At 44.2% G+C, this 128,491-nt stretch overlaps 1 protein-coding gene and 1 pseudogene across 17 annotated transcripts; both read right to left on the reverse strand.

The window, feature by feature from the left end:
- Nucleotides 1-5,142: 5,142 nt before the first annotated feature.
- Nucleotides 5,143-6,579, reverse strand: LOC112933366 (adenosylhomocysteinase-like; annotated as a pseudogene).
- Nucleotides 6,580-20,314: 13,735 nt separating this feature from the next.
- Nucleotides 20,315-91,621, reverse strand: DCUN1D4 (defective in cullin neddylation 1 domain containing 4). 17 transcript variants are annotated; one of them, XM_072749021.1, is made up of 13 exons: nt 82,655-82,799; nt 82,117-82,249; nt 76,507-76,620; nt 71,053-71,123; nt 70,834-70,873; nt 61,567-61,681; nt 58,452-58,543; nt 48,814-48,884; nt 44,233-44,324; nt 37,657-37,765; nt 25,946-26,050; nt 23,755-23,857; nt 20,315-23,613 (listed from the first exon to the last, which is right to left on the reverse strand). In XM_072749021.1, the coding sequence occupies exons 6-13, from the start codon at nt 61,635-61,637 to the stop codon at nt 23,558-23,560; spliced, it is 699 nt and encodes a 232-aa protein (XP_072605122.1). In that variant the 5' UTR covers nt 61,638-61,681; nt 70,834-70,873; nt 71,053-71,123; nt 76,507-76,620; nt 82,117-82,249; nt 82,655-82,799; the 3' UTR covers nt 20,315-23,557. The 17 variants fall into 17 exon arrangements, with proteins under 17 accessions (XP_072605122.1, XP_072605119.1, XP_072605121.1 ...); XM_072749018.1 differs by lacking the exons at nt 82,117-82,249; nt 82,655-82,799 and adding an exon at nt 91,161-91,216; XM_072749020.1 differs by lacking the exons at nt 82,117-82,249; nt 82,655-82,799 and adding an exon at nt 91,151-91,209.
- Between the last annotated feature and the right edge of the window lie 36,870 nt (nt 91,622-128,491).

A 128,491-nucleotide genomic window follows, 5' to 3' on the forward strand; every position in this document is an offset into this window, starting at 1 on the left:
TGGGGACGGGGGAAGAAATGGGTTATATTATCTTCATTTTGCAGGCAAGGAAACTGAGGCACAAGGTGGTTATATAAGCCAATGGCAGGGGCTCTTCTTATCCCTCTTATGTGGATGAAGAAAGTAGGGTCACAGGCGGTGACATGCTGCGAGCTTGTGGTGGGAGCCCCATGACCCACCAGGGAGCCCGGGAGCCCGGGAGCCCGGGGCCAGGGGCAGGCACCTGCCGTGGGTGCAGCCCCCCGTGGGCCCTAGCCCCCCGGGGGGTGCCAGAGCCTCCCTGGGAGGCTCATGTCCTGTGCCCCTTCCTCTCCCCTGGGGTCCCCCAGCCCCTGGAGCAGCAGGGCCACCATCCAGCTCTTCGCTTCTGCTGCTTCGGGTCCTCCCAACCCCCAGCAGGCCTGGGGCCAGGGCACGGGGGCCAGAGAAGGATCTGCTCCATCGGGGCAGGGCCTCCCTGGGCCGCAACCTCGGAGCCCGGTGCTCACCTGCTCAGCAGAGCGACCCACCGTGTCCCTAGCGGGTGTGCCAAGGGCATCTGCAAGGCTCCCACCCATCTCTCTGGCCCCTTCTCCGGGTTGCGTTTGCGGGGGGCAGCCTGAGGGCCGAGGTGACATCTGTCCCCAAAGAGCAGGCCTGCTCTAGGAGAGGGGCCTCCCTAGCCTCGGTGTTCCCTGGCCAGGACACTGCCATCCTCGCACCCTGTCCCCAGCCTTTCTGGGGAGCACCAACGAAGGCCCGATGAAGAATGTGCGAATGGGCCTAAATATTGTACCTCCAACGGGCTCTGTAGTCTTACGTTGGCCACACTCAGCCATTAGCAATTCATTAAAAATCTTAGTTGAATTCCTGTTACCAGCTTGCACGCCTCCGCCGGCACCCGCCCTAGCCCAGCAAGTGCTCCTGGGCCATTCTTCCCTGGAGATGCCTGTCCTCACGTAGATTTCGAGCTTGTGGGTTGACCTGCAACCTCAGCTCTCTGATAGGTTCAAGAAAAGTTTTGAGTTTTCAGATTTTTTGGCCAGATCATCACTTGTTTGATTAAGGCCTAACACATTGGCGAGAAAGGCCAGGATAAGCTAACTGAACGAAATGACTCATCGCCGAACAGGTAAATTAGAGAACAAACCATAGAGCAGTAAGAGAAATCTCTTGGATATTAAAAACATAATGGGAAAGCGGAGCCGAACACGGGTGGTGCAGATGACTTGGTTTCCGTTAGAACACTTTCTGAATTACACGATCCACAGCCACGTTCATATATTACGTTGACAAAGAGGTTTGAAAGTTGTGGAAGGACACACAATCTTATCAATCACAAAGTCAGAAAAATAAGCAAAGCAGCCCAGTTGTGTGCTGGTTTCCGCCGCAGCGTGGGAATAAATCAGCTGAACCACAGACCCAGATCTGTTCCCACTGAGGGAATCTGAATCCGCTCTTCTCCAAGAGACAGAAACCAGAAGCCCAGGAAGTGCTGGATCATTATAAACTTGGCCATCCTATGCCTCTCATTTTACCTATTCGATGACTTAAAAAAAAAATCAAGTTGTAGTGGCACCAAGTCAAGATCTAAGAGGGTCCTTAACACGTGTGTGCATATGATTACGTCGCACGAGACGAGCCATGGGCAGCAGGCCTCCCCCGCAGAGGTCACGGCCCGGACCAGCAGAAACACTGTGGGGGACAACTCCCGTCGGCTGCAGTCAAGCCTCGTTCCAGCAAAGAAAGGCTTTGCCACCCATCTGCCGACACCCAACAGTTACCTGGGTTGGAATCCGAGTTCCCAGCGTGGCACCCCTAAACAATCAGAGTCGTGTTGGGGGTTCTCCTTGTCTTAGATCACTTTCTTCAGCCGAGCCTTTCCAGAAACACATTTCCAGAAAGAAATGAGTCATGCTGATGTGATATGCAATATTTTAGCTGTGCGAGAATTCCTTGGACTCTTTCCATTTAGTTGCTTAGAACTCAGGCTGAGGGAGGAACCAGCTTCCACTTACCATAAGATGAAGTCAGATCAAGCGGAGATTTGAAACTCTGGAAATGTGGGATGATCCGAACGGCGTTCAGGAAGGGGGGGAAGCTGCCGAGATTCAGATCGCCGGCCCCACTGCTCATTAGAAACACACAAAAAAACCAAATTCATAGGATTTCATGTCTCTTCATGGAAACAGATCAATAAAAACCCAGAAGCCCGAATAGAAAAGATCCCACTGAAATCTCAGTGGGGTCCCACTGAGAATGGCTGGATGTTACGGAATGATACGCCGTCTATCATCTCCCTGCCTCCCAAGGGCCTGCGGACTGAAGCTGGGTGTTGAGCAGCACCGAGCTTTGCAAGGAGAGAGGATTCCTCTTGCTTCCAGAACTGGGTGGAGCTACTCCTTGTCACAGCCAACTGCAGAAGCTTCTAGGCGGTAAGCAGCCTCCCCTAATTCCAAGCCTCCTGCTTCACCTCCTGCAGGAGGGAGAGTTTTTTCTTGCGGGGCTGCCGAAGGAAGGGCTTTCCGCACAGAGGAGTTCGTAACGCAGCTAGCAGAGGGAAAAAAAAAGTTTTTTTTTTTTTTTTTTTAATTTTAGTGGGAAAAACATTCTTCCAGTGCATAAAAAGCTGTTTTCCTTCCATATCGTTCTGGAGCATATATGCAAGAGCAGTTTATAAAGGTGCTAATTAGGCTGCAGGAGCTGTGTGGCAAGAAGTCTAGAAGAGTCCGGGGCTCTGGCCCAGTTCGCATCTCGTCTCTTCCCCTCGTTGTGACTTTGGAGAAACCGCCACGCCGGTGCAGGCCTCTGGAATGTTCAGCTGTGTAGTGAGAACAGTACGATCGTCGTGAGCACGAAGTCCCGAGGCCCAGAGCGGAGAAGCTCTCAGCAGATGGCACCCACAATCATTTCCGTGGTTAACTTTCCGCGGTGCAGTTGCTGGCGAGCCCCGAAGCATCCGCGACCAGCTGGCAGAGGAGGAGCACAGGGGCTCGCGCAGGGTACCTGTCAGCTGAGCCTTCTTCCACACCCCCGCCCCATGAAGGATTTTCCTAAATCATCTTCTGGTCCTCGAGGTCCCTGGCAGCTTTGGGGGTCCATTATGCCAGCCGGGGAATTTACCTGGTTGCTTTGCCGGTCACGTCTGCAGCTCAGCACTGGGCCCGCTGGCCTGATGCCTGGGCTATGTCAGGGCCTATAAGCTCATAGGGCACATTACTGCTCTCTTCCAGAACAAGAACCAGGACACGATTTGAATGGCAATTCGAAGGTTTTAGAACCTTAGGAAAACAGACGATTTCCTATACTGTCATGTTAACGTCAGTTCTTTTATCGAGCTAGAATACAGATTCTGAGAAAGGGTGCATGTAGTAGGGGTGCCGCGTTATGAGTTATCCCAAAGTGAAGAAACCTGTATAAATGTCATCCTAAGACTAAGCCACGACCAGAACCTTGGAACCTCATCCCCCACCCCTTCTCTCTCCAAATGACCAGTCCTCCCCTTTGGCTCAGAGGCAACCCCAGTACTGACTGCTAACACTATAAATTAGCCTTCCTGGGTCTGACGCTTAGATACATGGAATAACAGAGCACGAATGTGCAACTTTGGCTCTTTCATAGTAGAATAATAATCAGGTGTGCTGTTGCACGTAGCTTGCTCTAAACATTGATTTGAATGTCATTTGGTGCACTTACGTGAGCATTTTTCTTTTTTTTTCAGATTTTATTTGTTTATTTGAGGGAGAGAAAGTGAGCACGAGCTGGGGGAGGGGCAGAGGGAGAAGCAGGCACCCCGCTGAGCAGGGAGCCCGCCAGGCTGGATCCTAGGACCCTGAGATCAGGACCTGAGCTGCAGGCAGATCCTCAACTGGGAGCCCTGGGGCCCCCACGGAGGCATCTCTGATGAGTATATACCTAGTGGGGGAAATGATGCATCACCAGCTATGTGCGTGCTCAACCTTAACAGATAACGGCAAACAATTTTCCACAGTATTTGTAGCAAAGCGCCCTCAGGCTCGACACACGTGAGTTTCAGTTGCTCCATATCTTTACCAAAACTGAATATTGTCAGTCGTTTTATTTTTAATGTTAGCCATTTTAGGGTGAGAATAGAACGGTCTCACTGGGATTCTAATTTGCATTTCTCAGATTATTAACCGTGTGAATCATCAGATGCTTACTTATTGAATCTCAGATGCTTATTTGCATGCAACCCTTTAAGATTATTGTACGTATTATATGATTTGTTCTTATTTTATAAATACAGCAGATCACATTGATTTTCAAAAGTGAAGCTGACTTGAATTTGGTGACCTTTATATTTTTGCTCAACTTGATAATTAGGATTTTTTTTTTTAGGCACCAAAATTTTTATTTACCCACCTTCCCACTCTCTTTGAACATTATAAACATTAACTAAACATTATAGATAAAACTAATCTTTTTGATCCAGGGTTGTGATAAGAACCATCATGTTACAAAGAGGTGCCCAGATCTATGTCTGCTTTTATGACTCTCTGGCCCTTCTCAACCTCTGGCTGTCACTTCTCTCGTCCTTTTTTGGCTGTCCCTTAGCCGTCTTTTTTAAACTCTGTAAAATAGAAACTGCAAGTATTAACCTCATTGTTCTGTGAAACCTCTTCAAGAGAATGCCCAGCACTAAGCCATGCTCTCTGGGGCATTCAAACTCTCAAAAGCTCCTCCCTTCCTTTTTTTTTTATATATATTTTATTTATTTATTCATGAGAGACAGAGACAGTAGAGAGAGAGAGAGACAGAGAGGTACAGACACAGGCAGAGGGAGAAGCAGGCTCCGTGCAGGGAGCCCGACGTGGGACTCGATCCCAGGTCTCCAGGATCAGGCCCTGGGCTGAAGGCGGCACTAAACCACTGAGCCACCCAGGCTGCCTGTCCTCCCTTCCTTTTGATATAATCCATTCTCATCTCTCATGGGCCGAGGGACCAGTGAACCAGTAAACTAAGAACATGGGTACAAAGTTCATAGGCCAAGTGAGGGCCTAGAAGGTGATGTGTATGGGCTTTGGACCGTGACCACTGCTGACTTCCAACCTAAGTAAGGACTGACTGGGCGAGCAGTTCCCAAACCACTGAGCTCAGGGTTCCTTGTGGGTTCTTCCTGGGTACTTCTATTATGACCAGGGCTTGAGAAGGGGCTTCTCAATTCCCTCTGCCACACCGAGAACAGTACGAGGGATGCAGCAGAGGCCAAAGACTGAGTGACCAGCCCTGGGGAGTCAGTGGGGGACATTAACAAACCTATCTCAAAGTTGGCGCCATTTGCTCTTGGGGAAGAGAGGTGGGACCCCAGCAAGGCCAGCAGTTATAAGGCAAACGATAGGCCTGGTTCTCAGTAGCGGTAACGATCGGGCTCGAAGGGGCCATCACGGGACAAGCCCAGGTACTGGGCCTGCTTCTCAGTCAGCCTGGTCAGCTTCACATTCAGCTTACCCAGGTGAGCTTCAGCCACTGCTTCATCCAGCTTCTTGGGCAGGAAGTGAACCCCAACAGAGAACTTGTCTGGGTGGGTCCACAATTCTATCCGTGCCAGCACTTGATGGGTGAATGAGTTGCTCATCGCAAAGCTGGGATGGCCCATGGTACAGCCCAGGTTGACCAGCCGGCCCTGAGCCAAAAGGAGGATAAGGTGCCCATTTTTCAGCCAGTAGTGGTCCACCTGGGGCTTGATGTTCACCTTCTCTACAGCATTTTCATGTAGCCATTTGATGCCAATCTTGATGTCAAAGTGTCCAATGTTACACACAATGGCATCATCTTTCATTTGTTCAAAGTGCCAGCCAAGGATGATGTCAACACAACCTGTGGTGGTGACAAATGTATTGCCGTCCTGACAGGCCTCATCCATAGTGGTCACCTCATAGCCCTCCATGGCAGCCTGCAGTGCATTGATGGGGTCGATCTCTGTGATGATGACGCGGGCCTCAAAACCCCAAAGGGCCTGGGCACAACCTTTGCCCACATCACCCTAGTCTGCTACCACTGTCACCTTGCCTGCAATCATCACATCTGTAGCCTGCTTGATGCATCTATAAAAGACTCCTGGCAGCCATACAGGTTGTCAAACTTGCTTTTGGTGACAGTCATTCACATTGATGGCAGGCACCTTCAGCTTCCCGTCGGCCATCCCCTTGTATAGGTCATAAACCCCTGTTGTGGTCTCTTCAGAAATGCCTGATAGGAGCTGTAGGTACTTGGTGCGGATGAGATTGGTAAGGTCACCTCCGTCATCCAGAATCACATTGAGGGGCCCGTCCTTGAAGTACAGTGCCTGCTCAAGGCACCACAGATGCTCCTCGTCCGATTCCCCCTTCCAGGCGTACACTGGAATGCCAGCCTTAGCAATGGTCCTGGGTGGAGAAGATGTTGCAGCTGGACCACTGCACCTCAGCACCCAGGGCCGGATGCGGGCACCCTTCAGTGGCTTGAAGGCCGAGTACATCTCCCTCATGCGCATCAGGCCCGGCATCTCATTCTCCACAATGTCCAGGGCCATGTGTCCCCAGGAGGCCAGCCTGATGTCAGTGACTTTGTAGGGCAGTTTGTCCGACATACTGGCAGCGCTTCCGCACAGCGTGATGGACACCAGCAAAGGGAGCTGGCCTTAGGGGTAGGACCTGACATGGGAAGGGTGGTGCTGGACAGATAGTGATAATTTAGGATTTTTAAAGATTATTTATTTATTCCTGAGAGATACAGAGAGAGAGGCAGAGACACAGGCAGAGGGAGAAGCAGGCTCCCTGCAGGGAACCTGATGCAGGACTGGTTCTGGTGTCACAACCCGAGCCAAAGGCAGATGCTCAACCCTCTGAGCCACGCAGGCATCTCAATAATTTAGGGTTTTTGTACCTGTGTCATTAAAGAAATTGACCTCCAGTACTTTTTCTTGGAAAGCTCCTAGGGCACGATGATATTATAAAACAAGATCCAAAGACTTAGTGCATCTCTTCCTTAAATGTTTGGAAGAACTCATTGGTAGGGACATCTAGGCTTGAAGTTTTGCTTTATTTTGCTTTGTAGGAAGTTTTTGCTACTTAACTTCTTAAGCAGAACATCAGGAAAAGTGCACATCAGTAGACTGCAGTACATTTTCACAAGCTGAGTACATAGCCATGTGGCCAGCACCCAGATTGAGAAACATAATCAGCACATAATCAGCACATAATCAGCCTTCCAGATGCCTGTTTCTGGCCTTCTTCCAGCCATTATCCCCCTTCCCGAGGGTGATTGCTATCCTGAATTCCGAGACCATTATTTAGGTTTGCTGTTTGGGTACTTGATTGGAAATCTGTTGAGACTTACTTTTGATCCAATATATGGTTAGTTTGGGTATTGTTTTGTGTTCACTTAAAAAAAAAAAAAAACTGCCTATTTTGAAGTTGTTGAAAAGAGCGCGCTATAGAAGTCAATTTAGTCAACTTTGAGAATTGTGTCATTCAAATGTTGGATATTCTATTTGTCGGCCCGTTCTATCCGTCGGTGAGAGAGACGGGATAAAACCTCCAACTATGTCAGATTTGTCAGTGTCTTCTTTTGGTTCTGTTACTTTTGGCTTTTTATGTTTTGAAGTCATGTTATTAGGTTCATAAGATTGAGAATTGCTGTACTTTCTTGATGGATTGAACATTTACAGTTATATGATATCCCTCCTGTTAATTGCCTTGAACCCCACTAGGCCTGGTGGTAGAATTGCTTTAGCAGCCATGTCTTTGTTAATGTTTGTAATGACCCATCTTTATCTACCCTATTATTTAAATACTTTGGTATTTAAGATTTGCCTCTGGTAGGCAGCATATAGTTAGGGTGGTGGTGTCGTTGTTCTGAAGACCTTTGTCTTTTACTTAGTGTAATTCATCCATTTGCAGTGAATCTAATTACTGATTATTTGGGTTTACTTGTACCATCTTACTCTTTGTATTAGATTATGTATCCTACATTTATGTCTTTTTTTTTTTTTTTTGGTTATCTCTTTTCTTCATTTTCATTAATTAAATTACTCCACTGCTTCTCTTTTATTAATTTGTCCTACATTCTTTACCATTTATATCTGATAGGATTTCAGTTCAGTCTGAACAGTTTCCTTTAATATTTCTCATACTACACAACTGGGTAGTTGGGAACATATTGTCTTGATTTTCAGTTATCTGAAATTATCTTTGCCTTTTTTTTTTAATTTAATTTATTTATGATAGTCACAGAGAGAGAGAGAGAGAGGCAGAGACACAGGCAGAGGGAGAAGCAGGCTCCATGCACCGGGAGCCTGACGTGGGATTCGATCCCGGGTCTCCAGGATCGCGCCCTGGGCCAAAGGCAGGCGCTAAACCGCTGCGCCACCCAGGGATCCCTTTGCCTTTATTCTTTTTTTTTAAATTATTTATTTATTTATGATAGTCACACACAGAGAGAGAGATAGGCAGAGACACAGGCAGAGGGAGAAGCAGGCTCCATGCACCGGGAGCCTGACGTGGGATTCGATCCCGGATCTCCAGGATCGCGCCCTGGGCCAAAGGCAGGCGCCAAACCGCTGCGCCACCCAGGGATCCCCCTTTGCCTTTATTCTTGATGGATTTTTCACTGAGAGTACACTGGAGGTATTGGTCCAAGGTCTTTTCAACTTGTGTTTGATGAAGAGTGATGGCTACTGAAATGGTTGTTCTCCCCTATACAGTGTTTTGTTTTTTCACTCTGCTACTTCTGTGACTTTCTCTTTTCTTTGGTTTTCAGCAGTTTGACTACAATGGGCGTAGGTATGGTCTTCTACATATTTCTCTTGTTTCAGGTTTCCTGAACTTCTTAAATCTGTAAATGTATGTGTTACACTAAACTTGGGGAAATTCCAGCCTTTGTTTCTTTGTGGGTTTTTTTCTTTTTGTCTCATTTTCCCTTTTTCCATCTGAAATTCCAATCATTTGTATGTTAGGTCTTTGCTGTTGTCCCATAGGTGCATGATCTTCTATTCATTTAAAATGTTTTTCCTGGTTCTCCATATTGGATTAATATCCATTACCTATCTTCATTTGCATTGAATCTTTCTCTTGTGAATTTTTAAAAATATTTATTTATTCATGAGAGAGACAGAGACAGAGGCAGAGACAGAGACATAGGCAGAGGGAGAAGCAGGCTCCCTGTGGGATCCCTGGGATCAGTACCTTGGCCAAAGGCAGAGGCTCAATCACTGAGCCACCCAGGTGCCCCTCTCTTGTGAATTTTTAATTTCAGTAAAAGATACTCCTAGAATTCCCATTTGGTTGTATTTTATAGTTCCTTTTTTCTGTTGAGATCTTCCACCTTTTCCCTTATAATAACCATGTTTTCCTTTATGCTTTTGACCCAGTTATAATATCCACTTTAAAATTCTTATCTACTAATTCTAACATCTGGATCACCTCAGGACCAGTCGCCACTGATAGTCTTCTCTTTTGAGGTTTGGTTAGATGTTGCTGATTCTTCATAAATTAAGTTAATCCAGTATCCTGGATATTGTGATTCTTTTGTTGTGGGAACTCTGGGTTCTGTTAAATTCCTCCACAGAGTGTTAGTTAATTTGCTTAGATTCAAATAGCCAATTCTGTCTATTGTGCAGCACCTCAAAATGCATTTCAGTAGTTTTATCTTTAGCTGGGCTACTTGTAGACCAACCTGCAGACACATGGTTCAGGGATTAGTTTCAAGTCTGGGCAGAGTTTATACTTAGAATTTGGGATTTCTCCCTTCTGGCTCTATTTCTGGGATCCCTTCTCACTTTCTAGAGGCTGTGGTTGCCCTAAAATCTGTCTTCTGGTTGAAAGGCTGTAGGTTTTCTATGAAAGTTTTACTCACCCCATGTGATGCAGACTGTGGCATAACTAAAAGCTAAAAAGCTAAACTAAAAGCTAAAAACAAAACAAAACAACAACAACAACAAAAAAAAAACCCCACCTTTTTCTGTCTCATTCTCTTAATCCAGGTGTCAACTAATCTTCAGACTCTGCCTGTTGTTGCTTACTTTCCAGTGCTTTCAGGTCATTATCTGCTTTTAATTTATCTACAGTATTTTATAATTTCTACCCATACATGTGGCTGCTTTTTAAGATTTTCTTTGTTTTTTTGGTTTTTTTTCAGAGGTTTTACTTGTATGTCGGTTTGCCTTTGTCCTGCTTGAGTGTTTGCAGCACTCTTGAACTGGGACTTCTTATCTTTCACTAGTGTAGGAAAATTCTTAAACATTGTCTTTAAAATATTGCCTTTGCCACATTCTCTGTCCTCTTTTTCCAGGACTAAAAGTATTTGTATCTTAGACCTTCTCACTCTGCTGTAAATCTCTTGACTTATCTCTGTATTTTCCACTTTTAAAAAATTTTATTTTTAGTTTCTCTGTGCTTCAGTCTAGATTCTTTCTGACATATTTTTTATTCGTTAACTCTGTCTTTGTTGGGCTTAATTTTCTGCTAAATCCTAAATCCACTGAGTTACTAATTTCATCTATTAAATTTTTCAGTTCTAGAATTTCCATTGGATTCCTTTTTTTATAGTCTCCACTTCTCTGCTGAAATTCTCTCCCATAAATATAATTTACAGTTATTTAAAGTCCACATCAGATAACTCTAATATCTAAATTTCCTATCAGTCTTTTTTTCTATTGGCTTTCTTCTTTCTTAAAAAAAAAGTCTTGTCCTGGGGCACCTGGGTGGCTCAGCAGTTGAGAGTCCCAGAGTCCTGGGACTGAGTCCCACATCAGGCTCTAAACAGGGAGCCTACTTCTCCCTCGCCTGTGTCTCTGCTTCTCTCTCTGTGTCTCAAATAAATAAATAAATAAATAAATAAATAAATAAATAAATAAATAAAATCTTTTAAAAAAAAAAGGTCTTGTCATTTTTGTAGACTTAGTTATTTTTGAATGATTAACATTAAATAACATTGTGTACCAGAAATTACATAGTAAAAACTTCTGTATGATATTTCCTTAATAAAAGAAAGATTATTTCAAGGTTTCAATAGTCTTACAGACATTTAAAAATAGACATTAAAAAGTAGAGCAAAGCCAGCTGGGAAAATGGGTTCTGGTCTTGGAACTTTGAGGACTAAAAGCTGCTCCATCTGTCTTTCAGGGAACTGCACATCTCATAGCTGTTGCTTACTGCTGCTCTGTGCCAATCAGCTTTTTATTTCTGACTTATTGAAATATAAGATGGCAATCTACCCCACATCTTCATGACATTATAGATCTCATACCCATCTATCTCCTCCTGATTTAGTATATTTTAGTTCAAATTCCTGAAGAAAAGAACACGGGGGGCTCAGTGAAGTCTATGGATTGGTACCCATTGGGACAGGTGTGCACATCCCTGGTCTAGTTGGCCATAGCCATAGGTGTGAACTCACGTATTCACAAAGGGCAGCAAGAGCAGGAAGTAAGTCTCAGCAGGGGTGCCTGGGTGGGTCAGCTGGTTGGGCATCTGACTGTTGATTTTGGCTCATGTCTTGATCTCAGGGTCATGAGATGAAGCCCTCCATTGGGCTCCGTGCTGAGCATGGAGTCTTCTTAAGATTCTCTCCCTCTCCCACTGCGCCTCCCCTGCTAAAAAAGATATCTGCAGCAGAAACCAAAGATGATCCTGTCTAATATAGTCTGAAGGCATTCATGTCAGTGTCATTAAATTTTGTGTTATTTTCTTCATTTATGAGCTTTACTGAAGATACATTACCTCTCACTGTTTTAAATTTGAATTCTTTTCCCATGAGCAAATAGTGTTTTATTTCATATATGTGTAACCCATGGATAGTCTATTTTTTTTTCCAGATTAGAATTTACTTCTGGTTCTGTCAGGCAGTTAGACTCAGGACATTCACTGCAATCACATCAGGGATTGGACTGATTTGAAACTGAGCTTTAGTCCTTGTGCTGGTCTATTTCTAGCTCATCCTTATTTGTAAACCCTTGTAGCTTCTCAGAGTCCTAACCGTAAGTCTAGGGGTTTACCAGAACCCTTCCTCCTTGGCAGACTAAACTCACCCCAGTGAGACCTTCAAAAGATCTTCTGAGCTCCTCAGCCTCTGCTTTCACTCTCGAATGGACTACATCCTAAAGGAAAAAAGTAGCCTTGAATACTAGCTCATCAATCTTGGCTTCTTTCTTCTTCTAGATCTTTGCCCAACAAACGTTCACTTTCTTAGTAGCTTTTCAATTCCTTCAAACAGATTCTAAAACCATTTTGCCTAACTTTTTAAAGCTATCCTATTGAGGAGGTTGTCCAAGACAGCCACCGTAGGAAGCAAACTTCAGATGCTATCCACATACTTCCCAAGAACGTCACCAACCTAGAATAACTGGTCTTCTCAAGACCTTTGATCCCTCCATACTATGGAAGACTTTATAGCTAACCTTTACATTAATTGTTGCATCTGATGATTTTTCTCAAGAGTTTTCTAAAAATAGAGGCCATTATGGCACATCCTCTGCTCTTGCCCCATTGCCTCAGAGAGACCCAAGTTCAGCCTAAGGAACTCATGAAGGTGGAAAAGAGCTACATGGTGTGATATATACATGTCCTCATCTACTCCAGCCATCACTTTTGTTTTTGATGAGGGTTGTGATTTCTTCCACTTTGCCTGGCATATGGGTAATGAAAGATATTAAGCTAATGGGATAGTTGGGACAGAGTGAGATATTGAGAGGACCCTATCCACTACCACGACATGGGTCTTTATATAATAAAAAAAACTATCAACTCTCCTCTTGTTTCCTAATATGTCCACAGAGCATGATGGCTGGTCTCCTACAATTACCACCACCAATGGCCAGCTTTTCAAGGACTCTCGGCTCTTACGTGAGGTGTCCTTTAGCTCCCTCAGCAAACAGGAGACACATTTGGAAAGTGACAGGGGTTACCCAGTTATCATTTGATTTCTCATACTGAGGCAACCTTCAGAATGTTTTCCAACCCCTTCACTTCACTATCACATTGAGGTACAGCCTCCCACCTTCTGATGGATTTGGATATTAGGACTACACAGGTCCGTGGAATTATTCCACCTCATCTCCAAAGCTTGGGTTTGGGGAGTACTGGGTTGGAAAATGATGTGGAAAGTCAATCTCTGCTTATCTATATCTTAAATGTGTTGCCATGCCAATGATGTCATAGTCTTGGGGTAAGGCCCACCCAAATCCATTCTTCAGCTTCCTCCCACTCACCATCAGTTCCATTTCTAGATTGTTCCCTATAGGAGTGATTGTCTCCTGCCTAGTTGACTCTTGGTCTCCTACTTCCATCCCCCAGAACATCCTTCAACATCTCCTGTATGTCAGGGGGGGAATCTAACCCCGGAGACAGTCCATAGGAAGAAACTAGAGCACCACTGGATGGTGGTGCACCATCTTTACTCAAGGGGTCAAAAACTGTCCTTCAACCTTAGCAGCTTACTCTCTGTAGGGCTTACTGTATTATTCCCGGAAAAAACTGACCTCCTCTGATGTTTGTTCCAAATTAGTAAGGAGCAGTCTGATATTCCTCATATTGCAACTCTGAGGCACAATGTGCCTCCTTGTCCCATTTTTGCTTTTAATCCACCAGATGACCCACTCCAGCATCCCAGAATAATCACATATATGTCATCATCCAGTGTTCCTGCAGCTCGAAAGTCACAGAAAGCCCCTGGCTGGATGGCACCACTCTAGTAACTAGGCAGTTTCTCATGCTTGTCTTAGTCTTTCTCTGCTCTCTTCTTACACATGAGGTCATTCTGCCCGAGTCTGTTGGCCATTTACAGGGACAGGGTTGACCACAGGGCTGGTCTGGATTTGAAGACTAGTAGGAATGGCACGGCAACTCAACTATGGAAACTTCCACTTTGTTTCACCATCTCTTCACCCAGAAAACAATGCAAAGTATATGCAAGCATTCAAGGACCCATGGTAGTTTCAAGCCAGTGGACATGGTGTCACTGGGTTTCCCTTATTTTTCAAAAGGTATCTCTGCAGGCTCGAAACAGAGGAGTTTCCTAGGTCCGAGGAGCCCAAAGCCCAAATCCTGCTGTCTTCTATACCAATTTTGGCTAGGGGCCAGAGCCCGTCAGCCGTGTCACCTAGACCTCATGTCAAGGTCCTGGATTCACAACTTCTTGCTGTGCCACAGTTACATAACCTAGACTTATTCTTATTTTTCTTGGGACAATGAGACTCACTCCGTTAACCATCTTTTCTTATTCTCCTCTTGGACTCTTCCACACTTCCATCTCTTTGAACCCACTACCTCTCCCTTCTCTTGGTAGAAATCTTTGAATCAGTTCCTGAGAAAACCAAGGCCATAAGGTTAGACCTCTTAACCACCTCCTACTCATTTACAGACGACTCCCCTCTTGTCTCAGGGGAAAACTGGTCCCTTGCCCTAAACCTCCACTTGGCTGTAGGGTCCCTCCTCCTGCTTCCTCCAGTTCTTCATTCCACCACCATCTCCATTCCCCTGCCTTTATCTTGAGGATGATAAGTTCCTAGCCCTCTCTTCAAGAAAGGAGGGAAAAGCAACAGGATCATTGGCCATAGTAACACGTCAGTCACTACTAGAACTGGTTTTAAACTTGGCTCTGTTGATCAATGACAGCTTTGTATCATCAGTACCCACATGTGATATTGTGACTGATGATAAGAAATATATATTTGGTCTTGGTCCCAGATCCTGGTAGAGTTCCTAAACCCCTCAGAAATTTCCTAAGTGATAAAAGAATTAAGATGCCTTTTGTGATGTTAATGAGGTGACTTAGAAAGTCCCTAGGTAACCTGAGGATGGGGTTGGCTTCCTGGGGAACCCATTCTGTGATTAGAGGGTTGGAAACTTCAGTCCCATCCCCATGCCCCACCTCCAAAGAGGGGCTGGAGATCGAGTTCAATCACCAATGGCCAATGATTTAATCGACTGTGTCTATGTAATGAGCCCTCCATAAAAACCTTAACAGATAGGGTTCAGAGAGCCTCCTGGTTGGTGAACACATGGAGTTTTGGGGGAAAAGGGTATATTTGGAGAGCATGGAAGCTCCATGCCTTTCCTACACATCTTGCCCGATGCATCTCTTCCATCTGGCTGTTTCTGAGTTCTATCCTTTTATAATAAACTGGTAAATATAAGTAAATGTTTCTCTGAGTCCTATGAGCCACTCTAGTGAGTTCATGGACCCCAAGGAAGGGCTGTAGGAACCTCCAATTTATAGCCAGTTGGTGAGGCTCTCAGTTGACAACCTGCTCTTGTGATTGGTGTCTGGAGTGGCCATGGGGCGGGGGGGGCACGGTCTTGTGGACGCAGCCCTCAACCTGTGGGATCTCACCAGACAGGTACTTGCTTGGTGGTGTTGGAAAACTACACATCAGACCATGCCTTTGAAGCAAGCCCCACCCTTCTGAGTTGGCCAATCAACAATATTCTTACTCCAGTGACCTCAATTCCACTGCTGAAGTGCACCCTAGCCATACATCCCCACTTCTGAAAAAATCAGCCAATCCCTGAACTCCGTGTTTCCCCAGAACTCGATAAAATTAGCAGGAGAGGGACACTGGCAAATCTATCAGAGACCCAAGCAGCCCGCATGGGACTTACAGGCCTCAATTCTCTTCGTGGCAACTTTTCTCTGCACCACGTGGCCCGATACCAAACTGCCAGCGGCGGAGACATCCACCTGGGTTTAATCCTCACTCTTGCACCTTCCAGCCGTGGGAATTAGCACACGTTACATACACGTTCTGAACCTCAGTTTCTTCTAGTTCCCATGACTGTTGAAAGGTGTCTCGGGAGACCAGTGTAGAACACACTGCCTCACTGGCCTTCTTCTCTTCTGAAAGGAGCTAAGTAGTGTCAGTAAGCCACCAACTGGCCTTCCCGTCCACATCCCTGGAATCCGTGACAGCTTGCTGGCAGTCAGCTCTCAAAATCCACAAATATACACATGACATCAGTGTATAAAGTACCAAAGATGATGGCATTGAACCAGAAAGTCTGATTTTTTTTTCTTGCTCACTACCATGAGTCTGTCACCTGCAATGTCATCTCATTGTGGTCAGAACTCAAAAAGTACTTGGCCTAAAAGACCATCAACGTCTGCTCCTTTATATCCCCAAATTTCCACGCCAGAGCACGAGGGAGATGGTTGCAGGTACCTTCTAGCAAGTTACTCTTTCCGCAGGGAGGGGGGCGGTGGGATAGGGGGACACCTAGGTCACGCAACTGCTTCGCTGCAAAGATTTGGACAGTCAGACTGCACAGAAAAAACATGCTGTTTGGAGGCTGGATGGATTCGGAGCCAGTGGGGAGGGCGCGGGGTCTCTGCTAGCCCGCAAGTCCTCCCTGCAACTGAGAGTTGTCAGCAGGTGAACTCCCTGCTTTCTGAGCCCTGTCCACACCTTGGCCCTGCCTGCTCCCCACGGAGGTTCCCCTCCCCTAAATCTCTCCCCCACACTGCCTGACCCTTCTCACTTCCCAGCACCTCAGCTCCCCATTCCCCTTGCAGAACCTTGGGAGGGGTCTTCCTCCCGTGGGTCTCCTCCCTTCTACAAAAATGCCCAGAGGCTGGGCCTGGGAAGGACACTCCTGAACAACTGACCTTCCTGTGTCCCTCCTGTGAGAAGGCTGGGGTGCTCTGCACCCCTTACTATCATCAGGTGAGTGGGCAGGTTAAGGGCCAGAGGACATCAGAGGGGTACACCCTCTGGGAGAGGGCCAAGAGGCATCTTACACTTGCTGGAAGCCTCATGCTGTGTGGGGTTTCAAACATAGTCGGACAGCCCAAGTGGACTTTGGGGATCTGGAACCATCTCCTGCTTGAGGTAGCTGCCTCAGTACATCCCAGATCTTTTTTTCCTGAGACATTTCTCCTGCGGGCCTCGTCAGTTTTACTGCTCTCTCTTGATGGCAACCACAAACTCCTCTGTCCTGAAAAGCCCGACTTCGGTGCTGCCACCACAAGCTTTGTGTACACTGTTAGTCGCCCCTGAGAGTCATCCATGCTCAGTTCCCATCCACCCCAGTAATGCCCTACTCTCCAGAGGAACTCTTGGCACCCAGCGTCCTTCTGGTCTACCACTTACACCCAATGGGCACGAGACCCCACACCCAGGGGTCCTTCCAAATTTTTCAATCTGTTGATTTTCTCTTTATCCCAGTCCCCACTCTGCACACTTACAAATTTTAATGCCCGTGTTCCCAATTTCACATAATGGTTCTGCCTAACAGACAACTGAAGTTTGCTGATAAATGATTACACTGAGAATTTGAAAATCCACCTCGATTAGTTACATAAAGGAGGAACAAAAATTTGGAGCGCTTATGAGACATGCCGAATAGGGTGCTAAAAGGCACGTGTTATTCGATTGGGATCATCTGTGGTGGGGTCATAACGCTTGTCCAAGTCTCACTCTCAAGGTGGTGCAGGTAGGAGCCCCACAGGTAATGGAGCCAAAATCAGTAATAAGCAAATAGATATGAAATGCGGTGGCTTTTTTTTTTTTTGAGAAGGGGGGAGAGAGGGAGGGTGAGACAGAAGTGGGGAGTGGTAGAGGGAGAGAGAGAATCTTAAGCAGACTCCACACCCAGCGTGGATGGAGCCCACCATGGGGCTCACTCTCAGGACCCCGAGATCATGACCTGAGTCAAAACAAAATCAAGAGATGGACGTTTAAGCAATGGAGCCACTTCAAAAGCAGGGACTTTCAAGCCACTACCGGAAGTTGGCCAAAACTTTTAGGTTAGTCCACTGGTTGGGAGTACAGCTGCAGCTCTCCTGATCATCACATTCATCCCAAGATTTCTAGAGAACACTAGTTTGAATTTCAGATATTCAAATTTAGGCAATTCTGAGAAATCTCTGCTAGAAAGTGCTGGAGGAAAAACAAAACAAAAGAAACCCTCCTCAGCTTACTTTCTTATTGCCCGGTTCTTCACAACCCTCAGGCTTCAGAGTGATTGCAAAGGAATTTTTTCCAAAGGACTGAACGCATTTCTTCAGGAGAGGAGATTACATTTGAAATGATGCTTTAAAAAAATTTTCCATTTAATGACTATAGACAATTTGTGTTTTTCAGTTTCCAATTATTATTCTCAGCATAGCTACTCACTCACTCGCTCTAGTTTCTAAGCAAGTACTTGTATACACGTTTTTTTTTTTTTTTAATAATGGCAATTGAAGATAAATGTCAGGAGTTCCTGGGGGGGGGGGGGGAACCAAACTATCTTCTGCAGAATGGGCCCACCGTGGTGAACATGCTCTATATTTCAGGTTACCTTGCGCCCTACAAGCTTAGGGGAGTAGATAGGGCCTGAAAGCTCACATATTATGTATTATTTCCTCCCGTGTTAGGCTTTTTCCCTTTTCTAGCTGTAACTAAGTTCCATGGGCAACTCTTTTCTAGAAGGATCATAGGTGGTTTTCTCTCATCTTGTGGCTGGAAGTTACTCTTCACATGGAGATATGGGGTTAACGTTCAAGCAGGTCATATAGGCCGTGAGGCCCACGGCACCGTGGAGAACAGGTCCTGCCTCCCTGGGGGGCTCACACAGGCCAAGAGAGGTGTTGTCCAGAAGCAGCTAACTCTTGTCTTCACTGCTGTGGCCCCGGGGCAGACTCAGGAACCTTCCATCTTTTCCTGTGGGTGATGTTGTTCATTTTTCAGTTCACTTTCCTCTCTGTCCCATTATTTAAAAAGCTGTCTTATTAGAAATGCCCTTCCTTTGGGGCAACCTTCCTGGAACCTTCTCCCTTCACCCGTCTGCCTGCCATGCACCTCGAGCTGGCTTTTTTTTTTTTTTTTTGTCTGAGACAGGCATCAGTGATTTATTCTGTCCCCAGTCTACCCTGCTCGTTACACTGCTGGAGAACTCGATTTCAATTCACGTTCCTATTTTGTAGCATCGGACAAAGTGCCTCATGCCTCCCCGATGACTGTAGCCCAGGCTGGGTGCCCTGTCCGGACACTGGCCATCCCCCATACCCTGCCATCCACGTGCAATTAAGCTTTTCCTTCACCTCCGCCTACTATCTTTGGAGGAGTCTGCATGAGTATTTTCTTGAGTCCATCCTCAGCTTTGGGTCCAAATTAGAGTCGGAAGACCACCTACATCACCAATTTAAATGGAGTGTTTGGATTCTGTGTTGTAGGAATCTTGTCTTCTCCCTCCTGTCGAGCTTCTGGGAGTCTTAAAGTCTAGATCTTCAATCCTCAGGTCTAGGTGGGTCCTTGTGGGTTCTCTAATCTTTACGTGGTTTCTCAGGTCCTGATAATCCATTGTCAAGCATGAGCTCTGTGACTTGCTTCCTCCCACATACATTTCCTGGGCACCCACTTGTGCCAGACGTCCTGCCATCGGGGGGGCTGAGGTTCTAGTGTAAGACAATTTCAGAGAGGGGATGACCGGGGCTGATACACACTAGAGGTAACCAGATGACAGCGCTGGACATAGTGAAAATGGGCATCTCTGCCCGACGCTGGCACATGGTAACCACTCAGTTATTAGCTCAGTCTTTTGGAAACACAAAATGTGGTTATCTTTTTAACTCACTGTTCGGCTGAAGTGTGTACTCCATCTGGAACTGTTCCAGATTAAAAGAGACTGAAGAGACAGGACAGCTCAGTGCAATACTTTCCCCCAGATTATGAATAAAATCGCCATCAAGGCCAATACTGGTACAAACGGAGAGGTTTTTTTTTTTTTTTCTTTATTTATTTATGATAGTCACAGAGAGAGAGAGAGAGGCAGAGACACAGGAGGAGGGAGAAGCAGGCTCCATGCACTGGGAGCCTGACGTGGGATTTGATCCCGGGTCTCCAGGATCGTGCCCTGGGCCAAAGGCAGGCACCAAACCGCTGCGCCACCCAGGGATCCCTAAATGGTGAGGGATCTCAGTCTTAATCTAGACTGTGTATCAGGTAATACAACTGTTATCAGTGTTAAATTTCTGGAGTGTGATCATTGTACTGTTGTTACAAAGATGTCCTTGTTTCGACACACTAGGTAAGAAGCATCATAATGTGATTTACTCTCAGTTCGGGAAAAAAAAAAAGTATCTATCTGCAGGGAGAAGTGTACCTGCATATACACACACACGCACGCTCAGAGTGGCAAAATGGTAACAGGCAGAAAGTCTAGGTGAGAGAGGTACACAGATGGGTGCTTGATATACTCTTGCATTTTTTTTCTGTAGCTTTGAAATTCTTCAATATAAAGAGCGGGGTGTGGGGGGGTTGGGGGGGGAGGGAGCCAAGAAATAAAAGATAAAATACTTTAAAACTATCTTAACTGGTTTTTTGAAGCACAATCCTGAGAAGAAAGAAGTCACCAATCAGTTCTGAAACCAAACACAAATACTTTTTATTTATGGGATATCATTTTACATCAATTCCATTAAAACCTAAAACCAGTTTGCTGTACTCAAGTTAGGTGGCATAACAGTGTTTTAGTTAAGCTGGAGTCACAGGTTTATGGACGTAATGCAGATACCGACGACACGAAGCGTTCACAGTTACAGGTTGGCTGCTGTCCGTTTAACAGTAACCCCCAAGGGAAAGGTTTTTTTATGATAAAAAGCAACCCACGTTTTGGTCTCATTTACAGACACCCAACATTTAGTTGGTCAATGGATTCTATACATTTATTATACAACATATGAAAGAATAAAAGATAAGGCTTACAGAGGTATTTTAGCAGTTTTAAGAATAAAAACCAAGGGCACAAACTAACTTGGAAAGCTTTCTGGATAAACTTCAAAAGCACTGTTAAAATGGAGCCGGAGAGGCAGCAGACGTGTGTCGTGAAATGAGAAGCTACAGGTTTGTCAAGTCAGATCTGTACGAACTTAATTCAGAGTTCATGCTTCGGGAAAGCTGCGCGCTACGTTACCGTGGGTGTTTACGGCAAATCAAATCGCGGACTTTCTGACCTACCAGTAAACACCGAAAGGCTGTATTCCATGACGACAGAGTATTGCAATGGGTAGTTCAAGACACAGTGGCAGGAGAGAAGGGGTGTAGACAGGTAAGAAACAAAAACCAGAAGAAGGCACCCTAATTTCTTTAACATTAGCCAGTAACTAAGTGTCTGATGACTGCTCAATTTTATGTAACTTAGGGACATTTTTAAGAGAAAAGTATCTTATTACTATGCGTTTGGCCCCTTTTCCTCTCCCTAAAAATAGCTGCATAAAATCAAGAACCAAGGGCAAGCTCTCCACAGTCACAGAGGTTTATTTTTCAAGGCAGCTTAAAAATTATTTGGAGTCTTCTAGATATGCAAGATTATCGACACCTTGGAATACTTACTTTCATATTCTAATTCACGCATAGTTTTTCCCCCTATTATCAAAATGTTCGCTGTGGATGAAATGTAACAGCTCCCCGTAATAACCCTTTTATGTTAGGATTAACTGTGCTTAGTGTTTTAAAAACATTCTCCAGTTCCTAACCCGAACTTTTAAAATAATTTCATCTATGATTTCTTTAAGCAAAAACTATAGTTGACCGAATCTAAGAACTGTTGCCTTTAAAGTGTGATTTTTTTCTTCTTTTTTAACTTTACCGGATACTTCTGAAAATGAATCACGTCTTTCACAAATTCAAACCTGCCTCTGGCCCATCGCCACTGGAATACCAGGCACCTGTGGGAATGGAACCCCTTGCAACACATCGGTCCCAAGAGCTGTGCTTTGCCATCAACATCTTCTATTCTCTTCAGATATTAATTTGTGCAAACTGGTATGAAGTTGTAATGTAGAGGCGAGTCTACAGTTCCTAAGCAAGGAATGATTAAGTCTGCTTAATCACTACAGAGTTTTCCACACTTCTGGTTTATTTCACAGCAAACCACACCTTTCTATTTGGTAGAAAAAGGAAGTGATTTCCTTCTACCATTATCATGATCTTGTATATGCACACACACCATATATACATACAAAATTTTCTGTCTTTGGTGGTTCAGTTAGGGGAAAAAAATAATATGAAAATCTGAACACTGTTTGCAAAGAAACTGTGAAATAGTGGTCAGGAGTAGCATTGTCTGTGTGCTTTACTCATTTAATGCCATTTAAAGGTTCACATTTAATCCGAAAGATTTTTTTTGGCCAGATTTTGCAGTAAACCGAACCTCTTCCAATCATCATTCCATCATGGGTCTTGCTCACACCTAAAGCATTCACTTGTTCAAATGCACCATAGCTTTTTACTTGGTTTAAATAATTAGACTTTTATGTTTTCACAAAACTTTAGGGACTGAATTAGTCATTCAATAGCACCAGATAGTTGAGGGGAAAACATGTTATCTAGACATTTCCTCAAGAAGGGTAAGGCAAGGAAAAAAAAAAAAAAAAAAGACACAAAATACAAACCTAAAAATACCGTCCTGTTTACTCTTGTTTCCTCATCCACATAAATAATGGCTATCACCTTTCTGTACAAATTACTCGGGTAATGAATGACGAGTGGCCCCTCCAGGAAAGGTCCTATTGTGTAATAAAGTTAGCTCAATGCTGGTGGTTTCGTGTCCACTGCCTGCAATGGACATCCTGCCAGGAAAAGCCTAGCATGAAAGAAAGAAAACAAAAGAAAACACCTCTCACTTACAGTATAGTTCTTTTTTTCCGAAAAATTAGAAAATTAGACACCATGAAAGCTTAACTAAAAATCCAAACCACAACTGAAAGTGCTCTGCGGTTACAAACTGCCAGCAAACCATGAGGTTTCCGCGGAGGAGGCAAAATCAATGTTACTTGAATGGCACGGGAAGCATCGGCAGACCCAACACTGACTAGGAGAATGCAAAAGGAAAAAGACCGTAAAGGAAGTTTACGAGAGTTTCAAACTCATTTAAAAAAAGGTGCAATTTTAATTTGTTCATTTGTACCTATATTCAAACTACTACGGCTTTAACATCAGAGAATAGAAACCTACACCTTGCGTGGTGAAAATCATTTGTGGCATGTGGGACACGTCTATATGCTCAAATAATTGTAACTTTCATCATTTAAAAAAACGCTCATATTTAAGGAAACCAAATTATATTTGGCATATGCCTCTGGAAAAGTTCTGATTCCCACCTCCTTCCAAAAGTTGGCCTCTTTAACAATGAGGTTAATTCTGGCAACATTTGCTTATGGTAACAGCTGTTCTCTCTTGTGTTCTGAAATGCTACATTTGAGACCAAATAAAGTATAATCGGTTCATTTGAAAAAAGGGACTAGAAATATGCCACAAAAATTATTTTTACAATACAGTTTTGCAGAAATAATCTCTAGGTGAAGCTTTTTTCTTTTTATACACATATACAAAATTTAAACAGCAATATACACATCATCACAGTGAGGACGTTGGCAAATTCACCAATCTGTAGTGTAAATACAAACTGCAAAGCAGCCTTCCAAGAGAACAATGCTACACAGCAAGCAGAGCTGGCCCATTCAATAGCAAACACCAAAACGTCCCTGCAAAAGGGAGACAGTGCAAGAAAAGCAGCATGCGCTTTGATACAAACAGCAATTTATGGCTAATGGTTGACATATCTGTGGTAACAGTGACTCTCTCGCTGCTATGCATAAAGTCCTAGGACATCTGTTTGTCTTTATACCACTCCACAAACTCGTCCAACAAAACTGGCCCTAAAGAGAGAGAGAGAGAGAGAGAAAACAACACGGCTATAAGGCTCTTCCCAGTGAGGAGGGTGTGCGAATGTACAGTGATGGGGGTGGGGTGTGGGGGGGGGGGGTGCGTGTGCGAGAGCGCCCAGCGCCGGTACTTACACGCTCCATCTTCGTCGTAGTTGCTGAGGTCAAGGTTAATTGTCCTGCTAAACTCTAGCACATTGCACCACTGGTCTTTGTTAATAACTTTATATTTTGATTGCTGATGGGAGGGAAAAGTAATATGAATTACTGACACTTAAAATTAACAAATGGCACGGTTTCAACTGCTGTATGAATCAACTTAATAAAGTTCATGAAGGTTAACTCTTTCCATTTGAGGTATGCTAAGCACCAATCTGGGAGAAGGATGAGAGAGAGCAAGAGTAGAACTTAAGATGACAATTTCCATTAGAAAAATACCATGAGGGCTCAACACAAAATGACAAGCACATCAAAGAAACATGATTTTTATCCCTAGAAGTGAAATTTCTAGACTGCCAAAGCCCTTTTATTAAAAGGAGACACAGAGAGAGAGATAATTAGCCTACTTCATAGAGATCTTGCAAGAATTAAAAGAGGTAATTTATGTAAAGTACTTCATTCAGTGTTTGGCAGAAAGCAGGTGCTAAATAAAGAGTAGCTCCCACTAATAACCCCTGCCCTGATCAGCACGCTCCCTGTCAAGCTGTCCGCGTCAAGCACACCCAGCAGCGAGTCACCCTTTGGGAACTCACCAAGGGCTCCTGGCGGTCTCAGCACTAGGTGCTCTGGCCGTTGGAAGAAAGTTACTGTTCTAATCACTCAGAACCTGAATCTCATCTTCAAAGTAATAAATTAGAAGACTCATGAAGTAGTTTTCCTATTCCTCTTAGACAAGAAATATGCCAGAGGCATTATTTTTTTTAAAGTACACGATTCCTGTATAAAGACTGAAAAATAAAACCCAGATTCAACAGTTTTTATATCCTACCCATGAAAACTCAGCAACACCGGGGAATAGCACGAGTAGGTAAAAAAGCTAAGAGACCTGAGCCCCTGGTTTGGGGACGCAGACGCAAGAGAAGCTCAACCCAAAGGACTGCGGTGTCCTTTGAAAAGAAAAAAAGCAAACTAACGTAAAAGAGAGAACAAAGCCCGGACTACAAGTTTGACTCTAAGCAACTCAAAGCAAACACCAGTCAGAGACAGCCGAAGATGCTCCTGCAATTGTGCAAAGTCGGACTTGCTCGCAGCAAGGTCTCTCAGCCAAAAAAAACTCCTCTCGCTCGGGCTCAGATTTCTGCTATCCCCTGAGAACAAGGACCTATTTCTACTCGTTTTCCAAAGAAAGCTGACGTTTCATGGGATAACCAGAGAAATCAGAACGGATCATCTGTAGACATGGATTGGCGTGTAAACACCTCGTACAGTAAAACTAGTTTCCAGACTTGTCTTGAGGAGTCCTGGTTAGTGACGCTAAAAGCAGTTTTTAGTGACAGTCCTCAAAGAATCCGGTCAGCTGGAAGTTCTTCTGGACCAGTGTGTCAAGTGAATTGTAAGAAAGAGGGTGGCAAGAGGGAGGCCGGAGTCAGGGTAGGGTCCAAGCTTTTCTCAAAGACCCAGAACCTTCATCCTTCTGGGCAGAGGGTGCTTTGTAAGGGGTTTGGGTCTGGAGGGCAAGAAAGATGCCAAGATACGAGACAAGCCAAGCAGCTCAAACTCCCATCTCAGACACTTCCAGGTCCTACAGTATAACCTGGCATCAAAACCAGCTCCTGATAAACCAGCAGCTCAAAACTTTGGATCATTAATAGTTAGAGCAAGCAACAACAGTGAAGTGCTGGATTTTCTTCTATTGCGAACGTGAAGGAAAACTGAAACTGAGGGAGATATTGCCAGTTTGCCTCACACTTAGGTTGACCTAGGTCCCCACGTTCTCAGGGACAAGAGTGGATAACAACACATGACAAGCTTCTTTTAGTAAGAAGGCAGATGGCTGTTCTTTTAACGAAAGTGGAAGTTCATGGTTGTACAGAGCAGGAAATCCTAACGGAGGGAAAGCTGTTAAAGTGGGGTGACAGAGAGGAAAGGACAGAGCTGTGGCTGTCTCGGATGCGCCTGCACTGGGAAGCCATGTGGCACATACACCCCCCGCCCCAGACACACCCAGAGAAAACCGGTGACTGCTCACGGACAGCGATTACGTCACCATCATTCCTACAGGCAGAAGGGGACAACACACAGAAAGTTACGTGAAATGGTTAAATAAAAGTATACTTGGTAGTTCTAAGCAAGCAAACATACATTCCATAAAATAACGATTTGGTACCTCTAAGAATTGGTGAAAAACTGGAAAAAGGGGCCAGATTTTTCCTAATAACAGTCCCAACATGCACTTGGCAGTGTTTATGTCTAGGCTGCGCTGGTCCTTTTCCTGTTTAACAAACAAAAACAAGGATGAGCCAGGTGCCCCCAAATAATAATTTCCAATCATCCAAATTTCTATTTCACTTCGACACAAAATTAGTAAACAGCTCATTTATCATACACCATAAAAACCCTGAACCAAGCCTGAGGTGGGGGAGGGGAGGCGGGCAAATGCAATGGAAGGGCTTAATCGGTTGGGTGCTGTTATCAATTTACCATGGGAGAGATGCACGTCAACTGAGTGATCGCCCTGATGCAAAACCAATTAGTTATGTAGTAACAGTAGCTATGATTATTTCATGGGATAAAGAAAAATCTCCAACTCAATCACTTGCTGTGACATTTATGATAATTGTCCATATCATAATCATTGACCCCAAAGCCCACATCTTAACTAAATGGAATGTTAAAGGTTTCGATTTCCATGCCTAGAAATCAGGTTTCCTTAAGAAAAATCATGTTTTTCCAATAATTTTATTTCACTAAGTGTTTTTCTTGAACCTAAAAACGTTGGAATTAAATTCAACTCCTAGTAAATGCTGGGGCTCTGGAGACTCTGAGAGGATGAACTCTTCCACACACCACTGGGGGGAACACGGTCTGACCTACTGCAATCCTCCTTACCTTGGATTTACTAGTTGTGGAATCTCTTAGCGGAATACCCCTACCCAGTAGCCAAGTGAAAGACAACATCTTATAAGGAAACCAGAAAGGCAATAGTACATAAGCCTGAATATGGGCAGATTAAGTTCTATTCACTTCTACTTGCAATTCAAGATCCTACTTTCTCCTTCTCACCTTTCGTACAAGTTCCCATTCCAGAACTACATGCAGGCCGCTTCAAGGTAAAGGGACAGCACCTGGGACCATAAGCGGTGACCTCACATATCCAACGCTAGCCTCCTGGTGGTACTTTAACTACAGTGGAAATGTGCAACAGTACTTCTCTACAAAAGAGAGAGTGCCTGGCTAGCCCACTCGGGGTGGAATCTAAATGTTCGCCAAACTGAGGCATGATGCTGTGACCACCACCATCGGCCACGTGTGCAGCCACACATAAATGACCTTCCGATAAAATTGACTGTTACCTCAAGGACTCCGACCCTGGAGTGCTCTTTAGCACACACCGAATTTCTGGCCATGACACTGGATTTAAAAATGAAGGACTTAAACAATACAGCAAATGTGAGGGCCTCACTCGACAACAGCAAGCAAGGTAGATGCAGATTCGGGAACCTATGCAGTAGGTCCGTCCTTCTGGTCCCAGTCGTATAAAGCGTTAACGACCGTTCACGGACAGACCAGGGCAGAGGGCTCCATGTCACCCCTTATCTGTTACAGGCCACACAACTGAGTCTGCTGATGGCAGGGGCCCGATTCCACGGTTCCGTGCAAACAGGTGGGACCTCCCTTCCACCGCTTTCTCTGCCTGTCTCCTGGCCACATCTATGGTCTTGCTCAGGGCTTGTAGGACTCTCCCATGGAGAGGAGGACAGTAGAAAAGGTGCTCCCGAGATTGCCCACCTTTTGCCAACCACCTCACCGGTTTGTTACATTGCAGGGGCTCATCCTCCTGTGATGCACCCTGCAACCTCCTCTTACCCGGTAACATAGGTGTGGCACACAGCAACAGCACACCACACTATAAAGCAATCCACAAGAAAATTTAAAAAATAATAATAATAAAATAACGAGTATTGAAAACACACGCGGCACCACAGGACCGGGCCCAAAATTCATTTGTTGCACAATAGCTCCAGTAGCACAGGGCCGACGCCACCAGCGCTCGGCCAAAGCTGCCCCTCTGAGGGGTTTGTAGTCGTTCACTACACTTGAAATCGCTAGTCTTGCCTTGATAACGTTTGTGCCTTCTTCCAACATCAATGCCTCTGTCCCCATCACAATGGACATACACTAAGGTGACAAAAAAAGAAAAAAAAGAAAAGAAAAGATACAAAGGACCTGGACAGACTCTTTGCAACAATATAATCATCTGACAAACTGATGATCATGAAGGATTTCAATGCATGTGTTTGGCAGTGACGCCAAAACATGGAGGAAAGGCATCAGACTCACAGGACCGGAAGCTGAACAGCACTCACTTACTCCTGCTTTGCAAGGGTGCCAGCCGGCGGCTCGCAATCACTAACACCATCTTCTGCCTAGCAAATAAGAGAAAGATATTATGGATGCACTCATGGTCTGAACGGTGGCATCTCGCTGATAACCAACATTGCCGGTGGGTGGACACGACTAAGTGCAAATGACCATGACTGGAGACACTCAAAACTCCTGCGAACAGCACAGTTGAGCGATCCCATGGCCAACATCTCCTAAACAGGAAAACTGGAGACACGCCCAGGGAGTTCTCGGACAATGCTCCTAATGGCAGTCTCTGCAAAAGGGATCCCAATCAAAAAGGAAATGAATCTTCTAGGATGCTAGGCAGTAGCCGTCAACATCATGGGCAGTGAAGAAGAAAAAAAAAATCACCTAAATGAATTCAAGGAGTATGGTGAAGACATACAGAAGCTCCTTGAAAGAAATTAAACAGTACACTGTCAACACCGACCCTATGATCCTCCGCTCCTGGAGCACCAAGGAGCAAGGGACAGACTTCTGCATCTCAAGGTCAAAATCTACGCAGGAAGGACCTTGAGACAGACGGTCAAGAGTCGATCAGCGTCCCCCGAATGCCCATCAAGGTTAAAGAAGAAGAAATGAAACTTCCCTTCCTGACTACTCCTGAACCAAGATGTGGGGGGGTATGTATTTCATGAACTTTCATTTTCTAGGATAACAACTTAAAAAACAATTTTATTTTTCAAATAATAGGAACTGACACCAAAGATGTACTAACTCCCCACAATACACAACTAGACTGCCTTGCTGTCTTCCTTAAACAGAGATTTTAAAAGAGCAGCTACAGATGAATCAGGCCTCTCAGTGATGGTACAGCCATAAAACCAGAGGAATGTACTCTGAAGATCTGAGGACGTTACCTATTGTACCTGGAATAAACGGATTCCTCAATCTAAAGTCTAACAACAGCTAACACAGAAAGGGATGACATTTTTATTAAGGTCTGATTTAAAGCTTCTAATATATACATATATAGATATACGTGTATTTACTATATCTCATATATGTATGTATAGGTATGTAAAGTGCCTTTGTTCACGTAAGACTGTTCCAGTATAAGCCTTCTTATAAAATGTCAAAATGAAGCATTTTTTTCTTAAATCGCTCAAATGACTTAAGTAACAAGAACAGAAACAAAGCAACTTAAATACATAAATATGGTATTAGAAAATTAATCTTCCAACATCTAGGTATCCAGATATGCTGTATCAGAGATGCCCAACTGGCTCCAGATGATTTCTAGTTTTCATAAAGTGTTAATAGCTTAAGACTTTGTATGTGAAAAGGGAACCTTGAATTATTAAGATTATAAAGAAAATAAAATTCCAAAAAAAAAATCCCAAACATTTTCAAGAGAGACTAGATCAACTCAAGAAACAATATATGTGACCACAATTCACAAACATAAACGGCAAAAACCAGTCCGAAGTTGGTACATGAAATCAAAAGGCCTAAACTGAAGACCTATGATACACGTTCTGCAATTCTCACTTGACACCACAGGGATTATAAAAGATAAAGAGAAAACGCGGTCCTCCTTAACACAGCTCCCTACGGAAACAAATGTAAGGTAAAAATAGTGCTAAAGAACTTATGAATCCTAATCCCGTTCAGTTTCTAAAACTGAAAACACAGTAAAATCAGTTTTTGGAGTGGGAGTCCTTTTTTTTTTTTAAAGAAAAAAAAAAAAAACCTCATTAAAAACAAGTAAAAAGTAAAAAACCCAAGACTGCCCTCTCATTGGGAAAAATAGAACTAAATAATTCTGCTCTTAGAACTTACCCAGCATTCAGTTACAGATAACAATGTTTGCAAGGCAATTACTTAAATTAAGTGAGACTATTGATACTTCTTTTAAAACAAAAGAAAAAAAATCTGCCCACAGGCAGTCTTTCCTTGTCATCTTATTTGGCAAAGATTCTATTACTGTAAGCACGACTCTTGGAAAACAAGTCATTATTTGAAAACTGAGGTTTGCAGACAACCTACATAATGTCAGCACAGAATAACTCAACCACTATCCTAAATCTATGGGCAACTTTTCTGGAGAGCTCAATCTGCACCAAAATCTCTTAAAGGTACCTTATACTTAGACTCATTTCATACAATAACCCTGTTAGGTCAGGCATTACGGATAACCCCACTTTATAAATAAGGAAACTGAGGCCCAGGGAGCGAGCGGACTTGAGCCGGCAAGTACCACGGTGCTCTCCCGAGAGGGGGTGGGGGTGGAGGCTGCCCGCCAATCCCATCCCCATACTCTAGGAGTCACCCCGAAGACAACACTGACAAGATGTTCGGGGTCATGACCCCAGGGTTGGAGGACACCACATTCTTCCTACTTTTGTCCTCACCCAGGACCACCTTCTGTTTTCTTCCTAATCCACCATGAAAACAGGAGAAAAAAGGGGAGAAAAAAGGGAGGGTTGGTGCGTGTTGGGAAGGGAGGCCGTGGGGGGAAACTAGACAGCCGTGTGCTTGAGAAGGGAGACTCGGCCGCGGGAGAAGAGGAAGTGGCCCCGACGACGGGCACGGGCTGAGGTCAGTCAGGGCACACTCTGCCAGCTTGGTTGCTGAGGAAGGCCTGGAAATTTTTCCTGAGCAAATCCTACGGGTAACCCTCATCGTCGTTTCTGGTCGTGTGGGATGACTCAGCGGCCCTTCCACTCAGAGGAAGGTGACACAGAGGCTTCCTCAGGCTCTTGGGCCTCCACGGAACCTTCCGGCACATCCTCCTAAAGCTGAACTTGAGGGCCCCCACCCACTCTAGGAAGACCCCCCACGCCCGGCTCCGCACCCAGTCCGCGCCCTGTCTCTCCTCGGTACCCAGGCCCAACGGCCTGCGCTTCCCTGGGCTGAGACGCCGCTGCTCTCGGCGCCCCCCACAGCCCGACACCTGTCCCCCACCCAACGCCCAGTGTCTACTCGCTCCGTGACCTCAGCTCGCTACCTGCCTCGGCACTGAGCACGGAGAAAAACCAGTCTAACAGATTTAACTATTCCCAGATCAACAGCAATCACTAATCTTTTACCTCATTCCATTTCTCCACTTTGATGCTCCCTAGGTCCTTTAAAAAAAAAAAAAAGGAATCAAGAAAAAAAATGACCATTTTATTTTAAATGAGTTCATAAATGATACTTGTTTATATAATAATATTTACGTTGTGGGGGGAATCTCTCTGCATAAATCCCACTTGTATGAAAGAACTGGCCATTTCCGCCCCTGAATGTGTACCCCACTCTCTTCCTCCCCCAAGACATCATGGGACGGGGGCAGCTTCAAGTCAGGGAAGGCAGTGTGGCTCTGTGAGGGCCCCGTGCTGTCCTGCCACTGTCCCCTCCTCTCGGGCTCTCCCGTCTCATCGTCTGCAAAATGGCAACACTGGACCAAGTGGCCTCTATGGTTTCTTTCAGCTCTCAAGTTTCACAATTCTATGGTATCCGTAAGACTATAAATAAGTTCTAGTCAAAATAAAATTAGAAGAAAAATAATATAACTTTACAGCCTACCAGTATTTTAAATTGGCTACAAATCTGAAAGTGAAGGATTAAAAAAAAAAAAACACACCCACTGGACTATCATCTGGGTGGAGAGATGTCAAAGAGGTCATCTTACCGTTTTCTGGTACTGTATCATAGTTTTTTTTCCCCTCCTATATTAAAGCATAATTGAAAATATTTAACTTATGCTATTGTTACTTACGACAGGGAATATTTAGGATATTTAAACTATTAAGAAAGCTTAATTTCCATTAAAAGTTTGGTTATAAAAGGTCTGCTGCATTAATTATATGTTATTACCTCTAGGAGTCCTTTGTTAGTAGGGAAAAAAATAAATACTACAGGGAGAAAAGAGGAGATGGAATTCTGCTTCCAACCAAATGGAGTTCGAGAAATCAGATTTCCCCTTTCACTTCGAACAATCAGAAAACTGGACCAATGATCTGAAAGAACGGCTGTCACACAGCGGACAGCGTGCATCTGGAAGCCCCACAGTGATCCCAGCTCACTGTTCAGAGGTGGTTTCCAGGCCAGAGCACAGGAGGGAGAACCCAAACTGAGCCCAGCAGTCTTGCTGAGTTGGAAAGGACAGAGTCTGGAGATCAAGGAGGCAAAGGTGACTATAATTTGTGGGACAAAATATCAGCAAGGTGGGAGCTACACAGGGAGAGATCTGGAGATATAGAAAGTATCTCCCTCGCTGTGGGCCAAGGACTTATCTGTGTTAAGTGCGAGAGGAGCCTGAGTTCAGGGAAGTAGCCACTCACTGCAAAGGAGTAAGCAGAAATTCCCAGACCTCCCACAGGGCTGGGGAAGACCTTGTGTTCCACCGGCTGCAGTGGAGAGACCCAGACTGCAGGCTGCTCCAGACCAGTCCTTTCAAAGGATCAATCTGGTTCCAAGTAACTGTAACTATACACCAGGAAAATTTTTAAATTGATTCTTACTTAAAGGAACATAACAAGGCCCAGGAGCCAACAACATAAAATTCACAATACTCAGCATCCAATCAAAAAACAAATAAAAAAACCCAGAAACTACTAGGAATGAAAAGAACTTGTCAAATATGACCCATAATCAAGATTAGAAATTTAAAAAAAAAGGAAAGAGACCCCAAAGTGACAGGTGTTATGGTACCAGAGGACAAAGCTGTTAAAACATCTGTTATAACCATGTTCTAGATGTTCAAGAAGATAGAGGAAGATACTATCACATAATGAAGAGAGAAATGGGTATTAAAAAACCTCAAATAGAACATCTACAGCTGAAAAATACAGCACCTAAAAAGAAAAAACATACAGGCTAGGATTACCAGCAGAATTAGACACTGTAGAAGAAAAGATTAAAATTAGCAGATGTAGTAAGAAATATAACAAAGGGTAGGGGGGTGGAAACGCCAAAACCCTAAACATGGCATCACTGGCTTGTGGGACAATAGCAAGCATCCAACATAGGTGTAACTGCAGTCCCAGAAAGATGGAAAGGGAGAACAAAAACAATATGGAAGAAACAACAGCTGACAAACTTCCTAACTTCGTACCAAGTATAAGTCCACAGATTCAAAAAACTGAACGAACCCTAACCAGGATACACACAAGGAAAATTATGCCAAGGCGTATCATAATCAACGTGCCAAAAAGCAGCGAAAAAGAATAGAAGCTGTTAGAAAACAAGACACCGTGTTCAAAGGAAAAATGAACAACATCAGACTTATCGTCAGAAACTACACAAGACAGAAGACAAGGGAGAGAGATTAAAGTACTGAAAGAATGTTAATAGTCAATCTATACTCTTTAACCCAGAGAAGCGCCTTCTAAATGGAAGGCGAATTAAAAGCTTAAGAGAACTCATCACCAGAAAATCTTCACTAGGAGAAATGTTAAAGGGAATTTTTTAGGCAGAAGGCAAACAACACCAGGAAGAAAGGTGGATCCATGCAAAAGAAATAAAAAGTACAAAAGTGGCATACAAAAGATATTTTTGCCTATGTAAAGCAAAAACGGGAACGGTTTATGGTATGGTCTGACGTTTGTGGCTCCCCCTAAATTCATATGTTGAAATCCTAACCCCCACGGTGACGGCTAATAGGAGGTGCGGCCTTTGGGAAGTGGTTAGGTCCTGAGGCTGGAGAGGGGTGCCCTTATAAAAGGAGACCCCCGGGGGAGCTCCCTCCTCCCTCTGCCACCTGAAGTTACAACAAAGACAGCCATCCGAGGGCCAGGCTTTCGGGCAATGACCTTGATGCTGGACTTCCCAGCCTCCAGAACTCCGAGAAACAGGTTTCTGTAACTTATAAGCTATTTAGTCTCTGGTACCTTGTTACAGCAGTCTGGAGAGACTGAGACAATATACTGTGAGATTTTCCTTTTTAAGGTTTTATTTATTAGAGAGATTCTGAAAGAGGGAGAGAAAGAGCACAAGCGGGGGGAGAGGCAGAGGGAGAGGGAAAGCAGACCCCCCCACTGAGCAGGGAGCCTGACACTGGGCTCCATCCCAGGACCCTACAATCATGACCTCAGCTGAAGGCAGATGCTTCACCAGCTGAGCCACCCAGGTGCCCCACTCATAGTGTGTGTTTAAGAAAAATGTACAACGGCAGCAGCAGTAAAGTATGGAAGGGCAAAATCAGAGTCTACTGCTGTAAAGGTTCTTGCATTATCCATAAAGTGGTGTCACATTATTGGTAGACTGTGAACAGTTAAAGATGTATGTGTAAAGCCGAGAGCAACCACAAGGAAAATGAAACACAGAGGCAGCTATTAGGGCAATAGTGGAATGGAATGGCTAAAATGGAATCATTTAAAAAAAAAAATACCCCAATCCAAGGAAGTCATGATAAAAGGGGAAAAGGAATGAAACAGATGAGACATATAGGGGGAAAAAAAATACTAAGGGGGAGGTGTAAATTTAACCATACCAGTAACTACATTAAATGTACATGGTTTAAGCATCTCAAGACAAATACTGTCGGACTGTCTATATGCTACTCATATGAAGCTATATCCTACCTATAGAAACCCACTTTAAAAATAAAGACATGGAAAAAAGAAAAAGACACGAATGGGTTGATGTTAAAGGGATGGAAAAAGATGTATCATGTAGGCTTTAATCGAAAGAAAGCAGGAATGGCTCCACTGGTATCAAGGTAAATTTCAGAGCACGGAATACTAAGGCAAAGAGACGTTTCACAATGCTAAAGAGTCAATTCTTTAAGAGGACGTAACAATATGAAGTGTATCTAATCCTAGTGTCTGCACTTCAAACCCCATGACAGAAATGACAGGAGGGATAGATGTTGCTGGAGACCTCCACATTCCTCTCTCAGTAATGGACGGAACCTGGCAGGCAGGCCCTGGGAAGGATACAGAAGACCCGACAGCACCATCAACCAACGTGACCTAATGGACAGCCATGGAACGCCTCGCCGAACAGCAGCAGGATACCCATTCCTTTTATGTGTTTTACGCAGAAAACATTCATCACGGCAGATCGTATTCTGGAGCACGGACCAAGTCTCCATACGTTTAAGTCAACTCTAATTACACAGGGTATGTTCTCCTACCACAGCGGAATTAAACTGGGTATCAGTAATAGGATTATTCAGAAAGTCCTAAATACTCGGGAAATAACACCACAACACACTTCTAAATAACCAGTGGGTAAAAGGAGAAAATCACAGGGGAAGATGGGAGAATATTTTGAACTGAATGCAAATGCAAATATGTACAATATCTCAAAACTTGTGAGATCCAGCTAAACAAACCAAACCAAGGGATTCGATAACGAATCCATCTGAGAGCACAGGTCGCCCGGCCGAGCCTATCTGGCAGTGACTGAATGTGGGTGGCAGTTATTCATCCTACATACAAGGGCTCATTAATTCACTGGGAACGCTCACTAAAAGCAAAGAACTCTGCTGGCCGTTACTGGGGCTGCAAAGAAAGAAAACACACAGTCCCTTGGTCTGTCAGAGAAAAAAACGAGGGTCTGCACCCAAACCACAGCCCCGCCAGGGCGGGTGGCAGGGCTCCGCAGGGAAGGCGCACGACCCCCTCCGGGCCAGGAAGGCAGGGTGGCGGGGGGACCTGTGGGCAGGGTGGACGCGGGAGAGAGCTGTGGAGCGCTGGCGGCTCCGGGTAGCGGTCCGGCAGGACGGCAGGCAGAGAGCAGAAGGGCCAAGAAGGCGGGCAGTGAAGGCCGCCCGGACTTCACACGACACAGGCGTCCTGCGAGAAAGGAAACCGGGGGCCGCCCGCGGCCTAGACTTGGGGCCAGAACTTGGGTCTGGGTCCTGGATCTCCCCCTGATGAACAGCAGACCCGGGAGAACGTCGCTACTTCTCTGAGGACCACTCTCCTCCACTGTGAAGTAACTGAAACCACCCCGGCCTGTCCCTCAGACAGTGGGGGGCGGGCAGCTGCACCCCACACGCGGGGAAGCACGGAGGCACCGGGGCTGAAGGCCTTGGTGAGCTGGAAGGTGGCCCAGCGACCCTGGGGCTGAAGGCAGACGAGGGACACCCTGCTGACGGGACGCTGGACGAGAAGGGACGGAATGTGGAGATCAGGTGACTGAGGCAGCGGAGGCAGGGAGTAACAGGGGCCTCGGTCAGCCAGGCTGTGGTGGAAGCACCGAGAAAGAGGCAAGCCCAGGAGCCCTTCAGAGGCAGGCCCCACTGGCCGACCCGGGGTCGGCGGGGAAAGGCCGGAGGAGCAAACGGAACCTGGGGTGAAGCAGCGGGTACGTGGCCAGCTCTGGCCCCAAACAGGAAAGCTAGAAAACAGGGCTTATCTTGGTGAGGAGATGGAATGCTGCTCAACAAACCTCACCCGCACAGTCAGAAACAGCTGACTTTGGAGGAAAGCAGTCCCCTGTAATAAAACATTTAAGCCTAGAAACCGCGTATCTACTCTAAAAGCATCTGGCAAATAACTCCTATCTACACTTCTACAAGCACCGTTTAGCAGAACATCGTATTTGAACGTCACCATAGCATCTCTGACATCCATAAACTTTCACGTGTCGTGATTTGAAGGTTCTGAAAATGCAAAACTTCGCAAATGAGGACACCAGAGAATGAGTACTGTTATCACAGGTGCACCAGAATTCACCATCAAGTCAACCTTCAGTGCTGAACCAGCAGAGCCAAAGCACATAGAAAGTGAAAAAGATCAGCGTGGTGGTAAGAAGGAAAAAAAAAAAGGTCTCTGCCACTGAACTCTCTAAAAACACGATCAATCAAGGAAGCCTACTCACCTGAATCAACCAAACACGCTAACCTAACAGAAAACACCCCCCCCTTCCTGACTAACGTAGAACTGCGTGGGCCGTGGACTGTGTGCAAATGAATACAAGTCAACTGGTGCCTCGAACTCGCTACCAGTGGTGACCGGGCTGAAAAAACAAGGCTTCATTTCACTCCAGTGGAACTACATTGCACCACACACACTCGGGCGGGCCTCACTAGGTGACGAACAAGATGCTCAACTTTTCAAAACGATGACTGGAAACTATGTTTGAGTAACGTTCACTGAAATTAGCTTGGGTTTTGAAATTCAAACGATTTCCAAACACAACACAGCACCCAAAGTGAAACTGGATTGGATCTGAGTAGTTTATTGCAGTAACTCAATGGGTGAAGGTTTGTTGTTCCACGAGAATGAAAAGCTTTACCAAGCCTATCTAAAAGACATTTAGCCCATTTATTCACGACTTCTGAGCCAATCGCAAGAGCTATGAAGGTCGGCCACCACGGCTTTTCGCTAACATCCTACATTTTTTTGCTCAGAATCACTTAGTTTAGAAAGCGTACATGTAGAAGGAGATTCTAACTAGCACCCTGGGAGTAACTTACTTAACTTCTTTGCTTGCATCATGTAAAAACAAACCTCAAAAGGCAATAAAAAAAGGGGGGGGAGGGGAAGGGGAGGGAGGAGAGGGAAACATCTGGATAGGCTCCAGAGAACTCACCCGTGCAAAGTCAAACGCGTATCTGTAAATAAGTTTAAAGTTTGTAGAATCATTTAATAATGATCTTAAGTAATCCAAAGTATTTCTGAGTTTTTCTGTTGTATCACATCTAGAAAAACAGAATAAAGGCAAATTACAACCTGAGGTTTTGGGTTTTTTTGTTTTTTTATTTTTCTTATTTGGGGCAGTAAGATAAAACATATTACCAAAAGACAGAATAAAAACCCTAGAGCCGGAATGCGTTTGTGATGATCTATTTTTTCCTACATTTTTGATTTTGAAAAAATTTCAAATGTACAGAAAAATAGGAAAGAATAGTAAATAAGCACCTGTACACCCATCCCCTCGGCTCAAAACAACTCCTGTCATATTTGTGCTCTCTCACATACGTGCATTTCCTGTACCATTTGAAAGTAACATGCCAGCGCTATGGCACTTCACTCCCGAACATTTAAACACCATCATCCCTCGTAATGTGTTATCAATGTGAACTTTCTTAGCTAATATACAAGGTTCCCAATTGTTCCCTCAATTTTCTTTATAGATGCTTTTTCTTGATGTGGGATCCCATCAAGGTTCATGCACTGCTTTTAACTGTCTATCTCCTTAGGCCCTAGAAGGATATCCCGCCCTTTCTTCCATCTTTCTTGACCATGTCATCTTTGAAAAAAGTTGTTTTGTAGGATCCCACTTTGTCAGATAAGTTCACTGTATCCCACGAGGAGGCTCATGATGTCAGTCTGTCCCATTACAAGTGACACTAAATGGATTCTTTCAATTAAGAGTAACACCCCCCCCCCCAATTCTCCACTCACAGGCACTTTCCTTCTTCTGAAATAGTATGTAATCTATGGGATGCTACCTAGAGACTGTGAATCCTGTTCCTCAACAACCTTTCATCTGGTGGTTTCAGCATCCATTAGTGGTACCTGCCTGCATCGACTCTACATTTGAAGACACAAACGGTGACTCTTCTGACTCTATCTTGCTATTACCCTACTGCCTGGAGTTCTTCTGTAAAGAAAAGTTCTACTCACCATCTTTCTTCTTTTCTGGACTTAAGGCTTTTTGCTTCTTGACATTCAGTGTTATTAATCTTTAGCTGCCTTTATTCTTTTTGATGCACAAACTGTCCTCATTTGGGCAGTCACCCCTTCAAGCTGGTGCCAGTGTCCTTCTGACGTGTCCCTGTCAGTCTCTGAGAGCATGTCCTTGCTTCTGGCATAACATATTCTAGCTCACCTTGTACTTTCTCTACCCTAGACTTGAAATCAGCCATTTCTCCAGGGAGCTTTGGTAGTGATAAAGCCCTATTTTTATAGGTAAGTGACACAACTGTTTATTTTTCCTAAGGAAGTAGACTAATTGGCTATTTCTACAAACTGATTTTCTGTTCCTAGTATCTAGCCCTTAAAAATGAGAACTAAGAGTCACCATTTCCACCAGAGATATTAATGTTTTTCAAAGCTGGATGTGCTTCCTTGTATTCCTCTGTAGAGCATTTACCTACTGCTACTAAGCATAAATAATACATATTATAAGTATCATCAATGTAAATATTTTAGTTTATAAACTAAAATACGGTTCATAGGAGAGCACACTGATCTATTTTTTAGTAATAAATTTGTGAAGGCTTTTTTGTTTTTTGCAGTTAACTACAAAACAGTCCCCATAATCTACTGAGATAATAAAATATCTAAAACCCCAAAACTAGAATAAATGTTTCATTTCTATGAATCTACAATAATTTAGAAGATCCTTTATTTCTTCCTGATGTTTGTAAACTAAAAAAGATAACAATTCAACTATTTTAGAAAAGGCTTCTTTGAGGAATTGAAATATTAGTTGACAACTAAAAGCAGAAGCTAGGTATTTTTAGCAGGGAGGTTTTCCTGATAACGGGAACAGCATGTGCAAAGGCCCAGTGGCAGAAGGAGGCATGCCAAAGACAGAAAGGAAACCACAGTGACTAGACAGGGTAGATGAAGAGGGGAAGTAGCTCTAAGATAAGGCTGAAAGGGAGGTGGGGCCAGGCCTTAAAGAGGTTTGTGGTCCATACTGTTTTGTTTTGTTTTTTTAAGTTAAATCCTAGAAACAGTGGAAGCCACCTCCTGGGAGAGACCACAACCGCTAAGCTTGCATCTCGAAAAGCTCACTCTGGATCTCTGTGGAGAAAGGCTGGGAAGAAAAAAAAGATGCTGACAGCCTTGTTAGAGATCTAGTACCAGACTCCAAGTGAGGGGTGATGGAGGCTAAAAGGACACACAGAAACAGGAGTGGAGGAGGCAGGAGGGGAGCAGGACTTACTCTGCATTGGACATTCTTCTGTATGATTTTTTATTTTATTTTTTAATTTTTTTAAAAATTTTTATTTATTTATGATAGTCAGAGAAAGAGAGAGAGAGAGAGAGAGAGAGAGAGAGGCAGAGACACAGGCAGAGGGAGAAGCAGGCTCCATGCACCAGGAGCCCTATGTGGGATTCGATTCCGGGTCTCCGGGATTGCGCCCTGGGCCAAAGGCAGGCGCCAAACCGTTGCGCCACCCAGGGATCCCTGAATGATTTTTTAAATAGTATAAATAACTAATAATATTTTATTAATAATATGGGGGAGGGTCAAAGAAAACAGACACCAAAACATTTAAGGCCAAGGTCTCTGCTCTTCACTGGAAAGGAAGGTTAAGGACCAAAACCACAGGAAATTGGCCAGGTTTTGGCAGGTGGTTTAGTGTACTCCTGCCCAACGAGAGGAAGAACGGATGTTTGTCTCAACAGATTCAAGGGCAGGGACTCCTCACCTAGACAAGTGTTACTGCTACCCAGCTAAGAAAACGAGGTAGCTGTGACTCTTTGGGCAGAACCGCAAGGCCACATGTGAAGTTCAGTAGCAAGCCCGGGAGTCCAGCCACCACCCTGGTCACAGATGTCCTTACGTTTGAAAGACACTCAGAGATCCTGTCCGGAGTGCAAAGATAAAATGCCCAAAGTGAATTTTTCACTTCACGTATGTACTAAAGACAGTTAGCTACACAGGCTGGAGCTAATATCATCATTAAAGAGTTTCAACTGCTTTGAAAGGGGCCCGACCCCACAGAAGCCTCTGGCCTGACCCCACCAGGGAACAGGCCGCTGAGTCACCCAGGCCCGGACCACACACTGCCACCTAGTGGTCGCTCAACGAGATCAGGTGCAGACGGAGTCCCTCCTAACCCGGCCTGGGAAGAAACTGGCTTGGGAAAAGCAGCCCCGTCTTCAGCCCGTTCCCCTGCTTTTCCATGCACCACACGTAAGGAAACCCGTGGTAGCCTTAGAGGGGCAGACCGTGCCACACCACTCAGGGACTGTCCTTTCCCAAAACAAAATGTGCACATACCGTGGGGCCATTTCTTATGTGAGTTGTGCTCTGGCAACAGATTCAGAAGCACCAGGAATCAGGACAACAAGCCTCATAGGTTATAAAACGGAAAGCAGTTCTCATGACCCACGGAGAGGCCTTCTTCACCCCTTCACTTAGCCAAAGGTCTTTTTCCAGCCCATCGTCAGTTCTATGCAAAGTCAGTCACATCTCTAACACGCTTTTGTTCTGTTCTGCATACACATCTCTATAAGCTTAATTCATCAGAAGCAACCAAGGCGATGAGTAAAACAAGTAGTCAACTGAAACGAGCTGGGCCTTCTCCGGACTGAGAATGATCTACGGAGCCTGGGGACGACTGCTCCCCACCAGCTGCTGACAGCTGCTGTGCCTGCCGTGCACCCCGCTCCCCGGCCCGGGTCAAAGAGGGGGAGTTCTCAGAGCCCAGGTGTGAGCCCCAGCACATCACCGGCCCTTCCTGGTTTTGGAGCTGCGGCCAGACCCGCAGGAAGTGGTGGAGCAGATTCAAACCTCTGGTTCGAAAACCCGTGGCCCTTCCGTTTCTAGCACACACGCCCACTGTACAGGAGCCATTTCTTCAAACTTCGCATTTTAATCAAATAGGTATCGTATATACAGACACTCTCATGCACACTTTAATTCCAGTTTGAGTTCAAAACACTTCACTGGACAGGTTTAATAAAACCAGAAAGAGAGCAAACAAGAACAAAAATCCCAAACAGAAGACAAAATCGGTAACCCAGAAGATGGACAACTTCCCATCTTTACAGCACGTCAGTGATCACTTCTAAGCATTCTTATTTACTGAGCATGCACACCTTGCGCGCGCACACACACACACACACATACACTACTTAATTCAAGAAGTCAAAAGACTTTTGAGTCTTTTGATTGGACTTTGCTTCCAAGTCCCTGCCCTGAATGGACTAATTTGTGGATTTTATTTCCCCAGGATGTAGAACAGTGTGGTTGGCACCTCCCGGCCTCTTAAATACTTGCTGAACAAATGATGAATCTAGGGAGGTCAGAGGGAGGGGGAGCGGACGTTCTTAAAACTTGACATTGGACTATTCCGAACTACACAGAACCTTAAAGGTTATTCTAATGATCTCTTCCTCACTGATGAGGAAAGCAATCTCAGAGCTTCAGACCAAGAAAACAAAGCAAGCTCCTCAATGTCCCTAGAGGGGGTCGGGCTTGTCATTCCACCCTGAAGGGCGAGGACCAAGTGGCAGTCTCCTACAGGAACCCATCTGCCACCAAATGTGTCACACCAAGTGTTAAGCGGAGTTCCCAACAAAGATCCGGCAGGGTCCCTGCAATCCCCTTCTGACTGCCCCCTCCCCCAAAAAATACACAGAACTCCTCCAGGAAACTGCATACCTCCCAGGCAGCGTGACCCTCAAAACACAGGGGAAAAGGCCTGGCACTGTGTAACATTCTTTTGTAAAGACAAATGTGAAAAAGAATGTAGAATACCCATAAAAATGGGTATTATCCCCTCCCTCCTAAGACAAATGAAAATGTGCCTGAAAAATATTAATGGTGCTTCCTCTGAAGCCCTGAAATAAAATCTTGATATGGCCACACGTTCATCATCTCCAGGGACCCTTCAAAAGGAGCAGCCATCCTGTGCTGTGTTCGGAAGGCAGCGAGGAAAACAATCAAAGTTAGCATGTTCCCAACACCAAAAAACACAATTTTAAAGAGACTTCAGAGGACTTAACTCTAAAATTCTAGAGCATGCTGTCAGGAAGGTGTATCAAGGGTGACTTGACTTTTACCTAACACTCGTTTGCCATCAGACGGTAACTGTTAGAGGAAGAACATGACTTAGCAATCAGAAGTTTGGGGTTTTCTTCCCAATCCTGCCACTTAGTTTAACGTATCCTGTATCCCTGCTAAGCTTCAGTTTCCTCATTTGCAAAATGTGCAGGATAAAGCCTGATCTGTCTTCCTTAGCAGGCAGCCGTGAGGCTCACACGGGAGAGCAGTGAAAAGTGCAATAAGACTACTACAACCAAGTGCAAAGAAAGCACTCTCATCAATAACAAATGGACAATGCTAGCAAGTTGGCAAATTCCAAAATTGTTTAAATAAAACCATAAATCCATTTCCACTCCAATTTCAATCCAGTAAATACCAAAATCTGTTATTCCAAGTTAAAGTGAAAAGGAAAAGAGCCATCCCCAGCACTTTAGACCAAACTTCTCATGCGAAGAATCAGCACTTCGTCTTCCAGTACCACAAAAGCACTGACTCACCCATCCCCACTGTATCCTTCAATGCAGAGTACAGAGTAGCAACTGTTTTCCTGAGTGAAACTCAAGTGCATGCGTGCACACTCTCACACATACACGCGCGTGCAAAGTGGACACATAAAAAAAAAACAACACTATTTTTTTTTTCTTATTCTGGCTCAGGTAACACAAGTAGAAACTATTACTACTTTTTAATCACTCGAGTAATCAAGCTCCAATTTTGCCAAAGCTAAAATCAGAATATATAAAATAGAAGACATCAAATATCTCATTTGAAAGTCAAAGTTTCTAGTCAACTTTTTCTCCCTACATGTAAACCAGATGCTAGTAATTCGCCTTTGCTTTTTTTTAAGCTCTGCAAGTGTGCTAATATGGTAGTCACTGGACACATGTGGCTACCAAGCACTTCAAATGCAGTTAATGCAAAATGAGACAGATCAGAAATATAAAATACACACCAGATTTTGAAGATTTAATATGAAGAAAGAACAGCTCATTAATTTTTAAAATACTGATTATATGTTGGAATAATAACATTTTTGGATACTAAATAAAATACGTTAAAATTAATTTTACCTTTAGTTTAACTTTTTTTTTAATGCGACTGTTAGGAAATTTAAAATTAAACATGTGGCTGACATCTACGAGAAGAGGCTGGTCTATTTCTACAGGGCAGATCTGTTCTAGAAGAATACTAAAATAAACAATATACATTGTATAAAAATTTTAATTGCTAAAATTCATGCATAATGTCCTCTCTTCACCATATAAAAATAGGATTTGGTCTTTATACCTATGGCCATAGGGAAGTCGGCCAGAGCACGTGGCTTCCTCCAGTCACCTAACCCAGGCTCCCTGACATCCCGGGGAGGAAGAAGCCAGCTGGGGAGTGCATGGACCCTCCCCCCAACCTCCAGCCCAGGGCAGCCTCCGGACTTACTGTAGAGAAGTCATTCCTTTTAACCATTCCTGTAGAGTAAAATAACCCATGTTTTGTGCATCCAGTTTCCAAGCTAGGACAAGCATAACTACCTGTATAAAAACAAACAAACAAAAAAATAGACTGATCAAATCAGAATGACAGATATTAGGAAATGAGACATATCAACAACTTCCCAAATACTTCTGTTCAGTCACTGAAATATGAACAGGGTAACTTCAAAAACGAGTTCTAGTTTGGAAAACATCTAAAAAGTCTGATAATTAGTCTGCTGACAAGACCTTAGGGAAACATGAACTCTTATGATGCATGATGGTGGAAGTGTAAAGCCATTAATCTCTCCAGAGGGCAGTTGTGCAATATTTATCAAAATTAAAAATGAGTTATTGACTCAGCAATTCCAGGACTTAAGGAAAGTTCTCTTATAGATATACCTGCACATACACACGAAGATGTATATGCAACGATGTTCTCTGTGGTATTATTTATAGCAGCAAAAGACTGAAACAACCAAACATCTATTAATAAGGGACTAATTAAACATTTCCTTGCTGAATACTCTCCACACAAAGGAATACGATGCTGCCATTAAGACAAACCAAGGAGAGCTATCAGCAGAAACAGGGAACAATCTCCAAGGTTTATTAAGTGAAAAGAACAGGAGCAGAGGGCTAAAAAAATAAAAGGTGGGTGGACATATGTAATAGTGGAGTTGTATCACAAACACATTAATGTTGAACGGAACCATATACACTGGAGGAATAGGATATAAAAGTGGCTCAACATTCCCCTAAAGAGCGCTGTGCCAGGACCGAGCACAGGCTGAGGGGCACGGCCCAATCACTCCTCAGTGGGGCACCGCTCTTGCTTTGAGTGAATCTTCTCAGACCCTGCAGGTATCAGGAACCGTGATGACTCTAGTTTACGGCACTGCTTATCACTTAGCTGCTTTAGGGAAGAGATGGCCCAGAGATCCTGATGGTGAGTTTAATAAACACCGAAGGTGTAAACACAAAGTTACATTTCAAAAGTACATCAGCTTCCAGCTGTCCGGGTCCCTGCACAGGGACACAGCCGGGTCTACCCATCCATGATTGGGGAAGAAGTGGAAGCCTTCCCATCTCACCTACCTCAAAGACCCAAGATTAGAGGAGGAGTAACTAAAAAAGAAAGGAGGTCAGCCCTAGACAGGTAAAGAAGAGGGACAGGGATTTCCTAGGACCTTCCGGACACTCTGCAGGAGTGAGTATCCTGGACGGCTGTCCCATACCTAAGGGACACCCAAGTCCTGACCTGGGGACCACATACACACTGCTGAATGGCTACATCTCCATTTGTTGTAACAAAAACCAGTGGGGGAAAAAAAACCAATGGGGAAAAAAATAGATGTTTCTGCAAAAGGTGGCCAGGGACTAGCATATTCCACATTTGGCAGCTAATTGGTAATAAGAGGATGATATAACATGAAAAAGTTAAGGCAAGCAGTCAATTAGAAATCACTTTAGATGATTTAATTAGACTCTGAGAGCCAACACACGCATTAAGTACTCCAGAATAGTCATTTAGGAGGTTCAGAACGTCTGTCCTTTTGTTTGCCAACAAGTTAGTTTGTAGACTAAAAATGTCCAGCTTTGTCTAATTTATAACTGCAAGATTAATGAAAGGCTTTCTCTTGATGCTGACTTCATGGTTTTCCACCTTGGAAATTATTATCAATGAGAACCCACTGAATCTAAGCCCTTTCATCAAATCTCAATTAAATCAGTACATAACCAGTTTTTAAAGTCACTAGGTTTTGTAGGTTAAAAAATCCAGACTAGTAGGTAGATTACTAGTACTGATTAGCAAACCAATGCATATCATCACAAGATATCATTGCTTAATAGGTTTAAAAAACTTTAACTTAAGAGGCCAGGATCTACTCAGAACTTCCCAAAAAGAGCTTACATGTTCTTCCAATTTAACATTTCTCCTCATGCCTCAGCTTTTCTTGGGATTCTGACTCCAGAATATCAATTTACCTAGGTAAAATAACCCACATTTTTCTAATTCAAACTCAGTATGTTCTCAAACAATATCTATATTAAATCCTCTATCAGAAAGGTTTACAGTTCCACATTAACACTTGTTAAGTAAAAAAAAAAATGGTTAGGGCACAGACACACACACACACACAAAGTATGCAAGAAATGTGCCTAAAAAGCCAAGTTGATACTTACAGTGAGTGTTTCTTTACACAAAATGGACCTTTTCTTATGGTAGCTAATCAGGATGTTAATTACTTAAATAAAGGATTTTGCTGTTGCCTTCATAAATGACAGCAGATTTGAATTTTACAAGCCTGCTTAAATTTCATAAGCTGTAAAGGCAAGGTGAGGGCTTTTAAAACCTTTAAAGTGTTTTAAAGTGTTAAGGCAACAGTGAAGACAAGCCTTCAAAAAATTATTTTATTGCTTATTTTTCAGATGTTAACATTTCTGAAGTTGGGATGCATTCACAATTGATGCATATCAGAGTTTACTTGGCAACATTTTTTCTTAGTGATTATAAAAAATACAGCCTCTATCAGTGGCATCTTAGAACTGAAGCACGATAATAAATACTTTGGAAAAATATTCTAAATTCGGTCTCCTAGTCTAGTCTTCGATGTGACTCGACATGTCAAGACTCTTTTCCTACAGAAACTGACAACGAGAGGCCTCATGACTGCTCCCCAAAAGGATAATAACAGCATCTCTCCATTATGGAGTACTGGTATTTGAAGCACTAGCATCAACACCAGCACTCCCTCCACTCAACAGGTCCTTCTAGGCCGCTGAGAGTAAATGCTCACACAATGCCCTCCCCTTGGGCCCCACTGGCGTCCTCCAGCCCCCTCTGGCCGAGTGCTGATGACTATGCTCTCGGTAGAACCTTTAGGTCCTCTCTCAGGCCCAAGTCACTCTCACTCCTTACTACTCAGTCCAGAAAACAAACACTCTGCCAACCTTGGCCCAGGCCATCAGGAAACTTCCTTCATACAGCCAGGAAAATGTTCTTTCCTAGGTCTATAACTAGTCTATGGACCATATCAGGCAAATACTATTGGCCCAGTTGTCCCCAAACCTTTATAGCAAGCTGAATAATTTATTAAGATACCTGAACTGTATCACATTAAAATAAAAAAAATACAAGACAAAAATCCATGTAGTGAGCTAAAGGCTCTTTAGAAAATGTAAAGTGGGGCAGCCCCGGTGGCGCAGCAGTTTAACGCCGCCTGCAGCCCGGGGCATGATCCTGGAGACCCGGGATCGAGTCCCACATCAGGCTTCCTGCATGGAGCCTGCTTCTCCCTCTGCCTGTGTCTCTGCCTCTCTCTCTAGGTGTGTCTCTATGAATAAATAAATAAAATCTTAAAAAAAAAAAAAAGAAAATGTAAAGTGTTGGGGGGATTTGGGAGGAAGACAGAGGTACAGAAACATTAAGAGTAAAGTTTTAACAAAAAAGTGTGGTCTTAATTCCTAGTTTTTTCTTTTTTTTTTATTTCTAGTTTTCTTTAAAAACATGATATATGCATGGGCACCAGCTAACGAGCCAAGAAGAGTCTGAATGAGGGGGATGATCTCTTAAGATCCCTCCTAGATCATAAATTCATTTAGGATCTGAGACATATTTGTTAAACTGGAGGCTAATGCAATATTAAACTGCACAGTTAATGAGCCAGGACACTTGTATGAGCATCATTTTTCATTTTAGTTTGAGAGAGATGATGTAGGAACAGGGAAAAATATTCAACAATAACATGATGATAAGAAGTAGGAAAAAATCATTAAGCGTATAAACTTAACTTGTAATGTAATTTTTTCTAATGTGATTTTTTAAAGGAAATACTTAAGACCTTTATACTAAAAAGCAATCCCAGAGTTAAATTCAATCAGAAGCAAAAGAGCTATGAAAAAATCTTGATAATTACAATCTACACAAAACTCTTATAAGTTATTACTTATTCAAAGATGTAGACAGGGCAGCCTGGGTGGCTCAGCAGTTTAGCGCCGCCTTCGGCCCAGGGCGTGATCCTGGAGACCACATGTCGGACTCCCTGCATGGAGCCTGCTTCTCCCTCTGCCTGTGTCTCTGCCTCTCTCTCTCTCTCAATCTCTCTGTTTCTCATGAATAAATAAATAAATAAATAAATAAATAAATAAATAAATAAATAAATAAATAAATCTTTAAAAAAAAAAAAAAGATGTGGATAAACTACATTAGCCTGCACAAATACAGAATAGACCGTGACTCAGTCTCCCAGCTGATCTCTTACTGGAGGTACACAGGTCCACATCACTTTTTAAACATCTAATTACTTTATTATCATGTCTTTTGGATACAAGAAATGAAACAAGAGAAAAAAAATGACTAGTTACACCATACCAGTCACAACAAAAAATTCTGCTTAGAAATCAAATTAGAATTGAAACTTGTTTCTTAGATTGCCTCATAAAACTAACCCACCGTTACGTCTCTACTGTTGCTTCATTTGTCAAAGGACAAAAGAGTTAAGGAAAATAATCAATTGATTTGCCCAACTTAATAGGTTAGACTTACATTTTCTGGTTCAACACCAATGTCTTCACAAAATTTCTCCATTCCTTCAGGACCTACAACATCATCAGTACCTGTGATGAAATGCAATCTTAGATAAATTAAATCTACCCATGTACACTATTACTACTAGAGTAATAGTAATTATAGTAATGTTAAAATATTATTAAAGTAAACTAAAACCAAATAACACAGGCCATAAGCCTTCCTGAAAGAAGAAATCACTGAGTGATAAATTGAAAAACATTCTGGAATTTCTGTTACTTCCTTTTAAAAGATTCGGCTTTACGCAGTCATTTAAGTCAATTTATTGCCATGCCTTTCAACCTAGAGACACAGGCTACAAATAATTTATGTTTAAAGATAAGGCTACCTGAGTCCAACTCTTCTGCTCTTTAAAGTAGCTTAAAGCTCTGCCTTATTTTGGTAATAATTTCAATACATAACAATCATCTCTGGAAACCTAGCAGGGAACCACGCGATCTTCTTTACAAAATTAACTGGGAAACAACATAATTGCTTCTCTTACGTGGGAAAAAAGCAAGGAGTCTTTCTGTTCTTGATAAGGCAGTAAAGCCTCTTTCTTCCCACTCTGGCTTCCGCTCGGTTTCTTCCTGAAAGCACTGCCTACATGTTCCATCTCTACTTCATCTCCCATTCATCCTTCAACCACTGCAATTTGGTTTCTGCTCTCTCTCTACTGAAACTCTTCTTGTCAAGGTCACCAGTGGCTCCCCTGGGTCACCATTTAGCTCCCCTGCCAAATCTGATAGGTAGTCGGGTTTTTTTTGATCTGACCTTTCTGTGATATCAGAAACTTTGAAGCAGTTTTTTCTTCCCAAATCTGCCTCCTCCCACAGCGCCTAGAAGTACCCTCTTCTCATCTGGTCTTCCTCCTACTTCTCTTTTGGCTCCTTAACATGTTCCTTTGCTTCTCCCCACTTGTTAAAGCTGATGCGCAGAACTCCAGCCTGAAGCCTCCCCTAGTCCATTCGCTACCCTCTCCCGAGCAAGTTTCATCGATGCTCCAGCTCCCAGGCCCATGCTTTTCCCCTTAGTTTGGGGCTGTCTAGCACGCCGCTGCCTGGCCGCCCGACCTCCTGTTTAACTGCCACAGCTAAACCCATCTTCCGCCCCCAGCCACCTCCTGCATTTCACATTTTCAGCCACCACCTCACTGAGCGGATCATCCTTTCCCTCCTATATCGTCTCACTTGGTGGCACCACCAGAAACAGAACCCCGGGAGTCATCCTGGACTCTTCCTTCTCCTACACTTTCTACATTCGGCCACTTAGCAAATGCACTACCAGTTTTTCCTTCCAAATATTTCTTAACTGTACCTCTCCTGTGCCGGCCTGTTCAGGCTTTAGACTCACATTACCACAAGCAGGCTCCTCAGGACCTCCCCAGCTCCACAGCCCCGTACCCTCCGACCCATCCTGCACGCTACCACCTAAAGGAGCCATCCCAAACACAGAAGCCACGCTGGCTTAAAGGCCTTCAATGGCTCCCCACTACCTGGAGATAAAGTCCAACGTGTGGCATATCAAGTAAGGTTCCCCATGATCTAGTGCCTCCCTTCCTTTGCATCCTTCCAGTCTTTCCACCTCCACATCAAGTTTCTTGAAAATAAATCAACAAACAGTACTCAGCGAATAAAAGCCAAGACCCAGAAACACTTACCTGTGGTTTGCTCCACACACACGTCCTGACACACACCCAATACCAGATGTTCTTTGCGGCCTCAGCCTATCTTCCTCTCCCTTTCCCGTGTTAGCTGGCTGCCTCATTCAGTTTTTAAGACCGAGAGCAGACAGAGGGTCCTCCACTCCTCCCCACCCCCACCTGTGGAGGCTGGGAGGGCCAGTCCCCTGGGCCCCCAGCAATGCCAGGAGAGGTTCTCTCACATTTGGCACATCTGTGCTAGGTCCCAGCTCAGCCGTCTTTCCAAGTTCCTCAAAAGTTAAGAGCTATTGTGTTTCTCGTGTAACCTCAGCAGACCACCTGGCATGGAGTAGTTGCTTTTATAAAGTTTATTAAATGAATGAATGAATGCCAGCATACAGGAGTCACTCTACAGTCTTTGCACAGGACATGCCTCTAGATCTGGCACACTCTGCAGAATCCACCATCTTCATGTGTCTCCATGTCATCCGGGCAACATTTACTAGACACTGTGTCCCCAAGAAGGGTGACAGAGCAGAGAAGTAATTCCTTTTTTTCTTTTTTGGGGGGAAGATTTTATTTTTTTAAGTAATCTCTACACCCAACATAGAGTTTGAACCCACAACCCCGAGATCAAGAGTCACATGCTTACTGAGCCAACCAGGAGCACTCCAGGAGTAATTTCAACACAAAAGAATGATAAAAAGATGCTTGACTGGCACGGTCAGTAGAGCACGCAACTCTTGATCTCTGAGTTATGAGGCCAAGCTCCACGTTGGATGTAGAGATTACTCAAAAAAAATAAAATCTTAAATAATAATAATAAACCACAATGAATGTATTAGGTGGTTGCCCTCAACAAAGAATGAATATTAAAATCACCTAGAGGGCTTGTCAGAAATTCTTAGCTCCCCTAAAGTCAAACTCGGCCCTTCCCTTATAGTGAGGCCATGGCAAATATTTTTTCTGCACGCTGTTATTTTCCTTTTGATCACAAATGTGCTGTTTTGTTACAAGATGTTTTGCTTCATATATCCAAATCTGTTACCCTTTTGTGGGATTTTCTTTTTTCTCCTTTTATTTTACATGTTTTTCTATGTATTCCTAATTCTTTTATCTTAATTACTAGGGGAAGGGAGCTATTCTTCAAACAAAAGTTTAAAAACTGAAATCTTTAAGTAATAAATACTTAAATATTAAGACAGTAATAAAAGTTACTATCCAAATAAAAGATTACTGTATTTTTAATTCAGTTATTTTTTTGCTACATTAATACATAAACATCATACAAGTTTTCATTTAAAAGTGAAAAAAATTAGAAAGCAAGTTTCCCTTCCAACCTCTCCCTACTCCTAGGAGACAATAATTTATTAAAAATGCCTTTAAGTAACCTTCCCAAAATAAATTGTTTATAGAATTCTATGTGCATGGAATAGGTACCTATTTATTTGCTGTTTCTGTTTGTCCATGAAATTCTCTGTGGCTTTCCGGGCATAATTTGATCATTTCATCTCCAACAAGTGACCATTTTTGCCTCCTCCTTTCCATTTATCCCCCATTCTTTCTACCTCTGTCTAACAGCACTGGCTCATTTCCAAAACAAAGGCAAATAAGTGGCACAAAGGTAAGCATCCTTATCTCCTTCTTCACTCAAATGAAAATACATTTACCCATCTGATCGACTGCTAGCTTTGGCTTTGAGAGTGCATATGCCGACGTGTGTGCAGTCATGGGTATGTTATACAAATGATACATGAATACATCCACAAAGGAAAATAAAATACTCAGACAAAAGTCAGGGCAAAATAGACTAAAGAGAAAAGCTGTTTTCTCCCTTTCCTTACCAATCGGGCACATCTCCTCTCAGACTTTTATGCTCATATACGTGCAAATATACAATGAGATCACTTTTAAGTTTGTTTCTCTACACACAAGGGTTCATGCAACACCTAAATCCTTCACCGAGCTTCTGTCACTGTGTATGCCTGGTGACCCCCTGGAGAGCACCCCCGCCACCATTGCCAGCGGAGGCAGCACTCATGAGGACCCTGTGCATGGCTCACCGTTCTTTACATCGTTCTGCTACTGTAAAGAATTTCGGCCATGAGATCAAAGAATAACTTCTCATAAGGAAATAGCCACATATTCCTATTTCGCTAAGTGGCTTTGTTTCTAAGAACAGACGTCTGTTTTTTTGGTATATACTGAGAGGATTCCTCGGGAGGTAGTTGCAGATCTGAAGACGTTACTTTATAATTCTGTTAAAATTCCTGCCGTTTTTGGTTTCCATTCCTCCTGATTTAAAAGCTCTTTTGCCATAACGTGTTCTTTGGCCTGGCGAGCTGCCCATCTTCCCCAGGCCTGTGCACAAGGCCTCGGCGGGTCCTGGCTTCCTCCACACCCCATCCGCCCTCCCACCTGGCCACTGACACTTCTCTCGCCAGCATGCATCCCAAAGGCGATGCTTCTCAGTTTGTCTGTTCGCTGCACTAGAAAATCAGCTGAGTGCACCCCAGGGCCTGGCACACAGCAAGTACCTCAAAGGAGGTTTGCCGAGGTATATGGTGCAGTGGTTAAGTTCGCCAGTGTTTTTTCCTTTCTTCCAGATTTTATGCAATGCCACTGTCCGGTTACCTGTATATACTTGCATCTGGGTTTGGGGTTTTGTTTTTTGGTGTTTTTTTTTGAGATTTTATTTATTTATTTGAGAGAGAGAGAGAGAGCACAAGCAGGTGTGGGGAGGGACAGAGGGAGAAGGAGACACAGAGCCCGACACAGAACTCGATCCCAGGACCCTGGGATCATGACCTGAGCCGAAAGCAGACACTTAACCTACTGAGCCACCCAGGAGCCCCACATTTGTTGTTTTTAAACAGCAAGGTTTTAACCACATGACTTGCAGTGGCAGGACTCTGCCAAAAGTAGTATTTTATCCTAAAAATAGTAAACTATAGCTTGTTAACATTATGTAAAAGATACCCAAAATCCGGCTATCTAAAACAACTGTTCTCTTTTTGTGATTATCTCTCTCGTGCACACATTTAGATTCAGTTGTAATCACACTGTTGGGATTAGGATCGTATTTACACTAAATTTATCAATCCACTTGTAGAATTCAGCCATCTTAATTCTAACATTAAGAACTGAGAATTCTTAATTCTGAATATGCAACTGGATAACACAAAATGGGTTATAAGTGAAGCATGAAGGAGATTATTTTAAAAAGTTGTATCTAAAATCGTTAAGTTGTGGAATGCCCTGCTAACAAGAGAGCGGAGATACATCTGGAAAGCAGATGTAGACATTAATCTAAAAAGAGTAGTTTCTCCCACTGTCCCAACCATTTTAGGCACTGCCCCTAAAAAATATATTTGACCTTTTGAATGATGACCCAGGGCCCTCACAGTGAAGTTTCCATAATGCCACCATGCTGCATCCCTGAGGCAAACAAGGCCACGCTGCCCCCTACGGCTGTTTTTGCCCTCTGCTCCCTTACTGACAGGCCACTGGGTCACTGAGCACCTGCTCCTCCTGGTCCCTGATCTTACTGCGGTAAACCAAAACAGAAGCCTGTCCTAGAACTTAATCCAAAATAGAAACTAAGGCGCTTCCATTCAGGACCTAGGAGTATGTCTATGATCTGCTTGTGGGAGCTTCCCGATAACTCTGAATTCAGCGTTGGCATGTGCATATTTGGCTGAATTCCTTATTCTTAGATATATTTCAGAAAACGGAAATTATTAGGTAAATTTTTGATGCAAAACTGGTTCTTTTCAAGCTATTGGAAAGAAATGGGACTCCAGTTTCAGATGGAGGTTAAATAGCACTCGTCCACCTTCCTTTCTCAAGTCACAAAGACGTAAGGACCAAAGTCCAAAAGGGAGGAAACCTATGACCACAGCGCCCGGGAGGAAGAGCCTCCAGTGGAGTGGGTTTCATTAATTACATGTCTAAGAATCAGAAATGGAGCTGATAGGGATATTAAAAGGGGAGAGGCTGCATCCCAGAATGTGTAAAGCAGTGCTGGGATTAACAGGCCAGTGAGGAGCTGGGCTCAGGCTGCAGAAGCCCCGGGCAGCAGAGGGCAGGGCAAGAAGTGGAACCGAGAACTCTGGGTAGATGTTGGAAGAACAAAAGGGGCACCCCTATGAAACAACTCCACCACCAAGGCCTGTATGATCCACTCCAGATTAAAGTGCAGGGAGTCCACCCAAACCGGCTAGCTCTTTCCTAAAGACACAGAACTCAGCATGGGTGTTAAAGCCTTCCTCGTGCTAGCTAGCTCATCCCATAGCACAACCTGACAGTCACCCTGGTCATCTCACCATTCGTCTTTCTTGAATAATAATCTACAGCTCACATCCATGTGCTTGAGATCATTAAAAGTGAAAACTTTAATTGGGGCTCTGAATGATTCCCAATTTTAAGCCATTTTCCCTTATAAAATGAGAATGGTGGATAAAAATAGGGATAGCCATACCCACAAAACTTTTGCAAGGATGAACTGCAAGGAGCCATCTGACAGGGATCTCAAGGAACCTAAAGAATGTGGCTTAAACTTTATCCCAAATGTCACCGTCCTGAGCCAGAAGCAAGCATACAAGAAGGAAAACTGTAGCCTGTTCTCTTCTTAAAGGAAACAGAAGTGTCGTCATACCACAGAAAAATTATGTTTGCTTGTAAAGGAGGACACACACACACACACAAATCAAAAGAGCTGTGCTCTGATGGTAGAAGTAAGTGTACTTTTTGTCTGTTTAAAACGTCCTTTTCCTAACTCACTTCATAAAAATCACTATGAACCAAGATAAGAAAGCAAAAAACCTTCATAATCAAAGTGATACAAATATGAGAACACTCTTCATCCAGCACCCATCTATCAAACGCCTGGCAGAGTGCCAACCACTTTTCTTAGGAATATAAAATGTCTCAAGAGATTCATTTCTTCATAATGTAACATGGAAACACATATGTTCAAATACTATGTAAGCATTTGTATGAATGTCCATGCCCTGAAAACACAATCCAGCTCAAACCTGTTCAAATTACGAAGGAGAATTCATTAGAAAGATACTGAGGTGGTTAACAAAAAATCCAAAGACCTCCAGGAATCAGCATCATGCCCTTTCAAGTCTACCACCCGAAGAGAAAGATACTCTTCTCCTAGCTTCAATCTGAAAAATCTCAGGAAATGTTATCTGATTGGTCTGGCCTGAGTCATCTGCCAGCCCCATGGCACAACATCTGTGGCCAAAGGGGCCAGGCTCTTACCAGAAAATGGATAGGTACACAAAGATAAATGCAAAATGGATGAAAGATCTAAATGTGAGACAGAAATCCATCAAAATCCTAGAGGAGAACACAGGCAGCAACATCTTTGAACTTGGCCACAGCAACTTCTTGCAAGACACGTCTATAAAGGCAAGGGAAACAAAAAGCAATAATGAACTATTGGGACTTCATCAAGATAAAAAACTCTGCACAGCAAAGGAAACAATCACCAAACTAAAAGGCAACCTACAGAATGGCAGAAGATATTCACAAATGACATATCAGATAAAGGGCTAGTATCCAAGATCTATAAAGAACTTATCAAACTCAACACCCAAAAACCAAACAATCTATTCAAGAAATGGGCAAAAGACATGAACAGACATTTCTCCAAAGAAGACCTACACATAGCCAACAAGCACAGGAAAAAATGCTCCACATCACTAATCATCACGGAAATACAAATCAAAATCACAATAATACCACTTTAGACCAGTGAGAATGGCTAAAATTAACAACACAGGAAACAATAAATGTTGGTGAGGATGTGGAGAAAGGGGAGCCCTCTTGCACTGTTGGTGGGAATGCAGGCTGGTACAGTCACTCTGGAAGACTACGTGGAGGTTCCTCAAGCAGTTAAAAATAGAGCTACCCTACGACCCAGCAATTGTACCACTAGGTATTCACCCGAAGAAACAGATGCAGTGGAACGCCAGAACACCTGCACCCCAATGTTCACAGCGGCAAGGTCCACAACAGCTGAACTGTGGGAGGAACCACAACGTCCTTTGGCAGATGAATGATCAAGAAGATGCGGTCTATACAGACAGTGGAATATTACTCAGCCATCAGAAAGGACGAGTACCCACCATTTGCTTCAATGTGGATGGAACTGGAGGGTATTACACTGAATGAAATAAGTCAATCAGAGAAAGACAATTATCATATGCTTTCATTCATATGTGGAATATAATAGTGAAAAGGACCAAAAGGGAAACTAGAGTGGGGACAAAATTAGAGGAAGACAAACTATGAGAGACTCCTAACACATTCATATGTGGAATATAATAGTGAAAAGGACCAAAAGGGAAACTGAGTGGGGAAAAAAATTAGAGGAAGACAAACTATGAGAGACTCCTAACTCTGGGAAACAAAGGGTTGCAGAAGGGGGGGTGATGGGTAACTGGGTGACGGGCATTAAGGAGGATAAGTGATGTGATGAGCACTGAGTGTTATACTATATGCTGGCAATTTTAATTTTAATTAAAAAATAATCATTTTAAAAATCACCATAACATCCCCCCCAAAAAATCACAATAATGAAAAAATTTGAAATATTGTGAAAATTGCTAAGACATGACATAGAGACACCAAGTAAGCAAATGCTGTCCGAAAAATGGTGTAGGAAGATTAGCTTCATGCAGGGCCACCCCAAATCATCAAGCTGTAAAAAACACAGTACCTGCAATGCTTAATAAAGTGAAACACATCAAAACGAAAGACAAATAAAAAACAAAAACAAAAGAAACCTACACGTGCTGGGGGCGCTTGGTTGGTTCAGTTGGTGGAGTGCGCGACTCCTGATCTCAGGGTCATGAGTTCAAGCCCCACGCTGGGTGGAGAGATTACTTAAAAATAAAATCTTAAAAAAAGAAAAAGAGAGAAAACGAAAAGGGTGAGGCAGGGAGGGGGGAACAGCAAGATCAGACCACAGGAGGCACCCTCGCTTTGACACCTAATGAAAGGGTAGGAGAACTAGTTATGAAAAATGTCCCGTAAAGTACAAAGAAGGCTATTAGACTAATTAAGGGGCTTCGAAGATGTACAACGAGGGCTGTCAGATGGAAAAGCAGAGAGAAAACACTCCAGGGGGAGGGATGGCAGTGAGTCAGGTCTTCCAACCTGTAGGTTGCAGGGAGTTTTCAACAAGAGGCGAAGCTGGAGGGGACTGCTAGGGAATCACATGTACAATCTATTCAGTTTTCTTGTTTTTGTTTTGTTTTTTAAATAAGACAACGGGAGGCCTGTGAAACCTAGCTGGGAGCAGAGACAGATATGACAGGAAAATCGGTTTGCCAAGGGGCTGAAATTGTCAAATTTACAGGCTATGAAAAGGCCAGAAACACGGCAAAGAGGAAAGGGAGAGGAGCCTTTGGCTCAAACTTGTCTGGAAACACTCCTTTTCTTTTTGCACTGCACACAGCCACAGTGACAAACCACCCCTGGATTTCAGTATGATATTACCCAACCAGTTATTGTAAGTTGCAAAAATAGGACTGAATTTAAGACATTTTAAATGACAAAACAAACATTTTCTGCCAAATGATCTTTCAAAATAGACAATATAAGAGATTCCATTGCACATAAGGGTTCAAAGCAGCAAAGCTTATTTTAACTTTGATGTACAAACCAAACAGTCACCCACTCCCAGCATTCTAAATAGGTTTCCTAGCAATCCCGAGTATTTCTCCCAAGTGCATTCATCTTTTCAGTTCCCTTCTAGTGTTCTGAATTCTTTGGCTTAGCTGCTGGCTATAAATAGGACATTTGGTGATTTGTTTCGACGATGTTCCCTCCCTCAAACAGGAAGAGACGGCACACAAACCACATCAGAAAAGTGCACATTTTTAAATCCTTTAATCCTCCCTGAGATAGTCCTTATTTTCACGAGGCTCAGTCTGAGATCATCTAAATGAGGACCTACCTGCATATTCGTAGAACCACTCTAAGCATCTCTTACTTGAAAAGGCTTCTTCTTCCGTCTTTATTCTGGTTGAATCATATTTCCTATACATGCTAGAAATCAAGAAAGGAGTCTGAAGTTATTTTAAAAGGCTGAGTTTCTTCTAAGTAGTAGATCGTTTTCATTCTTTCACCCAAACCAGACATCTATTCAGTATTTCCAGTTTATGTTCAACATTTTACTTCCTGCATTTGGAAGTTTTAGTTTTTATAACTACAGGCAGACCCAAAACAGAACTGAACGGTAAATTCGTGATATAGGTCTTTGCTCTGATTAAGAAGTCCTCAGTTAAGAACTGATCTGATGTATTCCCCTCTGCCTCATGAGCCAGAATGACTACAGAATGATAGAGTGAGATACAGCCAGAAATGGCTACGGTGTCTTCTTCAAGGGCTGACCCTAGAACTCACTCACAGGACATGGCTCTGCATTAAATTCTCCGGACTTTCATGTCTTATGAGTCAGGGCGGGCACAGAACACAGTCTAAAGAAGAACCTGTCAGTATTAGGTCAAGGGAACATTAAGCAAATAAAAAGAAACTCTAAATTATGCACAAGCCTCCAGGGGGAGGAAAAAAAACCTCAGGACAGAGAGGTGCAGAGAAACCCTGGCTTCCACCAGCTCCCCCATAATGCCCCACTATGGTGGAAACACCCAGCATGAGCTGGAGGACGGAGTCAGGAAGCCCGGTGGCCTCCTCCTGCCAACAGTGTGACTTTCTGCAGGAATTCTTTATTTCACAATGACCTGGGGCTAAGAACCAAGATTTTCCCTACCTGGGGAGGGGAGAAATGGCAGGATCTTTAAAATAGTCATTTTAATAGAAAAATTTTGAGTATATACTTTTTCTTTCCCTCATTTATATATAAATTGCCTCAATAGGTGTGGTGTATAGATATTTATGATTATTTACGAATACAGTTTTAATTTATATATTATATGTTGCAAAGATCATACATAATTACTTTTTAGTAAGTTTTTAGTCATGACCTAGACATTCACCCGAGTATCTATCTATACCTCTGATTAGAGATTCGGGTTTTAATAGTGAACACGGCTAGAGAGTATTAAGATACTGAAACTGCAAACCACTCGTTTTGTATTTCTTCTACAAGAGGCAGCCATGGTACCCAGAAAAAAACAGTGGGTACCGGCCAAGGGTTCAAACATACAGGTTCCAATCTTGGGCCTAGACATTCTCAACTCACAGGATATAACTGGTCAACAATACAGAGACCTACATACGACACTGCAATATTTGAATTGCCTAAAAATACTCTACATAAAAAAAAAGACAATTGAATAGCATTCAGTAGATAAAAGAAAAATACTGACACATGCTTATTACATGGATGAACCTCAAAAACATCATGCTAAGTGAAAGAAGCATGACACAAAAAGACCACTCCACGTGAAATGTCCAGAAAAGGCAAACCTGTAGATGGAAGCTGGACTGGTGGTTGTGGGGGGCTTGGGGGTGGGAACAAGGGGTGACTGTGAATGGCATCAGGGATCTCATTGGGGGAAAGGGGGCGGAGACGTTCTAAACCTGGTTTGTAGGGGGATCCCTGGGTGGCAGCGGTTTGGCGCCTGCCTTTGGCCCAGGGTGCGATCCTGGAGACCCGGGATCAAGTCCCACGTCGGGCTCCCAGTGCATGGAGCCTGCTTCTCCCTCTGCCTGTGTCTCTGCCTCTCTCTCTCTCTCTCTCTGTGACTATCATAAATAAATTTTAAAAAATTAAAAAAAAAAAAAAACCTGGTTGGTAGTGATGGTCACCTAACTTTTAACTACTTAGTAAAAATCACTGAATTGTATACGTAACGTATATGGTATGTAAATAAAATTGTATGGTAAATAAATAAAATTGTTTTTTTAAAAAGCCCAAGAAAGAAACTCAGCTAAAGCTATAGACCCCTATCCCTCTGGTGGCCAATGAAATGCTATCAGTAAGGGTATTTCACACCCTTCTGCAACACAGCTACTAGTTTTTAAACTAGCTTTTTCACACTAAATTGTATCAGACTGTGGTGAGAAAGAACAAGCGCCACATATTAGAGTCACAAAATGCTGTGTGGTGATTAGAATTCAACAGTTCCGTGACAATAACATCTACACTACTAAAGAAGTATTAAGTGACCTGGCTTCCCAAAGCTATTGAAAATCACTAGACATTGCTGGGGATGGTCTTCTCAGTCACTGCTATCTTCCTATAGATCGTATTTTCTACTCATCTGGGATATGAAGAGTTGACACCACTTTCATATTGTCGGAGTCCATCTTATCCTTCCAACCTAGCTGGGGCAGATGAGGTACCACAGCAAGAAACAGAAAAATCTTATCTCATCCCTTTGATTTTTAGATGTGAATATTCAGGCCCATTAGTGAGGTAACCTACAGAGCCAGGATGGAGGAAAATGGAAAAAAGGCAGAAAAGATTGAAGTTTACGACGACTGTTTATTGTTAAAAAAAAAAAAAAAAAGAGAGAGAGAGAGAGAGAGAGAAAAGAAAAAATGACTCATGAAAATCAAGGTGATCTAATAAAGATGCCTAAAATAAATAAGTCAAATGACTTTTAGGGTCACCAAAATTAAGCAGTTCCCTTGTCTGAAAGAGAAGTGGTTTACACAGTCTCCTTTTTCACCGTTTCTAGCAAAGTCTCACTCATCTGAGCCTCAAGCTCTGCTCGGCTAACACTCCAAGCAGGCTGAGAGCGTCCAGCTGCCATGGTGCTCCCCAGCCTCTCGGCCCAGGTCCCCTGAGGAAGCAAGAACTTGGCCCTGTGGTTGTGTGTGATGAGACCCTCGTAGAGAACAGATACGTACCGACCCCGTGGTCCTCAACAGGCACAGACGACAAGCCCTTAAAAGGAAAGAAAGAAACTCTACACCAGTTTTGGTGGATCAACGGACTGAGAGAAAACTTCAATTTCTAAGAACTCGACTTACCTAATTTGGTTTTTGTTTTATAAACCCACACGTAAAAGGAACATCACAAGGTAACTACACTTTGAAAATGTTAATTCAAATTCTTTGATACACGTCACCAAGTTTGATCTACTGTCTCTGCGACATACCCATCGTGTCTACTTTTCTTGGCGGATAAGTCATCTCCGGAGGCAGGTCTCCTCTTTTTCCTCGGCGGCATCACTTTACTAAAGCAGTCTGAAGAGCTGCAAGACCGCAGGCTTCCTGGGGACAGAGAGCCACGGGGCACAACGGCAGGGTTAGCCACAGCCCAGCATTCCCAGAGCATCCCACCCGCCAAATTAAAAAATGTTCGTGGCCTGTAGTGTAAAGGGGTTAGACGGTCTCTGTAATGTTCTAAGGTGGAAAAAAAAAAAGGGTGTTTAGTTCCTCTTTGAGAAAATGTTACAGTCAAGAAATAAACCTTGCAACGACACAACTAAGTTAATACTCCCCCCACCAAAACCACATGAGAAACGGAAGTAATCACAATTTCCATTTACTCTCCAAAAACACTAATATAAATCATCAGGGCTTCCAGTGTCTTTTACGTGGCAATGTTCCTTCCAAAGGAACCGCACCGCTATCTCCTTTGTGTATGTCATCAGGCAAGGCCAGGTCAGCCAGTCACCTTGACTCTAAAATACAAACAAGCACATCAGCCCCAATACTCCTCTCTAAGTTGAGGGATATCTGATCTTAAAAAACAAAACAACAACAACAAAAACAGGATTTAGATTTTTTGCACAGCAGTCTGCTATGATCTTGAACAAAATTTCCATAATAATTTTTCATCCATTTCTGCCACTTTCCACCAGGATTTTCAGAAGGGTGACTTTCATTGGGTGAAAGATGTTCACGGGTAGTAACAACCAACAATCCCAGCAAGGAGCACTTACAGAGACCTCCCTGGGAGCCAGGCCCCGTTCCCAACACTTACACCATGTCGTCACTTGTTAACCTCCTACCAGGCTTATGAAAAGAGAAGCATCGGGACTGCTTATGCCGGGACTGCTTATGCCGGGACTGCTTATGCCGATGAGAGAACAGGGGCAGGGCAGGGAGAGGTTAGGCAAAACTTTAATTCAAACCCAGGTAGTCCCTGCTTCCGACGGTCTAAGACCCTTACAAATTACGAAACAATTCTAAGATAATTAAAATGTGCCCATCCTGGCACAGGCGCTATCACATATGCCATTTGGGTCCCACAATAACCCCGAAAGCCAGGCAGGACAGGAATAATTATCTGTACGTGACAGATGGGGAAAACCAAAGCCTGGGCATCCAAGTGACTTTCCAAAGGCCCCCAAAGTGTCTAGGGACGAATTCTGGGCCCCCGTCTCTCTCCTCCTTCCAGCAGCCTGTTTCCGGAAGGCCCTGGGCTCTCAGGGAGTCAGGGAACGAGAGCAAAAGGGTGCTGGTGCCTGAACGATCCGCATTCAATGCAACAGCTCTAGCCCTTCACCCAACTAGGGGGCTTGGTCGGTCACCGTCCGGGTCTGGTTCATCATTCAAAGAGTAAGAACTGGGATACCTCCTTCTCAGGGTTTTTTTTTGTAAGATTTTATTTATTTACTCATGAGACACACACAGAGAGAGGCCGAGACCCAGGCAGAGGAGAGCAGGCTCCCTGCGGGGAGCCCGAGGTGGTACTTGATCCCAGGACCCCGGGGTCACGCCCTCCACCACTTATGTGTCCCCTGCTCAGGAGTTTTACAGAGACAAACACCCCATAAGAGCTTGGGTGCCCAGCCCTGCGTGAGGACCGACGCCGGGGATGGGGAGGAGGCAGGGTGCGGCCAGAGCCAGGCTGGACCCCACGGTGGTGGCATCCCCACGCTGCTGGGCCGAGGGCCAGGGGAGGAGGGCCGGGGAGGGCGGCAAGCGGCAGCGGATGGTGACAGAGCAGTCAGTAGCTCACGGTCAGGACCCCGGGAAGGGCCACCATCGGGTGCCTGAGGCGACTGACAAACTTCAGGAGCCAGGAACATGCAGCCACACCTTTCGGGCCACAGACCAGGGCCAAAGCCAGACCCGGGCAGGTGCCCCACACTGCGTGACGGTGCCCGTGCCCCCACCGTCCCGCCTCCCCCCTCAGCACAGAAGCGACCCTCGGCCGCCCCTCTCCAGGTCCCCACCAGGCCCCGTCCTGCCGAGGATGGGAGACATGGGCCCATGGCACCCGCAGCCCCATGGCGGCAGCAGTGACCGGGAGAGGAAGGGGGGGTAAGTGCTGCCCACACCACACGCACCCCATCTTCCCTGCAAAACGGTCCTGTTCAGGGGACCCCTGGGGGGCTCAGCGGTTTAGCACCTGCCTTCGGCCCAGGGTGTGATCCTGGGGTCCCGGGATCGAGTCCCACGTCGGGATCCCTGTGTGGAGCCTGTTTCTCCCTCTGCCTGTGTCTCTGCCTCTCTCTCTGTGTCTCTCATGGATAAATAGATAAATCTTAAAAAAAAAAAAAAAAAGAAAAATGGGCCTGTTTATAAACAACCCTAAAGCATACAAAAAGGTCCAAAGAGTGTCAGAGTGACTCAAGCTTTTGGAAAAAAAAAAAAAAAAAAAGATTCTTGTCCCTGGATGCTGCGGGGTGGGGTATGCACGATGCAGCAGTAGGACCCCCGGCCGGCAGGCCCCCCGCCCCATCCACGATTAGACCAGGTGCCGGCAAGGACGCGGGACCCGGGAGCCCTTGCGCACTGCGGGCGGGAGCCCAAACTGGTGCAGCCACCCTGGAAGACTGTACGGGGGTGCCTCAAAAAAAATGGAAACTGGTGATACCCGATGATCCAGTAAACCCAAGGAGGACAAAAACACGAACTGGGAAATAATATTTGCATTCCTATGTGTGTTCGGCGTTACTTACAACAGCCGATAGGGAAGCAACCTAAGCGGCCATCAACGGACGAATGGATAAAGATGCGGTGCATACACCTCGTGGAGTATTAGCCACGAAAAACAATGAGGTCTTGCCATTTGCAACAACATGGAGGGAACTGGAGAGTATTATACTAAGTGAAGTCAGAAAACGACACCATATGATTTTACCTATATGTGTAGAACCTAAAAAACACAAATGAAAAAAAAAAAAATAGGAGAAAGGAATTAAGAAGATAAATGAGTCACAGGGATACAAAGTATAGCCCAGTCAGCAGTACTGTAATAACTCCGTATGGTGTGAGAGGGTAACTACACTTACCCTGGTGAACACTGTGTAACGCACAGAAATGTCCAATCAGTATGTCGTACGCTTGAAACTAACAGAACATTGATGTCAACTATAATTTAAGAGAGAGGAGGGAAGGAGGAAAGGAGTGGTCTGTCTTAAACCCCAAAGCTCACTTTGCCCTCCTTGGGTTTGTATGCATGAGGAACAGTCGGGGGCTCCTGGGTGGCAGAGGCGATTAAGCATCCAACTCTTGCTTTTAAGCTGAGGTCATGACCTCAGGGTCGTGAGATCAAGCCCCACATCAGGCTTTGGGCTGGGCAGATGCTCTCCCTCTCCCCTGCCCCTCCCTGCCCCCTTGCACACCGCTCACTCTCACTCTTAAACAACAACAGCAACAACAAAAAAGGTCATTTCCTTCCAGTACTGGCCATGGCTTGGCTCTGAGCACCTCGTGTGGCAATAACCATTCCCTCACGCCAGTGTTTGCAGAACGTGGAGGAAAATGCACTATCTCCTCAGCGCATCGAACAATGCACACACTAAGATCATGTCTTCACCAATATTTGCCCATAAAGGTTAATCTGCTAGCTCCTCTCCTATCTGCTTCCTCGGAGGCAAACTGGTGTGATGCCTGGCTTCACTGAGTCCTACACACCAAGAGTATCATATTTTTGGTAAACGTACATGCATCATCAATTAACTAACTTTTTCAACTTTCCTTATTTTCTTCCTTATTGACCCATGTTTTCTGTGAAAAGTTTCACAAATCATTTTTTCTTGTGTTCGTGTAAAACGCACTCATACTTGAGCCCAAATTTGGCATTTTTTAATGTTTTTAAATTTTTTATCTTCTAAGAACCATGGTTTTTGCCTAGATTTTCCTCTGCTCCAGTGATCAGCATAAACAAGTAGCTATTAGGGGGCCATCTTTTGCAAAAAAAAATGTCTGCTCACCTTCCTGGTGCCCACCAGAGTTCAGGCATTCACTGGCTCACTGACCCTTTCACCCCTGCCTCAGAGGAAAGCTGTGTCCAACTCATCCCCCAGGGAAGATACAAAGGACTACACGGCCTAACTCCAGAGGCAGAAGCCTAGAACCCACAATGACAGTGAGGAGTTTCAGGCTACCTAAAAAGCAATTTTTTAATATTGAGGCAAATAAGTTTACTTAAAATACTTTGCCAACATGAATCAAGTCAATAAAATATACAGAGGACACAACTCAAGACTAATATGCCCCAAACCTGGTCCCCTTCTCCCTAGCATAGCTCCAGGGATCCTTCCTGAGTGAGAGCAACAGCTAGAGATTTTAAGTGCACATACGTAGGTACACGTTGGTCTGCAGGGCCCCATCTGGTTCACCTGTGCATACACAGCAGCTAATACAGTACCTTAGTACAATAATAGTAAGATCCATACATTATTGAAAATCCTACAGGAGACTCTCAATAAGTATTGTGTTCCTGAAACATGTGTAAATCAAATTCTACTTGAAAAGTCAGTATATTTATTTCCTCAGTATCTTCTCAGATATTTAAATTACCTATGCATAGATAAAGTATCATTTCAGATTTTCTTCCTGTCAGTAAAATAAGCACTTGATTTTAGGTCTCCTGGCAAGCAGGATTTTCTTAAACAAAAATATTTGGGAATGTTGGCTTCTTAAAATAACCTTGTGATAAGCCTTTTTATAATAAAAATAATATTCATTTAAATGAATGTTTTACAAATTTGTATTTAGTTGTATCATTAGATTTAAATTTAGGCTTTACTAGCTCAGAACTTATATCACTTCATCTACTACAACTCAACTTTATCTCTAAACTAAAAGAACAATTTATGAAAATGTTTGCCTCCTAAAAGTATCTACTTAAGTACAATCAATCTGACATTACAGATCGAGGCAAAATATTAAGGCCGACACTTTGAAGAATAACTCTGAAGCACTTCCAAAGTTATCCTCACAAATCTGAGTGGCATTATTAGGTCCCAATTCCACAGATGAGAAAATGGCCGATAAAGCTGAGCCCCCAAAGTTCCTAGATTAATAAATACTTAACAAAGATAAACAAATTCCAATAGATGCATTTTAAGAAACTCAAATTCAGTTGAAATGATGCAAGTTTTTATTCTCTGACAATCACCTGAGCAAAAGGCGTGATGAAAAAGATTTTAAAGATCCATCTTACATCATGAAAAATATTTGGCAGATACACATGAAAGAAGAAAAAGCCTTTTGATAATAATAATAAAGGAGGAAGAGGAGGAGAAGAATCTCAACTAGTAATCCCGATAACTCACACTCCTTAATATTATTTTGATGTTCTGGTGTTCAGATGAACAGTCTGAAATCCACCCCAATGCTGGGGTGTGTATACATGGTCCTTAAGGAGGCCATAAAAATTGCTCATATTTTTTACCCAAGGGTTATAATTTGAGTTCAGGTTCATTTCTTTTTGGTTTAGCGTTAAAAGAACTTCAGATCGGGCAGCCCGGGTGGCTCAGCAGTTTAGCGCCGCCTTCGGCCCAGGGCATGAGCCTGGGGACCCAGGGTCAAGTCCAACGTCAGGCTCCCCACATGGAGCCTGCTTCTCCCTCTGCCTGTGTCTCTGCCTCTCTCTCCTCTCTGTGTATTCTCATAAATAAATAAAATTAAAAAAAAAAAAAAAGAACTTCAGATCACTAAAGTAGATCTAAAATAGTTCTAAAGTGATCAAGCTGCTAAAGAGAACAAGTGAAATATTCTGTTAACTGCCTATATTTTCAAATAAATCAAGTAGTCAGTGAATTCTTCCCACATTAAACAATTAAAAATACTGCCAATGTCTTTCAGCATACTTATTTTAATATTTGGTCTCACAAAATCTATTTCAAAGAGCAAATCAAACTCATCTCGATCAGACTAAAGGCCCTTTAGTGACTACCCAGCTTTGTTTTGACAATAATTCAATTAAACCTGTTATTTTTAATAAACAGTATCTAAGTAGGTGTTCCAATGCCTTTTCTTTTTTAATCTTTTTGTTTTGGGGGCTCAAGAGATCTAAAATTAGAGAATTTGTCTGATTTTTCCTGTAAGTGTCAATGCACGTTCTAATACAAAAATCTCACTAACTTTTCGTTTGAGTTTGTTGTATCATAACCTTGTTTCACTTAATAACATTTTACACGGTTCCTTCTGCTGCTTCAGTACTTATCTAGCTATTTCACCTCACTATTCACTGAACAATGTCACAAAGACATAGTGATTGCAGTTGATAAATAAATCACATTTGAAAACATCTTTCCAGTACCTAATATTTTCTTTCATTTCCTTGAACAGATCATTGAACTACTTGCCTGCTTGAGTGAAACTGTTAACGTCTAAATGTGCAATTTTTATCCTATTTAAGAAAAAACTTTTTTCCATTCCTTTCTCTCTAAATACTCATTTCTGAAATCTAGCATCTTTTTCCTTACTCATTTTTTTTTCCCTCTCCATTTGGCTTTTTTTTATATTCATTCCCTGTAATTTAGATTTGGGGCTACTTGTCCAAGAGTAACTCTCTCTCTCTCTCTTTTTTTTTTTTTTTGGTAGGAGAAAGACTGAGAGCACCAAAGAAAAGTGTCAGAAGAGACACAGCAGGAAGAGAGCAGCCTCTCTCACACTTGGGTTTGGCTCTTCCACATAATTTCTTACAGATACTGCTGAGGCCACAGCTGGGCCAAAGATTCAAAGCAGCATTAGGGTGATCAATGTTCTCAGATCGCTAAACATCATGGATTTTATGTTGTTCAAGTTCTTAAAGCATACTCTGTCAAGTATGGTCCTCACAGGTGATGCTATAACCAAATGGGGAAATGTTAGAGAAAGAGATATTCTAAGAAATGACTAATGCTAATTGCCACCAACCGGCATATACAAGGGACCAGGCACTGCACCAGCATGTTACACACCAAACAGCACACACAGGCACCGTCCCCAAGGGTGAAAAGAGAAGGCATGAGGCCAAATACATTTTCTACTTTCATTTTCTTAATTACAGGTTCCAGTTATTAAATCACCACATTTGGGTTAAATATTTAGATATAACATTACTATAGTAACAATATTCATTTGAATCCAAAGTTCAAAGTTAACTACACAACGTAAAGATTCAGAACTTAGATGTTTTACTACCTCAGCTAAAGAAGAGACAAGACAACCTCAAGGCTGTACCAACACAACATTCATTTTTAAATCAAGACTGCAAATCCTCAGAGCCCACCAACGTTCTGGTTCAGAACTGGAGACGAATGTGCTTTAATTCTGAACTATTAAAAGCAGCCCTGAAAATTTTATTTCAGCATCATTGGTAGCAGCCAAGTTAAACACACTTAAATGCATATCAGTAGGAGGCTGCAGATATATTATGATATACCCATGAACTTGAAAAATGCGGAGACTTTAAAATATAAAGCAGATGCTTTATAAATGTGCTACTATAAAAAGATCAAGATACACAGAGTGACAAATACAAGAGGCACATATAAACATATACTTTTGTGGGAGGAATATCCCCATCGGCAGGGAAACAAACGTAAGAATAGAAGAGTTACCTCTACAGAATCAAATGTGGAGTACTGGTGGGGTGGGGAAGCTGGGGGTAATAAATTGGAACAGAAATTTTCATTTTTTATTTTATACCTTTCCGACATTTCTTTTAAAACCATGTGCATACACTGTTTTCAAAATGTATTAAGTAAATTGTTTTTGATTGTCCTTGAGTTGATTCACTGACACAGAAAGATCAGGTGAAGGGAGCCCTCTGTGGCCTGGCCTTCTGGAACACTCCGGGCACAGACTCTGCCCCCCCCCCCCCCCACCGCCCCCTTTTCTCACTCCTTACCCTGGAAGGAGGAGTGTCTGATCTAATTAGTGATCCAGGGAGAAGGAGCTGAGCAGAAGGGCCCACAGCCCTTCCTGAACTCCCTTTCAGACTGGCCGGCCAGCAGCAGCTCAGACTCCTCCGCCGGAGGGGGGACAGCAGTGTGCTGGCCTGTGCATACCTCGTCGTGGCAGTGACTAGATGTAGGGCTGTCTAATTCAGGTGAATACAGGAAAGCCCCCACATTCTTGCTATACATCTAGGCTATGTTTTCCAACAAAACTGTTACTTCGATCTCCATCTTGCATCTAATTTTCAACTGATTCTGAACCAATCTAGAGGAGAGGGTGAGACAGCTCTAAATCCCCCAAGCCCCAAGATATACCATTAAATGAAAAAACAAAGATGCTGTGTAATATGTACAGCATGATCTCACCGATGCTGAATTTCTAAAACTACTATAAAACGGAAAGAACGGACATGAAACAGCATACCGGGGGAAGGCTGGATGGGAGAGGAGGAGGAGGACTGTCACTTTTTACTCCATTCACTTTTGTGCTGGTCAAAATTCACCAGCAAGCACGTATTCCTGGATCACTGCAGTAATTTTCAAAACCCTTTAAATATATTTTAATAATTTTTGCTGGAAGACGTAATAACCACAGATCAAGCACACATTTCTGAACTTCACAGGATTGTCAACAGTTTAGACAAGCGGTTCTCAAAGTGTGGTCTCCTGCGCGGCTGCTGCATCGGCATCATGTGAGAGCTTGTTAGAAATGCAAACTCTGGGGCCCCAGCCCAAGTCTACAGAATCAGAGACTCTGGGGGTGGCGCCCAGCAATCTGTTTTAACAAGCCCTCCCCAGCTGATTATAGGCTAGCTGAAGTTGAAGAACCACAGGACTAGAGAACGGTTTATAATAATTGTTTCAATTTTCCAATTCCTAAATCCCTAAGACCTACACAACAGATACATGCACTCCCCTACCCACTTATCAAATCATGTTTCATCTCAATCCAGCAAGCATTTGTGGAATACCTTTCAAACTGCACGACTGGAGTTTTTAGTGTAAACTAAAATACTTTAGTGAAGAAACAGTACCGTGAGACTGCTAGGGAATATTCCCAGCCAATGTAAAGGGACTGAAGTACTCTGACATAAACCAGGGCCCCATGACAGAGACACGCCACCGCGAAGGAGCTAGAACATGGCTTCCTTCCTACACCCTGAAAAACATCCTCAACCAAGTAACAACTTGTTGGTGTATTACAACACAGATCACTCTCAGCTAGTACTTCTCCTTCATAACTTTCTATTACAAAGCTTATTTAAAAGTAAGTAGTGTAAGCATTAAAGATACCTGTTGGGTGATCGTCTTGGCCAACGTCTTCTGTTAGATTCTGCAAGAAATGGGTTCATTAATACCAAGAAATCACGTACCATATAGCAAGTTTTAAGATTCGTCAACATTTCTATAAACAGACGATATCTTAGTATCTGTGATCTAAACTTCTACCAAATACACTTAAAACAACTACTTTAAACGGCTGGTAGTTTTGTCTTTAAAAGGATGACTTACTAGCTTATTAAGAGTGTGGTAGATCTTATGAATATTTGCCAGTGTTGAGAGATGAGAGTTCAGCTGGAAGTCTTTAAAAGAAAAAGAAGAAAATTCAGTGTCATTTATTTCCCATGCTGCCAGAAGACTGTAAAAGAAGAAAACTCAGAAGTGAAGAAAAACAAGTGTTTTGCTACCATTGAATAGTATCTCCATTAATTTGACACTTATTAAATGAAATACAACATGCAACTACTGACCTCTTAGAAATAAAGTCTGGCAATAAAAGTTAAATTCCCAACCCGAATGTTTAAGTTCATGAAACTTTCATGGGAACCATAAGGCAAAACAAAAATCCCTCAGTAGTTGTAAAATCCTACCAGCAATGAACCTGAACATAAGAGAAAAATGTCAATAACGTCAGCAAATTAAACAAGTCACACAAATAGAAGAAAGATCTCAAAAGAAACGTGTTCACTTTCTCTTTCCCTTTCTCTTCCCCAGAATTACTAATACAGTATCAAATCAAGCTCCTGGCAAGAAAAGAATAGAAAAGCATCTCAACCATTTGGCATTTATTGCAATATATTTATTTTGTTGGCTCTTATACAAGAGAGCGAGCAAAAATGGAACCTAAGTCCCTCCCCTCCCATCAAGCAAACACAGACAAATCAAAGGATTACACTGCAAGCTGAGTCCACGAGCCCAGAGCCCAGTGATGGAGTCTATAGTTACTTGCATTGCAATATTAAAAAGTGCCACAAACCCAGGAACACAGAAGCAGAAAATCATGCTCATAAACCTGTCCAAATCAAAGAACGTATCCCCCATCATCCCTAATAATTTCAGGATTACATGCTAAATCATACACACATCTTAGAATCCCACACAACATAAAACTCTCAACTGTTAGGCTTTTGCATCTCTAATTTCCAACATTTCTTATGGCCTGCATGCGTGTTAGGCTACATAAATGGAAGTTAAAATTTTACAAATAATTTTATATCTGAATAAACAAGTATTTTTGTAAAATATCAAGATTTACACTAGGCTCCTTTTCTTTACTATCATAAAGATTAGTCTGAAAGTAACCTTGAAAAGATACTGTAACTCCATGAGTTAGGCCATTCTGATAAAAAAAGAGAAAAAAAAAGTTGCCTTTCACTGGAATGGTTTATGTGGGACATGTATTAGGTGCAAAGAATAGACCAAAGAGCAGACACTACAATACAAGTTTTCTGCACTAAGCTGGACTCAGCTGCTGCTCCGAGTCTGGAAAGCGAGCTGACTTCCCTGCCAGTGTTTAGAAAGCTTTACTTTGCAAAATTGTGCCAGGAATCCAGTTCTGGGCTGGCCCGCAGAGCAGAGGGGCTGGCAGGCAGCAGAGCCTCTGGCATTTACACGTCACTGTCAGGAGCAGCAGACAAACACACGCTTGCACACACACATACACACACACATGCACGGCTCTGACCCACCTGGCGGCAGATGCTCCTGTCACAGCCATTGAGAACTGCCCAACTAACCAAAATTAGAGGCTGAGAGACAACCAGAGCAGGGCCTCCGACTCTAAATGAGCTTCTAAATGGGCTTCGAATATAGACAAGTGTTGCTTGTTTAGCATCTGAATGGTTTACCCATACTTAAGGTAAATGATGGCATAATGTGGCCCAGAATCCTGATTTTTCATCTTAATTAGCACAGTTGCACAGAAAAGGTTTAGGAAAGCATGTGGAGTAGGTGTGTGCATGTTTATTTACTTATGTTCATAATTAATAAATATTGAGTGGGGTCTCTAAAGCTAGAAGCAACAGTGCTCTTCTGATCCACGAGAGGCTTTGGGGATCCACACGCAGCCCTCCTGACCCACATTTACCACCACACCACAACCGCCCCTTTTTTGTACTCTCTCAATTTAAAAATCGGAAGACAAATTATACATTCCATCATCATCTCTAAACTAAACCCTGAAATAAAATTCTGGCCCCACCCAAAAAAAACACAAAAACTGTCTAGATTCTCTCTTCCCTGAGGCCACATGGTGTGGGACAGAAAAAGGGGCTTGCCAAAGACCATTCAACCACTGAGGTTGCCAGATGCTCCCCCCATGCTGTACTTTCTCACCACCCTGATGTTAATTCAACTGTCAAAATTCATATAAAAGAATCTAAATGAGGGGCGCCTAGGTGGCTCAGCTGGTTAAGCATCTGACTCTTTGATTTCAGCGCAGGTCACAGTCTCAGGGTTATGAAATTAAGCCCCGTGCAGGGCTGGGTGTGGAGCCTGCTTAAGATTCCCTCCCTCTCCCTCTAGCCCCTCCTTCAGAAAAAAAATCAATCTAAATGAGTTAAAATTTCTAACTCCTTCTACATACAGAGACACACAGAGCCCCAAACAAAAATCACAGCCAAAATACACTTTGATTTACAACCTCTCTGTGGAGTCTGAAAGCGGATTTGAATCTCAGGTCTACCAGTTATTTAACCTAAATCTCGATGTTCTCATCTATAAAATGAGATTATAATGCCAAGATGTGGCAAACATCCATTATAATGTCTGGACCATATTAAGTGTTCAATAAAAGAGACCAATTATCACATTTCGCTTATATCATTCTCCATACCACACTGCTATCTAAAATGCTCACTGAAAAAAACAATAAAATAAAATATGAAATGAAATGAAATGAAATGAAATGAAATGAAATGCTAACTCCCAGAGGTCCAAGTCAAGCCCCATAACAAAAACTCCAAGGTTGGGGTTCCTTCTGTGACTGAAGCAGGTGGCCTGCCTGGGACGTCTGTACAGCCTATGATGGCATTCCTGTGTTCATACACCACAAACTGATGTTCACAATGATGGTCAAAGATAATTTCAGCACAGAGGGAAAAACAGACAAGAGCATTTAAGACCAGGTTCTACATATGAACTTTCACTTCCCAGGCAATGCAGATAACAAGGCTTGTATCGCAAATCACACAATGCACTCAGCGATTCTCCATTTCCACAGCCACTGTCATCACCACCTACCTCATCATCGCTTTGCCCAAAGGAAAAAGAAAAGGGGAAAGAAAAGAAACCAGCAACATGAATAATTTCTCTTCAGCTTCACCAAGGTAAGGAACAGCTAAGGAAGGCACACAAATTCAGACCAAAAAAAGACAAAAATGGCATTAAAAGATAAATCCACAAAGGTTAACACATATTGAATTTATGGTTCATGTGTTCAGTGCTCAGGGCAAGTAATAGACCTTGAAATCTAAAATAGATTTCGCATCCTTAAGGAATAGATGTTAAGGCTAAAGATCAAATACTTTACAGAGAACGTATTTAGGAAAGCACTAACTGATTCATAAAAATTTCCTTCTGCTCATATTTCAATTCCAAAGGATAAATGCTAGGTTAAGTCACCTTTATTCCATGATCAAATGACTCTCCACAGTAAAGCAGTGACTGGGTTTCACTCTCCTGTGTGACATGCAAACTCTATATCCTATATTGAAAGCAAAAACTAGCTCTGCAAAAAAGTAAGGACTGTTTAATAAACAGCTTGCCTAAATTATACTCTGGGTATTCTTAAAACAATCGACAAACGTTGACTGGACATAAAGCTTCCTGGGTTTTTGTTTTTTTGTTTTGTTTTGAAATTACCATTTGCTGTGACCTACATAGAATAAAAGAAATCCCACACACCCCCCATGACACTGAGTGTGTGGGGGTGAGGGGGAGTCCATGTCCCTAAACTACCCTAGCATAGGGTTTCACAATATAGACAGACACAAATATTAGGAATGAAACAAGTCTGCAAGTTCAGACAATGACCATCAACCAAAAGAATCAAATTTTAAAATTAGCAGTCCTAAATAGGAGTTTACTAGGAGTTTACTTCCAGAAGAAGGTCAGAAACAATTTAAACTCTTAAAAATCAAATCCTTTCCTTCATACCATAGTCACTTGTAAAATAGAGCTGGAGGATGATCTCAACTGTAACAGCAACAAAAAGCAATTAAATACACACAGGAATAAATAAATATGTAACATACACATAAAAAACAATAAAAATTTCCTGAAAGACATAAATGTAGGGATATCAGAGATATTACAGCGCTGGAGTGGAAAGACCTGGTATTGTAAAGCAATCACTTCCCCTTTGCACCAAACTACAAATTAAATGCAATCAAATTCCTATTCTTCCTGCTTCCCAGATCTCCACCCCAAAAGAGGTGGAGAAAAGGAAGAGAGGCAGGCAGATTGATTCTAAAGTTCATCTGAAAGAATAAACATGCTGGCCCTGCCAAGAAATTGTTGAAAAAGAAGAATGAGGAAGGACGTGCCCTATCAGATAGCGATCCATAGTATAAAGCAGAGGTCGGTAAATTCTTTGTAGAGGACCAGGGCGTAAACATTTTTTAGCTTTGTGGGGCCTTGCCATCTCTGTTGCAATTACTGGGCTGGGCCATTATAGCTCAAAGCAGCCATAAACAATAGATAAACAAATGAGGATAGCTGTGTTCCAATAAAACTTTATTTATAAAATCTAAGTGGTAGGCCAAATTTGGCCCTGTGGACCATAATTTGCCAGTGTTTGGTATAAAGGCACATTAATTTCAACAAAATGGTACAAGTGCAAGAAGACAAATCAATGGAAGAGAGCTGATAAGCACGTGCATAGGTATAAACACACATGCAATTAATATATGATATGGCATTTCCAATCAACAAGGAAGAGACGACCATTCAGTAAACAGAGGGGCAACTAGCTTGCATGTGCAACAGATTAAAGTTAATTCCAACCTCAACCAAGTTACAGATGGAAGGGGAAGGCATTCAAGGCAAAAGAAAATCCCTTATCTTTGGTACAGGGCCCTGGAGGCTCTGCCTTTACCCATCACTCCCATCTCACCTCCTACCCATCCTCCTTGCTTACTCTCCTCAACCACAGTGAGCCTCCCGCTGTTGTGTGAATATGCCAAGCACACTCCTACCTCAGGACCTTGACACGTGCTTTGCCTTGAGCCCTTTCTCTCTGGTGGTAACATGGCTTGCTCTCCCATTTTACCAGGTTGCCATTCAAGTATCACCTTCTTACACACCGTTGCCAGAACAACAAACAGGACCCCTTCTTTGACCTCTATCACCTTCCCTTGCTTTCCTTTCCTTTTTCTTTTCTTTATATCACAGATTTGTCACCTTCCTGTCCCATCGAAGTGTAAGCTTCATGGAAGCCAGGACCTGGCCTTGTCCACTACTGTATCCCTTGTACCTAGAACAATACCTGGCACATAACAGGTGCTCAATAAACGCCCAATGAATGGATGCAAACACAGGCACCAAATCGTAATTTCGATAAGTTCAGGGCATTTCAAGTGCATCCACATCATGTGAGCTTCAAATGTTGAGGAGCAACATGATCAAAGAGGAAACTCATAAGGAAGGCAAAGGTCAGAAAATGAAGAACCTGCGAACTCTGCTTACCAGTTTAATCTCCGAAGGCCTTGTACCTCCAACTGGGCCACCCGAGGGTATGCAAATCAACCAGATAAACGTGGCACACTCAAGCAGCATCAACTCTACTCAATAGTAACTCCCCTGTAATGTGTTACATGAACACAAAAAACGTGATTATGGCACAAGACACCCCGAGCTATGTCTGCTGGGACCCCATGAGTACAATTTAATTCACTGAACCTCCGCTATGGCGCAATGCTGGTGGGGAACTTTGAGAAGTACTGCTGTGAGGCTGGGTGCTGCACAAGTGTTGAAGTCGGGCATTTTTTTTAGGATTTCTCCGAGGCCAACGTATGGTGGGGAGATGGTGAGTGAGTGGCCTGGCTTGGGAAGGAATGGCCTCTTGCAAAGACTACTGGAAACGACTGAGGCCGGGAAGGGTTAGGGCCTTAATGAGTCAGTGGCAGTACAAACAGAGAGGACCTACACTGTGGGCAGTGGGGCAGCAGAATATCCACACTGAACTCACTCAAGGTCAACTTTATTCAGTCCCCCCACACCCTCCCCCAAAAAAAAGAGAAAAGGAGGGGAGAAGACAAGATATTTCAGTTGTCCCGTACCGGCCCTTCATTCTACTTCATGAGCTGGAGACAGGCACGCAAATCAGTTTCCACGTGCCCATCATACTTTGTGCATCTCACAACACTGTATGAGTCTAGTATTTAAAAAACGTATTTTCCATAAAACACGGTCCCTAAATTTGCAAGCCAGCTGCTTCAGCTGGTGCGCCACCGAAGAGCCAGATATCCGTTCCAGTGCTGGAGGAAAGAACCGGCTGTGCTGGATTGATCTGAGACAACCCGCAGCAGGGCACCTTCTGACAGTGATATTCCTAAGACAGGTGATTTTGACCTTACAGATGGACTTAGGAACTAACCTCTATACAAAATATGATTGTACTCGGAGGAAAAAAAACACTATTACTGTCTGTATTTAGGAGATGAGAAAGAGGAGTTCAGTGTTTCAGGTCCGTTTGGCCAATTCTTTTACTGGCTCAGGCAGGCTCACACAGCTCACTGTGGCCAGGCTGGGAATGATTCACTTCTAATTCCTAATCCAAAACCCATTCCTCCCTTCTAGCTTATTTCTTATCGGAGCAAAAAGCGATCTATCTTCATGCTCCATAAAAGGAAAAAAAGCAACACCATTTCCCACCCAAAGTTAATAATGAAGTACACAAACTTAGAGTAAAATTTTCTTAAAAGTTACTAAAACTGGCTAAATCTAAAACAACCTACCGATTAAAAAAAAATTTATTTATTTTTGCGGGGGGGTGGGGAGCAGAGGGAAATGGAGAAACTTTAAACAGACTTCACACTGAGCTTACGTGGGGCTCAATCCCAGGACTCTGAGATCATGACCTGAGCTGAAAGCAGGAGTCAGACACTCAACCCACTGTGCCACCCAGGCTCCCCCACCACTTTTTTTTTTTTTAAGGGAAAAAAATGTGCAGAGGTGATACTACCAACACCACCAATGTTATTTTGATTTCAAGTACACTTTTCTTCTGAGCACTAACAATCAGTAAAAGTATTTTATTTTTTAAGATTTATTTATTTTAGAGAAAAAGAAGAGCGTGCGCACATGCTTGCAGGAAAAGGAGAGGATGAGCACAGAGCCTGACACGAGGTTCCAACCCAGGACCCCGAGATCATGTCCTGAGCCAATATCAAGAGTGGGATGCTAAACCGATGGAGCCACCCTGGTGCCCCTACAAGGATTTTATTATTAGCTAAGCTCTAGTTGGCCCGTCGGTGAGCAAAGCTCTTAGGTGTAAAGGTTTGTTGTTGTTGTTTTTTTTTTAAGATTTTATTTATTCATGAGAGACACAGAGAAGCAGAGACATAGGCAGAGGGAGAAGCTCCATGCAGGGAGCTTGATGTGGGACTCCAGGATCATGTTCTGGGCCAAAGGCAGGCACCAAACCGCTGAGCCACCAGGCACCCCACCCCGGTGTAAAGGTTTTTAATGCAGCACTGTGCACAGATAGGTACTCAGTAAACGCTTCTTGATTACAATGAAAATGATGAACTAAAGCAGTAGAGGCTCTTGGGGAGGGGAGGGACAGAATAATGACCAGGTTATTGACAAAAAAGTGAAGCCAAATCAGACAAAAATTAAAGGTTATCAAAATCAGCATCTGTCCTGAATGCTTCTGGGCCAGAACCAGAACATGATCTAGCAGAGCAGAGCTAGGGTCTCTCACACTGGGGTTCGGCATGGAATGCTCAGGGGCTAAGGTACAGGTCACGGGGCCCATTCCCCTGAAATGTCAACTTTACTCAGTGATAAGGAAAAAGGAAAAAACTCTTGTCGTCAAAGTCAAGGGTATATGATAGCTGAAATGTATTCTTTAGGTTTGCCTTGACTCCTCCTTTCCTCAAACAGGAGCCCTCCTTCCCGTGGCTTTCAGACAGAAGGAGGCCAATGATGTCAAGAGGAAACCCCTGCCAGCTTACAAAGAACATGTAACAACGTTTAATTTCAATCAACAAGAGTTTGGATTTGTTGCTGCAGCATAAAAGAAAAAAGGAAAAAAAAAAAAAAGTCCTAAACAAGTCCTTACAAGGCCATACATGATCTGACCTAAGTCATCTCATTCCATTATCCTTGCTCACTCCATTCCAGCCCCCTCTTCCTTGAACACTCACGTGAATTCCTACCTCAGGGCCTTTGCGTCTTCTATGCCCTCTGCCTCCCTGACTCCTGGTGTTCACAAAGCCTCGCCGCTGACTTCGCTAGCTATTCAAATGTCACCTCATCAGCCAGGTCTCTCCTGACTCCCTATCCAAAGCAGCACCTCCACCCCCCAGCAGCTTTAGATTTCATTGCTCTAATGTGGGTACTAGGTTTGTGGGTCAGCTTCAGACGACATGTGCCCTTCTTTGTGAGAAGTAGGAATTTCTTTATAAAATGGGTAATAGCGCCTGCCCCACAGGGACACCGTGAGGACTGAATGAGTCCGTGATGGGACCGGCTGGGAACAGCGTCCGGCACAAGGTAAGCATGGCCTGGGTGCCGGCTGGGGTGCCGGAGTGAGCAAATGGCCTGCCAGCCGCCCAGCGTCCTCTTCCCCACTGTCCACACCAGAACCCTGCTCGCTAATTTAGCTTCTTAAAATTAATCCAGTGGCTGCACATCAGAATCACCCAGGAGGCTTGAGGAAGGCGGCCAGGGCCCCAGTGCAGGCCAATTAAATAAAAGTGGGAGTGGGGTCATTGATTTCTCACTCAGTGGCCCAGATGGTTCTATATGCAGCCAGAGAGGGGAGTCCCAGCCCCACCCCGGACTCGGTCCCCAACCCGCTGGGGCAGGCAACCTACTAAGGAATGGAATAAGCTTGGCACAGAACACACCAGAATCCAACTCATTCACCGGTACCCCATCAGCACATGGGAAAATAAAAAAAGCTCAAGATCCAGGGAAAAGATTGTAAAACTGAAAAGCCAGGTGAAAACGAGAAGACCCCAAACAGCAAAAGGAAGGCCTTCAAGTCATTCTCCGCCTCAGCAGGTGCTGGCCACTCGGGGGCACACAAGCCAGAGGGGAGGCCCGGAGAGGGGGCGCTGATCACGGTGGGAAGCAGGGCACCGTAGGTGACTCAGCGTTTTCATGGAGCACAAGATCCAAAATCGAAGCCGTCCGAGCAAACCGCCGCTGGCTTTCTCCTTCTAACTCTCCCAGGCCCCATAAAAGAGGCTGCGAGGAGATGCCACCCGCCTGCCTGGCAGAGGCGGCCTGCACCCAGCCCCCCCACCACAGCCTGCACCTGTGGGGTCCCTCTCAGGAGCCGGCCACTGCAGGGCACCCTGTGTGCTGCCCTCCAGCTGTGACAAGGTGCAAGGGGCCCTAGACCCGCCCTGTGCCCCGCCCCACGCACCCAGGAGCACAGATCACTCGACAGTTCAGAGTGAAAACCGTCCTCTGGTCTCACTAATGTCACCAGAGTCCTGATGCGCTGGCATTGGAAGGGCGTGGGCTACAGTCACAGCTCTGGGACATTCCAGCTGAGCGACCCTGCCTGTTGCCCCAGCTGCCTGTGCCTTAGTGTCCTCATCCGGACAGCTGCAGCGACGGGCCCCCCTTCGCATGGACTGAACATGGACTGAAGCGCCGCCTGCCAAGCCCTGAGCACGGGGTGGGCCCACACCCAGGCGCCCCTGAGGGTTCACTGCTTCACCCCCTGGTAGTATTAGCACCTAGAAGAGGCTAAGACACACCGAACCCAGAAAATGAAAAAGTAAAGACAAGGCAGAGGGGATGACAAGGTGACAGGTCTTTAAAAGTTATGACACCAGGGCACCTGGAGGGCTCAGAGGTTGAGCACCTACCTTCAGCTCAGGGCCGAAGAAATCAGTTTTTAAATGCCCGGGACTCGATCCAGGGACCCCGGGTCCCACGTCGGGCTCCCCGCAGGGAGCCTGCTTTTCCCTCTGCCTGTGTCTCTGCCTCTCCCTCTGTGTGTCTCATGAATAAATAAATGAAATCTTTAAAATAAAATAAAAAACTACGAGTATGACATCGAGAGCCAGTTGTCTGGACTTGAATGTACAACCATCCTTCTCAGCTTCCTGTTTAATTAAGAGCAAATAATTTGTGGTCTAATTGTTGGGAATGGCATTAAAGGGATTGAGAAAGACAATGTCAACTATGGGGGCGGAAAAAAGAAGAAAATAACTTCATGGGGCAGCCCCAGTGGCCCAGCGGTTTAGCGCCGCCTTCAGCCCAGGGCGTGACCCCGGGACCCGGGATTGAGTCCCACGTGGGGCTCCCTGCATAGAGCCTGCTGCTCCCTCTGCCTGTGTCTCTCCCCCTCCCTTTCTCCCTCTCTCTCTCTATGTTTCCCATGAATAAGTAAATAAAATCTTTAAAAAAGAAAAGAATAGAATTTCAAAGATGTTACACAAAAACATGTTAGTAGCTCTACTATAAGGTAAAGGGGTTTTTTGTTTGTTTTTTGGGGTAAGATTATTTTATTTGAGAGAGTCAGAGAGAAAGGGAGCGAGCACCCACATGAGTGGGGAGAGCGCCAGGGGGAGAATCTTAAGGAGACTCCTACTGAGCGCAGAGCTCAACACAGGGTTCGAGCTCACAACCCGGGATCGCCACCTGAGCCAAACCAAGAAGCAGGTCCCAACTGACTGCAGCCCCCAGGCACCCCAAGAGGTAACTTTTATGTTTTCTCGCTTTTCTGCAACATTGTATGTCCCGTATTTAAAAATAACGTGAAAAGCATATTTAGGAAGTAGTTAACACCTATCTATTTAGAGTAAGATGTAAGAAGACTAAACTGACGGTTTCATTAGTGAGTTAAGAAAAGGTGTGCAGTACTTTTCTTTGCCATAATCAGCCCCCCCGTCAGAATCAGTTTTTAAATGCCTGCTGTCATTGAGAGGAAGGCGGCAGAAATGAGGGGACAGGAGCGCTGGAAGAGGAGGAGTTCCTCCCACATCCTGATGCTGCTGGACCCATTCCAAGAACAAAAGAACCAACAGCAAAGTGGAGCTGATCAGATCAGAAGCAGTGCTGCGCGTCCCGGTTCACGGGCCAAAGAGGAAACAGGGAATCCCAATGTACCTGCAGGGCCGCCCTAAGAACCAAGCCAAAGCGGCGCCGGAGTAGTATAAGCCTGGTGGCGGTGGCGCCCCCAGACCCTGGAGTATGGAGGACTGCGTGCAAGTCTCAATGCACCACACAGAGGCTGCGTGACCTGGAGAAAAGGAGTTAACCTCTCCGCACCTCAACTTTCTCATCTGTAAAATGGGGGTGCTGACAGCCCAGTCATCAGCAATCCTCAGCCCCTTCTCACCCTTGTTCCTCCTCTCTCCCCAAGTCCCACCTTCTGGGATCTCCTGCTCCCATCCTCCCCTTCCCGGCCTACTCACAAGCTCTCCCTGGTCCCCCCTCGCCACCCAGCCCTGCTCCGTCCCCCACACCCCAGGCCTACCAAACTCCCATCCTCCATGCTCTCACCCATGCTGTCCCCTGGGTTCCCTCCACCCCCTGGGCTGGGAAAGCACCCTCCCACCGCAGGCCCCTCCAACCCAGGCACACCTAGACCTTTTTCTTCACACGGGACAATTTGAAAAGTGAACCCCACAGGGTGCAAACTAACCCTTCCATGAAGTCGAATTTTAACGGCTTCCCCTTTGTTTCCAGAGCACCCAGGGCATCCAATGGACGTAGCTGCCGTGGTGCCACATGTCACCTGTCCGGTACCTCTGGGCCTGCACCACTACACCTAAGGAAGAAGCCCCCACCTGGCAACGAGAACCCCTCAAATGTTTGATGACTGGCTAAGTGAGGGAAAGCCCCACTTGGTTCTTTCTGATAACCTCTCTTCCTCTCCAGGGTCTCCTTTCAGGGGCCCCCCAGGGGGTTCAGTGGTTGAGCGTCTGCCTTCCGCTCAAGTTGTGCTCCCAGGGTCCTGGGATCGAGTCCCACGTCGGGCTCCCCGCAGGGAGCCTGCTTCTCCCTCTGCCTGTGTCTCTGCCTCTCTGTGCCTCTCATGAACAAATGAAATCTTAAAAAAAAAGAGGGGTCTCCTTCCAAAGCCTAATGAGGACAACATCGTTACACAGCAACTGTTAGCCATAAAATCAGAAGAAAGGGCCAAGCACCTCTCCAAACTATGTTTTATGTCATTTAATCCGTGGGATGGCTCCGATCTTGCCTCCTGCTTCTTTCTCCCTGCCCAGCCCCCATCTCCACCCCAAGCACACCAGCGTCTTTGCAATTCCTATTCCAGGCCTGCTCCCGCTCAGAGCTTCTGCTTTCACCTTCCCACAGCCTGGAATGCCCCTCAGTCCCAGCAGGTCTTAAAACCTGACCCCCGCTATTCAAATCCACAGCACCCTCCACTGCTCTCCCCTGGCCCACACGTCTGCGTGCCCCACCCCCTGCTGTATTCCTTACCTACGGAACTCACAACCATCTGACACACTATCCGGAACTCACAACCATCTGACACACTATCCGGTCTACCTGTTTATTTGCCTCCCTGCCCTTTGCTGGAATCAGAACTGCATGGGAGACGAGGAAGGGCCTCGTATGTGGTAAATGCTCAATCACCACTGAGGACCGAACAAGCCCTACTCTGCGGTCGGTATGCCTTATGCGGGAGGACCACTGACGTGCACACGGTAGCTGAGGAGTAACTTGCCCACTGTCACACAGCTAATACCTAACAGAGCAAGGATCTGAATCTAGGCATTCTGACTCGAAGGCCCACACTTACCTCTCATGCCTTCCTGTCTCCCAACCTGACCTAGATAACAATTAAAAGACATCATCACATCCATGGAGCAAATCCTAGCACTGGTACCTTTGGGCCATACAGAACAGCCATCCACTGGAAAACTTCAAAAGAACAAGTCATTTCAGTCCAGATAGTCCCATGTGGTAAATCATTACCAGATTTATAATTTATATAGCACCGATAGTTTTTCTTTGGATTTAATAATTCAGTTTTTAAAAAGGGGAGGGAGATTCATCACACCTTTTTATACTGTAATATCCCCCACGAACAGCAAAATGACAAATCATCAACTAACGTGGACACGGTCCAAGGTGAAATGTATTAAAAGCCAAAGATTGTGGTAGGAGGTGGTGAAATACGGCCTGCGAGGGGGCACAAGGGAACTTTTGGGGGAAATGAAAATGTTCTGTGTCTTAATTTTAGTAGTGGTTACACCGCTAGAGATATGTATCCAAACTGATCAAGTTACACACTTAAAAAAGGTACAATTTTATATTATGTATATGATTATAAATAACTAAAAAAGCAATAAAGATTATCAGGAATTTTAACTAATTAGTCTACCCCAAAAGAGCCACAAATAATATTTCCATAGCAAATACTCCCAAATTAGATCCAAAAAAAAGCAATAGAAGTTATGCGTTAGCTCCTGAGCATCACACCTTTCTCTCTCTCTCTCTCTCTTCTCTTTTTAGGACAAAGAGGTGACTGGAAAGACAAGCAGTGAAGAGCTCTAACGAGGTCCAGCAGGGTGGCTGCCGTGCGGCTCAGAGCCCACCTGACCACCGGCAAGGCAGCGCCCACAAGTGACACCCACGATGTGCCCCCTCTTCCGTCCTTTGGGTAACCTCCGGCCGCGACTCTAGAGTCAGGTCAGGCCCATCACTGCCCTTCTCCACACGCGCCTCTGCACGTACTGACCAGTGCCAGGTATGGATGCTGTACTGATCAGAACTCTTAGTTTCCAGCCTCAGAAACCAACTAGCCAATGTAAAAGAACAGGGATTTCATTTTTAAAGGGCCATCGGGTAATTCACAGGTCTAGGCCACCCAGAAAACCAAGCCACACAACTCGAGGGCTTGAAGCAGAGCACACTGACACAGCCTGAACTGTCCTGGCCCCTGGGACCACAGCTGGCAGCTGCCCCCACCATCCACCCTCCCCAATGGCCTCCAGGTACCCCCGGCTTCTGTCCAACACTCACCTCCAGCTTCAGAGTCACACTCCGGTGGGTGTCTCTGAGCGGCCCTGCCTGCAAAGGTGGGCATTTCCCACGCAGAGAAAGAGCCAGGGCCCTTGAAGACTGACAATGCCCACCATAAAAACAAATGGATGACACGCCACCTCCAGGAATACTAGTGATACAGGCCAGCAGGTAATAAAAGGGTTCCAAAAAAAAATATTTACAAAAAAAAAAAAATCCTCAAAGAGAGACATAAAAAGAATCCTATCCAGAGGTAACGCTATTTGGGGAGGGTGGGGGTCTTTTTCATACCATTTAGTGTTGTACTTAGCATACCACTTAATTTCAAAGACCTACCTTCCTAAATTGAAAATGACTCGTTAAGAGTGTTTTCTAATTAAAAGAAAAATAATTCAAACCTGGAATAGCAAATACTTCACTACAATAAAGGACACAAATCCTTAGATCTGAAGCAGTAACGCGACGATTGCTAAAAGACAGGATTCTATCTAATGCATTTCAATATCTTTTTCTACTTAAAGCATATTTTTTAAATGTATGTTTGCTTAACATGCAGCTATTGCTTGAAAGAATAATTCTCAAGAGGTCCTTCTCCTAACCTGAATCTCAGAATAAGAAAAAAGAACAAGCTATGAAAAGCTATTAACACTAATTCAAGATGACCAACTATAAAAAGATATCCACATTAATGTCAGACAATCAGAAAATTCACCTCCAACTAACAACGTTTAATTTCTAAATGAAGAAAGCCTTCCAGTGATCTCAACGTATAGTTAACATTATGAAACAAACCCTAAGGACCAGAATCTGGTCATAAAACAAAAAGAGGGGTAATGTCAGACCTGTCAAGTCCTGCCTTAGCCTTATCTTCACAAGACTGACACACCAGATCTGAAATGAAAGCATGCATTTTCACACGCAGACTCCTGGCCCGTTAGCACATCACCAGCATTTTACTTTCTCCCAGACAATTTCTCCACGCCACAGTCTTCAGAACTGACATCTGCATGTATTTAAAGAGAAATATTATTTAAATTGGTTTGCTTATGGCTGACTTCGTCCAAAAACAAGACAGAATGAGTAAGAGGGAGTTTGTACTCCCTGAAGAAAAATCCCAAGACAATGAAAGACGACTCGGAAGCACGCTGAATAGCAGGAGGGAGAATTAAAATTTTCCAGATAATTCACTATTTAACAGTTGACCATTTAAGTGCAATTCAATCCCTCTTTGAGGGCCTACTTTGTGTAGGCCATCATGGATGATAAAGTGGACACTAAGTAAGACAGTCCCAGGTCTCAAGGGGGTAATAATCTAATTGGGGAGAGGACAAATAAGTCAACATGCAGCTATTGTTAAATTAGGCAGAACTGAGAACCGAGGCAAACCACAGTTCGGAGAGTCAACGGAGGGCGAGAGTGGGAAGAGAGGGAAGAGGAACCCAGAAGAGAACAATTCCCCAGAAATAGCACTGAGGCAGCGGGCAAGGAGGTAGTAGTCTGCCGGCGGGGGGCGGGGGCGAACAACGACGACAAACTGAGCTTAACCCCACTAGCTGACTCTACCCCATGTGTGGAGAGGTCTATATTTCCTTAAGCAAATGGAAGCCCTCGAGGTTTTGTGTAAGGGAATCCTAAGGACAAAGATGATGTACCTGGTAACCAAGGGGACAAAGAGGAGGATGAGGCTGGCAAAAGCTCTGAATTTCATGACAACATAAGAAAAGACAGGTCAGACCCAGGACGATGACAGTAGGAAAGAGTTCCATAAAGCATGGGAGGCGATGCAGTGTCTCTCTTACCACCAGCCAAGAAAAGAGAGGATGAGAAATGCTTAAGTTTCCACCCTGGGTTATTACATGAACTGGAGCTTCATTAACTAAATGAATAAAATTAATTAGCCTTTTTTCCTCTTTGTTTTGACTACTACCAGGAAGCTCAGAGCCAAATATATGGCCTATTTGTAACCTACGGCAAGCATTTATGTGCAGCCTGCAAATCTACAATTTATCTTCCTTCTCTTATTTATTTATTTGAGAGGGAGAGAGGGAATCCCAAGCAGACTCCCTGCTGAGTGTGGAGCCTGACCCTGGGCTCAACCGCAGGATCAGATCCGATCAGATCCGGAGATCATGACCTGAGCCGAAATCAAGGGTCGCACACTTAACTGACTGAGCCACCCAGGTGCCCCTATTTCCCTTCTTTTCGCAGGCTTTTATCTATACTTAGCACGTCACCTTTAATTATTTTCAAATGAGAAAAAAATAAATCAACAGATTTAAAAAAGGTTGAGACCAAGCCAGAGATAGCTGGACAAAGTAGCTGGCTCAGGAATACAACCTGTGGGCTGCCAACCCAGAGCATTCTCCTCACTGTTCCACCCTAGCAAAGGCCACATCTCACAAAAGAAGCTGAAAAATGCCAGACTTTCACTTTTTCAACCTTCCTTACAAGGAGCAGTGCCATGAAATCAGTTCTACCCAAGACACTGATGGGGAAGTCTCCAAGGTGACCTTCTAGAAGACTCCTCCCTGCTAAGAGGGAATTACAAGAAAACATCTTCCTTCCGTAACACAGGCTTGATGTCTGGGGCTGCAGCAACCACACTGCCAACATGAAGCAATGAGCCTGAGGCTTTCCATAAGCCAAACACTAAAAACAGAGGAATAAAAGGATGCAAAGAGCCTAGAGTCTTCAAACACTGAATGACACAGTCTGAATGATTTCAGACACTGCACCAGCCTTACAAACCATCTACTCTCTATACTTCTTGCTACTGGGCAATAAGAAGTTCTATTATTTATGCCATTTTTAGTTGTGTATTGTTAACTTGCCAATAATTGATACTATACTGGTCAAATCATGAGGTCAGTTTCTGACAGGTAGTTTTTTATCCTGCTGAGTTAACAAGATTATTATTGAGATGAGAAAATGCAAAACACATATTATTAGTCAGAAAGAAAGCAGTATGCTTTAAGAGCTGCTGGGAGCAGCTAAAGATAAAAACAGAAAGGGATGTAATGATAAATAACATTTGAAAAAAAAAAAGTGTGATCAAGTATCGATGGAGCGCTTCTTGGAGGCCGGAACAGAGAAAGGAAAGAGTAAATGTACAGACGTCCTCTGAGGCAGAGAAAATGAGGGAGACTTTCTTTTCTGGCAATGTTATGTTATAGACATGATAACTTAAAAATCCTTTCCAATACAGAACAGAGGAAAAGGGGCATCTGGGTGGCTCAGTGGTTGAGCATCTGCCTTTGGCTCAGGGTGTGATCCCAGGGTCCTGGGATCAAGTCCCACATCGGGCTCCCTATGTGGAGAGCCTGCTTCTCCCTCTGCCTGTGCCTCTGCCCCTCTCTCTCTGTATTTCTCATGAATAAATAAATAAATAAAGCTTTAAAAAAATACAAAAACTCTTAATTAAAAAAAAAAAAGAAAAAAGACCACTCCAAGGTCAAAAATCAGAGGAACCTAAAATCCACAGCATAAAGTCTAAACTGATCATGTTTAGAAACCTAGGGTTGGGGGAGGGCCTGGAGGAGAGAGGGGCTCTGTGTGTAAAGGGCACCTGCCCTTTGGGATGTAACAAAAATAAAAAAGGGAAAGAAATGACTAGACTAATATTTTCTTTAAAACACCGTCTTGAAGCCAATCATAACTCTTGCTTCCAACCTTGTACACTTTACCCTTCATGTGAACAAATTCTAGCATTAAGCGTGTATTTTAAAAAACATGTCCGTATTACATATTTACATATCACAAAGGGCTTCCTGAACATTTCATCGTAAGATCAATGAAATGTAAGAGAAATTTTTTCCTGCAAAAAAAAAAAAAAAAAAAAAAATCCATTGCCCGATTTTTGAGCCATTATTTAACCATCAACCACTTAATCAAGTAGGCAAGTTCAGCATATATATATATATATATATATATATGTATATATACTAAAAAGCTTCCAAATCTTATGACCTTTTGGTAAAACAGCATCATTAGGATCCTTAGAATATCCTCCTTGGGACTATGCAACCGACCGCCACAAGTTTCATCAAGACCTGAGAGATCACACAGAACCAGTCCGTCCTCCCCAGCTCATCTTACTGCCCTCACATTGCACGTTCTGTAAGGCACAGACTCAGCCCACAAATGGGAGGGGACGGCAATGGCCTGGGAGGAGGCGCTGGGGCCCTACAGCCGGGAAGGTGGGCTCCAGTGGTAGAGAGGCAGAGGGAAAGGCATTACAGCTGCAGCTAAGAGCAAAAAAAAAAACCACCAGGAGAACCTCTCCAGCCCCCCCCCCCCCCCGGTTTACCTTCTGCTACCCTCATTCGCCTCCCACGCAGGCCTCTCCCAGCCCTCCGCTCCCCTCACGCGGGCCTTCCGAGTGGGCACGGCTCCACCCTCCGTCACTCACTTCTAGACCATCTTCTCCCACAGAGTCCCGGCGCCGGGCGGTCCACGCGGCCCAGGAAACACCCGCGCACACCATCTAGACGGTCTTCACGGCGCGCGCACGGGAGTCCCCCGCGCCCCCAGCCCCGCCCCCCGGGAGTCACGGACGCCGGAGCCGCCGGAGCCACCCGACCCCCGCGTCCGAATCAGCCCGGGCCGCGCCGCGCCTCCGCGCCTGCAACCCGCTGCGCCGGACGGCGGAGGACCGAGCGTTCACCCCGCGGACACGGCCACCGCCGCAGGCAGGCGGGGTAAGCCCCCGAGAGGCAAGAGCCCCGGCGCGGAAGCGCCGCGCTGGGCTCGGTCCTCCCCGCCCGCCGACGCGGAGGAGGTCCGGGGACCCGCCCCGCGCCCGCGCCCGGGGAACCAGAGGGGCTCTCGGGGCTCGCGCGGTCCGCCGGGGAGAACGCACGAGTTCGCGGCGCCGGGAGGCTGCGAGCGGCGCGCGGCATTCTGGGACTCGTTTCCACAGTTACCCACGTGCACCCAACCCAACCGCGGCCCCGCGCGGCGCGGACTACAAGTCCCAGAATGCCGCGCGACCGCCTTTCCCCTTCACACCCGGCCACCGGAGCCAGACCCTAAAGGAAACCCCTAACGCGTCCTCCCCGCAAGCCTGGCCGAGGTCGCGCCCCGCGGCCGCGGCGCGGGGCTTCGGGCCCGGCCCTCCCTGCAGGGAAGCGGGTCCTCAAGCACCAGCGTCCACACCTGACGACCAGAAATTAGACAACTGCGTCACAGGCTGCCAAACCCACGGACTGCCTGGGACCCCAACACCTCCCCTGCGCAAACCCCCCCCCCCCCCCGCGCACACACACACACCCCCGGTCTGCAGGGCCCGACCCCTCCGGACCCCGCCGCGGAGAACCCGCAGCCCGCGCCCCGGCCCCGCCTCCCGGTCCCGCAGCCGGAGCCCGCGCCAGCGCTGACCTCGCTTCCCGCCGCTCTGGGGGAACCGCGGCCAGCGCCAACCTCAGGGCACCTCCCCGCCCCCTCCGCCGCGGCCCCGCCCCCTCCGCGCCCCACACCCCGAAGCTCAGGGCTCCCCCTTCCAAGGACCCCGTCTGGGTCGGGGGCAGGGACCACCTCCCAGGAAACAGTCTCACACCTTCCCCCCCACGAGCCCCGCGCGGACCGAATCCGGACTTGACAGTCCTCCCCCCGCCCTGGCCCCTCCCCACCCCCCTCTCCTCCCAACTAGCTCTGCACCCCCACCGCACCTCCCCTACCCCTGCCCCCATCCTGCACCCCAGAGCCTCCCCGCCTCCCTCCCCTCACTCCCCAACACCTGCTCAATCCTATTAAACCCCGACGCCTGCCCCCTCTCACCACTCCCAGTTACCCCCCCACCCTCCCGACGCCTCTCCCGCCCGCCGGACGCCCCAACTATCCCATCGCACCCCGAGCCCTCCCGTTACACCGGCCCTCGCCTCGGTGCCCGCCCCCCGCCCCCCTGCCCCGCTCGGCCGCTGCCCCCGTTCCCCCACCGCATTGTTCCCCCCGCCCCCGCCATCCAGCCCTTCTCCCCATTGTCCCCGCCCCCGCGCTCCCCTCGCACTCACCCGCCTTTCTCACGGAGCCGCCCGCACCGCTCAGCCCCCAGGAAATCCTCACCCCTGCGCCCCGCCGCTCGCTCCCGCTCCCCCTGCCCGCGCCGGTGCCACCCCCGGCCCTGCCCGCCAGCGCCCGCCGCCGCCTCCACCTCCATTCACCCCGGGCACTCCGGTCCCAGCCCTGCATCGCACGTCCCGCCCCCCCTGCCCCCAACACTGAAAGGGAGCCAGTCCCCACCCCCTCCCCCCGCCCTCCCCGGCAGGCCGGCCCCTTCCCCCCGCCCGCCCCCGCCCCCGCCCCCGCCCCGCGCCGCCCGCAGCGTCACCGCCCGCCCCGGCCCCGGGAGGGGAAGGGGTGGCTCCCGGGCAGGGGCTCCGGGCGCGTTTCGGGACAGGAGGCGCGGGGCGGGGACTGCGGGAGCGGAGCGGAGAGTGTCGGCCGCCGCCGGCCGCGGCCCGCTCGCCCCCGTTACTCACTGACAGCGGCGGCATCCGAGTGCATTTTCGGGCAGCTCACACCCCGCTCGCCGCCCCGGCTCCCGCGCTCGCCTCGCGGTCCCCCCACCGGCTCGCCGCACCTCGGCTCGGAGCGGAGGACCAGCCGCCAGCACTCCGGGCCCGCCCCCCTCGGCTCCAGCCATTGGCCGAGCTCCGGCCGGGGGCCCGCCCCCCCGCGCTTCCCATTGGGCGAAGGGCGAGCGGAGGGCGCCGGTCCGGGCCCGGCAGGGAGGCCCCGCCCCGCAGGGCCCCGGCGATTGGCCCGGGCGCCGCGTCCGCGCACCGCCCCCGGCGGAGGCCACGGGCTGGGGCCGCGGGTTGGGCCCGGCTGCTGTCACTCAGCCCCGGGGGTCCGGGAGCGCGTGTAGGGGCGAGGCTGGGGAACTGGTCCACCTTGACCCTGAAGCCCCGCCCCGCCGCGGGCGGGATTGGTGGAGCCGCAGACCAACCGAGAAGGACGGGTCGGCTTCTGAAACAAAGCACGCGTGGTGGTCCGCGGGGAGCCGCGGGGCGCCAGCGCGGTCGGGGCAGCGCGTGTCCCGCTGCGAGGACGGGGGGCGGGGCGGGGCGCGCCCGGACCTGGGGCCCCCACTCGCCTCGCGCGCCCCGCGGCGCTTCTCAGCAGGAGCCGGGTCCGCGCCCAACTTGGGCTGGGACGTCTCCCGCTGGGTGTTTCCCACCGCGGGAAACTGGACGAGGAATCGCCGCGTCCTCGTTTCCTGCAAACCCTCGGGCGGGGAGCAGATCCCCGTGCCTCGTGCAAGTACAGCAGTCCCTCCTCTCCCCGTTTGCGAAATGCACGTCCCTTCCAGGATGCACACACTTCTTCCCCCGCCCCGGGTCACGAGGGAGCTGTTGTGCAGGCTTCGGAGGCTGCACGCTGCGAGGCACCGTCGGGCACACGCACCTCGGGGGACGCCCCGCCCACGGCGAGTTAGGGCCGCGCTTGAGCGTGGGGCTCCGAGCGTGGGGCTCAGGCTGGCCCATTGGCAAGTCCAGAGGGGAGGTGCCGAGGCCTCAAGGACGCTCAGCCTGAACCTGATTCACCGACTCTGGGGGGGGGGGCCTCGGTTGGGCTGCTACGTCAAGGTGTTAATTTAAGGGAATTCTTAAGACCTAAGGCAAGAGTTCGCACCATTTTCACCAGTTGCAACCATTTTTCTCAACGCCTTCCAACCAACTCATCACACTCTAACCAAATGCAGCAGAGTAACACTTGGAGATACCGGGGAGGATAGCCCCCAATCACAGGACACCTACCTTATTACCCTGTATCCCTAGGCCCTGCCCAGGCCTACAGCCAGGGCATTACACCCTCTCAAGGAATGGGTTACACCACAAACAACTGGTAACAAAACATTAGTCGCTTTGGTTTTAGGTTTCTTCAGCCCAAGGCTTTTGAGTTTCAGCGTTCTGAAATTTAGGTTTCAAATCAAAGGGATAAGTGTCACGCCAAAACCAAGATATTCTGAAAGAACAGGACCAAACCAGTTCCTCTGTCCCACACCACTCCTATTGTAGTCCACTCTTATCCCCCTTAATCCCTAATGTCTCAGGGGTAAATTATATCCTTTTAATTTTATGTCTATCATATTTCTATCATCCAAATGTTTATGAATCCCTTCACCTAATCATAGAATCTCAGAACTGACCTTAGGTTTCTCCTCGAGAATCTCATCCATATGGGTGACCTTTAACCTGCTAGTTCCTCAGCTGGGCCTCACAGAGATGGGTAATTACCTCTGGACTCTGAAATAGACCATTCCTTGTTGGACAGATCTACTTCTCTCTTTTTCTTTTCTTTTCTTCTTTTTTATTTTATTTTATTTTTTTATTTGAAAGAGAGCAATCCCACACGGTAGGGAAGGTGGGGGTGGGCAGAGGGCGAGGGAGAAGCAGGCTCCCTGCTGAGCAGGAAGCCTGATGATGCCTGATGCCTGCAGGCTAATCCCAAAAACGCGGAGATCACCACCCAGCCTTTGGCCATCTGCTTAACCAACTGAGCCACCCAGGTGCCCCAGGGCAGATCTAATTCTAAGAGAGCCCGCCCTTACTTCGAACAGGAGAGCTGCTCCTGCATTCTTTATCCCATTGATGCTTTCAACCTATCCTCTATCTAGGAGATAATAAATTATATATATCCTACACAAATTCATATTATTTTATATGCATAATATTTGTTTTTTATTGATCATGGTACTTCAAGGGCTGAGACACATTGTTGTTTTGCACAGAAATTAGTTTGCTTCCTAACACCTCTAAATTTAAAATAAGCCCAAATTAAAATTAATTTGTTTTAGGTACCGGTTTACTATATTGATTCATTTGCAGGAAACCTGATAATGACTAAGCTACTGAGCGGTCTGCCCGCGGCTCTGTCCCTAGCACTCATCTCTTTCCTGGCTCGTGGTGTCCACAAAAACTATACAGAATGTTTACCCTTTGTTGTTTCTCAGCATCACTTTCAGTTAGATCAGTACGGTTATTTTCAAATAAAAACACACTTAAAAGAGTAATTTATACAGATCTTTTTGATAGTCAACTGCAGCCTCAAGCTTGAGGGACTAAGCTCATCCTTAGTCTCACATGTAGTATGAATAGTAAAACAGGTATAATTAGGTGATTACATAATATTCTGCAGCTATCACCCCGTCATTTTAATAATCCACAAGACTATGAACCTTTGAGGGCAGGAATCTTCTTATATTTATCTTTAAGTCCCTAGCATCTAGCACGGTGCTTTCAAATAGTAGGCACTACTAAACTGTTCCTTAAAATGAGCCGAATCTTGACTGTAAAGTGAAATTTTAGATCTGAGAGAAGCCTTGGGAAGATCCAACTTCCTCATTTTAAGAATATGAGAGTTGAGGTTCAAAGGCGTTCAATGTCTAATCCAAGTTCCCCAAATAGTTAATGACAAAGCAGTAACTAAATTAGGTTTCTCCACTCCTAGACCAGGTCTTTTCTCCTGTACAGATATCAAAGCTTCAAACCCCAAAGATGGGTAAACCACTCTTCCTTCCCCTTCGAAAGTTATTAGAGCAATCTAATACAAATTCTATACTTCATAGCTGAAATACTGCCTTCTTTTTTATGAAATTCAACAGGGGATGTTTTCAATCTGTAATAGAACATTTAACTTTTTTCTCATTGGTACCATCTCCAAATAACTTGATCCCTGTGGGGACGTTTACTGAGATAATAATGTCACATTTCTGTGCCTTTATATTCAAGTCCTTGGGAGGGGGTTAGAAATTAGTAAGTGTTTGGGACTGTGATGGCAAAGTTAAACTTTTTCCCAAATTCCACATTCCACAGCATGCTTTTCTGCATGTGTTGGGGATGAGGATACAGAGTGGAGAAGGGCGTAGTCCTAAGACTGAAACTTGGGCCTGCTCAGACAAATAGATAAATGTGCCCCTGATAAAATTGGAGGACAATTGGAAAGAACACATGTCAGGGAGGAGTTAATTTAGCCTCAGATCGCAGTGAAAGAGTATGTAGAACTCCACTAGTTATCAAAAGTCAGGCTACATGGGTTTACATGGAAACAAACAAACAAAATAAATCAATCTGTAGAGGTCAGGATGCTTTACTTCTCCAAACTCATAACCAACTGACAGTTTGCTAATCCCAATGATGACACCTTGTTTTTTAGTTGCTACCCATGTGATAGGCACTACTCTTGATAGTGCTTTGCTTGTTAAAGTAGTCTACCTAACCTTGCAACACTCCAGTGGGGTACTAATATTATCCCCAATTTACAGATAAGTTAACTGAGGTTTAGATCGTTCAGTTAACTTGCCCCCTAGCTAATAAGGAATAGTGTTCCTAAGTGGTCAAATTCCCTGTGTTATAATGTACCCTCTCTTTAAAAAAAAAAAAAAAATTATTCATGAGAGGCACAGAGAGAGAGGCAGAGACACAGGCAGAGGGAGAAGCAGGCTTCATTCAGGGACCCCAATGTGGGACTCGATCCTGGGTTCCCAGGATCATGCCCTGAGCCGAAGGCAGATGCTCAACCACTGAGTCACCCAGGGGCAGCAATGAACCCTCTCTTCTTAATCAGATTAATATATGCCCTCCATACCTGAGAGATTCATTTATAAGGATACAACGATATAGAGGAGAATGTGTTTTTAAAAGTGAAACCTAGGGGGATCCCTGGGTGGCGCAGCGGTTTGGCGCCTGCCTTTGGCCCAGGGCGGGATCCTGGAGACCCGGAATCGAATCCCACGTCGGGCTCCTGGTGCATGGAGCCTGCTTCTCCCTCTGCCTGTCTTTCTCTCTCTCTCTCTCTCTCTCTCTATTTCTCTCTCTCTGTGACTATCATAAATAAATAAAAAATTTTTAAAAAATGTTTAAAAGTGAAACCTAGCCTTTTTCTAGAATATGTAGACACTCAGGCTGCCTTTGTAGATATATATTACGAAAAATATGAGTCAGAAAGATTATTTCCAGGTTATTCCATCCTTCTTATCTATTTTATCCTTTTGACCTTATTTCAATAACAGCTATCGACTTCCTGGTATATTATGAATGAGATTATTTATCTAGGGTATCTAATGAGGCTCTGCTGAATGTAATGCACTCCCTATTCTGATAGATCAGTGGGACGGGGGACAGTCCCTTCAGCCTCCTGGAATTAACCTTTTAACCATTGAGGTCTGTGCTATGGAGAACGGTTTCAGCTCTTAAGATTTTAATTTCATAAGTATGTTGTACTTAATGCTGCTTTTCACAGCATACATAGAACAGTTTTGCACTTGCCAGATGCAAATAGGGTAATAAAAATGTAGGTTTTGTTTTTCAATACCTATACATAGCCATGTCCCAATTATTAGGTTCATGGAAAAAGCTTAGAAGTAAACATTTTCCTCCATTGTCACCAAGAGGGACAGTTTCTCCTCAAAACTGACCATAGTTGGGGCACCTTCTTTAAATTTTCTAACCTTTTAGGCTATTATCCTATTATCATACACTGCTTCACACCAAAGATAAACCTATCAATGAGCCAAAATTCAGCATCAATACTCTTAGACACTATCTGACTACAAAGTGTCCTACCCAAATCAATCACTTATTTCCAAATAAAATCTTCTACCTTAACTTCTAACCAAAAAGGCCTAATTAAACTACATTTTCTTTCCTTTATAATTACTATAGCTCTCAGCCTATTAATCCTTAGTTACCACGAGTAACCTCTATAATTACTAAAACACCAGTCAATAACGACCAGTAACAATCACCAATCAAGTCCCATAATTCTATTACGCCGCAATTCCCATAGCTTCCTCACTAAGAAATCCTGCATCTCCCGTATCATAATCTCCCCCTGCCTTGTGTCTCCGCTTTTCTCTGTGTCTCTCATGAATAAATAAATAAATCTTTAAAAAAAAAGTGGTCATGATTGACAACCTGAAAAGATGGCATTGTTTGCCACGAATCTCGTCCACTACACTTTTCCTTTTATCAGCTTCCTTGTCCCTTGCCCTTCTTATGCTGACAATGACACACAAGCAAGTGACCTCTTTATAATCACGACAGGTTATTTGTAGAACTGATATCCTGTCAGGTGGGTTTATAATGTACATTAAAGGGATTTCCATTTTTTTCATCAGCCTCTGTTGGGGCAATAATGTAACTCCCCCCCCCCCCCCCAAAAAAAAGAGAGACCTTAAGAGATGGAACTTTCTGGAACCACCTCTACACTGGGCATTTTTTTTTCTTTTTTTTTTAATAATAAATTTATTTTTTATTGGTGTTCAATTAGCCAACTTACAGAATAACACCCAGTGCTCATCCCGTCAAGTGCCCCCCCTCAGTGCCCATCACTGGGCATTTTTAGCTGCACTTTTGATGTTTTTTCTGAAGCAGAACATAGAACATAGGCTTAATCCAGATGGCCTGGATTAAAAACCCATTGGTTTAAGAAGACACTGTACCACTTAAGACAATGAGTTACTTCACATTTCTGTGTGGTTTTCTCATCTGCAAAATAGTGAAAATAATAGGACCTACCTCGTGGGTATGTTGTGAGAAATGAGTAAGTATAAGTAAAGCACATAAAACTACGTGGCTTAAATACCTGTTAGCTGCAGCACTCAGCATATTCTGGAACAAACCCTTCCCCCTCCCAGCCAGCTCGTCATCCCAAACCTTTCTTTCCCTCTAAGCTGGTCCCTGACTCCACAGTCACGATGTCTTATTAACTCGGCTTCCTTTCTCCTTTCTAGAGTTTATGGGAACATTGAGTTGGGGTACGGAAGCATTCTTCACCAAGACACCCCACCAACGTGAAATCGGTCTAGTTTGAAACTGAAATTCGAGACTCTGAACAGTAAAGGGGAAAAAATGAGTCCCTCTTATCAATGCTGTGTCATTCAAACTCTTTGAAAACTAGCTTAATGAAAATTGATTGATCCTGCAAGTTCAGATGTACATAGGAAATTCCTAAACAATCACACAGATTGTAGTAAATTACCGGGGAGCCTACATAAATAGAAGCCCATATTATGTTCCCATAGCGACTAATATCTCTTCCTCGTCCTTTGAAGTAGTATTACCCTTCCCTGAGTGCCACAGTTACGGGTGTAAAAGATTTTTAGTCTGCTATACCAGAGGCAAAGTGTCTTCGAGCATCACCCCTGGGCCAGACTCCCCCACCTAAACCCTTGAGCAGGAATTCAACTTGTCTGGGCCTCAATTCCTCCCTCCATGAAAATGGGGCTGAAATCTTCAAGGGATAAATAGGATAAAATATGTGCAAGCACTTGTAAAAAAAAAGTAAGAGAGAGAAGCAGGAATAAATGCATGAGCACCAATTCTGCGATGCTTTCACATACTTCCTTGTGAACCTCATGCGGTCTTGTGAGGTGCCGTTGGCTAATTTTTATGCTTGGGGCTATTGCAAGCAAAAATGAGTCTGTGTTTTTAAGTTATCTGGAAAAGCCTGGTTTCCTCCTTTACGAAGCTGCCATTTTAGGGCTCTCTCAGAAAAACTAAGGATTTTCCAATTCTGCTGAGATTTGACATCAGTGTTTCAGTTTCAATTTCAATTTCTTTTTCTGATCTTTTTCTCCAGCCCAACCATAGAATGCTTAAACTGCCACTTTTCTTTTCTTTTTTTTTTTTTAACCCAGGGCCTTTTATTTTTCGGAAATCCCACCTGCCTAGGGATTTAACAGGCTATTTGAACAAAACTGTGTTCATTACCACACGTTCTTCTCTGAATTGGGTCTTTTCACCTTATTCGCATTGGGCTAATCAGGTCCTTAATGATGTTGCATGAAATTCGATCTCCGCAGGTATCATTTTCCAACTGAATCTAAACAGGGCATGACGTTTAGGGTGACTGTCACAAACACAGCCTCGCTTCAGTTAGGCCAGCTAGCAGGGCATGGGCAGGAGGAGTGACCATTTTCCTCGCACAGTGGCTTCTGTGTGTCGCCAGGCTCTCCATTCCCCCTGGCCTTCTTTAGCCTGCCTCCATGAACACAATGTCGTTTTAACATCCCTCTCAGGGCAGTACAGGAGGCCCCATCCATCTCCAGACGTCGGGGCTGCACAGCAGCCGAGCATCTCATTATGGCAGCGTGAAGCATTCTGGGAGAGTGGATGGAGCCGGCAGGCAGCAGGGGAAGTGGGGGAGGGAGGAAGGGGCCGGCAGGAGCTGAGGAAAATATATGCTCACTTCCTTGGTGATAACCTGCTATGGAAGTAGGAACTTCCTGTTCTGGAAAGGAAGAGGATGGAGGAGGCCGCAACCCGGTGACTAAGCAGATTCCAGCCCCTACCACCTGGTGGGTCTGTCTCCACTACCCCAAGACCCCAACACTCACACCTGAATCCCCCAGTTGAAGTCACCCCAGAAGCCACGTCATGGGAAGAAAGTAATGAATCCACATATTTAAGAAAAATACCGATGGTTCCCAGATAGAGAAAAGAACTTGGAGGGGCAGGCCGCACACACACGTGTGTGCAAACACACATACGGACGCACGTACAAATCATTTCAGTGGGTCCTGTGGCTCCCAAAACGTTACAGGCATTTGCTTTAACCACTTTGGGCCAAGGCAGTGTAAGCAAGTAAAGTGTAAGCATCCAGGGTTAGTTGAAAGAAAATATTGTCCAATTGGGTAAATCGGTGATTTGTGTGTGTGTGTGTGTGTGTGTCCTAGATAGACATTCAGTTGAGTTTACAAGTATTTCCCTTTGAAAATCCCGACACTCTAGGGACGAGCCAGTGGCCGTCAGTCGTGTGCTGGTGACAGAGGGGTTCACCTGCCGCGCTCTCCCCCACACCTGACCTGGGGCCTGCACTGGGGCAACAGTGCATGGTGACAAGGTGAGCAGGTGCAGGCCGTACGGTGGCAGGAGGGGAGGGAAGCTTGGCTGGGGGTGGGGGGGGCAGCATTTTCAAGGCCGCCGGGAGGATTTTGGACTCCTGGACAAAGGGCAAGAGAGAAGCAGTGCTCTTTGGAGAGGAGACGCCGAAAATAAACTTCTGTTCCCAAATTTTGCTCACCTCCAGTTCCAAACTGGGTTGCGGTCAAAACTGCCTTTTCTGCAGCCGCGCACCCCCGGAGTCTGGGTCCTCCCCTGCCCGCTGTGACCCTCTGCCTTCCCTGTGGCCTAGCGGTTCCATCCTCTGACCCCCTGGCCCCGGGCCCTGATCAGCACCCCTGCACCTGGCCCCCCACCCCCTGCGCCCCCACAGTCTGGTCTATTTGCTGGGCAAGCCTGCCCTTGAGCCCCTGCACCTGCTTCCACGCCACTCTCTGCCCCCTCCCCCCCCTCACAGCCACCACCCATCCTGGCCTCAAAGCTCTCGCACTACAACCATTGTCTGTTCTGAACCTCCAAATTTTATCTAACTGGAGCTTTGGGAAACATTTCAAATTCAGATAATAGGCTGGGGGGATATAAATACTGGATTGGCGGCCACTTACATACCCCCCACTTGGCACCAGGCACCGTGCTAGGGTTTGTGGCGACTCATTGAATCCTCTCAACGATCCCAAGGGGTAGAAACTTGTGTTTAAACTCATTTGACAGGCGAGGCAACTGAGGCACAGATCAGATGGACTACCCCAAAGCAAAACAACTCGTAAGTGGCAAAACTGGGAGAATTAAGGCCAAGCACCCTCAGATCTGCATTTTGCCTCACTTTGCTCTCTGGCTCCTCTGCATAGCACTGTACGGAGGGCCACTTGCCCACCCTCTGCAAACCACCCCCAGCCCCGCCGCCCCCAACACACCCTCCAAGTCCTTTATTGCAGAGGCTGTACCTATTTTTCTGGCACCTGCAGGCAGTCCCACCTAAGGTAAGTCTAGGGGGCCGGGGCCAATGTTCCGTGTCCTCTCTGCCCATCATTAGTGGCAGCATGAAACACAATTTCCCCAATTCCAGGGAATGGGACTTGATTCTCTTCCTCATTAAAATGCTTTGGGGATCTGGCAACAGAGCTACATGGGGGGTGTGCATGAGTAGGGCTCAGGGTGCCTCGGTTGGTTAAGTGTCCGGCTCTTGATCTCAGCTCAGGTCTTGATCTCAGAGTGGTGGGTTCAAGCCCCATAGTGGGCTCCATGCTGGGCGTGGAGCCTACTTAAAAAAATAAAAATAAAAATAAAAATAAAAATAAAAATAAAAATAAAATAAAAAGAGTAGGGCTCAAAGTAGCAGAGTATTGTTACCGGCCATTCGGCTTTAAAGGGCGGCCACTGCATGTGGATCAAAACTATGCCACTTGTCCCCTCGGCCGGCCCTCCGGATAGATGGCTGCCGTTTTCAGGACTTTTGTGAGTGAAGGCAAACCTCTGTGCCCCCTAATGTGAGCAAGACTGAGTTTGGACGACATCCTGGAGGACAGGCCCAGGGGGTTGCCCGAGAATCAGAGGGAGGCCAGGCCAGTGCTGAGAGGTTGCAATGCTCAGTGGGCACAGGAAGGGTCTAGGGCCAATTCCTCTTGCCATATTGGGGTCAGCAAATGGAGACACCACTTTCTTCCCCACCTCCGAGTCACTGTGCCACCGTGGGAGCAAATAAACGACGCCTGGCTCCCCACAGCACCCAGGAAAGTCTAGATCCCAGGGGCCAACAGCCCCCTTCATGCCCCCTAGAGATGCTTGCACGGGCCTGGGACCTACGGGGGTGATCACAACCTACCTGTCCAATGTCTCATTCCCTCAGCTCCTCGTGCATGCCTGGCTCGCTGTTCCCGGATAAGCTAATGCAGGGGAAACACAGATGTGTTAACCCCGCACCCCCAGCAAAGATATTTACACTCAAAATAAAAGACTCCTAACAACTGGCTCAACACCAACAACATACTTCCCCCAGCCTGTCCTCCTCCCCGTCTCCAGTACAGCTCGGCTTCAGGCTCACCTCCATCAGGCCTCCCTTGACTGAGGTTGCCCACAGTCATGTCTTTTTCCACTTTACACCTGCAACACTGGAACGGAACTTGGCGGGAGGGAACAGAACCAGAACAAACAGGAATAGAATGTAGGGCCAAGGTAATCTCAGATGAGCTGGACACATTCCCTCATCTCACAGGTGAGGAAACAAAGACACAGGAGAGTCTGGTCAGACAAGGCCCATGGCAAGTTGATGGCTCAGTGGGGCCACTTGGACTTTTTTTGGCCTGGCCTTTCTCTCTTTTGCTAGAAGGAGCCCTGCTTCTTTTCGGGGATCTGCTCATCCCACCCTTCGTCAGAGTTCTGATAGCCGATGCCCCCCCCCCACTCCCAATGAGCACGTGATCTCTTGTTGGCTCATTCCTCTCTTCACGAAACAACCACTATCAAGGGCCTTCTGTGTGCTCGACACTGCTGGGCTCTAGGAATAACACGTTGAGCAAAAAACAGACCCAATTGCTGCCCTTATGGGGCTTATGAGCTTGCAGAGGAGGCATTCCTTAATTAGTCATGCAAGCAAGATAAAATTGCTATTTTGACAAGTAATAAGGAGAAAAGGGACACAGTTTTTACGAGCCTATGATAGGGGAGCTGGCTCAGTTACTTTGTACAGGTGTACAGTTTGTGCACTGTGCAAAAAAGCACAGCCAAGGGGGCGAGGGGGCTGGGGTACCACTTGCACTCCGTTCACCAACCCATGGGCTCGGTGTGAAGCTGTGTTTGCTCAGAGGAAGGGGCACCTTGTTCTTCACACACCTCTCATAACATTACATTCCCTATTTATAGTCCAAATTTCGTTTCTGTTACTTGCAACTGGGGGGTCCTGGCTCACAGAGCAAAGTTGGTTCAGCTCTCCTTCCTCCCAAGTCCGTTGGGCCTCCTCCCTCCACCAGGCCTCATCCCTCCATATTAGAAACCTCTGCGCTGTCAGGCCACCTCACCTCCAGCGCAGGAACTCTGTCTTTGATGATCTAGTTTTGTCTCCAGCACGTAACAAAAACTCAATAAACATTTCATGAATCAAGACTTGATTAACTCCCTACTGGCAGTCATTTTGTCCACTGGGATTGCATGAAGTGTGAGTACTGGAGTACGGAGGAGCTTTCCTGAACATCTCTCATCTCCATCAGTTCACCCATGGTTTCCACCGGCCCTGAACATATGCAGACTCCGGCTTATGCTTATATTAATAAATAGCTCCCATTTGTCTACACTTCGGCTGGGGAGAGCTGGTGGGATTGATTTCATAAGAAAGAGTCAGCAGCTTTTATTCCATCTCTGCATGCCAAGTGCTAGTGGGCCTTTAAGATGGAGCGTTTTCCAGATCTGAAAGTCTAGAGCTGAATGCTAAAGACGGTTTTCATCTTGTGCTTAATATCTACTAAGGCCCTGTCTAGGGGCATCAGACAACTTGAGATCCACTATGGTTTTGTCAGCTGAGCACAGTCTGCTTTCTCATTGATCTCTGTATTATTCCCAAATTAAGAGTATATCACTCTTTTAGGTAGATCCTTCCCCTCTGACTCCAGGGCCTGAAGAATGTCAGCTTCACACAGTATCTCCTGTCACCGATGCTCTTAGCTTTGTTAAGGAAGCTGGTATTTGAGCGTTTTGTTTTGTTTTTGAGACTTATGTCCCCTTTTCCTAAGCCAAGCTCCATTGGCTTGAGATGTAAGCAGTCCTACGGGAGCTGCTGAACAAGCCAACATTCGGAAATAGGAATCAGGATTAGGTTGTTTTTCTTCACTGTGTCTCAAGATCCATGGGTTTCAAGAGACTCTGCCGTTCTTTTCTCCATTCATCATATTAGAAGGGAAAACACAAGATGCTGCCTCCATCAGATCTTATCCATATTTTCTTCACCGAGACTCCCAAACCAGCAAGTCTACTGAAGGAAGGCAGGTGGTGGGGTTGCAAAAGGGTAACACACCCAGATTTTGGAAAAGATTTTGGGCTCTTCTGCTCAACACTGGACACATTATGTGAACTCTCTGTGCAAGATTTCTTTACTTATATATTTTTTAAGATTTTATTTATTTATTCATGAGAGATACAGAGAGAGAGAGAGAGGCAGAGACACAGGCAGAGGGAGAACCAGGCTCCACGTAGAAAGCCTGATGTGGGACGCGATCCCGCGACTCCAGGATCATGCCCTGGGCCAAAGGCAGGCGCTAAACCGCTGAGCCACTCAGGGATCCCAGATTTCTTTATTTTTAAAACAAGCACAATAGCACCACTTACCTCACAGGAGTGCTGTGAGGAGGACTCCACAGTTGGTACTTGTGTGGTAGACAGAGCAGTGGCACCCCAAACGTGTCCATGCCCTAATCTGTGGAACCTGTGAATATGTTACTTAATGTGGCAAAAGGGATTTTGTGGATATGATTAAGAATTTTGAGATGGGGAGATTATCCTGGATTCTCCCAGTGGGCCCTGTGTAATCATAAGGAGCCTTACAAGTGAAGGGGGGCAGGCAGGAGGTTCAGAGTCGGAGAAGGAGATGTGATGGGGTCCTAGTGAAGCAGTTGCTGGAAAGGGCCAAGAAATGCTGGCATCTTCTGAAAGCTAGACAAGGCAAGGAAATGAATTCCTTCCAGAAGGAACACAGCCCTGAGAACACCTTGACTTTATGGCCCCATGAGATTTATTTTGTACTTGTGATTCAAGTACTATAATAAATAGGTGTGTTTTAAACCCCTACATTTGTGGCATTTTGTTACAGTAGCCATTGGAAACTAATACAGTATATAAAGCATTTATCTCAGGACCTGCTAAAATACCATAAATCGCTGTGATTCTTACTATTATTTTTGTTAACTTGAATCATTTCTTTTTTTGCAAATGGCAGAAATTCAACCAATGTAGCTTAAGCCAAAAAAAGGGGAAGGGGGATTTTTTTTTCTCCTATAATCAACAAAAGGCAAAGCAAATGTAATAATAGAAGCAAATTTATTTATTGAAAGCTGGTCCCGGCATTGAGGGGGGGCTGACCCGGCCCATGCAAGAAAAGCAGATGCTCCTGCCCAGGACTTTACCTCTTCAGAGAATGGTACAGAGGCATCTGGGTGGCTCAGTTGGCTAAGCATCCAACTCTTGATCTCAACTCCGGTCTTGATCTCAGGGTTGTGATTCAAGCCCTGCATTGCGCTCCATGCCCAGTGTGGAGCCTACTTGGAAAGAAGAGAGAGACAGAATGGTGCAGAGGTACAAGGGTGAATCAGACACAGTTTCTTAACTGCAACGAGGTTGAGAGTCCAGGGGCAGAGAAAAGTGTTCGAGAGTAGCAGAGTCTAGCACAAGCATCCTAAGCACACAACTTCCGTGGCAGGATCTGGATCATGCTCTACCCTACATGCTTCTTGCTTCAGCTAGGTTTTTCAAACTTCCCATGCATTCTGTGAGCTTCCCAATGCTCTCCCGCTGAATTCCTCATCTGCATAAGTTAACCAGAGTAGTTGCATTCTGTGCAACTGAGAATCCTGTTCAGCTCAGCTGAGATAGTGTAGCTTCAGGGCCCACTGGATTCAGGAACTAAGACTCAACAGGATGCTCTTCCCAACTCTGTCTTGCCCTTTCATCTCTTTTGGCCTATTTTGTTTTGTTTTGTTTAAGAGTTTATTTATTTATTTAAGAGAGAGAGCTGAGTTAAAGTATGAGCCAGGGCAGGAAGAGAGGCAGAGGGAGAAGGAGTAGCTTAGAAAAAAAAAAAAAGAGAATGACGCAGAGGTGCAAGGGGGGACTCCCTGCTCAACAGGGAGCCTGATGCAGAACTCTATCCTAGGGACCTTGGGATCATGACCTGAGCGGAAGATAGACACTTAACCGACTGAACCACCCAGGTGCCCCTGTTTGCCCTGTTTTTATTATGGTGGCAGTTTTGTTTGCTGTTTTGCATGTTTCTCAGTTTAATAGGATGCATTCTTTTACATTTGGAGGTCACTCCTTAAAACATGTGATCTCAGGACAGAACTCTGATTGGCAGGGCCTGACTTATATGATCATATTGAAGCCTAAAAGTATGGCAGGAGATGAAATGGGATTGGCCAGCCCTGAATCATATACTGTCTTCTGGGGCCAAGGGTCTTGGATACTGTGGTATGAAGCCCCAAAAGAATAACATGAAGTTAGTAAGGGGCAGTTTTCCAAGATAATGTGAGCATTCTTTCCAAAACAATAGAATACTAAGGAATACTTACAAGCAGGATATTTTTTAGAGATGTCTACATCATAATTATTCTTGTTGTGATTTTATGACTATTTGTTCAATACTTGTTTAGCATTTACTATGTATCAAGCACTGTGCTAAACTCTGGGGATACAAAAATTAGCAAGACATAAAAATTCACATATGACAAATCAAGGAACCCCAATTAGCCAAAACAAACCTTGAAAAATATGAAGAAGGTTGGATGACTCCAACATCCTAATTTCAAAACTTACCACAAAGCTACAGTAGTCAGGACAATGGCACTGGCATAATGATAGACATACAGATCAATGGAATAGAATTGAGAGCGCATAAATTAGAATTATGAGCATTTATGTTTAAGTGATTTTCAATGAGGGTGCCAAGAGAATTCAATGGAGAAAGGATAGTCTTTTCAACAGTGGTGCTAGGACAACTGGATGTCCATAGACAAAAGGATAAACTTGTACTGCTCCCTCACATCATATACAGTAATGAACTCAAAATGAATCATGGACCTAAATGTAAGACATAAATCTGTAGAACTCTTATAAGAAAACATAGGCATAAATCTTTGAGAAACTGGATAGATCATGCTTTCTTAGACGTGACACCCACATCACAAGCAACAGAAGAAAAATACAGATAAACTGGACTTCATTGAGACTAAAAACTTTTGTGCTACTAAGGACACCATCATGAAAGTAAAAAGACAATCTTCAGAATGGGAGAAAATATTTGCAAATTATTTGTCTAGTAAGGAACTTGTATCTAAACAACATAAAGAACTCTCACACCTTTAACAAGACACCTGTACTCTGAAAACTATAAATCACTGATGAAAGAAATTGAAAAGGACACAAAGAAATGGAAAAACATTCTATGCTAATGAATTGGAAGAGCAAATATTGTTAAAATGTCTGTATAACCCAAAGCAGTCTACACATTTAATGCAATCCCTATCAAAATACCACCAGTATTTTTCACAGAGCTAGAACAAACAATCCTAAAATTTGTATGGAGGCACAGAGACCCCCTGCAAAAGCTCAAGTAACCTTGAAAAAAAGCAAAGCAAAGCTGGAGGAACCTCAATTCCAGACTTCAGGTTATTTTACACAAAGATATAGTGATCAAAACAGTATGGTACTAGCACAAAAATAGACACATAGATTAGGGGAACAGAATCGAAAACCCAGAAATGAACCCACAACTATATGGTCAATGGATCTTTGACAAAGCAGGAAAGAATACCAACGGGAAAAGACAGTCTCTTCAACAAATGGTGTGGGGAAAACTGGACGGCAACATGCAAAAGAATGAAACTGGTCACATTCCTTCACCAAACACAAAAATAAAATCAAATTAGATTAATGTCCTTAATGTTTGACAGGAAACCATAAAAATCTTAGAGGAGAGTATAGGCAGTAACCTCTTTGAGATCGGTCATCATAGCAACTTCTTTCCAGATATGTGTCCTGAGGCAAGGGAAATAAAAGCAAAAAAAAAAAAAAAAAAAAAAAAACCTACTCGGACTACATCAAAATAAAAAGCTTCTGCACAGTAAAGGAAACAATCAACAAAATTAAAAGGTACATATGGAATGAGATAAAATATTTGCAAAAGACATGTCTGATAAAGGGTTAGTATCTAAAATATATAAAGAACTTATAAAACTCAACACCCAAAAAAGGAATAATCCAATTAAAAATGGGCAGAAAATATGATAGACATTTTTCCAAAGAAGACCTACAGATGGACAAGAGATGCATGAAAAAATGCTCAATATCACTCCTCAGCGGAGAAATACAAATTAAACTCTAATGAGATCATGTCACATATATATATATGTGTGTGTGTATATATATATATATATATATAAAATGGAATATCACATAATCAACCATAAAAAGAATGAAATCTTGCTATTTGCAATGACATAGAGGGAGCTAGAGAGTATTATGCTAAGTGAAATAAGTCAGAAAAATACCATATGATTTCACTCATATGTGGAATTTAAGAAACAAATGAGCAAAGGAGAAAAAAGAGAGGGAGGCAAACCAAGAAACAGATTCTTAACTCTAGAGAACAAATTGATGGTTATCAGAGGGGAAGTGAGTGAGAGGACGGGTGAAACAGGTGAAGTGGATGGAGTGCACTTGCTGTGATGAGCACCTGGTGATGTATGGCAGTGTTGAATCACTATATTGCACACTTGAAACTAACATTACACTGTATGCTAACTAACTGGAATTTAAATAAAAACCTTAAAAAATTGTAACCTAGTCAAAAAATGGGCAAAAGATCTGAATAAACATTTCTCCAAAGAAGATATGCAAATGTCAATAAGAACTGAAAAGACGCTCAACATCTTAGCTATTAGAGAAATGCGGATCAAAACCTAGGTGATGGACATTAAGGAGGGCACCTGATGTAATGGGCACTGGGTGTTATTTGCAGCTGATGAATTACTGAACTCTACATCTGAAACTAATGATACATTATATGTTAATTTAATTTAAATAAAATAAGTAAAAAAAAAAGACAAAGTCCCTATCTTCATCAAAGAAAAAAAAAGCTTCAATGAAAGACACTTAACAGGATGAATATAATGAAAAAGGATGAATATAATGAAAAAGGCAGATAATAACAAATGTCAGCAAAAGTGTTGGAGAACAAGTGTTGAAGAAGTTAGAACCCTTGTATATCACTAGGGAGATTGTAAAACTGTACAACTGTTTGGAAAATACTTTGGCAATTCTTTAAAGGTTAAACATAGAGTTACTATATGACCCAGACCCACTAATTCCTCTCCTAGCTATATACCCAAGAGATATGAAAACATATTTACACACAAAAACTTGTACACAAATGTTCATAGCAGCATTATTCATATCGATTAACTGATGAATGGATACGTAAAATGCATGTATCTATACAATAGAAAATTACTTAACAATGAAAAGGAATGAAGTACTGATACATGCTACAACATTGACCTTGAAAACATGGTAAGCAAAAGAAGCCAATTACAAAAGAGAATACCTTGTATAATTCCAATTTTATGGGATATCCAGAATAGGCAAATTTATGGAGACAAAAAGTAAATTAGTTATTGCCTATGGCGGGGAATAGCATGGAGAGTGACTCCTAACGGGAATGTATTTGGGGGGGGAGAAAGGAATGAAAATATTCTAAAATCGTGATGATGTTTAGACCAATTTGATCATTAAAAAATCCATTAAATCATAAACTTTAAGTAAGTAAATGGTGTGGTGTGTAAATTATATCTCAATGTTAAGCCCTCATGGAGCTTACATTCTATTGGAAAATAGGTAAAACAAACAAATATATAAACGAACATGCTATTTTCAGTGTTACTAAAGCAAATTATAAAGCAGAATGGGGGATAGGGAGTTTCAGAGAGTGGGTGGGGGCTGCAATTGTAACTAGAGTATTGTTGAGGGCTTTCCAAAGAAGGTTACGTATGAGAGAGGCCTAACGGAGATGAGGGTACAAGCCATGTGGATATCTGGAGAAAGAGTGCTCTAGGCAGAGGAAATAGCAAGTGCAAAGGCCCTGAGACAAGAGTATCCCAATCACGTGGATGAACAGAAAGGTCAGTGTGGCTGAAGAGACCTTTCTTATACGTTAGATTAGTTGGAGTCCTTTCTGCTATTGTTTTATTCCTTATACTAGTTTTTGGTACGTAGGAATCAGGAATACATCATCCTATTCTTGAATCTGGACACTTGTTCTAGAAAAGTGATTCTCAATCTTTTTATCTGCCATGATACACCTGAAAAATATGTTTCCATGAGCAACTTGTACCCACAGAAATTAAGATTAGGAGTGATGTAATATATACCATAGGTTTGCATGTATGTACACAGCCCCAACTAAGTCTTCCACTCATGAAAATATATCAGAATGCAAGGAAATGAAACTACTATTAGTATAAAGATAATTTGAATCTATTCAATGTATTTTTTAAAAAACATAGGACAACCTACAGAATAGGAAAGAGTATTTTCGAATTCTATGTCTGACAAAGGCCTGGGATCTAGAATGTAAAAGGAACTGGTACAACTAATAATAAAAAAGATAACCACGTCAACTACATTCATTTTTTTAAAAATTGATAGCATCGAGACCTAAGGGGAAAAAAGGACATATTTTCTACTGTGTTCATAACTCTGCGTTGTACTCATTCACTAGGTTCATAATAAATACTGTTGACAGAATGAACAATAAGACAAAAAAAAAAAAAAGACAACCAAATTTTAAAATGGGCAGAGGACTTGGATAGACGTTTCTCCAAGGAAGATATACAAATGACCAACAAACAAAGAAAAAGATGCTCAACACCAGTAGTCATTAGGGAGACGCAAATAAAAGCCACAATGAGACAGCGCTGCACAACCACTAGAATAGCTATAATTTAAAAATTAATTAAAAACAACAAGACCAGCAACACAGAAATACCAAGTGTTGGCCAGGAATGTGGAGAAATTGGAACCCTGGTCCATTTCAGGTGTGGATGTAAAATGTTTCAGCCTCTGGGAAAAATAGTTTGGCAGGTCCTCAAATGGTAAATGGAATCACCATAGGACGCAGCAATTCTGCTTATTGAAAACACCTACTCGAACAAATACATGCACATGAACGGCAGCGCTATTTACAATGGCCAAAAGGTGGGAACAACCCAGATGTCCATGGATGGATGAATAAATAAACCAACTGTGGCATATGCATACAACAGAGGATTATTAGCCATAAAAAGGAATGAAGTGCTGACGCGTGCTACAACGCAGATGAACCTCGAAAGCTTGGGAACATGGGCCACATGTAAGAAGCCATACACAAAAGGCCACCATGTTGTATGATTCCATCTTTTGTGAAACATCCAGAATAGGTTAAGTCCGTAGAGACAGAGTAGACCAGCAGTTGCCAGGAGCTGGGGGGAGAAGACTGGTGAGTAACTGCTTAATGGGAAAGAGTTTAATTGTAGGGTGATGAAAATGTTTTGGAATTAGATAGAGGTGGTGGTTGCACCACTTTGTGAAGGTACCAACTGCCACTGGATGGTGCACCCTCAAACAGTTAATTTCATGTTAGTTTACCCCGATTAAAAAAACAACAACAACATAATAATGCATTCGAATTTAGGCCTTTTATTATTAATAAATAACCTAGTAAGACACTGTAATCTAAAATGCTCTCCCATCGCAATGCCTCTTCTTTCTTCCCCCCAGCAATGTCGCCTTGATTTCTCTTTAATTCTTTTTTTTTTAAAGACTTTATTTATTTATTCATGAGAGACACACAGAGAGAGAAAGAGAGAGGCAGAGACACAGGCAGAGGGAGAGGCAGGCTCCACGCAGGGAGCCTGATGTAGGACTCGATCCCAGGACTCCAAGATCACGCTCTGCACCAAAGGCAGGTGCTAAACCACTGAGCCACCCAGGGATCCCCAATTTCTCTTTAATTCTCAACTAAGTGCTTGCCACCGAGAATCACACAGGGATGCATGGATTGGTAGGGAGGTGTGTTCTTTGGATGGACAGATTTATTCTTCTCCCTTTTCTATCAGCTGGCTTGTTTCGAAGGGGACATAACTCTTGATTTACCTTAGTTCAATTTATCCATCCTATCTTCCCGAGGTATGCGGCAATGAGGTCTCCTAGATACCTGTAGTTCTTACCTCCTTGCACTTGTTAACAGCCTCAAGCCCACTTTGTCTGTCACCATGCCACTACCTTAGTTTCTCAAAAGCACAGGCTGCGAACCAATCGCATCTGAATCACTTCACCCCAAATCCAGGCCCGCCGAATCAAACCAACTGTGGGGGCATCCCCAGGAATCTGCATTTTTATTCGGCAGCACTGCCATTCACTTTCGAGTGTAGATATTTAAGACCATTGTCTTTGTTCTGGATTCCCCTTTGATAGTTAATTTACGAATTCATTCAACCATTCATTGAGTGCCCACCCAGGCAGTAGCCTAGATACTAAGGCGAGGAAAGAAATGGTAACCACAGTTTGCAAAACAAACAGATGAACAAAAAACCCTAAAAAACCTGTACTTTGATTTGCAAAATAGATTAACTGTACCAAACCGTAATATGTAATGTAACCTATCTAAACTCAAATCATCTTAACACTAGCTCATTCAGACCTATCTATTTCAAGATAAAGCTATAGATAAAGCAACGTCACATGGATTTATGTGTTGCAAAGACCGGGGACAGTGCTAGCAACCTGCCACATTGATTAACTCTGTCAATCCTGACCTAACTCTGGTCCTGCAAACTCTGTAAGTATCCTTCCCTAACTTCCCTCTTTGGAGACCCTACTGAAACTCTGTCAAAGTCATATTTTTCCTTGCTCGGCAATTTCAATAAACTCTGCTTGTACAAGCAGCAGGATACCTTGGTGTTGTTTTTGTAGGGCTTCAGCAGCAGGCACAGATATAAAATTGTTTTTTTCTTCTATGAATTATCATTCATCTCCCTTACTGTTATTATGCATTCTGTTTTGTTTTTTTTTGTTTTTTTTTTTTTTGTTTTGTTTTTTGTGATACTACGCCTAGAACCTAAATTTATAGTGTTTCTGGGCATTTTCCTCTTAAGCCACATCAGTCAAGACACATCCATTGGCTGCTTGTTCTCTACACCTTGAGAACAGAGTATTGGAGAGTTATTTCAGGAGTTAAGTTCCTGAAGCAGTAACCATCCCACGGTCTTAAGCAATTTGAAATGTGTCTAGATCCTGTGGCAACAAGGACTATGATTCTTGAAATGTTGCCAGGGTGTCTCTTGATGTGGATTTAGTCTCCTTCATCCTGTTCAGGATTCAGAGGATATGTTCAATCAGAAGATTCCTCTTTTTTCAGCCCTGGACATTTTTCTTCTACTATTTCTTTATTTCTTCCTCTTCCCCTCCAGTCTCTTCATGATGCACTTCTACACAAATGTATAAACTTCTAAATCTAACCACCATGCGTCTTAACTTTTTCCCCCTCTTTAACCATTTTCATTTTGAGTTCTAGACAAATCTCATGGGTTGATCTTCCAACTCAGCAATTCAACTGTCAGCTATGTGCTATTTAATAACCCACTAGCAAAGGGTTTTCGCCCCTTGTTTTATGAATATAATATCTTCCTAAATCTCCCTGACTCTAGTTCTTGCATGGGGAATTGTTGTGGTCTGAATGTTTATGTCCCCCTAAAAATCATATGTTGAGGGCCATTGGAAGGTAGTTAGGTTTAGATGAGGTCATGAGGATGGAGCCACCTTGTTGGGATTAGTGTCCTGACAAAAGAGAAAGAGATGCCAGAGCTTGTTTTCTCCACCATGTGAGGATACACCGAGGAGGAAGCTATCTATAAGCCAGGGAGAGGAGGGCTCTCACCAGGAACCAAATCCATCTGCACCTTGATCTTGGACTTCCCAACCTCCAGAATGGTAGGAAATAATTATCCATTGCTTAAAGCCACTGGTCTATGGTATTTTGTTATAGCAGCCTGAGCAGACTGAGACAGAAGGTGGCCTCCTCTGCGTTCCCTCCTGAACCAGCCTCAATGCATCATGTAGGGGGACGGCTTGCTACATCCATCAGCCCAATCCCATCTGCTTCTGCCTTTCATGAATTTCTCAGTGATATTCTCAGGAATGCTCAAATCTTTTGAGAAAGCCTGGGATGTTGTAAAAGGGCATTGATCCAGAACCCAAGAGACCTAGATTGCACTCCCGGGTCTATGTCTCACTAGCTATGTGATTTCAGTTGAGCTACTCACTTCCTCGGGTTTCCGTATTCTCATCTGTAAACCAAGAAGGTGGGCCAGATTAGGGACTCTTAACCTTGGGGTCACAACATGCAAGAAAAAGCCAGAAATAATGATGGCTTAAGTAAGATAGAAATATCCTTCTCTACACATAAACAGACAGCCCAAGGATCTCAGGAGAGCTCCAGCATCTTCAGGGACCCAGGCTCCTCCTTCTTGGTTCTTTCCTTTGCCATCCTCGGCATAGACTTTTGGCAACACGGTCCCAGGATGGCTGCTTCAGCTTTCATCTCCACATTTCAGCCCCAGAAGGGAGAAAAGGGCATGACTCCCTTTAAGGACCTTGTCTAAAGCCTCACTTCCTTTTATAGCCTGTCACCAAGAACTTGTCCCTAACCCCTACAATGATCATTGTAGCTGCAAGAGAGGCTGAGAAATGGAGTCTTTTTTTTTTATTCTGGGTGTCCATGTGCCCAGCTAAAATTCGAAGGTTCTTACAGGGGCCAGAGGAGAAGAATTATCAGGGGACAACCACAGGCTCTACCACAGTGGTGTGTCTCAATTGTGATTTGTACATGGAGAAACGTATTACTAATTAAGTACTCAAAATTTCTAATGAATTATTTTAAAACCCTGAGTGGATTCAAGGTCATCCCTCTGTTAGCACTTATTCTCGCTTCCTTCTATTGCGATGAGTTTTCTTGAGAGGCAGTGTTTAATTCAACAGTAGGGAATCAAGTAAAACACAATCCTTTCAGTGCCTCAGTCTGCAGTGAATTACTGCTGCTAATAGTGAGTCCTTACCAACGTTCGTGGCTTTGTCAACTGTGAATATGTTAATAAGAAAGTGTCATGCATTTATCTTAATAGCAATCATGTTGGCTCTTATGAAGGGAAAAAGGTTAAGAAATCTTACACCAAATGAGCTCTAAAAGTGCTTATCAGCTCGAAAACATGTGCGATTCAGGACATACAAATTCTCTTCTCAAGAACCACTTGCAGTGTTATGACCTGGGAAGCTTCTAGACAATACAGAGCCCTAGGGCCACTTCATACCATAGCCTAAAAACCTCGGGGGGTGAGGCCCAGAAATGTCCCGATGGCACAAGCTCTCTAGGGGATCCCTGTGGACACTAAAGGTCAGGAGTACTTCCAGGTGTCCTAGGGGAAAGCTTTGGCCAGCACTTTTCACAACCTCCCGTGGACTACTTCAGCTGTGTCTGGCTGCCAGGCTGCTCACGTAGCTTGAGGCAGAGGCCACTTGCTCTGGCAGGATCATCAGGGTGTCATGGTTTCACCAAGTGGCCCTCGCAACAGCATGATGGTTGCATTCACAGCTACAGTCTACCGCTGCACCACCGACACTGCTGTTCTTTGCAGCTTGGAACTCAATGGAAAATTATAAGCAACTCTTAGAAGACAGATATGCCAAACAAACTGACTTGCTGCCTTCTCCAGCTTCTCGCTTGTCAAGGCTTCACAAAGTGCAGTATACCAGGTTGTAGTCTGTAGATGCAAGAGACCTCTTGGGCTTCCATATACTCAACAAACTGATGTTCTGGGGACCGATAGATCTACTCTACCTGGCAAAAGAACATTCCTGCGGTGCTATGGGGTCCACAGCTCTAGGGGGGAAAGAGGAAGCAAGCCTCTGTTTTAGGCTCAGGGCTCACTAGGTGCTTCTGAGGCACACAAGCTCATGTAACACTCATAACAGTCCCCAGGGAGAGTGACATCTCACTGTATTCTCATTCTCCAGGGTGCCTAAGGAACGTGCTTAAGCTTGAAGAGGCCAACTGACCCTCCTTGACTCAGGGTCGATTAGCGAAATGGAAAAAAAAAAAGCGGGGGGAGGATATGTGTGGTTCTTGAATCAACACATTCCTGCCACAGCGCATCTTCAAACTTTTGTGCTTGCCCATCCCCATCAGAAAAAAACTTTTGAGGGCATCTCCCATATGTATTTATTTATAAATTAATACATTAGAAACCAGTTTGCTCTTCAACTTTTAGTGGGCACCAGTATCACCTGGAGATCTTATTCAGGCACAGCTCATCAGGCCCCATTCCCAGAGCATCAGACAGCCTGTAGGTTTGAGACGGGACCCAAGAATGTGTACATTTAACACGTTTCTAGATGATGTCAATGCTGCCTCTGATGGGCCCATCTTTCAATAGCATGGCCATAACCACAACCCCAAGAGAGAAATTTAGAGCATGAAAATACGGATAAAATAGTAATTCTAATTAATATTTTTCCTTCACCCAGATAATTGTCTTACACAGCTCTGGGGGTGAAAGATCCCATTTTGGAAACCAGTGCATTAAACTGAGCCACACTGGCTTTCCTTGCCAGAGAGGCAGGCTCAGTGGCACTTCAGAAATCACAGAAATTTCCCAAACCTCAAACATTGCGCACAAAGGAGATAATAAAGGGACACATCAGATGGGCACAGCTCTACGTCCCACTAATATCCCCCCGTCGTGCTCAAGCACTCTGCCTTTCATTTTCAGCTAACTCTACTCCTATCATCTTTCCTCTGCCTTAATTTTTTTTCCCTTTGTGATAACAGCTACCATCACTTTCAGGTAATGCAATCTAGCACCCCTGTTGTTCCTTTTATGGAAATTCTAGCCACTGCAAGTACATGTGGTACTTGATATCCACAAAGCAAAAAATGTTCTGAGTGAATGACGCTTTGATTGAACTTTAATTTTGCTGTTACTTTGAAGTCCTGGCTCTGCCTAAGTGATGTGCTGTTCAGCATAGTTACACTCAGAAGCACTCGGAAGGGAATTTTTTCCTACTCACATATGATGTGGATTTCCTCCGTGTTTTTGCTGTTTGGGTGGAAAATGGGGCAGGCTTATAGGCAATAAATAAAACCAGTCTCAATATTTTAAAAGAGAAGAGACAAGGGATGCCTAGGGGGCTCAGTGGTTGAGGGTCTGGCTTCGGCTCAGGGAGAGATCCTGGGATCCTGGGATCGAGTCTTTCATTGGGCTCCCTGCAGGGAGAGCCTGCTTCTCCCTCTGCCTGTGTCTCTGCCTCTCTATCTGTGTCTCTCATGAATAAATAAATAATCTAAAAAGAGAGAGAGAGAGAGAAGAGACAGGTGTTTGCAAAAACTTGGTGCATAAATTTAAATCTAAAGGCTATTAAGCAATAGGCTGTAGTAGCAATAGGCTGTTATAGCAATATAGTTGTATTATAAATAAAATAATATATGATAAAATTAAGATATAATATTATAAATCTTATAAATTCTAGCAATAGGCTGTATCATAAAAGAAAAGAGCCATTGCTTCAGTGGATGAGAAAAGAAGCATCTTTTGAAATTTCGACATAAAGAAAGTGGAATCATAGCTTATTGGTAAAGACAAAGTGCCTTCTGCCCGAGATAAGATAACCCCAGAATTTCCTGTGACCAAATCTGAGCAAATGTCATGTACTGAGAGGTGCTTTTCAAAAAGCCATTTGTACTGAACAGGAAGACTGCTGTGACACATGCTCTGGCTTTTGTTGAATAAAGACTCGATTTCAAGGGAGATTCCAAAGGACTGATGCATATTGATCAACAAAATGGCTCATGCACATTTCTTGCCCCACAGCTATTTCTTTCCTCACTAGTTTTCCACCCATATTAATCTCAAATAAATGGTGCTTCTTCCACGGGGGAAGCCCTTGCTTGCTCAGAACTCAGAGTAATGTTAACCCAGCAGCATACACTGAAGGCATCATCTGGCACGACTACAATTCTCCAGTTCTTGCGGAGCAATCATCCAGTTCTCCCAGGGGGGCCTTCCACCTTTTCCCTCTGCCCCTCACCCTCATTCCTGCCTCGGGAAGCAAACAGGTCAAATGGGAGAAGAGAGGCACTGGGAACGTGGACCATCAGAGCCAGACATACATGGATGCACTGGGCATCTCCAGTGACTTTTAAAAGAGGAGGAGCAGGGCACCGGGGTGGCTCAGCGGTTGAGTGTCTACCTTTGGCTCAGGTCGTGATCCCAGGGTCCCAGGATCAAGTCCCCCATCGGGCTCCCTGCATGGAGCCTACTTCTCCCTCTGCCTGTGTCTGTGTCTCTGCCTTTCTCTCTTTGTCTCTCATAAATAAATAAATAAAATCTTTTTTTAAAAAAGAGAGAAGCAAAAAATAAGCAGTGTTTACATATTATGTCCCTTAGGATATATTTATCTGAGTCCAGTAAGGTGTCCAGCAACATATATATGCTGGTCTTAGAATCAGCAGTTACTAAATGTGCTATTCTGGGCAAGTCAACTCAATTTGTTTCCTCAGCTCGAGAAAGCAAATAATCCCTTCTGAAATCTAGCTGTGGCAGGTTAAAGATGGCCACACACTTTCTGACACCCCTCCTATTGAGAGGCGGAGTCCTGATTCACAAACTTTGAGTAGTGAATAGGATATGGATGAAGTGACATTGCTCGGATTTCTGAGCCTAGACCTTACTCTTCCGGAAGCTTCCTTTTTTTTTTTTTTTTTAAATCTCCTGCAATGCTTACTTTGGGAGCCCTGGGCCACCATATATAAAGTCCCACTACCCAACAATATAGAGAAAACAGCTAACGGGCTCAGCTAAATCTAGCCTTCCAGCTGTCCTCATCAGGGCACAAGCATATGGGTGAAACCAGCTTGGACTCTCCAGTCCATCCCAGCTACCATCCATCCACATGCCAGCAAGTGACCCCAGTCAAGGCCACTTAGAAGGATTGCCCAGCCAAGTTCTGCTCAAATTTCTAACCTGCAAAATAATGAGACATAGTTTATTACAGAATAATAGATAACCCACATTAGATGATTGTGAGACTTAAAAAGAGATTATAGGTGGAAAAGGCTTGTAGACTCCAAAGCAACATGTCTTGTCAATAGTATTTAAAAGAACAAATAATCTCTAAACACAGGCATTTGCTAAGTATTAATTTAATACTTTAATTAATTTATTGGTGACATTTGCCATTACCACTTAGGGATGCAGTCAATTGCCATCAGGTGACAGTAGTGGAGATTAAGAGAAACACATTCAACACCTAGATATTTATTTTGATAAGGGTCAAGGCTCTGTAAGTGAGGGATACTAAAGCAAACCCCAGCTGAGCAAAGAATATACCATCAGGCTTCAAGTTATTTATTTTGTAAAGGAATTTGGAACAATGATTTCTTTTCCTATTATTATATTCACCTTAGAGTAATTTGAAAAAATAAAATCAATTAACCAGAATATTAAAAAACGTGTACTGTATCTGAAAATTCCATCAATGCTTCTTGTTGAAAAGCTTTCCAACATGCCATAATAACGTTCTTGCCTTGGTAAGTTGTTCAGGAAATCCAAGATCTTTGAAAAGATTGTGAAACATTACTTTGTAAGTTGAGTGTTTGAAATTTAAAATGCATTCTCCCACTGAAAGAACACTATAAATGATAATAAGATTCCAAAACCCAAAGCCAATAGAATTCCAAATGTTTTACAATGCTGCATAATGATATATTTTGAGGTTTTATTTTTATTTTTTTTTAATTTTTATTTATTTATGATAGTCACACAGAGAGAAAGAGAGAGAGAGAGAGAGAGAGAGAGAGAGGCAGAGACACAGGCAGAGGGAGAAGCAGGCTCCATGCTCCGGGAGCCCGACGTGGGATTCGATCCCGGGTCTCCAGGATCGCGCCCTGGGCCAAAGGCAGGCGCTAAACCGCTGCACCACTCAGGGATCCCATATTTTGAGGTTTTAAAAAAAGTTTCCCCAACCAATTCCATGCAGTCATTTCTGTAAGCCTCATAAAACATGCTCAACCCTTATCAAACCCTTTTCAGTCGGATCTAAGGGAATCCACAGGACAGGATGTCAGAGCCTACCCAGTAGGGCAACAGACTTAGGGAGGTAGCGTCTGCACCTGTTGCCCGTGTCTGTCCAGGCCTTAGCATAGCGCCTAACAGAAGCAGTCCGCAGGCATCTGCTATTGATCCCCAAAACGTGGTTCCCAGTCAGACCCCAGCTTGCATTCTTCTCTGCCTCTTGCTAGTGGCGACCATGAGCAAAGCTCAGCATCTGAAGCCTCCGTTTCTTCAACAATAAAATGAGAATCCATGATGCCCATCACATGGTGCCCCTGCAAAAATTCAACGGAACATTTTAACAGAATGGTACCATGCCTGACACACAGGAAGCCCTCCAAAAGTGGCAGCAATTATTATTACTATTACTGAATGCAGACATATCCCATTTGTGGCTACATCCACTGCCTAATTCCGCAATTCTGGGGAGTGACAGGGGAAAGAGGACGTGCAAGGAGAAACTGTTACAACTTCTATGTATATTTCTTTTTACCCAAAAATATTGGAGATAAATTAAGCTTTACTTATAGTTGATATACGGATTCTCTTATGATTTGCCTCTTATGCCTAAAAACTGAATACAGGGAAAAACTATAGCTTATTGGTGGTATCTGATTACTTACCAGTGTTTGACTAAGTGTTTCCCATTCTAGAGTCTTCTTCAATGTCTTTACTCTGAAGTAACAGCTACATTACTGCTCCTACTTGCTGTTCACATCATGAGAGAGCATGAACTCTCTTCTAGAGCTGCACAATACAGATAAGTTAGATTAAAGGAGTCTAAGTGAGTACAAGAGAATAAAAGATGGGATCATTAGCTCATAGGAAACTTGAACTAAAGCAATCACATGCTTTCCAAATGTACAGGAACGCAAACAGGTCCTGACCCAATTGTATAAAGTAAGATAAGTTCACCACTCCACAGCAGAGAAGCATTTTTCCTTTTATTTTTTTCCTGGTCTTTTCCATTGTGCCCAGAACCCACCTAATCATCTAAAAAGTGTACTGGAGGGGTAGCCTGGGTGGCTCAGCAGTTGAGCATCTGCCTTTGGCCCAGGGTTGATCCTGGAGACCTGGGATCGAGTCCCACGTCGGGCTCCCTGTGTGGAGCCTGCTTCCCCCTCTGCTTGTGTCTCTGCACCTCTCTCTCTCTGTGTCTCTCATGACTAAATAAATAAATAAATAAAATGAAAGTGTACTGGAATTCAAAAAGCAAATAAGAAATGAAATGTTGAACTGCTAGATTCCACTAAGTGGAAAATTGGTTGGAGAGCAAGGACAGAAAGGAGAGCCTGTGTCCGGAACAGAGAAAACGCCAGCTATCACGAGTGTGTCCACAGTAAAGTGGGGACAGAGATTGGGATGTTTCCATTTTTCCTCACTGCACTCCCCTTCCTCTCTCTACTGACCACCTCCACCCCAGGTTGAGTCACTGGGTTATCAGACCTATTCTCCTAGTCAGTTGGGGCTGCTATAACAAATAATCATAGACTGGGTGGCTTAAACAACAAATATTTCTCAGTTCTGGAGAGCGGGAAGTACAAGATCAAGGGGCTGGTAGATCCAGTACCTGGTGAGGACCCTTTTCCTGGTTGGTAGTTGGCCATCTTCTTGTATCCTCACATGGTAAAGAGCAGAGAGAGAGAGAGAGAAAGCTCCTGAGTCTCTTCTTTACAAGGGCACTAATCCTACCCACGACGGCTCCACCCTTGTGACTCAATTTCCTCTCAAAGGCTCTACGTCCTAACACCGTCACACTGGGGAGTAGGATTTCAACATATGAATTTGGGGGGGCACACAAACATATTACCATGTTACCTGTCCTAAAGGCATCCTCAAGAAACAAGTGAATTCTCAAATTTAAAAGGAACCTGGAGAAAGAAAGAAAGAAAGAAAGAAAGAAAGAAAGAAAGAAAGAAAGAAAGAAGAAAGAAAGAAGAAAACCAAAGCCATATTCAACATACGGCTAGCTAGCTGCATTTTTTAAGGGGAAAAAATAAATCTAAATGGAAAACTGCCAGAAATGTTGGGAAATGTTTACAGGGATATTGTTAGAAAGTTTCTGTTATGGCAAAAAAAAAAAAATGTTTATAGAGTGTCTTACTCTGCCAGCAAGCAGTGCAAACATGACAAATCTGTACACTTTCCTTCTCCACAAACAAAGTAAGCTACAATCGAGGAGGAATTAAGTCCCCAGAACTCCCAGTCATCCTATATTCAATTATAGAATATGAACTCTGGTGTTATCATTAACAGGAACCCCAAATTTCCATAGAATTGATTTAATTTCTAATCTATAGATTTCCTCAGAAACCCTCAAAATAAGGGGAGCTAAGAGCTTGTTGTATCTTGCTGGGTTGCCAGCTTATTAGTCATTTCCAGTTTAGGCACCTTCTCAAAGTCTCCCAAGCAGTCCCCTGGAGCCCCCGCCCCCCAATCTACCATACACCTTAGCCTCCAGCGGGTCTGCTCAGAGGGCCCAGCCATCAGAGACCTTGTGAGGCCCACCCTCACCCCACTCGAAACATCAGGGCCTTTATTTTTCCCTGGGACGCAGCAACAGCAAGCATCTGCCTGACTAGATGGTTAGAGGCACTCCGAATTACTGAACTCGCATTGGAATAATGACCATAGGGTTAAGGGGGATCACAAGCTAGTGCTCCATGACTTCCTGTTAAAACTGGTGAAAGGTGCCTCCTTTGACTCACACAAAGCACAATACTCTGAGGCCCACTACTGTAAAGGTGCAGAGATTATTCAATATACCATTATTTATAGGTAGACAAAAGATAGTGTCTTCGTAAAAATAAAACATACGCATTTGAATTTTCCCCTTATCTCCATTTCTTGGAAGACTTCCATCTCTGGATCTGAGTTTCTTCTCACCTGTCTTCCAGCTCTTCTCTTTTTTCTATTCTGATATTAGAACATTTCACTGAGGGGTGGCTGGGGGGCTCAGTCCTCCAGCCTAAGCATCTGGCTCCTGGTTTCGGCTCAGGTCAAGATCTCGAGGTCATCAAGACCAAGTCCCACATCAGGCTCCCTACATGGAGCCTGCTTCTGTCTCTGTGTGTCTCTCCTCTCTCTCTCTCTCTCTCTCTCTCCCTCATGAATAAATATTAAAAAAAAAAAAAAGATCTCGGGATCATAATATAGAGCCCCATGTGGGGCTCCAAGCTCAGCATAGAGTCTGCTTGAGATTCTTGCCCTTTCCTTCTCCTTCAGCCCCTCCCCGTGCTCTCTCTCTCTCTCTCTCTAAAATAAACACATAAATACATAAAGTCTTTATTATTTTTTAAAGATTTTATTTATTTATTCATGAGAGAGACACAGAGAGACAGAGAGAGAGGCATAGGGAGAAGCAGGCTCTCTGCAGGGACCCTGATGCGGAACTTGATCCCAGGACCCTGGGATCACACCCTGAGCCAAAGGCAGGTGCTCAACCACTGACCCACCCAGGTGCCCAATAAATAAGATCTTTAAAACAAAATTTCACTGAATTCTCAATTTCAGATATACTATTTTTGAGAATTGGGGAATTCTTTTTTCAAATATGTTACATCATTTTTGAGTTTTTGGTTCCTGTTAGAGTGTTCAAGCATGGCTTTTATGTCCCTGAACACAGGAAGCATAATTTTTAATAGTCTGTATCTCATAAATCTTATACTGAAGTCTCAGTATGTTCTGTTGTTTCTGCTGGTCATGGTTTTTGGTGTCTTACCTCCTACTGTACTCAGTCATCTCTGTGTAGCAGACATTGTGTATGAAAATTGTTTGTAGAGATAATTTGAGGTCTCTTATCTTCCTCCTAAGAGGATTATTCATTATATTTTATTTTATCATATCTTATTTACTTATTTTTTCCAGGTGTCTAGGGGTAGGAGCCATCCAGAGAACATCAGGGCTTGACATTTTTTTGGCACACCAAGAACAGGGCCTCTCAAACTACATAACTTGTGGATCTTGTTAAAGTACAAATTTTAACTTAGTATAACTGGGGCAAGACTTGAGACCATTTTTTTTAACAAGTCCCTCCCAGCGATGTCAGTGGTTGTGATGGTTAATTTTATGTGTCAACTCGACTGACCACAGGATGCCCAGGTTAAACATCATTTCTGTGTATTTCTACAAGGGTGTGTCTGGATGAGGTTAGCGCTTAGATCTGTGGACTCAGTAAAGTATATCTCCCTCTACAATATGGATGGACATCATCCAGCCTATTGAAGGCTTGAATAGAACAAAAGTGGAAGAAAGGAGAAGTCACCCTTTCTTTCCTCCTGCCTGTTGCTTGAAGTAGGACATGGATCTTCTGACCTCAGCACTCTTGGCTCTCAGGCCTTCAAACTATATCTGGAATACAGTATCATTGGCTTTCCTGGTTCAGACCATCAGAATCAGACTGAATTATACCACCAGGTCTTCTGGGTTTCTGGCTTGCAGAGGGTAGATTACAGGCCTTCTCAGTCTCTGTAATTGTTTGAGCCAATTTCATATAATAAATCCATGAGTATAGATTAATACATCTATCTCTATCATCTATCTGTTTAACTATCATCTATCTATCTATTTTTCATCTATCGTCTATCTCTCCATCCTATTGGTTCTGTCCCTCTGGAGAACTCTAATACAATGCTGATGGTCCGTGGTTCCATACTTTAGGGAACAAGGACTTAGAATGACTTGAAGCAGGCTTGCAGTTCTTTTGAGTGCTGACTTATTTCCGGTGTCTCCTAACATGGGTGTTTTCCATTTGATTTCTGCTTCCAGTAATTCTAAAAGTTTATCTGTAGATTCTGATGGGTTTTCTTATACAAACAATCATGTAGTCTGAAATGATGACAATTTTATTTTTTCTTTTCCAATTATAATATCTTGTATTTGTTTTTCTAGCCTTATTGCACTGGCTAGGACCTCTAATACAATTGAAGTAGTCATAGCAGGCATTCATTGATCTCACCAAAAAGCCATGATTTCAAGAAAAAAAAAAAGCATTCAATAGTTCACTAGTGTCATGTTCCCTGTAAGATTTTGTACATATGCTTTATTAAGTTAAGAAAATTTTCTTTAAAAAAAAAAAAAAGAAAAAGAAAATTTTCTTTTTATTCCCAGATTGCTGAGACATTAAAAAAAAAAAATGAATGGGGGGGGGGGTGTGCCTGGGTGGCTCAGTCGGTTAGGCGTCCAACTTGGTTTTGGCTGAGGTCATTATCTCAAGGTTGTGGGATCAAGCCCCATGGGGGCCCCACCACTCAGTGCAGGGTCTGTTTGGGATCCTTTCCCCTCCTTTCCCCTCCCCCTCTGCTCCTCCTTCTGCTCTCTCTCTCTCTCTTTCCTAAATAAAGAAAATCTTTTTTAAAAAAATGATGAATGGGTATCAAGTTCTAGCAAACACTTTCTTAGATATATCTTTACATATACTGTTGAGATGGAGAATTGGTTGACTTTCAAATGTTAAACTGACCCTGCATCCCTGGAATAAACCTAACTTAATCATAGCATATCTTTTTATACAATGCTGGACTTGGTTTGCCAATATTTCTTCAGAATTTTGCATCCACGCTCATGACAGAGATTGGTCTATAATTTTACTTTCATTTGACATTCTTTTCAGTCTTGATATCCTATTAGTCTGGGTTTTCCAGAGAACAGAACAATAGAAGATGAAGATGATTGATAGATAGATACATACATACATAGATACATAGATACCTGTATATATTATAGATATAAATAGCTATAGATATACAGATATACATGAAATATGCATTTCATGATGCCCATTAACAGGAAATAATTTTAGTAAAACACCCGGCTCAATAGGGGGTCAGTGGTCTATATAACCTACCTGTATCTTTCCATATGCCGTATTTTCATTACTCTTTAGTTCAAAATATTTTCTGATTTCCGCTGTGAGCTCTTCTTTGACCCACGGGTTACTAAGAAGTTTGTTATTCTATTTCCAATACTTAGGGATTTTTCATTATCTTTTTGTCATCTGTTTCTAGCTTAGTCTCATTGTCATGAGAGAAAATACTCTGTATTCACTCAGTACTTTGACATTTGTTGAATTTGGGGCTTTTTTTTGGCCTAGCATGTAGACAATTTGGGTAAGTTTTCCATGCGTACTTGAAAAGAATGAGTAGGGATCCCTGGGTGGCTCAGTGGTTGAGCGCCTGCCTTTGGCTCAGGGCGTGATCCTGGAGTCCCGGGATCGAGTCCCGCATTGGGCTTCCTGCCTGGAGCCTGCTTCTCCCTCTGCCTGGGTCTCTACCTCTCTCTCTCTCTCTCTCTCTCTCTCTGTGTGTGTGTCTCTCATGAATAAATAAATAAAATCTTTAAAAAAAAAGACAAAGGGATAATTTGGTCCGCATCAGAAATTAACAGATATTTAGGGTAAATGTGGAAAGTTAGGTTAATGTGGAAAGAGAAGGTTAAGAGGGAGATTCCTAAAGTACATGATGGAGAGGAGACAAAGGATTTGTAAAACAAAGGAATATCTACTCCACTTAAGGGTGTCTTGGGTTGTGATCCTGTAAACTCCTCTCTGTCTTGCCAAGATCTTCAGAAAAATCTGCTACCCATTAAAATACATGGCGAGAGTGTTTTGTTTTACTTTGGAGGAAGTCAGGAGAAGAATCAAGCTCCGTGTTCGCTTGTCGCAGTAGAGGTGGGACTGTCACTGTAGATCTGCCTTCCCCAGAACTTCAGGAACTCTCGAGCCCCTGCCAAGTGCCAGGCACTCACTAGGTGCATTAAGGTGCACTCTCTCTCTTTGCATTTACCTTGCATCGCAGCACAACCCAAGTCAGAAATGCAAGAGAGAGACCATCTATGAACTGAAATAAGCCAGTGGAAAATAAGTGAGAGACACTGTAAAAATGTGCCCCTTGCCCTTTACCCTCCCACAATTCACAGAAATCTTGGGTAGGACAGTGTCTTCAGGAGAGAGCGGAGTTAGGATTCTGGCCATCTTATCCAGACCGAAACGTAAGGAGACCTCAGTTGGCATCTAGATCATGTAACTTTGCAGTGTTGCTGTCGGGAGATAATGTTGATAAAGCACTTGGCTCAACAGAGGGTCAGTAGTCAGGAGCTACCATTCAAGCTGGGTTTGTATCTTTCTGTCTCCCTAAATTGGCACTTGGGCTCCAGAGAAAAGAGCGAGTCTTTTCAGTTAAGTGGCACCTCCACCACCACCTTGTGCTTGCACAGAACGATGGCCATAAGAGACGCTAAGTAACCCACTGGCTGTCATCCTGTTCTCAAAGTTCCCCAAAAAGGAACAGGTTCAAGGGCTGTATTACTTATCTCCTGATACGTAGTAAGTTGCCCCAGTACATTGGTGGCTTAAAACAACAGTTATTGTCTGTTAAGAATTTAGGGGCAGGGGCGCCTGGGTGGCTTAGTGGTTGAGTGTCTGCCTTTGGCTCAGGACGTGATCCCAGGATACTGAGATTGAGTCCCGCATCTGGCTCCCCACGGGGAGCCTGCTTCTCCCTCTGCCTGTGCCTCTGCCTCTCTCTGTCTCTGTGTCTCTCATGGATAAATAAATAAAATCTTAAAAAAAAAAAAAAAAAAAGAATTTAGGATAGCCAAGCTACACGATTGGGCTTAGGTCTCTCATGAGTTGCAGTCAAGATGTCAGCTAGGGCCAAAGTAGAGATTAAAGCTTGGCTGAGGCTGGAGATGCCACATCTGAGGTGGTTCGCTGACATGGCCATTGGAGAGGGGCCTTAATTCTTCACCACCTTTCCTCAGGGCTGCTCATGATATGGCAGCTGGCTTCTCTCAGACTCAGGAGAGTGAGACAAAGGCAGGAGCCAAAATACCTCTTATAACCTAAGCTTGGAAGTCCCACAGCATCACTTTGACTTTACTCTCTTCATCAGGAGTGAGTCATTATATCAATTCCACACTCAAAAAAGGAGACGTAGGCTCCACTTTTTGAAGTGCCAAATCATTTGTAGAAATGTTATCTTATATTTAATTGAAAATGTTTTTTTTTAAATGTGATTTTAGTTGACCCGCCATGTTACATTAGTTGCAGGTGTACAGCATAGTGATTTGACAGGTTTATACGTTATGCCACACCCGCCACAAGGCTGGCTACTACCATTTGTCCCCATAGAGCATTATTACAATGTCAACGACCATATTCCCTACTTCTATTCCCATGACTTATTCCTTATTCATTCCATAACTGGAATCCCCCACTCCCCAGCTCCCTACTCCCTTCCCTCTGGCAACCATCAGTCTGTTCGCTACAGATCTGGTTCTGCTTTCTGTTTGTTTATTCATTTGTTTAGATTCCACGTGATTGAAGTCACATATTTGTCTTTCTCAGCCTGACTTTTTTCACTTAGTATAATAACCTCTACGTCCATTGTGTTGTCCCAAATGGCACAATCCCACCCTTTTTTTCTTGATGAATCTGGCTAAGGATTTATCAATTTTATCTTTTCAAAGAAACAAATCTTGGTTTTATTGATTTTTTCTTTTCTTTTTTTTCAGACTCTGGCATTTTTTTTCTTCTCTCACATTTATTATTTCCTTCCCTCTACTCATTTTGGGCTTTGTTTGTTCTTCTTTTTCTAGTTCCTCTAGATGTAAAGGCTAGGTTGTTTATCTGAACTGATTGTTTCCTGAGGTAGTCTTGTATCACTATATATTTCCTTCTTAGAACTTCTCTTTCTGCAACCCAAAGATTTTGGACTATTGTATTTTCATTTGTCTCCACGTACTTTTTATTTC

Source organism: Vulpes vulpes, chromosome 2 (assembly GCF_048418805.1).
Source record: "Vulpes vulpes isolate BD-2025 chromosome 2, VulVul3, whole genome shotgun sequence".
Lineage (NCBI taxonomy): Eukaryota > Metazoa > Chordata > Mammalia > Carnivora > Canidae > Vulpes > Vulpes vulpes.

Bases quoted from the DNA above. Each gene is read 5' to 3' on its own strand.
- DCUN1D4 (XM_072749012.1), bottom strand. From the start codon at position 91,188: ATGCAGGGCTGGGACCGGAGTGCCCGGG. The intron at 70,874-71,052 runs GTAAGTCATCCT...CATTTCTTGCAG, and splicing joins ACCACACTCTTAATAAGCTA to AATCTAACAGAAGACGTTGG. The intron at 23,614-23,754 runs GTAAGTACCGGC...CTCTCTCTTTAG, and splicing joins CTACGACGAAGATGGAGCGT to GGCCAGTTTTGTTGGACGAG.